The following is a 101,831-nucleotide window of genomic DNA, read 5'->3' on the forward strand; positions in this document are numbered from 1 at the left end:
ATGAAACATTGATTGGATTTTCAAAAACTAATACAACAAAATACACATCAACAATTGCACTGCTTTGCTGATATTTCGTACATTCAGTCTTCTGCCCTCACTATTTGTGTAGCTGCACACCTGTGCCACAAGCTAAACACACTTCCAGTTAAGGTTGGAGACAGCGTTGGTCTTTACTAGAAGCAGTATTTGACAACAAATTCACTGATGGAGATTAAAATCAGATTAGATACCATAAATAACAGTTAGACCAAAGGTATTGTAAACAAGAGTCCGCAGCCATGCTAGCGGCTCTTTGAGGCTGTAATACTCATTTGAGAGAAAACCATAATGTTAAACCACTCAAATTACAAATTACATTTTTGACTTGATGATGGTGCTAGATAAATTAATCAGGAGATCAGCCAAAGTTCAAAAACACAATACATGTGTGTACCAAATTGCACGGTAATCCATCGGACAGCTGTCGAGACATTTCACTCAGAATTTCCCCCCGGGGATTAATAAAGTAATTCTTCTTCTTCAAATGTCAACCTGCCGGTGGATTTACAAAAGTATGGACTGAATGTCAAATTAGTTTGATTATCTCTCATGCCAGAAAGAAACAAAGTCTCACCAGTGAAGGAAGTTCCCATAGGAAGTACAACACAGCGATCCACCTAGTAAACAAGCAGTATGCACATTCATAAAAGTAAAACTAATACATTGAGTCAGCACAACAGTAACGTAAAGTTGAGATGAAATGAAAAATGCCTTTTTAACCCTTTTAGGTCACATCCCCAGTCATATAGAGTAGTGCAGGGATGTCCTATTTTTGTAGGCCAACCAGGAAGTTAGCATCACCATGGGTTCCTTCGACAAAAAGCCAATGGGATCTTTCCGTTGGGATTTGGATTATTGCAGAAAATAATCTCTGTGGCAAACAAACATTTATGATACTTACACGTTTTGTTCAACAAGATAATCTTCACAAATGAACACCACTTTTATGATTTTTGAAGTGTGAACGCGATCGCCAGAAGTAAAAAGCTAATGTAACTATAAACGAACTTCACCACAGTCGCATGAGCGTGAGTATAAACAGTATAAACGGCGTGAGGAGGTTTAGTAGTCTCTTTTAGGCACTTGTTAGCAGCTGCCTTTTTTTAAGACATGGAAAGGCTTCAAAATTCACAAGTGGGATATTTACTGACGTATTTTATGTCATAGAACAAAACATTAAAATCTCTTAAGCTTGTGTTAACCACAGACCTTATGCCAGGCGTCTAACTAAAAACCTATTCAAACCACCCTATGACTTCCAGATGAGAGAACCAGAAGTGCAAAAATGCAAATTCATCTCTGGGTTTTAGGATTCATTCCTCTAGCACTCTATTGTGCACCTAGGTAATAATATATGCAAAATATTTTTCTTTTTTTTAACAAATTAATCAATTTCTTCATATTTTTATATCAAAATCAATTTAAAATATGACGTGTGTTTACAATCTGCAACTTAAGCTTCATTCTGAGCGGTCTAATCAGATGCGAAGAATTTGATTTAAATCCCTCTTGTAACTGTACACCTCTCAAATATTCTGTTTCACTGGGGAAGACGTCACAGTACAGAACTAAAGAAGCTCTAACATCCGTTTGACTTTATCAGTTACCTAGAATGTTGCATTGGCAACACATTGGCCTCACACAGCTAATATACTGGCTAGCCTGGTTAGCATTAAAGATGCAGTCGGTAACTTTGAGCAAATATGATAAAACAGTCACTATATCCTGACAGTAGTGCATGTCTCGGTGCATGAGACAGATAATATGTGGGAAAAAAATCATGTTGACCCCGACTAACTCCGATCAAACGGTCAAATTTGAATTAATATCCTGTTGCTGTAATGCCTATATCTCTCCTCTAATGTTTTCAGAAACATATTTTAGTCTACTGTTTAGCTGTAAAATGAGAAAGTTTGTGACCCAGCCGGTGGGCGGTGCTTGGTTTTGGCTCAACTCTTTTCAACATGGTGGCCGGGTCACACACTTTCTCATTTTACAGCTAAACAGTACACTAAAATATGTTTGTGAAACCAACTGGTCAGATCACATGGAAAAACTCACTATGACTAATGTGAAAATTCTTGAGAGTACTTCCATCGAAACTTTGATGTATAATATATAAACCATATAATACATGCCAGCGGAAATGGCTTTCTATCTTTACAGAGACGACGAGGCCAGAAACCCACTTAAACAATCAAGCTGCACATACATACATCTCTCCGTCTTGAACTCCTTCACCTCTTCCCTCCATCTTTGTTAGGTTTATGTATGTATGATGAGGCCCCCCAGAGACCGCTGATCGTATGGTGTTTTATTTAGAGAAGCTCCTCTTCCCAGACTAGGCTTTTAGCACAGCTGTAGTCTGTGACCCACTTCTACACAGACGGGGCTAGAAATGAGGAAGAGGTGGGAGCTTAGAGGAGGAGAAAGGAGGTGTTTTTAAGGAAGCAGTTTTGCAGGATAAGGAGAGTTAATGGAAGAGAGTGAATGGATAAATGAGGATGACAATAGGGGGGATGAGGAGGTTTCAAAGGGAGAGTTTGGAAGAGTCTGTTGCCAAATTGTCCAAATGTTGAAGATGGGAAATTATTGTTGCCTCATATATAATTGCCTAAATACTATACTTAAGAATAGTTTTGTAGTGGTTATGGTACACTATAGACCTTTCTCACTGAAGACATTTTAACATCTCATAGCAAGGAAAGCACCGTTGTGATTTCAGCGCCTTGGTATTGTGCATGCACTCAGTGGCACTCAGTCATCATTTAATATTAATTTCACCCGTGCTTTATCTGCAAGTCAGGGGGTTTATGGAGTGTGAATCATGGCTACTGAGTTTGTGTACTGAACGTAATACTGTTGTATTAGATCACTGAAATACGCACACAGGAATGTACACAACATCAAGTTGGTAATCAAAATCTACTGATACTAAACAATGTAAATGAACTTTACTCCTCTTAACACAGTCACAATTACAAACAGGTCATGTTAGGCTGAATGCCAATTAGCAGCAGCTAGTCAGCTAGAAGAGATATGGCAGTCAGCACTTACCTATATGTGAATTTTCACAGCAAGAGAGACAAACTGAGAGCTTCAAAACGCAGCCTTCAGTCTCGAGAACGTTTGGAGTGAATTATATTGTAATGCGTCCACTTTGTTTTGTCCCTGCCCTTGTATTTAGCTGGATAGACTGCTTATAACATCAACACATTATATGATGTAGAGCTGAAACAATTAGTCGCTTAATCCATTAGTCCACTGGTTTTGAAACTTGTAGGGCATGGAGGGGTGATGGGTGTACTCTGATGCTCGTACAACTATTTTGATGCTAGAAAAGCTACTTTGCTAGCTAACCTTTCCCCATAGTTCGGCATGATGAAGGAAAGTTTGAGAATCCCTGGATTAGTCAGTCGACAGAAAATTTTAAATGAATCTGCAACTATTTTGGTAACCGATTAATATTTTAAAGGAACAGTGTGTAACAGGAGGATCTATTAGCAGAAATGCAATATAATATTCATAACTATGTTTTCATTAGTGTATAACGCCTGAAACTAAGAATCGTTGCGTTTTCGTGAGCTTAGAATGAGTCCTTCCTATCTACATAGGGAGCGGGTCCTCTTCATGGAGTGCGCCATGTTCCTACAGTAGCACAGAGCAGACAAACCAAACACTGGTTCTAGTGAGAACCTTTCACATTTTAACGTTACCTGAAGGCCACCGTAGTTCTCCGACACGCTTGTGAAACTGCAGTAACGTGTGCCACAGAGTGCAAAACCGCTGTCTGACTTCTGTTGCTTTCAAAGTAGTGTTATCATGGTAAGGATGGCCTCTGAGCAAGGCGAACGGCGTTACTCAGTTGGTTGCAATCTGCAACTACACCACTAGATGTCTCCAAATCCTACCTTTAAGTAATTTAAAATGGCAAAAAAATTTACCGGTTCCAGCGTCTCAAATGTAAATATTTTCTGGTTTTCTTAGTCGTCCATGATAATGAATTGTATATATTTAGATTTTGGACTGTTAATCAGACAAAACAACCCTTTGAAGAGGCTTCACTGGGCTCTGAGAAATTGTGATTCTCTATTTTGCGACTTTTGATAGACTAAATTATTAACTGAGAAAACAATCTACAGATTGATCGCTAAAGAAAATAATTGTTAGCTGCAACCCAAATATGATGAACAACACAACACAATACCAAACACACCACAAGTTATGGCCTCAAAATAGTTAAATCAATACCAATAACCTAAGTAGTATCACAAAGGTTATTAGACTGGATTGTATTGAATTTTCAAAGTGTTTCAAGTTCTTTTTGTATACTCCTTGTATGTCCTAAAAGCAGGGAAAACTTTCACTTAAAACAATGCCTACATGAATGCCACACACACATGCACACACGCACACACGCGCGCGCGCTCAGCGCACGCACACACAGCAGATGTGAATGCAGGGGGAGGCACTTGCAGTCCATGAAGAGATGTGAGCTGACGTGGCTCTTGTGAGACAGGCTTACCAGGACGGGAAATGGGATCGCACAAGCGCCTGGCACATCCCAAATCCCAGCCCTGCCAAGCTTTTTGGCTGCAGAGAGCTGACCCCATCTGACCTCCCTCAGGGCATCCTTTGAAAGAGGGTGACATCATTTTTTGAGAGCTTTTTTTGCACAGAGCAGTATGAAAAAGGCTTTGTCTGTTGAAACTGTTCCTCGTACGGTTTCTACGCTGCTGCCGCTGCCTCCTCCTCCCCCCCCACCTCCCCAAATCTCACAGCACCTAATGAACAAAAAAGATATAAAATTCATGTGCCTTCATTAATTATTTAATATTAATAAGAAAAGCAGCATAGGCTAAATGTGCTACAGGAGTCAGACAAGCTGGTAACTGGGTCACTCCCCAGAAAAATCATTTTTCACCTGCTGACACCAAGCCTGGGTCCCAGTTTATTCTAATGCCTTCCTTAGTATTAGACCAGTACAAGCTTTAAAAATGCCAACATGATTGGATTTACGTTTAATACGTATACATCTTACCATGCTCTCCTGCTGACAAGTTCCCCAGTACATAATACTGTCGGCAGGGTGGACAAGCCTTGCCATTAGACACTGAAACATTTAAAACATCCTACTGATATTAGTGATAGGAGGTATAAGTTTAGTGTTATAAAAATGTCAGCATACTTATTTGAATTGTCGCTCAATCAATTCCAGATTAACATGTGATTATTGCATACATTTGTAGACTGTTGTAATAGATCATTTATAGATTTAAATGTATCCAACACTAAATAAATGATTCCATTAAAACACATAGATGAGTTTTTTTCATGGCCTAAATTTGCGGCACAATTTTTCCATTTGACCGTCTCGAGGAGCACTACTCAGCTTGTGAAAGTAGTTTTATAATATCCTCTGTGGCTCTGGAGGGAGCTTTGAAAGAAGTGGGCATTTAGGAGACCCACTTTAGACGATATTGAGTTGCATCTTGGGAAATGCAGGATCCATTGCTTTTTGAGATTGATTCATACTAGAGATAGATGACATACTAGGATATCTGGGTCACTGATGCTTCAATTTTGATTTTATTTATTAATTCATTTGACAGGGACAACACATTTAGGCATTGTTATACTTAATTGAATTGCAACTGATGCAATGTACTTTTAGCCATAGCTAATTTGCAGACCAGATCATTGTTTTTAATCTGTCTTTTGCGAGTTCCCCACCAGAAGTGCAATACTAAATCGCCGCAGTATTCCTTTATATGAGGAAACTGTCCAGACCTGCAAATACTTGATGATTGAGAATACAGATGCCATTGGAGAAACAGATTTAGCATCATCTGTACTGTCTAAAGTAATCCATTCATCCCTTAGTCAAAAGGACAAGAATTGACTGCCGAGTGTTGTTAACATCCGTTCTAAAATTACTGGCATAACACAGATATCTCTCACACAGCTTACATGCAATACTGAACAAATGCCTCAAAATGCATATGTGACTATCAGTGCCCCCACACATGACTCATAGCAAGGCAGGCACAGTTGTGATTTCAGTGCCTTGGTATTGTGCATGCACTCAGTGGCACTCAGTCATCATTAATATTAATTTCACCCTTGCTTTACCTTCTTCCGCAAGTCAAGGAGTTCATGGAGTGTGAATCATACGTACTGAATGTACTGTTGTTGTATTAGATCACTGAAAGAAACGCACAGTAATGTACACAATATCAAGTTAGTAATTAAAACCTAAAGTTGCTAAACGGTGTAAATGAATGCTGCTCCTTTTAACACAATCACAATTACAAACACTGCTACAAAGTCAGGTCATGTTAGGCTGAGTGCCAATTAGCAGCCACTAGTCAACTAGAAGAGATGTGGCAATCAGCACTTACCTATATGTGAATTTTCACAGCAAAAGAGACAAATTGAGAGCTTCAAAAAGGCCAAATCACTACTGGATTTATCCTGTGTGATGCTGAATTTAAAATGCCCTGTGGGGACAGAGTCATAATTAATGAGGTACATTTGAATTAGCAGACGCAGCCTTCAGTCTCAAGGACGTTCAAAGTGAATTATATTGTAATGCGTCCACGTTATTTTGTCCCTGCCCTTGTATTTAGCTGGATAGACTGCTTATAACATCAACACATTATATGATGTAGAGCTGAAACAATTAGTCGCTTAATCAATTAATTAGTCCACTGGTTCTGAAACTGGTGGGGCATGGAGGAGGGATGGGGGTACAGCGATGCTCGTAAAGCAGTATAGTTAGGCATGATGAAAAGTTTTATAATCACTGGATTAGTCAACAGAAAATTGAAAATGAATCTGTAACTATTTTGGTAACCGATTATAATAGCTTATTTAATTTAAAATGGCAAAAAAATGACCGGTTCCAGCATCTCAAATGTGAATATTTTCTGGTGATGTTCATCATGAATTTTTAAAGCTATCCATCTGATGTGCTTTTAAGATTGCCTGCAAGTTTGATTTCATTCCAGAGGCCAGTTTGGACTGTTGATTTGACAAAATAAGTAATTTTAAGACCTCATCTTAGGTTTTGTAAAATTGTGATGGACATTTACTCACAATTTTTTTGACATTTCATTGATTACAAGATTAATGACATGGACTCTTATCCCCTCCCACAGACACTACATTAACATACTCATATCGGTCTACAGTATATGGGTTACATTAACACATGTATTTGGGAATATACTGTATCTCTGTACATTGCATATTCTTTTTATTCATATTCGTCTTCTATTAGATATTTCAGTTTCTTGATTTTTGCAATACTTGCTTTTATTTTTAAAGGTGTTATATTCCAAATTCAGAGCATATCTATGATTGAGGGATTGCCTCCACACGGCTCTCAACATGGCAACGGTTGAGCTGACGGCTAGCAGCTAACGGTGCTAACAATGGCAACAGAGCTAACAGAGCTAACAGTGTTAACCTGGGGGTGGGGGACCGGAGGGTGGGCGTTAGGCTTCCGCAACAATGCCATGGGTCGGGGCGGCGTTATCAGCGGTAACTGCCGTATGAGCGCAGTGCGGAGTGGCGGCGATAACTCACGTGCACTCGTAGCAAACCTGACTATGTAAACAAAGCACAAACACAGATTACAACACACACAGTGGGAGAGCGACTTCATTCTCTGCTCAGGTAGCCATTACTCCTCTAAATCTTTACATAGCAAATAGTTGTTTGCTGCTATATTAATGCTCTGAATTTTTATTTTGCACCCTTAATTTTAATTTCTTTTACCATATTTATGTTATGCACCAATACAACAAAGCAAATTCCTAGTATGTGAAAAAACCTACTCAGCAATAAACCTGATAGATTATTCTAGAAAATTAATCTGCATATTAATTGACCAACAAAAATCACTGCAGTCTTCTTTTTTTTAACAAAACATATGTTACACCATTAGATGAGGGAGTCCTCCTTGTAGTATATGAGCAGTTGAGAGTGAGAGATTTGGAGTGGTGGCGGTGGAGGAGGCTGGTGGGGTGCTGAGGTTGAACCCAGAGTGATCCGTCAGCAGTAAATCTCAGGGTGAGAGGGACTAAAGCCAGCCAGCTCCATCTGCTCAAATAGACGGGGAACATTAAGGGCATAATGCTAAAAGCCACTAAGTCTCCCTCTTGTCTCCCTCCGGCCTGAATCTGGAGCCGGACCAGCTGCCCGGCCTCTTGTGTGTTTTTCTCTCTCCACATTGATCCGTCCCATCAGTCACCTTTGACCAACTCTTTTCTTCTCGCTTTCTGTCCTGTGAGAATGTTTAACAGTGAAACATCATCCTGACAACCATGTTGTGTGATCACGGTGATGGACTTTGACCTGTTTCGGTATAGTCAGTGATTACTACTGCTTGTTGGTGACTTCTCCTTCAGTATCGATCAGGGAATGCCTTCATTTTATTGACAATACATCAGTTGTCAGACTCAGTGGGGACAGGATTGTTCAGTTTGAATGAATATATCAGATCTGCAGGAGACATACAGTTTCAGTTGATATGTCAACAGATCTTTCTCTTTAAAATCACCATGGTGGGAATTGGTTTCTATGCCAGCGTTCATTCATTAACAGTTGGATCAGGGATGCAAGTAGCTGAAGGGTGAGGAGCTGTGAAATGTTATGTAGCAGTGAATCCCATGTGTGGCAGGTGTGCATGTTGAATAATACATAATGCGCGGTGCCATTTTTCATTGGAATAGCAGCGGAAACATGCCGGCAGGATGTGTTGACTGTTAATTCACACACACACGTACGGTGTATGAGCAGACAAACACATCTTGACAAAGCGATTTAACTTTGAAGTCACTAAGTAACTCTTTATGCAAATGTTCTCCAAAGGTTTTGGGTCATGTTAGGTTGGGTGACAAGTTAGCAGGATTTGTTATCCCCAGGGAGAGTGCTGCACGGGAATTTCAAACTACTGTTTGTTGATGCGCTTTGTCTGCATTTCAAAAGGAATCCTCTACCCTCTATGTCATTTTATATCAGAATATTGATATACAGCATATATCAGAGTTAGGGCTATGATATTAGTTGATTAATGGATTACTCAATCAGCAGAAAAATACTCTGCAACTATTTAACTTAACAAGTCATTGTTTAAGTCATTGCTCATGCAAAAAAGACAACCATTCCCTAATCCAACTTCCCAAATTTGCGAGAGTTTGATGCTTTTCTCTGTTTTATATCACATCTTTGATTTTTGGATGGTTGATCAAAGAAAACAAGCAATTTAAAGACTTCTATATCATCTTCTGGGATATTGTGATGGGCACTTCTCACTATTTTCGGACATTTTATAGACCAAACAACTAATCAATAAATCGAGAGAATAGTCATTAGATTAATCATTAACGAAAATGTAGCTTCTGCTCTAATATTGATAAAATAACCAGTCAGGAATATCCTTTTTTGGCTCATCCAGTTAATTAAAAACCTGACAAATGAAGAAAAAATCATAGAGAAATCCAATATGGCCAACAAACACTCCTGCTTATTGGTTTGCAACCACAGACTGTATATAAGAAGTGGACGTAGTCAGCCATTGGTTTGTGGACTGCTGTTGTGAAGCCTCAAGTTTCACATATTGGCCATCGCCATCTTTTTTTTTTGCAACCAGAAGTGACAAGAGAGGATGGAGCTAAGTACAACCGAACGCTGTATAAGACACTTGTAGGTGACCAAAATGTTACAGTTAACTTTCATGAACTGAAAACACTCTGTGAAAGGGTTAAAGTTGTAAGACAAAAAAACAGAGAACTCCCAGACCGGACAACGGCGTGGTAGCAACCTGTCAGTCACAACATTTTACCATTTTCTGACATTTTATGGACCAAACAACTAATCGATTAACCGAGAAAATAATCAACATTAATCGACAATGAAAATAATCGTTGGTTGCAGCCCTAATGTCAATATAGTGATATCTTCCATTTTGCCAAAAAAATACACTTAACACCTTTTATTAAACTCCTTTAAAGTCTTCACTACATATATTATATGAGTCTGTACAGACATGGACGTAAACTGCAACTTGACTGGTTGACGGAGGCATACAACCGCGAGGCACAATTCTAGTTTTTGCTTGGAAAAAATGACTGATAATCATCAATTATCTAAATAGTTTTTTAGATTGATATAATTTATAAAGTGTTTTTTTAGTTTTTTTTAAAGGGACTGTTTGTAACTTCTTACACGTATAAATCTACCGGGTCGGGATCCCATGAGAATATCTAGTGAATGTTCAGTGGACGTTTGTGTAGAAATAAATGCTGCAGCACCTCCAGACCAACAGAGGTTTTCCGTGTCTTGTGAAGTGACGGGGCTCCGCAAAGAAATGTTTTCGTCTCTGACTGTGTGCCGGTGTGTCCCTCCAGCACCCGGTCAGAGATGATAACGTTTCTCTTCCTGCTTCAGCCCCGGAGGCTGAAACAGCGGGGCTGAAGCAGGAAAAGCCAACACTAGGATCAGATCAAAATCATATTCATGGAGAGACCTTCGTCTGGTCAGCTAACATTACTGCCAAACAGGTGAAATATATAGTGATATTATGGTTTTAGCTGACGTGTGTCGCCTCACTGTTTTGAGCGATGCTCGTTCATGTGTATGTAGAGCGAGCAAGCTCGAGCCCGACGCTGACTTTCGTTGACTTAACGGCCACAGGTGTCGCTGTTAACAAGCATTTCTGAAAGTTACAAACAGTCCCTTTAAATTTTTTTTAAAATTATTTTCAAGACCTGGCTTTGAAATATTAAATAGTTTTACATTTGTTTTGGGACTGATGCACCTGGAAAGTGTGTAAAGATGACTGTCCTCTTTGGAAATGTCTTAAAAAACTTGCATATAAAAAAAACCCACTTCCATAGCTGCTGCATGGAGCCTCTGGTGGCTGAAGGGTTAAAGTCCTCTGGTAGTAGGAAGTGGGTGGTAGGTAAAGAGAGCTGAGGATGGAGAGAAGCCCGAGGAGCGACCACAGATCGGTTTTCGCGAGGAAATCAATGTTACATCAGAGAAGAAGAGAGTGAACCCATCCATCGCGTATACCTGTGAGAGAACACCAGAAAACGGGACAAAATCTGTTTACCGGAGGACGAAAAACGTGAAGTGATCAACCTGCTTTCAGCGCCGATGTGTGTGCGCGCATCTTTCACCAGACGGACGTATAGAGTCGCTACAGATTCTCATTGATCTCGCCTTTTTTTAAATGCACAAGAGCTCTGACAGCGCATGGATGTGGCATAGATTTGTGCAATAATGTGCAATATGCATGCAATGAACTCCGTGTACATTCATGCACTGATGCCTTCTCAGCAGCAGCAGCACATATAGATTGAATTTGGTTTGGCTGCCTGAGGACTCCTCGAATATGTAGTGGATTTATTCTGTAGCTTGGAGACCGATCGTTGTGATAGAAGCGTTTTAAAAGGATGACAGTATAGTGGTTGATTTTGGCTGTTAATGGTGCAACTTGTAGTTTTAAGAGATTGTGTTTGAGCTGTGATTCGCACTAGATGTCTTGAAAGATATGTGTGCAAACTTGGTAGGTTTCTCTGTGGTGGTGATGGTCTGACAGTCTTCTCTGTCTCTCAGCTGGACTTCAGCTGGTCCCACCATGCAGCCTCTCGCTTATTCAGTAGTTCCCAGCACAGAGCAGCCTAGTCAGTAGTCTCTGTCAGTCTCTGTCAGCAAAGGGATGTGGCTGCACTTTTTATTTTTATATATACTTTGATAGTGATATTTGATAGTGTTTTTTGGCTGTAACGCGAGATAACATCTCTTTAATGCTATAATTTGTTACACAGAACATAACAGCACCTGTTAATCCTCAGAGAATTAGCAGATCTACCTGCTGAATAAGCTGATAAATGATGTTAAAAGCAGCCGTCACTCCGCCAAGCATTCCGGTTTAGTAGTAAATCGACTCTCGCTGAAAGCCACGCGAGAGTTGGGCTTCATCTTCTCGCCCCCCTCCTCCGTCACCTGGAAACCACAGGAGCACTGCACGAGACACCTCCGACAGGTGTGAACCCGGCGGACACGCGCCATGGATGATTCTGGGATCATCCGCAGACGGAGGCTGCAGGTGAAAACTTTTTTTACCCACTTTGTTATCATATGAGGATCATCTCATTAAACAAATATATATATATATATATATATATATATTGTATGAATGCTGCAGAACATATATAGGCTGCATGTATTTTTATATTTCAGAGTTGAGAAATGTTTAAGTGTTGAGAAATGTTTTATTGGCACATCATCTTTAAAGGAGATTCAGTATGATATATGGTGGTTATTTGTTCACATGTAAGGGATTCAAATAAATAGAGCTATATAAATTGTACTTTGAATTAATTTATGTATTCTTTTAAAGACATTTGAATCTATGTATGCTTCCAAAGAGATCTCAAACTATAGGAAGGATATATAAATGAGTGAGTTTATAAAAGTAGTATGAAAAAGAAAAACAAGGCCATAAAAAAAGTGTAGACAGTTGATTTAATAGACTGCACAAAACAGCAACATTTCAGATAGAATTGCAGTGGACGACATGGAAATCTCTCTACCACTATATTTTTATATTGCAATATCAATATTTATTTGATGTAGTCACATTTCTGGAAAATCAAGTGAGAAACTGTTTATGGATTTTTAAAAAATCAACTATTTTGGCAAAAAATAGTCCAGTTTATTAATTTGTAACAATGGCTTAATACACTGAGAGATATTAAAGGGATAGCTACTCCGTTATAAACAGTATGGCAAAAATATTTGACGGTAGACAAACTTCCTTAACATATTGTCCCAATAAAGCTTTGGAATAACTTGTAAAAGGCAGTACCAATAATTGCAGTGGGTGACAGACCTGTTTTCATTCACAATAATATGTATACAAGTCTATAATAACCAGTCGTAGGTTGAGTCTGGGCTGTGAGTATATGTGGATTAGATTATTCCATTACATTTGCATGATGTAGGCCAGTCACTTAGCCCATATCTTGTACATTATGACAAACACAGGAAGGCACTGGTAAAAGCCTCCTGCCAGGCTTTCCTCTGTGTGGTGGGCGCTTGCGTGAAATTAATCAAGTGAGGCAGGCAAAGCTTACTATGCAGGCCCGTTGTCTGCCAGTCCTCTGCTTCTTGGTGAATTAATTTACAGTAGAAGTTCTCTGCTGCACATTGTGCCAAGATATTCTGCTCTAGATGATTGCTCATCATTTATACAATATAGACAAGCGGCGTTGGAAGATTTCCTGCACAAATGTTGTTGTTTAGTTGGTAGAACGTAGCGGTAACGCTGCCAGGCTCAGAGTCCCCACTCCTACAGGTGCTGGGCTCCTGTTGTAAATCCAGCTGGATTAAAGCAGACACTAAATTAAATTTGTTTTGATAAATGCCCGTCTTTGATGGAGTTAGTCTAGAGACAATTTAATTCTAAGGAATACAAGACTATCTGCTACCTCTACCACCAGCTTGTTGAACTGTACTTATTGAGCTGTTTGTTGAAGATTTCCCCTCATCTGTATCTCAGTGACATTTAGACTGAGGCTTTTGATAACCATTGCTGTTAAAGTGCAGGCAGAGATTGGGGAACTGTCTGGAACCAGTGAATTTTTGCATTTTTACTTAAAGATGACTTTTAGACTTCACTTTTCAAACAACTCCGATGTCTGAAAAGGGAAGCCTTAAACTTGCTTTCCAGCAGCCAGCAGGGGGCGACTCCTCTGGTTGCAAAAATAAGTCTGATTGTATAGAAGTTTATGAGAAAATGAGCCTACTTCTCACTTGATTTATTCCCTCAGTAAACATTGTAAACATGAGTTTATGGTCTTAATCACTAGTTTCAAGTCTTCTTCAATACAGCATGATGTTCATTTAGTAAATTATGGTCCCATTTAGAGTCAAATAGACCATAAAGCAGGGGATGCTTTAGGGCGTGGCTTGTGATTGACTACTACAGCGTTGTCTGTGTTTATGTCTTTAACCCTTTCACTGTGTGTTTCCAGTTAATGAAAGTTAATTATAACGTTTTTGGTAGCCTGAAAATATCTTTTTCAGCGTTCAGTTGTACTTAGCTCCACCCTCTTGTGTCAATTCTGGTTGCAAAAAACAAGATGACGACGGCTAAAATGCCGAATGTGAGGCTTCAAAACGGCAGTCCCCAAACCAGTGGGTGACGTCATGGTGACTACGTCCACTTCTTATATAGTCTATGATTTAAGAACTTTCGATTTTCAATAATATTCCACTGTCAAAATTGTAAATTAGATTAGATTAGATTGATTAGTTGCTGTTCTGTGACCTGTAAAAAAAACAGTGAAACATGCCCATATCTCAAGTTCTGAGAGCCCAAGATGATGACTTCAAATGTCTTATTTTGTCCGGCCAACAATCCAAAATTCAGATATTCAATTCAAAATAATACATGACTTAAGAAAAGCAACAGATCGTCACATTTGAGAAGCTTGAACCGGAGAATATTTGCCATTTTTGCTTGTTTATAATACTGGGAAAACTAATTGTTTCAGCTCGACTATAAATAAGTTTCTTTGGAGAGATCCTGTTTACAGGAGCTGAGTTCTCACAAAACATTATTGCTCATATCAGGCACAGATCTCATACATCAAATTGGTAAATATTTTCAGATGACGTAGTTTTTGTGTGCTGTGGGTTTCGTGGGGCTTCGTTAACTTAAAATGAAGAAACTTAGCTCAGGAATAGTCTCGTTTGACAGAGTTAAGTGTAAATTAGAAGACATTCAGTCACTTTGTTCAGTGGTCCTTTTTGATTTAAATATTTTCCCAGAAGTAAATTGCAGCTGAAATTTAAACACGGACATCAACATCGTCAGTGGAAACTTAGAGCAGGGCAGCCTGGCGGGGAGACAGGAGACAATCTGATGTGAACATAAAGGTTTAAATGTAACGCACACGCAGAGACACACAGCAAGACAGAAACACACAGACACACACTCTGCCAGGATGCACTTTGTATCCGGCTAACACACACATAAAAACACACATTCACTTAAAGGAAGATTACTGGTGAGTCAAACTTTTGATTTTAGTCAGAGTGCATGTTAATGAGTGTGTCCATCCAATCAAAAGCTACACTAAACATCTTGTGTGTGTGTTTGTGCATAACATTCATGCCTATATGTACATATCAAATCGACTCCCACCCACTGCCCCGACTCTCCATTTCCATTGAAGTGGTCGATATCTATATCTCAGACAGAGGAGGTCTAAATGCCGAGGATGTGGCGCAGTTGTCAGGCCCATTAGCAAGACTAATGGTGGCCTAACAGCCCTGTGTGCCCTCAGGGAGGAAGACCAACCACCAGCAGCAGGACGGGCTGAAAGGGCCCAAGGCCTGGAGGAGGAAGGGGGGCAGCATAGACCTGAGGCAGGCAGCAGCTGTGGGCTACAGTAGACCCCATTTAAGTGGCTATTACAATGTCTTGATCCCTTTACTGCCTGGATCTACTTTCACACTGGAGAGAGAGAGAGAGGGGAGGAAAGAAGAGAGAGGAGTGTGTGTAGATGTATAGCATGTTTGTGTTTCATACTTTATATGAGCGTGGACAATGAAACTTGTACTTCTTAAAACTACGGTAGAGTATCAATTTGCTCAATATTGAAAATTTGTATCATGAATGAATAAAATGTTTTCATTCATTAAAGGTTGGGTTGGTAGTGCTGTTCAAATACATTATTATTATCTTTGTTGAAATTCTCATTACATCCCCGCAGCAATCAAAAAATCAAATGCTCCGGCAAAAAAAAGAAAAAATTCTGTTATCTGTGGCTGTCGCAGGACTGTAATAAGCCCGTACAATCATTTCATGTGGCCTGAATGTAATGATTAGACGGGCTACCTGCCTGCCTGCCTGTGTGCACATTGCGCGTCACCGGAGTTCCACAAGCTGCTAGCTTGACAGCTGTGAGTACTAACAATAACCATCTTTACATTCATAATATTAATTTTGGGGGAGTGGCTTTTGAGGGAGGCCCGAAGCGACGGAGTTGTGTTGCCAACTTGGAGACTTTCTCTCTAGATTTAGGGACTTTTGGAGCGAGAGCTGTTAGCTACTTTCATTGGAAAAGAGTTGGCTCAGTTTTTTGGTTGGATCATTTTTTAAATCTAATGTTTCTCAGCATTACCAACCCTACCTTTTGATTAAATAAAAAAAAAACCCAGCCAAACTCATTACTATCCATGCAGTTCATTGTTGTCTTAACACAAACTGGACATAAACTTTAATATTAACTTTAACTTTAACATTAACTTTAAATTGGACAATATTTGACTAAAAAGCAAGACTATAAAAAAGTACATAAAACTAAAAGAACCACATGGAGCATCTGTTGTCAACTCAGTACTTGACAGTAAAAAGAGTACCGATATATATTGATCGATAAAGGAAAATTTGTGATAAGTATCTCTTAAATTTAGTTATTAAAGAATTATGAAGATATGTACTAAGAGAGACATTTTACAATTGAAAATTGAACTTGTCAGTGCTCTCTCTCTGTATGTTAAACATATCTATTCTTTTCTTGCTTTTTTGTTGACTTTGTCGCTCTATAACATCACCTGACTTCCTCCTGTCATAACTGCGACTGCCTCTAGAGGGCTTTGTCACTTCAACGTAAACGTGTTTTTTTGGGGCACTTGCTGAAACGACTGATGCTGTCGTTCTTCTTGGGAGTCTCTTTCTTGGCCACTTGCAGTCACTAGTATCCCGATTGATTCATCCTGTCGTCAGCCTTAAGCCACGAAGTCTTCTTCTTCTCTCCGTCTTTCTCCATTTGTCTCCCTCACCTCCACAATACTCTTCTCTTTTATTTATTTACCACCTCAGTTCTCCTTCACTTTCATCACCTCCTTCATCCACCCATCTTTCTGTTCATGTCTCCCCATTTCTCAACTCCGTCCTCACTTTCGCTCTCTCATTCTGGCAGCTCCCCATGGCACATCTGGCACACCATTTGAGGGCGTGACATTTGGCGTGGGGGCTGTCATTGTCATTAAACAGGAAATAAATGACATTACAGTACAGTACATGGTTTTAGCAGATGTTTTCGCTTTTATTTGACAGTTAAAGGACCAGTGTGTAGCATTTAGGGGGATCTAATGGCAGAAATGGAGTATAATGTTATTAAGTATGTTTTCTTTTGTGTATAATCACCTGAAAATAAGAAACGTTGCGTTTTCATTACCTTAGAATGAGCTGTTTATATCTACATACAGATTGGGTCCTCTTCACAGAGCCAGGTGCCATGTTTCTACAGTAGCCCAGAATGGACAAACCAAACACTGTGTTAAATGTTCCTGCCTGGGCTGGAGTCGATAACGTTACTCGTTTAGCAGTTAACCATAAACAATGGTTTACATACCCATCACTGGCTCTTGTATATTAACTGTCCACATCCAAAACATTTGAATTATCACAGAATGAGTCCTAAAACCCAGAAATGAGTTCGCATTTTTGCACTTCTGGTTACCTCGTCTCGAAGTCAATGTTTTTTTTGAATGGGTTTTTAGTTAGATGCCTGAAATAAGGTCTGTGGTTTACACAATTAAGAGATGTTAACGTTTTGTCATACATCAATAAATAACCTACTCATGAATTTTGAAGCCTTTCTGTGTCTTAAAAAAGGCTGTTGCTAACAAGTGGCTAAATGAGACTACTAAACTTCATCATGCCGACTCGTCCTCCTTTACAGCCTGGTTGTGTGTATACTGGCGCTCATGCGACTGTGGTGTGGTTTGTTTATAGCCTAACATTAGCTTTTTACTTCTGGTGATTGCATTCACACTTCAAAAATCATAAAAATTGTGTTCATTTGTGGAGATTATGTTTGCCAAAGAGCTTATTTTCTGCAATAATCCAAAACCCAATGGAAAAATCCCATTGGCTCTTTGTTGCGGGAACCAGTGCGATGCTAAAATCTGAGTTGGCCTACAAAAACATGTCATCCCTGGACCACTCTAAAGTGAAGTTTGCTGCAACAGGCCCCCGATTTTACTTTATGAAACACATAATAAATATAAACTACAATGAATGTGATCTGTAGCAATACCCGGTCCATTTCATTTGGCCGTTACTGTGGGAGAGTGTGTGTGTGTCATTGAGATGAGTCGTTTTCATCTCAAGTGATGATGATCCTGACGTCCCGAGCAGTTGTAGGTGTGTGTGGAGTGTACTTACACTTAACCCATATGCTCATACACTCACACACACGCACACAAACAAACACAAGTCATACAACATGTCTCACCCCTCTCTGTTGTAGGAGTATGGAGTGCATCACACACACACACACACACACACACACACACACACACACACACACACACACACATATACTCACATAAACACACGCACACTGGCATAATTTGTCCAATATTTTGTTCTGGGCTGTGTGCCCATTTCCAATATGCTAAGCACAAGGGATAAGAGTGTGATCACTGCAGAAGATCCAGCTCTCTGTGCCAAGTCCTGTCACTCACTGCCATGCCCACTGCTTTGTTCTGCCTCACCGCGTCCTTCTGATGTCAGTATTATTCAGAAAGGGTAGGTTTTGTACTGCGAGAGCAAAGTGTACATCAAAGCAACAGATCTGGGCCAGAATATATTTGGGAATAGCTTCAAATATTTGAACTACTTTAACTGGGCTTGAATTATTATGCCAGACGCCTATAAAGCACAAAAGCTTGAGTCCAACGTAATCTCCAAAACAGACAAAAATGGATGGAAGTAAGGAAAGAAATAGCACGTCTTATTAAAGTTTAAACCAGATCCAGTGTGACAAGAAAGTAAAGTTGTTCAATGAGACATTATTTCAGACCTCAGTGTAATGACCGGTGATCATAAAGCTTTTAAGTAAAACTATTAAACGGAATAATACACAGTGCGACATTTGCCTCGCAATCTGCTGTCAGTCTTGGCAGTAGAAACAGAACAGAAGCCTTGTGACTTTGCCCAGAGCAGCAGCATATTAACATTTTTCTTTTCTTTGGTTTCCAGTTGGCCTTCGAAAAAAAACATGGTGAAACCATGTGACACCCTTTCTTCACTTTTGAACGTCCCTTTCACAATAAAACGCAGCGGCTGAAAGAGAATGTGAATAATTTGCAGTTACTTGAACCATGGAGGTTGTATATAATCAATTAAATGTGCTAAGAAGGTGTTTGTTTGTATGTGCAGACATCTGTGAGTCCGTCTAGGCTGCATTATGTCTGCAAAACCACTTTTATCTATGCCGCTTTGAGATAAAATATTTGCTTTTTGCATCCTCCTAGTGCAACTTTGTCACATCAGACCTAGAGGTGCAACAATTAACTGATTAATCGATTAGTTATCATCTATTAAATTAAATTAAACGCCAACTATTTTGATAATTGATTAATCGGTTTGAGTATTTTTTTAAAGAAAAAAGTCTCAATTCTCTGATTCCAGCTTAAATGTGAATACTTTCTTGTTTCTTTACTCCTCTATGCAGTACACGTTAGGGGTTCTGGACAATATCTGTCATTGTTTTGTGTTGTTAATTGATTTTCAATAATAAATATATACATATGTTTGCATAAAGCAGCATATTTGCCCACTCCCATGTTGATAAGAGTATTAAATACTTTGAATAGATAAAAAATGTGATTCATTTGCAAATAAGTATGGACAATCATGCGATTAATCATGATTAAATATTTGAATCGGTTAACAACCCTAGTATGAATATAAATAATTAGATTAAATATAAATGTGATTACACAGTTTAAATGGATTTTAGCTGGTTTAAAAGTCACCCACATTTGAAAAGTCGTGACTTGCATTTGGCACCAATGCTTGATAAATAAAACATCAGTTTGCTTCACGAGGGATGTGTTCACACATTTATTGCAAGATTGTGCTCTTTACGGATGAATGGAAGTCCAACAATTGGCCTTTATAAATCTCGTGAGGGATGGGAATCAGACTTAGGTCAGACTTGTGTCGAGCAACACTATTTCACACTGCAGAAGCTGCATGAATGTGTTTCAGATTTGGAATTGGGGAAGGCTCTTTTACATCCTCCTACAGTCCTTTATTTCTGGCATGATAACAATAACGCACTGCCAAAAAATAACAGGAATGATCTCTCTTTTTATTAGAAATGAAGAGCTGTGTCACCCTTGAAAAGATCACCTTCAGTCTCATAAAAGAATATAGCATGTTCTTAAGAGGTTTGGCTGCCTTATTTGGATTACATTGACAAGTTGCCTAAGTAAAGATGTGATCTTTGAACTGCACTCTTCTTCTCTGATCTATCAAGTGACTTTATACTGTCTGAAAATATCCTTGGATGTTGTAATGCATATCTAGGTTATTTTTTTTCATTGTCTGTTTCTGAAGCACAGTGGATATCACGGAGAAGTTTCAGAGGTTGTCATGGTCACTTGAAATTGAGAATATTGTTCAAAGAAATGCTGGAGTAACCAGTAACATGGCAACAACACGCAGCCATCTGTTGGACGGAGACAGTGAGAGGGAGCAGGTGTTGGGGTTTTATCCATTAGCCACCCCTATCACTCCCCCTCCACACACACACACACACACACACACACACACACACACACACACACACACACACACACACACACACACACACACACAGACGTATATGAGACTCCTGCGGGGCTCTCTCTGAGTAACCCTGGACGAGCTCACTTCCTCTTGATGATGTAACTCATTAGCTGTCCCAGAAAGAGCTCACTATGACGGGTGATGTCACTCCCATTGGAAAAAAAAGGATCACTCTCCTCTGAACTGAGAAAGACTGCATAGCCACCGTCATATAGGTGAATGTACGCTTCTTTGCTTTCTTTAAGAGAGATGAATGAGAAGATCGATTCCACTCTCATGTCTGTATATTAAATATGAAGATACAGACAGCAGCCAGTTAGCTTGGCTTCACTTAAAGACTGAAAGCAGGGTGGAAAAGCTAGCCTTTCTCTGCCCAAAGATACAAAAATATGCCTCTAAAGCTCACTAATTAACACATTATATCTCGTTGGTTTAATCTGTCCACAAACAGAAATGTAAACGCAACAGATTGTAGTTTTAGGGGATGTTAAGTAGTCATAACTATCACTGTGAGAACGCCAGGCAACCAGAAAAAATGGATAAAAAAAATTATTATGAAATAGCAGAGGTGTGGACTCGGAACTGACGTCACCTTACTGAGCGCCAGTTGGAAAAAAATGATACCAAAGATGATTTTGTTTGTGTACAAAAACTATGCGGTGGTCAACAAAAAAACAATTGAAGTATGCAAAATGTGTGAAAATTACATACGGAGAAGCAAATGGCATTACATTTGGTAACGAGCGCATTATGACTTGTTTAGAAATCAAAACTCAAAGTTTAGGATTTGGCACTTGACTCACGAGTGCAAAGACTTGAGACTTACTTGTGACTTGCAAAACAATGACTTTGACCTCTGAGAAGTGGTAACAGCACATAAGCCCCTACAAAACCAATTCAATTCAATTCAATCTATTTTTGTATAGCGTCAAATCACAACAGAAGTTATCTCAACCAGAAATTGATTGTTTTACATCTCTGTTTGTGTAGAGATTAAACAAAAAAAATACATATTAATCAGCAAGTATTTTGAACATTTAGAGCCAGGCTAGCTAAGCTAAGCTAATCAGCGCCTGGCTTGAGCTCCATACTCAACACACAGACATGAGAGTGGTATCAATCTTCTTATCTAACTCTCCAAAAGGAAACGAATAATATTTCCCAAAATGTAGAACTATTCCTTTAATAAGCCAGTCTGTGCAGAGTAGCATTTGCCAATGTTCTTTATTCATGTGACTTTACTGCACTTGTTCTATCCCCAAGAGGGATAATTATGATTTCTTCAACATGCCTTTGGAAAACTGGTTCTGACTTATTACAGTGCGTCTTTTCTGCCTTTCTTCTGCTCGTTGGCTCATCATAGTTTTTTTATTAAGTGTAAGTATTAATGCCTCACTGTGCTGGAAAGTAAATCGGGCGAGTTTGGATATAGTAAGCTTGTTTTCAGATTGTTTGGAGACGAGAGCTCCAGCTGTCAAGTCATGTTTCATCAGCTCGGCTTTGTTTGGGTTTCGTAATGCTTGTTTGCTTATACAAAGACAAAGAGATAGACTGTGTGTGTGTGTGTGAGAGAGAGAGAGAGACATTTCAGGATTGCCCTCGTCTAACAGGATGAAATCTTTCTCTGCATGGAAAACCAATTACAGTCTTTTATTCTTCCTCTTATTTTCCTCTCACGTTTGTGTTTATATCCAACATTATTTTCACCGACATGGCTCTATGTCATTAAGCCCTCCCAGCGAGTGAAAAGAAACAAATGATAACATCTTTTTAGTGGAGCCACTGGGCTGTAGAAAATAGCATGATAAGCAGCGCAGCACAGGCTGACAATAGAAATTGACGGTAACCTGATCTTACCTTCGCCGAGTGTTAAATGGAATCAAATTGGGAATAGATGGGCAACAAGCAGCACACAGATTCCTCCCAGTAGATCCTAATCACATCAGAGTCCTTGCTGTTGTGTCCCAATGTCATAAATATAGCAGCAACATCTTTTAAATCGACTTTGGCTCCACTAAACCTGGTGGTTCCTGAAGCTCTGAAGTCTCTGAGCACTTAGGAGGGATCATTTTTCAAACTACGCTCCACTTACACAAGACATTAACAGAGAAATTACAAAACTGGCTATAGACGAATCCCAGCACACGACTATTTGAACAATTTTACTATCAGAGAGGTTGACTATCGTATTTCAAACAGTGTTATATTTTCTAAAACACAGTGTCTGTCGGGGATTTCTTGTTCTGCGTTCTTTGGAAGGTGTCAGTGTTCAGAGAAGTTTCAGTTATATTTTGAGATTGTGATTTACAAGTTGTACCTTCTTTCAGGTTTTTGCAGAGCCTTATTTTCTGCGAGTGATGTCAGCATTAAATGCTAATGACAATGCGAAGCTTTAACTGTAAGATGCATGATTATTAGTGCGCTCCAAGCATAGTGGCACATGGTTTAACAGAGGAAAATTAACTTAAGTTTCATATGATGTGGAGATGAATTTGTACTTGGCATAATGCCACTTGAAAAGATTGCATGACCAAATGTTGCCTAACTTACTTTTGGGTCTTTTGCAAATAAATCAGTCAAGGTTTAAATGTCTAGCAGCAATTATTTAGGAAGTAACTATCAAAAAAGTGTAATATAAGACATTGTAGGCAGCTGCCATGAATGTAAACATTTAGGAAAAGTTAAGGCAGTGGTTCCCAAGATGAAGTTGCACAAAAATTCTGTTAGTTTTTCTGACTTTCCTATATGTTTACCTTTTTTTTATGTATGAAATACTGGATACTTTCACCTTTAAGACAATGATCTGTGACAAGGGGGCACAAGTACATATTGCTTTATTTCAATGGGTCATTTAAGCCAAAAAAAACAGGGCACCACTGGGTTAAGACAACTTTCTTGGAGAAATAATATGTCCTTGAGATGTCCGTCACACTCTGGGTTTCATCTCAAATATCCAATCTGAATCTCGGTTCCTCTCGCATCAAGCGTTTGAAAAATAATACATTTCTATTGTAATAAGTTATGAAATCCATTTATGCTCGGGGGTATGCAAGGTTTGACCTTGAATGCATTTGATTCATACACGGCCTGTCTATATGCTAAAAAACAAGTGCTATATGGGGAAGCATCATGAATATGAGGAGATAAAACTAGAAAACACATTCAAAATAAAATAGATAAGACAAAAAGACGAGTCATTATAATGTTTTTTTTCATTAAGTAACGTATCAGACATCAGTATAATTAGTTTAATTTGTTTCAGTCTTTAATTGAACTTTATTATTATGCTAATTCATATTTCCTCACCACAGTTTCAGTATATTATAATCGTCTCCACAGTCCTATAAACAGTGATTGCATGGTGTGTAAAACTCATCTAATCATCAGGCTAATTTATTAATATCAGCTCTCCCCTCTTTGCTTTTTCTCTCTTGCTTTCTCTTTCTAACCAGAAGGATTTACCTCTGCCGCGGAAAAGTAGCAGGTAAGTTCACATGTTTGTTTCTCTGTATTTATCTCTGGAAAGATATTATATGTTGTTGAGAAACTGTCTCTAGTTTATGTGTGCACCCATCTCCGAATTAGTTTGTTTGCTGTGTTAGATGTGTGACTGTTATTTATGTGAGTTTTTATTAATCTTTGGGTTTCCAATGGATTTTCTGGCATTTTATTGTTTCCCAGAGAGGGAAATGTGATTAGTTTTCTGGAAAACTGAGATATTATCAACATATAAGGATTTTATGAGGCACTTTAGTGTGTTGTGACTTAATATACCAGAATACATTTTCGTTTTACTGCTTTTCTACTTGTATGGCTGCATGTTTTCTGAGCTGAAAAACAAACACAAACCAAGAAGGAATACCATCTTTTAGTGCTTGGAGTCCTTCCAGCTTTGTTAAAGGAAGTCATGGTGAAATGATGGTATTTTGCCTTCAGACTGCAGCATGTTCCAGCTCTGCATGAGCCCTTTCACTCTCAGAGCGTCTCTGTCGGCCCAATCTGTTGCACCAGTGAGCTGTGCAATGAAAGTTCTGCAGCAGGAGAGCCGTGCTGTGACCTCGATGCCCTGCGTGGTCGTGGGGAGGCGGAGAGGTTGAGAAAGGAGAATAGAGCAGTACATGATGTTGAGTGCAGATCGTGAATGACATTTATGCTTTATCAAAGATAGCAGAATACAATAATCGCATGCCTGTATGTACATCGAAAGCATGATTAGTTCCTGTAATCGTTCCTCCGGTCCTGTCCTTACTGGTGTTACAGAGATCCCTTCTTTGAGTGATTTCAGCGTAAGTTCACAGCTATTGTACTGTGTGAAAATTACTTCTAAAGTTTAGTTGAAGCTAATTTGAGGCTTCAGCAGTCTCAGCGGTCTTTTCAGTACCAAATTCACACTTTATGCTTCCATCAACAGTGTTTGCTTGCTGAGCTCCAGCAAAGGGACAGTAGCACAAAGATTGGTCCTACACAGACTGCAACTTTGGAAGATGTCAACTTGATGACTTGTCAACTGAAGTTGATCTGATGTGCAGTTTTCGAGATATGCGAAGGACGTACAGAAAGACAGACAGACAGAGATTCCTCTCTTTATAGTTAGATTACACTTCCTGAGGATATCATTATTTACGTCTGATGTCCATTGCGATAAATGTCCATAAATCATCTTAGAAGTCATGGAAAGAAGACCTTTCTTATGTCTGCAGAACTTGCCTGAGAAACATCATGTTATTAAATTTTCTTCAGTAATAAAGTAATCAAGTGATAGTTGTCTGTACGTTCATGGATACATTGCAAACAGGAACTGCTAATTGCTAAATCAGTATACTTTAAACAAATGTAGGCTAAAAAACAGGGCTCAAGTTGTAGCCCATTGTTTGAGGAAGAGATCCTCTCATTGGTCATTTCAGCTCTCATCGTGCTCTTGAATGAAACGATTAATGGAAATTCTTTCCAAATGTCAACATTAAAGTCAGATAAAAACAGGCGGCTTGGCTTCTCAGAGAAAGAGAGAGATACAGTTGGCCTCTCCACAGAGATGGATTACATTTAGCGACTGAATTAGAAACCTCTGGAGTCGCGTTTTCTGTGCCATTTCGAAAAGAGTGGGATTGAATGATCCCGAGAGGTTTGACAAAACTGATTAAAGTACCTTAATTTGTGGTGCATGTGAAACTGTTACACTTAACAGTTACGGCAGGGAAAATGTGAAATTTGGAGCTTTTGATGCAGCTGATGCTCTCATTATGTATGTGAGTCTCTGTCCATGGTGCTGAAATGAAACTCACCACTCTCTCTTTTGCACACTGTGTTTGTCGCTACTTTACTCACAAATATGGCTGAAGAATACAGACTGATTGTTTTTACATAGAGGCTGAAGTGACATTAGTTTGTGTTTGTCTCTGGCAGCGTTTCTTTTGCTATTCATCTTAATTACTGACAATATATCCTCTCTTTTATTGAGATTAACGGCAAATTTTCTCATTTATGCTTAAAGTTGGATTTGGGAAGCCGTAGCTGGCTGCTGCTGCTAAAAAGCACTTCACAAATCAGGCACAATTTGGGAAAGTGTCTTATGTCAGCTCAAAAGGCCGTCTGAAAATGCCTTCGAACATGGAGGGGAATGTAATTTTCCACAAAATGCTTACACTTTACCGTCATCATTTCAAGTGTTGTAATCCTTGAAATCTTTCTGAAATTGCTGTAGTCCAGAGAAATACTTTTCCCTCCCGTTCTACTTTCGGCTCTGCCACTTTTGTTCTGCGTGAGCAGAATGTGAATCGCGTAACTCCGTCATACGTCTGTTTATCATGTAAACTGTTATTGTTGCACTGAGGGTTCAGGCAGTTCAGGAAGTAGTAAATGTGAAGCATGGATTTAATTCCCTGTATTGAGCTGCGTTTTTTATTTACCTTCATTTTTTATTTGTGTGTGTAGTTGTCTATTTAATATTCTTTGTGCATTCTCCTCTGCAGAGTTACTGTCTGGCAGCGATAGCCTGATGATGCTAGCTTATACATGCCTGGGGTATTTAATGTGTATCCGTGTTGTTACAATTTACTGCCTTACTCGGTGCGGCCGCATGCTTTTGTGTGTGTGTGTGTCAGTGATCTGGTGTGCGGCGTGCATGTGTGTCCCGGACTGCTGTCATCAGGTGTGTTTTGTCCCTGACCTCTGACCTCTGTGTGGCGGGGGGGCAGATGTCACAGCGTGACATGAAGGAGACACTAGAGCTGGAGGCTCAGATCAGCTGTCTCAGCTCCCTATAGCCCCACCTCTGTTGGATTTTTCTACACACATCCTCCTGTGGGTGGAGCTGGAGTATTATACTGTGGGCGTAATGACTGGGCATTTATTGAGAATGAGAATAAAGTGACCTGAAGGACAAACAGGATACTGAAATCCTGAGAGGTTAAATAAGCTTCAGAAGAGATGGAGAAAAAAAACAACATTACACACAAAAAGCACACCATGTCTTTATGATATCATGCTGCCCATCCCTGTCTGTGACCCCCCACTGTGTTTCAGTGATATCACCACCCCCCCTCCTCCTCCTGCTGCCTCCCCTCCTCCTCCTCCTCCCCCCGCTGTCTCTCCTCGCCCATGTATATTTTATCCATCCAGACTCCCACATTAGAGACGGCATCCATTATTGAATTACTCCCCTCAGCACTACTGTGCAACTGTCACCCCACGTCAGCTTTAACATTTGGTGGATTTGTTTCAAAGGGAGGGATGGAGGGGCGTACACACATGCATGCACGCACAGACACACACAGAAATGACATCTCTCTTGGCTGGGCATTGCAGAGCAGCTCCTGTGATATCTAGGACACATGGACGATGCCAGAGCTCATCCAATATGGCGTTTTACACAGAAAAAAACAGAACAGTGTCTGTGTGTGTCTCTGTGTGCATTTTAAAGGATGCTGACTGTCATTTTATATATTTTTTTGCTATCAAACCCCATGAAAACCCCCAAACCAATAGTGTGTTAATACATATGTCAGTACTTCATTATTTCCTACCATGTCTGTGGCACTCAGCAGTAAGATGTAAATCTTTAAAAACGCATCATAAATATGTAGTTTCATTTTAAAAAGTAAAAGTCTCAGTAATTTCCTAAATCAGCTGGGCACTATAGTTTTTGGCAAACATTACTTTTCCGGGGATCTATTGGCAGAAATGGAAAATAATATTCAATAACTGTGTTTTCATTAGTGTATAATCACCTAAAGACTAAGAATCGTTGTGTTTTCGTTGCTTTAGAATGAGTCCTTCATATCTACATGGGGAGCGGGTCCTCTTCACAGAGTCCACCATGCTGCTCTGCCATATTTCTACAATAGCCCTGAACGGACAAACCAAACACTGACTCTAGTGAGAGCCTTTCGCAATTTTACGTTACCTGAAGGCCACCGTAGTTCTCAGACACGCTTGTGAGACTGAGGTGACATGAGCCGCAGAGTGCAAAACCGTGGTACCGCAAGCCTAAAGTAGTGTTATGATCAGGATGGCCTCTGAGCGAGTTGATCTGCGTTACCACGGTTTTGCACTCGGCGGCTCACATTACCACAGTCTTGGAAAGGGAGGAGTGATCGGAGGGGTACTCAGTTGGTTGCAATCTGCAACCACACCACTAGATGACTTCAAATCCTACACACTGTACCTTTAAACAGGAGCAAATACGGCATTTTTTGGGGTCTATTTTCAGCTGTGGATTAATACACATTTGTGGTTCTAGTGAATATTTACAGACAAAGAACAGAGTCTGTTGGATTGACTCAAAATAAACTACAGTTCTTGTGTTCATTGTCATGAAGGAACATGTCAGCCAGTGCAACATTGTGGGGCTTGACAATAACAAAAACATAGAATTTCGCCAGCCTCATCCTTTATTAGCTTTTGGACAACAATGGAGGTCTGTGGCATTGAGGAATAAACTATATTGTTAGTAGGATAAATTCATTGTTCGCTTTGGGCTTTTCATGGGATTTGTTTTCAGTGAGAAAAATATAGAATATCAACATCCTTAACCTTTAACGACCTGTTTTTTTGTTTATGTACTGTATGTGTATGTAACATACACGAAAACACACACTCACATGTAGGCCTGGGCAACATATCGATATTATACCGCAATATGAGACTTGATACCGTCTTAGATTTTGGATATTGTAATATGGCACAAGTGTTGTCTTTTCCTGGTTTTAAAGGCTGCGTTATAGTAAAGTGATGTCATTGTCTGATACCAGACTAGCTGTTCTATTATAGGCCTTTACCCACTTAGTCATTATATCCACATCACTGCTGATCATTTATCAAAAATGTCATTGTGTAAATCTCTTGTAAAAGCAATCCTATAATATCGTCGCAATATCAATATCAATATCAATATCAATATCAATATCAATATCAATATCTATAATTGATCGTATTCGGTCGAAAATATAGTGATATTTCATTTTCTCCGTATCGCCCAGCCCCTACTCGCATGTGATAACCAACTTGCAGTGTCCATCCCTCCCTCTGTCTTCCTGTGTTGTCATTCACACTCTCATGTCTCTCCACCTCTGATTGGCTTTTCTCTCTCTCTCTCTCTCTCTCTCTCTCTCTCTCTCTCACTCTCTCTCTCTCTCGCTGTTTCTCTCATTCATACCTGCACTGACCCCCGCTCCCCTTTCTCTCTCTCTCTCTCTCTACCACCCTCCCCCATCGCTCTGTCGCTCTACACTTCCTGGCTTGGCACGATACCCTTGAGAGCAGCCCCACAATCCTCTCTCCTCCTGACAGGGATGCTCGGCAGCCTGTCCCCTCTCTCCATCTCTTCTTCCTTCCTCTCTCTCTCTCTCTCTCTCTTTCTCTCTGTCTTTAATCCTCTTGTTTCCTCCGTCTGTGACATGGCTGACATTTCCAAATCTTTCTAATCATTTTCTTCTCTCTCTTGAATCCACTCTTGCACGCACACGCACGTGTACAGAGTCACGGCGAGACAGCGGTGAGTGTGTGTTCAACTGGCCAGAGGAGGCTGACATGCCGGCGTGGAGCGTAATCGCTGCCTCTTGACTGCCTCTGTGTGTGTGTTCATTACTGTGTGTGTGTGTGAGGCTCAGCTGCTCTCATGATCATCTGCCAACACAGCCACTGCTGCTAGCAACATGTTTCGACGCACAAAAAGGTAAACGGCAACCATCTGTCTCCATGCAAATCTTTGTGACCGGTGTGGTGCCCTGCTGCTGCTGGTGTGTGTGTGGATTCATCGGAGGAGGTTGTTGTGTTTTTCCATGATGTTTCCGTTGTCCCTGCCAGCTATCATGCTGTCTCACTGTTGTCTCCCTGTCTCCATTTAGCTCCAGCAATATGGTGTGTGTGTGTGTTTGTGTTTTGATGTCTTTACATGCATATGTGTTAACGTAAGGTGCAGACAGTATGTTTTTATGATTTGTATTTGAGCTTCTAAAGTCCATGAAGGTTTGATAATATGTTTGCTTATGTATGTCTGTGCTGGATGTGTATTTATTCATATCCTTGTTGAGCTTTATTGTAGTAATGCACATGAACACGGATTTAGATTATGGCTCACTCTTTCACACATGCATACACACACACACACACACACACACACACACACACACACACTGGAAGGTATGTGTGTGCTTGGCCACTAGCCTGTGTGCCAGAGATAGCATTATGAAGTGGAGGTATTATTATCAGTGTCCAGGGAGCGCTTGTGTAGCAGAGATCCAACAGTGGGCAGTGCTGTCTGCTTGGCACAAATCCTCAGTCTTCTTCTCCCTTCCTCTTCACCTCTTTCTCTGTCATCCACCCTTTCTCTTCCTTTATTTTCTGTCCCTAACGTCACCTATCTGTCCTCCATCTTTTTCCTCTCCTCGCTTACATTTTCATTGTTTCTGTTGTCCTTCAGCTCTTCCCTGTGACTCTAGTCATTTCTGCCTCTTAACCTCATTCACCCCTCTCCTCTCCTTGGTAGGTTACCTCTCCTCTCCTCTCCTCTCCTGATAGGTTACCTCTCCTCTCCTCTCCTCTCCTCTCCTCTCCTCTCCTCCTCCTCCCTGATGTACACTCTGTACAGACCCTTTAGTCCCTCCTGCCGTGCTTCATTTTAGCGGTTTTCATCTCATCTGATCACAGGGGGATTAGTCTGAGTCTTCACCGTTGCTCCGACTGTGCAGGGAATAAACAGCAGGATATTCTGTATATGAACCAGAATAAAGCCTCCCTCACTCTGACTGTCGGCCTCCATGCAGAGTGAATGTGTTTATGAGAGAGAACATGTGTTTACTGTTGCGTTTTAAGAGCTTAGCATGTTTACAGTCTTGTGCGTGTCACAGAATTATTTTTTTTCTTCCTAATTTCTGTTTCAAGTGTGAATTTACCTGTTTATGAGTGTGTATCAGCCATAGACTATAAAGATTGACGACGTGTCTCCCCTTCCTCCCACTGTACAAAAGTGAAGCCACAATATCCCGGATATTTTGACGTCATTTGGAGTCAGAGTTTGCGCAGTAGTGATCGTGGGAGCTGGAGCCGTGGTATCGGAGGCTCGGGAATTGTACGAGAGCGGAGATATAACTTTAACTTTCCATAACCGTCACGAGTCTGTGTAATAGAACATGTGTCAATTTGATCATAAATATAGTTATAGAGATATTATTGTTAGTTGTTGTGTCTTTCTAGCCAAACAGCTACCGTGGTACTAACGTAGCAGCTAGGTGGCTCACGCTAACAAGCTGCGGCTTCGTGATTGGCTTGGGTGGGTGTATGGGCGGGACCTTGATATTGCGGCTCCAACCTCCCCAGCCCCCGATCACTACTGCGTAGACTCTGGCTCCAAATGACATCAAAATTTCAAAATGGCACCTCCTGTAACCGGGGTATTTTGGCTTCACTTCTGTACAGTGGGAGGAAGTGGAGACGAGTTCTCCATATACAGTCTATGGATGGACCTAATAAACTGACAAGTGTATAATAAGATACGATTGAATGCGTTTAGATGACATTTGACATTAGAGAACGTTGGCTTATTTTGTTAAATGAAAAAGGAAAGTTTCAATTTCTCAAAGCAAGGCATTCAAAATATATTATTTTTGGGTTGTTATGTTGAAACTTTTCAAACAGCCCTAATTCTGAGTTATAATTATCAACAGATCATTTATCCCTGATATATTTCCTTCATTCTACTTTTTAATTATCTTGTTTTCTGCCTCATTCTGTGTTGTGTGTGTGTCTGCATTGTTTCATTAGTGCTTGTGTGTTTTCTTGGCTAGCTGTTGCAATTAAGAGAGATAATGCTTTGTGCCCACTCCCAAACAGATTGAGCTAAAGGAAGGCAGTAAAAATGAGTGTGAGAGAGAGAGAGAAGATGAGGCACGAGAGAAAGCGGCAGAGCTACAGGAAGAAGAGAGAGTGGGGTGGGATGAAAGGCAGAGCCTCAGGTAGTGTCTCAGCCTACATTTAAGAGTAGCCCAGTGGGGTTAACCGAGCCCATGACGATAAACTCTCAGTCTGCTCGTCTACTTCCTTTCCTCTCACTTGAAGGTAAACTTTTGATTTGTTGTTTTTGCTTTTGAGATCATGAGACGGAGCATTCAGGGACTGGAGCTGGATGATAAACAAGTCTTAATGTTAATCTCACTCACACACACAGTAGCCTATATCAAGTAGTATCCCACTCATACATATGTGTCGATGATGCACAGTGCAAATTATCCCACTCATAGACAACACACAGGACATTTCATCCCACTCACACACAGAACATAATGTCAATGTTAATTTTTCACAGAAAGCTGAAATTCAGTAGAGCCATCATAAAAATACAGTTTGCTATTTGATTTATTTAGCATGTATGCTCTCTTTACTTCACTTATAGCATAACAAATTATAATTACACATTGAATATATAATAGTTACAATCTCACCTTGCTACCGTAGTTTCATTTTGCACACATCTATCATCTTTGTGACAGGTAATTCAGGCTATTTTTAAGCTTGACTACAGCATACATTATGATGATGGACCTGATAGCTCATAAGTGTAGGCAGGTACCATAATTATCTACTCTGGCATCAACAAATGAACCATGGTTACAGTGGAGCACACACTCAGTGGCGTTATGGCTTTTAGAGGTTACTAACTGAAGGCGCTTTCTCACATATTTTTGTCAGCATATTGTTCATACATGAGGTTGAAAACAGGAACTTGCTTTTCTACCTCTTCGCAGCACCGCATGCATAACACATGGAGGTTCAGCAGCATATATTTGAGCTTTTGCATTGCTTGGCTGGCTGGTATGTTTTAATGAAGGAGCTCAGAGCTGTACGGGCGAAAGATGGTATAGAAAAGGAAAAGCCCTTTCCATGCTCTACTCCTGTTGTTTGTACCATGACAGCACCATCTGTTACTGGCTGGTGTTCAGGCTGGCCTTGACGAAAACACACAGACTGTTTGTGGTTTATCTTTGATGTTGCAGTGACATGATAACACAGCTTCTCATATATACAGGCGTGAGTTGGAAGACAACCTGGCAACATGGATGGCATTTGAAATAACTTGGTCATTTTCCAGATGAATATAAATCTGCTTAGAGGTACTATTTAGGCATTCAGGTTTATGTCCTTATTGGTAACACTTTATGGTAAGGGTAGCCTACATTAATTATCACAAATTCATGCATTAATTCATTAATGTAGTACTTCATTAACTATCAGGAATGTACACGATTTAAAGGTTCTCTATACGATATCCAGAGCATTAATATAGCAGACAACAACTATTGTTGATGTAAAGATATAGAGGAGGAATGTCTACCTGAGCAGAGAATGAAGTCTCTCTCCCTCTGAGTGTGTGCGCGTTGTAATCTGAGCTTCTCCGTGCTTTGTTGACATCGCCCTCGTGATTTTAGTGCATGTTAGCTCATCATCGCCGCTCTGCACTGCTCTTATACAGCGGTTACAATTGATAACGCCGTCCCAACCGACGGTGCCATCGCGGAAGCGTAGCAACCACCTTCCGGCCCCGTCTTCAGGTAAACACTGTTATCTCTGTCAGCACTTTCGCCGTTACTAGCACCGTTAGCTATGAGCCACCAGCTCGCTGTTGAGAGGTAATAGAAATGCTCCCAAACCTGTATTTAGCACATGTAACATCTCGTGCATGACTACATTCATTAATGCAACAACTAAGGTATTTCAATCCTTATGACTTCTGAGTTATTAGGTCAGTCTGCAGCTAGCAGTACTAGTGTTCAGACAAAACAAGCTATTTCAATAAGTCAATGTGATGATCCGTCCTGGCTCTCTCTCCCGGAGCAATGTCCTAGTCGATGTCGACCAATAACAGCGTCCCCACTCATGTGGGTAAACAGTTGTGATTGGCCTGTCCGAATCCAGGACATGTAAGGGCTGTGGGTTTGTTAGCGGCCGTTCTCGCCGCAACAAATTTGCATTTCAAAATCCACAGACATTCGGTATAGGCAGAGATCTCCGATTTTCAGGTATCGCAAGACTATTAAACGTGCAACACACAAATTCTGACCTTCTATCCAGGATGTCAACATAGTGTTCAGTTATCAAAGAGCTCTTAATCAAAGCATTTACTATATGGATTTCATACAGTAAAAAAAATCATTATTATTATTATCATCACAAAATGTCAAAGCTGTTTATTTACTGCACATTGAGCTATTTAGCTGCTCCTTGTCTAAAAGCATTAGTGTCATAATTTAAAGCGTAGTAGCATGATGCCAGACGTTATATTGAGTTAAGCATCCTGCTGCCATCTCCGTTCTTACTTCCCTCTAAGCGATAGAAGCGGTGGCCTTGCTTGGTTGTGAATCCATATGCATTATCCATAATCAGATTAAATCATTTTTAATGTCTATTAGACACGCTGCGAGACTCCCCCACTCATGCAAATGAGCGCCGCTCACTGAAGGAAGTGTTTTATTCTGTACGAGGAGATGGCTACGGATCATTTGCCACGGATAAGGTCACCGTGGGAACAAAGTGAAATGTCATGATCGTGGTGATTCAGAGCGCTTCTCAGGTCTCAGTAACTGAGCTGAGATAGCACCAGCCATGGCGGCGAGACAAACAGGAAACACAGAGACACAAGAAAGATCCAGATAGGTCGTTGCACTGCCACAACTTCCTGCTGCATCACTCTGCCTGAGGATGCACTTTCACACCTTTAGAGGACATCTGACAACACCTCCGAGTGGAGTGGAGTGATGTGACTAAAATAGACGTCTGGATCTTTATTGCGTCCTGACTTCTATTTATGTGCTGTGGTCTGACTGTGGTGTGTTTCAGACCAGTGAATCATAGGATGTCATGTTATTGAATGGAATTTATTGCAGTGTAACTCGTTTTAAAGCTCTCTGTTTGTATATTCTCAAACATTCATGAAAAAAAACTGATTGGGGAAGAATGTCATTCTGTCACATTTCTATATCATCATCTTCATATCAAACCTGGTTATCCTGTGCGTTTGAGCATTTTAAGACCAAAACCAGATAATTAAACTCTAGTATATCCCAGGCTGTACTCTCACAAATAATAGAAGAAATATGTGTGACAAAATAATCTCAAATCAAGCTTTTTCTGGGCTTTCAACTTCATGTCATGGTCTTCATTAGTGAATGAAATCATCATCACGTGAAGGAGGTATAGAAAGTCAGTCATTTGACATGGGGAAGATCAAAACAACTGTCTCGTTTCAAAGATGTTGAAAGTCTTGAAGTCTTGTGGTTAAAATAGCTCAGAAAAAGCTAATAATTGGATCTTGAATTGAGATAATGTTTTCTCACATACTGTCAAGAATGAACTTCCATTCTCAAATAGAAACACATGGAAGGTCTTAAAGGAATAGTTCAACTTTAAGCTTATTCAGATTCTTGCTGAGAGTTAGATGAGAAGATCATTACCACTGTTTTCTTATCCAACTTTCAGCAAGAAAACAAATAATTGGATGTCGCAAAAGGTCGAACTATTCCTTTATGCCCCTCACTGTACACATGCGAGACAGCTAGTCTCGTAGCGGTGGCGACTGACGTGGAGGGACTGTTAGACTCAGCACTGCAGCTGCTAAATGAGTAAAGTTTAACAACTTGATGCTTCATTCACACGCTCTTGTCACAGTGTAGGAAAGCTCATAATTCTGCATAGCATCCAATCACAAGGCAACTAGGAGCCAATCACAGCACAGTTGACGCTGTGTCAGGCTTTCGTCATACGGAAGTGGGCGTGGGTTCATCTAAAGTGGATTGTAAGAACGATAGACTTCAGTGACAACTTTGTTACAGTATTTAACAGTCACTTACTCTTACACTTACTCCGCTATAAAATCAGCACTAGTTCAGCCAGATAATACAGTCTGACTGTCGGCCAGCATGTTCATTATCCACCCAATGGGTTCGGTAATTTAAGCAGTCAGCTACTTTGTCTGCCAGCCAACTTTTTATTCAGTCACACAACAAGCTGACTTACCAGCTTATTACATAATCAGTCACTGTACTTAGGAGTCACAACAAAACACACTACCTTTTTTTATTTATTGAACTACTGTAGCACCAACTCCTATTGCAAACTGAGAATTGCCCCTTAGTCACAGCATGAATTACCAAAATCATTGCTATTTTTCTAACATGCTGAAAGGACTGGGTGACTCAGTCAGTATTGTTTTCTGTGACCTCCTTTCTCTGCCTTTCTCTTTTCATCTCCATTCTTTAACTACATTGTACAACTGTGAAGCCGTGGTTGATACTTTGTTGGTCGGCTTTTTTCCCTCCTTGCTTAGCTTCTCTTTCATGGGGAATGACAGCAAAGGCCTCTATTTATGTCTCTCTGTGCCAGATTGCATAGCAACAAGAAAGCCATGTGACTAACCCTGCAGCAACCCCTAACACCAAGACGCTCCTGTTGTATGTTCTCCTCCCTAGTTTCATCCTGTCGTTTATCTACCATCCTCTTTTCTTTTTTCACATCACCTGTTTGCTTTCATCTGCTGCACGTCAGCTTCACTCAATCAGCCCCTCAATCTCCATCTGAATGCCTCATGCATGACAAATCTGCCCACTTGGTTTGATTTGGCCACTTTTCCCTGAGTTGGGGATCCATCTAGATCCTGGTGGATGATTCGGACTCTGGCAGTAAGAACAGTGGGTGTTGTGTAATAATAGGATGCACTAACAGGGAAACAGCCTGTTGGTCCAAAAAGCTTTTTTAAAGGGGTAGCGTTTTTTCCCGTCCATTTCCATCCCACTTCCCACAGTTGTAAACATGCACTCACCTTTAAGAGGCCCTGAGGGAGGGAGGGAGGGAGGGATGGAAGAGAGAGGGATGTCACCTGACAGGAAGTGAGCTTGGACAGATCGATGGTGTAACCATCAGGAGCGTCTGGTGTCCTCTTTGCCCTGTGAGTCAGCACTTAGAGCAGAAGTTGACACTACTGACTGACACACACACACACACACACACACACACACACACACACACACACACACACACACTAGGAGTTAATAATCTGCTGGTAAAACACATTAAGCATGCACAAGCGCTCACTCACACCTGTCACAGGCTCACATGTGCATGCAAATGGATAATCACTTACGGTCCAGCAGCACACACACACACACACACACACCATGCAGTACACACACAGACGAACACACATGTAGTTGTCTGCGTCCATAACATCCTGCTCCAGACAGTTAAACGTCCTCTCATGATGTGCTTTCGGGCCGTCTTCATTTTGAATCGGCTCGTTCCTTTAATTGATTTTGCATAATATGGAGCTGTTGTGTTTAAATGGCTGCTGCGTTCTTATCAGTAACCATCCATTATAATGAATGTGCTCCGCGTTAATAAAGCCCGTCAGAGGCCTTTTTTGTTTGCGGACAGAGCTTCACAGGAGGAGAGGAGCGGAGAAATCATTTAGGAAGTAATTACAAAGTGCCAAAGAAGCATAATTAAATTAAATACTGTTATTTATTACTGCTGTTTATGAATGAGAATAACGATAAAGGAAGATTGGGAGTTTGTGATGGAGGTTTTTACCTAAAAGATAATCATCAGTAAGGATGTCATTGTAAAAACAAAATGTGATACCAGAATTTTCCACAGAAAAATAAAACATTAAAATAGATTTCCGAATAAATTGCTGTCTTTGAAGCCAAAGCTTTATCATTTATCAGTCAGCTAAATTCCCACTTTGATTCATTTTTTTAGCTCCTTTTTATTAAATCATTGGTCAAGGTTCAGAGTTTCCATAGTCCACAGGTCAAGTTGTGTGAATGCATGTGAAATACAACTAAATGCTAAATTATAATGGTGAACATTGTAAACATTATACTGGCTAAACAGCAGCATGTTAGCATGCTGATGTTAACTTTAGATAAAAACAAACAAACAGTGCAGTTTCACAGAGCTGCTAACATGAAAAATAAGACGAAGATGCAAAAGACCTTCTCTGCAGACGTTCAACAAACTGGTTCGTATTTCCGGGTTACATTCGTATATCAAAAACGTCGTAACCCAAACAACGCTCCCCGTTGGCTACCTTAATCAGTGTAATGATTAACCCCCCACTAACATTTTTCCCGTAAGTTAACAAACTTTTCCATATATGGTGTATGTTCTGGTCTAATACAAATGACAAGATATCTAATAGCAATAACAGGATACACCTGGGTTCAACGTCCTTCACTATCTAGTCGGTCAGGTCATTAGTGCAATGTCAGAATGTTTTGACATTAACCCTTGTAGGCCAGTATATTGTACAGAGGTTATACAGTTTATGTATCTTTATATTGTTTAACATAGGCCTGTAAGTGTAGAATTTTTCCACCACAAAATCTATGAGGCCAATACTGTTCTTTTATGATTTAGCTTTGTATGATTGTTTTTTTATGCCTCCGTGTGGTCGACAGCCGTGGCCGGAGACATGATGTTTTTGTGTTGTCCGTCTGTCCGTCCGTACGTTACATCCCATTCTCGTGAAAGCAATATCTCAGGAACGCCTTGAGAGAATTTCTTCAAATTGTGTGCAAACGTCCACCTAGACTCAAGGATGAACTGATAAGATTTTGTTTGTCAAAGTTCACTGTGACCTTGCAAAAAATGTTTTTGCCATAACTCAAGAATTCATATGATTTCACACAAATGTCTAATAGGATAAAATGATGAAGTGATTGCTGTAAACTACAACTTGACTGGTTGGGGGAGGCATAAAAATGTTGACTGTTTTAGCCCAAAAGAAAGAAAATGTTTATTTATTTATTTTTTTTACACCACATGCATCCTATTTTTGTAGTTTTCCAAGAGAATCGTTGCTAAAGAGATGTCAGACAGGGCATCCATCACAGCTAACAAACTGACTTCCTGCATCATTTTGACCTAACATACTCGCTGTGGTTGAGTGCACATAACATTTTATTATCAACATCTCGGATGTGGTCTCTTTCAGTTTTATCTCTAGATAATCTTGCTGAACTGTTGGCTTGTTTACAACTTTTCTGATCGTCTGACTGCTCGTGCTTCCTGCCCCATCTTTATTGTAGCAACGTTGTTGTGTTCAGTACCCAGCAATTACCTTGCTGAGTACAATGCTATTGTAACAAAGGACCCAAACTGTAATTAACCAGTCTATTTTGTATTACTGCTTGTTCCATCCTAACTCATAATTTAGAAACTGTGCATCAGTACCAGGCAATCATGAAATGTGTAGTTTTAATGACTTGTATCCAGTTGTTATTGTTTGCGTTACTTTTATTACTGTAATGAGAGTAGACAGTCTGGGACAGTTTTGGGGTGTTAGGGGACCAAAATGTGCGTTTGTGTGTTTTCCATGAGTGTGTGCACATTCGTGTGTGAGACTAATGGCTCAGTGCCAGCCGAGGGCCTGCAGGGGGATAATTGCTCCTCAAAGCTTCTGCACGAGTCATTACCACAGATTTAACCTCTGACCCCTCCCACAGCAGGGTGACCGGGGCGTCGTAGCCAATGACAGCCCTGGGTTTCATTATTGGGAGCAGGGAGACACAAACTGGGGTTGTTGGCTGTCACATCTGTGTGTCTGTGTTTTTGGTTTTAGCTCGTACTGTTTCTCTGTTGGGTACCTTTGACCTTGTCTGTTTATGTTATCCTCTAAACATTAATGTGTCAGCATGCAACCTTGTCACCTACAAAATACCTTTGTATACGACTAATTTGCTTTGGCAAATAAGTTTTGGATGAATCGTAATTACTGCTGGGATCATAGTGAGAGGGTGACTTGGGTTCACATCCTGCTTCTCATGTGTTGTTAAGTTTAGTTTGGTTAAAGCAGTACGAATTGAATTTTTTGGGCTAGTTTGGCAGCAGAACAAACTGTAAACACAACATTGATGTATTATATAACAAGGTTTTATTATTTACTATTTAGTTGTCTTTGCTACTGCGTTAGAAAACATTTGCACACCCATCAGATGCAGAGCAACTTAAGCATTCATTTAGAGCCGAGTTTCTGGTCAGCTGATGAATGACCTAATATCCAATATTCTCTCTCTTTTAGCTCTGTTTTTGGTCTCCACCAACTCCTGAGGGAAATATCTGGTTCTTTAGCTGCTAAATGCTCCACTATGTTCACCAGCTAGTTGCTAACTGTGTCCGTCTGCTCTGGTAGTGTACAGTGGGTTTATGTGAGTTGATGAAAAGTAACAAAAGCAAAACAATCAGCTGAAAGATGCTAAAACGCTCCATAAGGCTGAGGGGAACTAAAGAGTCTGTGATGTTCTTCAAGTCAGCGTAGACTTGTTGAATATTTAAGTTCACAATCTTTTTCGCCAGTACTGAGTACCGATCCAATATTAGTGTTTAATTAATAAGCTGTATGCCTCACTGTGTGGAAGACAACTTGAGGCTGGACTTAAACATTACTTTCTTAACATTGTAAAACAATATGTAACAAATAAATGCATAGATATAAATTTACTTAATTGTTATTTATTATTAAAATAATAAATCGTACACCAGCAACTTGGAAAAAATCTGTCAATAATTGGTCAGAACTTAAACAGGAATTAAAATTCCAGTATATAATGTATATAGCATATAAACATTGAACTGAATTGTATAGATCTGATAACTGATCCAGCTATTTGAGTCAGTATCGGACCGATATCCGATCCGGTATCGGTATCGGTATCGGTGCATCCCTACTTTTTCTAAAGTTAGCCAAGATCTTCCTTTAGTTGCCAAAACATAACGATGAAAAGGTCAATCATGCCGTAGTTGCCAGGAGCAGATTTTGTAGGATGAAACTGAAATTTTACAGATGCATTCATTATGCACATTTCACGTTGGCAGTGAACAGTTTGTGGATATAAAAACGTTTCTCATTATATTGATAACAGACGGAGTTCAGCCAGATTGGTTTCTTTGTTTCTTTCTTTCTCACCGTCGTTGTTGTTCCTCTTGTTCTTCTCTCCTGTCACAGTTTGAGGTGTTTCTTTGAGACCAGCTGGATGCAAAAACAAACAAACAGAAAAAAGCATTGATTTGCCTTGCACCTTTTAACGGACTCAGACAGCTGACACCATCACACTTTGTTTCTCTCTCTCTCACATATTAAAAGTTGTTTTGCTTTCTCATCTGCAGCGGTGTCCGTCAACAGAAGCCCACACAAAAGCAGCATGCACCATTGACCCCGATGAATCATACTCTGTGTGACTGACAGCACCACACGCCTCACCACTACTCCTCTGTCACACACACACAGATTGAGCCTGCATGATGGATTACACAATAGATTATGATGGATTATAAAGCTGGCATTCACATACCAACAGTCTTTGGCTCAGGCATATCAACAGACACTGACTCACAGTAGTGTGGTTGACTCATATTCTGTGGATTCACTGGCCTCAGATCAGAGCTGACTCAGTCTGATGCTCACCTTCATCATTTCGTTTACTTAACACCAGTTGTCTGTTTCTCACCGTGAGCGCTGGTGAAGATAGGAAAAAAGGAAACAGTTGTCACTGTTTGCTTCTCTTGAGTGTGACTCTAAATGTGTTGCCATGGTGACGAGCATTCCCCCTCACATCCTCTTCCCTCTTCATCTTTCTTCTTCTTCTTCTTCTTCTTGGTCAATTTCATTAAGGATAGACGAGAGTTTGTTCTTAATTAACCTAATTGGGTTTGAATGGGTTTGAATATTTAACAGGAAAGTGTCTCGTTTTCAGCAGAGCTTCAATTTTGTCTGTTCAAAATTAAATTATGCGCAAGTGGATGACTGAATGAATCCAAACATCAGCGGCTGCCTGAAAACAGAGGAGGGCGGCGGATGATATAGTGCAGGATTGTTGGGCTGTAAACTGACAACGCGTTTGTGTTTGACCGCAAAACTAGAGACAGCTTTAGATTTATGATTCAAAGATGGCGATGTGCAGCATACTAACTGTCTCTCTCTTACACACACACACCTTCTTAGCCAGATTGAGGCAGGATGAGCCCGGGCTGCATGACCATAACCGTGACAGAGTGATTTAAAGTCACATTTAAACACACACACACATGGACACACACACACACACACACACACACACACACATTTTGCTAACACATTCCCACCTCTCTTATCTCCTTTGCTTTTCCAGTCAAGTGAGTCTGCAGCATGTTAGTCATAATTCCTTACAGCCACCTATAGCTCCTGTCCTGTGACCTTCACTCACTGTGACGGCTCACTGTGGCTGGGATTTCAGGGCAAGACGGGATTAATATGAATTTATTTTTATATGTCCTACTTTTTTGATGATTTTGCTGTTTAGACTAAGAGAATTATGGACAAAGTATACAAAGTATTGCCAGTTACTAGGATTATAGTTTTTATGCCTCTACGTCGGTGACAGCTGGGCCGGAGGCATTATGTTTCCGGGTTGTCCGTCTGTCCGTACCATTCTTGTGAATGTGATATTTTAGGAATGCCTGCAGGGAATTTCTTCAAATTTGGCACAAACGTCCACTTGGACTCGAGGATGAACTGACTAGAATTTAGTGGTCAAAGGTCACTGTGACCTCACAAAACATGTTTTTGGCCATAACTCAAGAATTCATATGCTAATTATGACAATCACACAAATAGGGTAGGAAGGGTTAAAGGATAAAATGGTGATGTGATGACAATTTGGACAGACATGGATGTAAACTGCAACTTGGTTGGCGGAGGCATACAACCGTGAGGCAGTAATTCGAGTTTATATGTATAATGTTGTCATATTGTAATATAGATGCATCTTTCTCTACATGCATCTTTCTCTACAGTTTTCTTCATCACTTACAATTTCTGAGTTGTGGTAATAGTTGCCGGTACTCCGCACTTAAATTCTTGCACTGCACCGCAATTTACAATGTGCACCTCCCTTTGTTCTACATGTATACACACATTATTTCTATTTTATTTTACTCTGTACATTTACCGATTGAATGAAAACCTTTTCTTTAATGAGTGGAGAAACAAATGCAGATGCTTTCATGCAGATGTGCTGCATGATACTCCAGTCGGCTACTGCCTGTGTCATGACAATACAATGAAGCAATATACTATTTTGCTCATGTGACATGTACAGTCTACAAATGCTGAATACTTATGGGAGATGTTGGTACACAGCGCTCTCCACTGCCATCATCAAAAATGCCAAATAGGGAACATCATTTGAGGTAATGGCGTTCATCCCTCCATGTGGAGTTGAGAGACAGGTAAAATCTATGTCAAGGAGCTGTGAAGCTGCGCTGGAGGATAATATTAGTTCAGCACCTTAAAGCTGCCTTAATCAATGATGAGTGTCACTCATTGTGAATTATGTCTTACAGTTCATTGTTTTAGTTTTTTCTGCCCACTGTACACTACCTGCTCAGCTCCAGACAGATGTTACGACTAGCTGGTGAAAATAGTGGAGCATTTATCTGTTAAAGAGCCGCAGATATTTCCCTCAGGTACTGGTGGAGACCAAACCAGAGCTAAAAGGAGAGTGAATATTGGACCTCCATTCATCAGACATGTGTCTAAGAGAATCTAATGTTGCAGAATGTGTAATTATGCAACTGCAACTAGCATGTCCGCCATATGAACTTTATAACATGATGATATGTCAGCTTGTTGAGCTTCCCCTCAGTTGCCAAAAAAGGTCAATTCATGCAGGTTTAATGAGACACTATGTTGGTTTTTCATTTAATTTGTCACCCATCTGTTATTCTATCCAACAAAATTAACTCCAATAGACCAGTTTGCAATGAAGCCACAATGCACTGTTTTGATTAGATTGCATATTTTTTACTATTTCATGTCTGGTAAAAGTGCCCAAAAGTCACTCTTTGAACTAAATTACTGACTGAAGTCGATCAACGGAACAGGTTACGAGAATCGAATCATCCCAAAATAAGAGCATACACTGGAATACAGCAGATATATAAGAGTTCGGGCATCCACAGATGGATGTTTCTACCCTCCTCTCCGCCCTGCTGCTTCTGTCGTATGTTCATCTCCTCACTGAATATAAGTAGCAGAACTCCATTGTGACCTTTACTGGTGATAAATATGTGGCTGGCTGCTGGAGTACAGAGTAAAGAGCAGCACTCCTATTTAACCTTTTTTTTTTTTTTTACAGTACAAATGCTTTGGGCAAGATGCCCTTTTATAGCATTCATTTAAGATAACAATGTTATAAAGCATAGTGGCTGCAAGAGGCTTCTGGCTTTATGGGAAGATTAGATTGCTTTGCCCTAGTGGGTCTTCATTCTGTTACTGTCTTTAATAGTTTAGTCAACTCTATAACCCTAAAATGGGGAGTTAGAGCGGAAGAATGAGTCTTCTGGAGTTTCCACATTTCAATTATTCATCATTCAGAGAGTTGATTTCGAAGAAGGATAAAGCAGAATCAGTACAAAGCAGGAAAAAATGGAGGAAATGAAAGAGCAACAGATGTGTGAGGTGTTATTGAAAGATGGAAATTTATTGAGACTGAAAATAAGAAAAAGTCACAGAAACGAGGTAGGTAGGATTAAATCCCTTTCCCTGTAATGTGTGGTGTGAAAGATTAGACGCTCCACCTAAAAGTGAATCACTGGTAGAGTCGAGCTGTATCTGTAGATGTGATGAATCATGAATCAAAAGCTAAGAATATGTGAAGCTTGACTAGCGTATGCTCAAGTGATTCAGCTTTTGATTTAGGAAGAGCAGCAATGAAAGTGCATTTGAGAGACTACAGGTTAAGGGGCGAGTGAAATGAAAGGTGATTGCAGGCACCAAGAAAAGAAGAAAAAGAGACACAGAAAGGAAATCAGAGGAATATCCTGTATGCACCTCCAATCTCTTCACTTTTTTGTTCTTTTATTCCTCTCTCCTCCCTCGCCCTTCCCCCCTTCTCCTCTTCTGAGAGCTGTAGCGACGGATGGTGTCAAGCCACTTCCATCCCTCCATCCAAAGCTAATGCATTTCCCTTAAATATTTCAAGATGCTCCTCCTCTGTTCTGCAAGGTTGAGTACAAGCTCTCCCTCAGCTGGCGCCCACAGAGGCGCACTGCCACCGATAAAAACCCTGCCAGGGGTTTGATGTCTCAGAGTGCTAGAAAACAACTGCTGAAGACTCGCATCAAAAAGGAAGGAGAGATAAGGGAGGATGTGGGAGGATATAGATTATTGATCGAGGGAGATACATCAAATAACCAATGTGTGTTGGGTGACCGCGCGTTTTATTTTTTTATTTCTATGTGTGTATCTGTGATAAACAGCACTTCCTGCACAGATGTAGAGCAGCATGCTGGCTGATGCAACATGGAGCAAACTTGTATTGTTCGTCAGATGTGGTTCTGCTCTGCAAAATCTGGTCTGACAGGCACTCCGGTGAAACACACAGACGAGCACGAAACGCCTATGGGCAAACCCGAACCTCACATAAAAATAACACCTGAAAAATCCACTTTTACAAGCTGTTGTGTACGCAATAAAACGTGTGCATCGCTGTGTGTGCTCCTTTGTGAAGTTCAAAGTCACATTCAGCGGTGGCAGCGGGAGTAGCAGCGACTGAAGCCTTTATGGTTCAATAATTCCAGTTGTTCATGACGGTCTATACCTGCCCTCCCTGGTCCCTTTCTTCCTCTCTGTCTGTCTCTCCATCCCTCCATCGCCTCATCGCTCCTGCCATTATATTTCATGGCAGCAGCCGTCGTGGGGCTGGATCTAGAGGAAATTAAAAATCTTTGTTGCTTTGTCGCTCTCCCCTGTGGGTGGGCGGACATCAATAAAGTCTAGTATTATGGTCTGCCACATGCACACACACACACACACACACACACACACACACACACACAAACACGAGACTTACTGTACTCAAGATGAAAAAGCATACACACTTACACCCACACGTACTGTACTGACGGCTATACATTTACTCAGGGTGACAAGTGAGCACACAGACTCAAGCCAAACACAGACACGGTGTATTCATTAACCTGGGGGTCACTTAGTGGTGTGTGTGCGTGTGTGTGTGTGTGTGTGTGTGTGTGTGTGTGTGTGTGTGTGTGTGTGTGTGTGTGTCAGCAATCATCTGTCTGGTATCGATGGAGAATTTAATGAAGACAAATATTGACGTGCTCTTTGTTCTCGTTTATGCTCTAGTTGCAGGACCAGTAACCGGAAAAGCCTCATCCTGAGTACGTCGCCCACCCTGCCGCGGCCGCACTCCCCACTGCCTGGACACATAGGTCAGTATGTAAAAGTTAGACACATGATACAGTATGAGATTAAACAGTACATATATTTTTAATTACTTATTATTCGACTTGATTAGCTAGCTAACTTGATTAGCCAATTAGCTAGCCAGTGGGGCATACTCACATGCACAAACATGCACATGCTGCCGGCCTGGCTATGTCAACAAAGCACAGAGATTCTCAGATACAACACACACACAGAGGGAGAGTGACTTCATTCTCTGCTATTTACACAGCAAATAGTTGTTTGCTGCTATATTGATGCTCTGTATTTTGAATTTAGCACCTTTTAAAGGCGGGAAAAGAGTGCCGCAAGATTAACAAGACAACATCAAAACTGAAAAAAAAACAAGCAAAGAACATCGGAGTCACTGTAATAAGAGCTCACAGTTGCCAGTTGTCATAGTAACACAATAAGCTTTGTGGCATGTGAGTTTTCAAGGTGCACAGCGATGACAAATACAGACAATCACAGCAAGCATTGGACGGGTTTCTCGTTGTAAACAACAGAGCTCTGACAAATGCGGATTCATCCTAGCACAGTGTGAGACAACTGAACCCGGGTAACATGGAAAATAACAAAATCACTATGTAGAGGTGCCGTGGTATTAAAATGTTTTGACACCACTGCACTAGAGGTGTTAAGTTGCTCTTTAACTTAACATTTAATTTATATTACAGTAATTTAATACATGTAGTGTAGGACAGGATCAAGGATAAGATCCACTATTACTGTAGGTGTCTCAGAAGTAGGCGTCACAGTGAATTAACAGAGTTGTTGTTTTTGTTATAAAGCATAACAGTGTTTTTTGTGTCTCTGCTGACATGATCGGTGTACAAAGATCAAATTATGAGGGCCCACCTTCTTGTTCTTGATGTTTCCTTAAAAGTGAGGTTGACTGAATGAAATGGGAATGACCTAAAACCTAAAATGACATTCGGTATGTTATCCTGCCCAATAACCCATAGTGTATGTTTTCTGCTCTGTTCTGTCCATATGTATTTTAATAGGAAGCAGTCCGTTGGACAGCCCGCGCAACTTCTCACCAAGTGGACCTGCCCACTTTTCCTTCGCCTCCTCTCGCAGGTTGGCATCCCTCCTTTATTCACACAATAAGTCACACATGCAACGTTACAAGGGCAGTGCGAAGAAGTTGATAGGATTATTTTTACACACACACACACACACACACACACACACACACACAGAGTGAAACTCCTCAGGGAACACACCCACTCACACACACAAATGTGAAATGAAACTGCATGCTTCGGCTCTGTCTTTGTCCTGCGATGCTCCCACCGTGACAGAGGCGTGACAGCGGGCCCAGATGAATGAGGCGAGGTGCCAGGATTTCGCCCAAACGTGTGTCCCTCATCACTCACACAGAGGAAGTGTCAGACATGGCTGGAGGAGGCCTGAGGGGAGAGAGGAATAAAAGGAACAAAAGTATAATTAGATAGAGAGGAAAGTGAAGGTGGTGGGATTGCTTTAGTATAACTGTGTTGTTTGGAGGGACTAAAATAGAGACTGATGTTGGAGTTCTGGCTGTTGAAAGTGATGGAAATGATACGTTCTCCCTCTTCCACTGTTATTTATTTGCTCCTCAGGGCTGATGGTCGTAGATGGTCCTTGGCTTCTCTGCCTTCCTCAGGATATGGCACCAATACACCCAGCTCAACGGTACGTTTAAGAGAAAGAAGAAAGCCACACTCGTTTGATTTTTCATTCATTTATCAGCATTTTGGCACATCTTGTCTTCTTGAGGACAAAAGACAGTAATCATTAGGGTTGCACCGATCCAACTTTTTCTCTCCTCTTCTGATTTCCAATCTGATTCAATTGTTTTGCCTAATTTAAAATCTGTGTTCCTCCCTGTGTGGATCTCACTCGAATATATATTTTTTTATGAGGTAACGTGATGCCACTAAAAATTGAGTCGGCGACCCACTCTGATTAAATGACACTGAATTTAACTGTATTCAGTGTGGATCGGTCAAGTCTCGACCAGTAACCAATCCACTTGATTAAAGGGATAGTTCGGGTGTTTTGAAGTGGGGTTGTATGAGATACTTATCCATAATCAGTGTATTACCTACAGTAGATGACGGTCGGCACAACCCCAGTTTGGAGAAGCAGACATGAGATCTGCACAGAAGCAAAGTAATCAACATATTTTAGCCACATAAAAGAGAGGCTCACCTAAAAAAATCAATATCCGTTTAAGTGTACACTATATTTAGAATATTTTCACCACTTTACGATCCATTTGTATCCATTGTATTGTTGTATCCATCTGTGCTCTCGCTAAAGCCACCAGACTCCACTGAAAAAACCTTTGTGCTATTGTGTGACCCAAACAAACTAACCTCCTCACAGCGGCACGTATACATCAAGGCAGCGGTAGACCAGCAACTCCTGTGCTGATAATAATTGCATATTGGACAGGTACATCTCTAGTCATCATTTGAGGGAGATATTTATATATATTTGTAGCCTACATGACAGATATTTTAGATCAGTGATCATCAATATGTCCACATGATGTGTCTGCAGCTCAGGTGGTAGAGCAGGTTGGCCGTTAATCACAAGGTTGGTGTCTGATTCCTATCAAAGTGTCCTTGAGCAAGACACTAAATGCCACATTTTTCCTGTGTGTATGTGAAAGAAAGCAACTCGCTTTTTACAAAAGCATCTGCCAAAACAATGTTATGTAACATTTCAGGAGCCTGCATCAGAGTAAGAGTGTGTTTTCTTTAAGTCCTCTCTTTAAGAGGATACCAACATAACTGTCTACACAACAGACGTGACCACAGCAGCAGCAACTCTCCTCCATCTGTCGTGTATTATTACTGCAGCAGCCACGGCACCTTCTGCTTTCTCAAATCTAGGATAGAGCTGACTAAGTGTGTCCTTGTAACACAAAACTCATGACTATCAAACAGGACACCAGAGTGTAGCAGCAGTCTCCTGAAAAGGCCTCTGGTGGCTGTTATGCTGTTTTCACAGAGAGATTCCTTCATGTTCCCCCTCTCCATAGCGTGACAAGTGAAAACTCACAAGGATCAAACACTGGACTTTCTTTCAGTTCCAATTTTACCGGAGAAAACAGGAGAAAAGTAAACTAAAGTGGGATTTGCTTTTTCTTCTCTTGATAACATAGGTTAAGTCATGAAATCAACTCCAAAAACTGTGTGTTACATTTTTCATCCATTGTTAAATTGATGAGTTGGGTTTTTGTATCTTTTGCATGAATATGTATCTCACTCAGTTAATTTATTTGCATATATTTTCATGCATAAAATCAGTGCGCTCCATTCTGCTTGTAAATTCATGTTCTAAAAGTTGCATGCTCTACTTTGGTCTCGCTCCGCTTTGAAATGATTACACGGCACACTTGCAGCTAAATGCCATGCATACACAAACACACACACACACACACACACACACACACACACACACACACACACACACACACACACACACACACACACACACAAACACACACACACTCCCCTGTGTTCTTTGACTTTGTACTCGCTGCTGCGAGTCTCAGCCGATTATTTAAAAGCACTTTAGCCCTGAGGAACATGCATCGCATGTAAACCTTGAACTAAAAATAACTTATCAGTTGCTAAGAAATGATCGAGCTGATTTATCTGCAGCTTGTGACTTGACCTTTCTGAAAAAGAAAAATAGTGGAGCAGGGATAATGGAAATGTAACCAATCTGTATTTCTTCCCTGTTCCAGTAACTATATCTCTATCCATCACTTCATCCCCAGAGAAGCGGAGATGGATGATGGATGGCAACAGAGACAAATAAAAGAGAGTGTAGGTGGAAGTGAAACATGTTTTGAAGCAAACGGAGGGACAACAACAATGTTCACTCTTGTCTGAGTGAAGCATAAGAGACTACTCAGAGAAATGAACTCTGCCAAGGCCCATTTGGTAAATAGTCCATTTGAGAAATGGACCTTAATGTGTATGACGCTCAGGTGGAGGCAAGGTGTTGACTCATAATCCACCCCCTGTACACTTCTCTGCCATCTTGAACACAATCACTTCCTCAGCGTCTTTGCTGCTTTTCACACGTCATTTCTTCCATTCACTTCCTCTCGTGCACCTCCTCACAGCGGCACGTATAGAGAGACATACAGTACGCCGCAGGCGACTCATTGATCTCTTTTTACCGGTAGATGAGTTTGAAGATGGTTTCCCAGTCTCTCCATACTCCTTTCCATCTCCATCACTCCTCCTCTCCACCTCCTTCCCTTCAGGTTTCTGTGCTCTGCTGGTTCTTACATGGGCCATTACTCGCTTGATTAGTTACAGCAGGACCCTTGCATACTGAACAGAGCAGATGAAAGGAGGAGGAGATGTGTGTGTGTGTGGGGGGGGGTGGGTTTCCTATATAAAGAGGTAGATATGAACCAAATTTATGCAGGAAAGCTGCAGACATGTAAACAGCTGAAAGTGGAGGTAACACATGGATAGAAAACCGAGGATGAAACCTTCTGTCGGATATCTGTACATCCCAATTCTAATTTCCCTTCGCTGGAAATCTGTTAGGTGTTGGACGCTGCAGCTGATCGGACTGCTTTGACACTGCTTCACCACAACACCATTGTTTTATACAGCCTGTTCTCATTGGGCTTCAAATACTGACGCTTTGTCACGGTCGTCGGAAAACCCATCCGTGGAAAGTGTTGTGGTGACGTAGTTTAAAGAGCGAAAGAGACACACAGGGCGGGAGGGGAGGTGGATGGGTCCAACAAACACAGAGCTTTCATTCAGGAGACCGCTAATCGCGTCCCATGCGTTCACTTTCAGTTTCGCTTTACAATCAGCTGATCGTTCGTGTCCCGTGTTCACGACGTCAAATCACTTTTTCGCTGCACAAAGGTACAATTTAATAATTCATTTGATTAATTTAGTAAAACATTATTGCTGACGCCAAGAAACGTCTGGAACACAGCAAAATCAGAAGAAAGGAGAAAATACAGGCAGAGGGCTGCAGGGTCAGATAGAGATACCACCACATACTTCTAGTGGGTCATAAGTGATGATTGAGAGGGATTATTTTTGTATCCGTCTATACGTTGTTTTTTAGGAAAATGTTGCATATTACACCTTTAAGTCACGTGACGCTGAAAATCCCTGTGTGCTGGGAAGAAACTATAGTTTGATGTGTAAACAGTATTTACATAATTTCCACTTTGCCAAAAACAAATTTAGACCCAAATATTTCTACGAAGTATGAGACATTACAAGCACTGAATAAAGTTTTGATGCATGTATGGAGGCTTCAAGCTGTTTATTTTAAGGAAAAAACATGCAGAGACAATTCATTTCTTGTTCTGTTTTGCCATGTGGGAGGAAATATGAAAAAATATTGCTAAAAACTGTAACTTTACACTCTTATTTTTGTATTGTTTGTACATAATATCGAACTCCAAGGCATCAAAAGACAACAGCTGACTGACAGCTGTGGCACCACCATGAGAAAACTGACTTCAGATGATGATTCTCTAAAAACGCGTTTCCTCGATGCCTATTTCCTCGCATATTTTCCTTGCATCTCTCGTCACGTCTTCAGCGAGAGAACCAAGTGAAGGAAATCTGGATGCAATTAAATAAATTGAGATGCACTCTGTGACTGAACGAAGGAGCGAGACAGTTATGAGACTGTTTTTCATCTATGTCAACGCTCATATCCAACGGCATTTCCCTCAGTCTCCGAGCTCTCCGTGTCTCCAGGGAGCTTCTTAATTGATTCTGTTGACTGGACTTGCTGCATTCACGACGTGCTTTTCTGCAGCTTGCAAGTGGCAAAGACCTGAATGGAGTTTCTAATGGATCTTTATAGCAGAAATCATTGTGTGGCCAAAGCCAACCATGGTGTCCCATTGGGAGATGTGTTCATTAAGCCTCCCATTGATCCAGGCTGGTTTTTCCCTCCTGCACTGAAGAAAAGTGTTTTGTTTAAAGCCGAATAGCGCTGCCATTTACCCCCCCGAGGCAGCAGACACTTAAAGGCAGCAGTCAACTTTTAGGTGGAGTGACTCTTTCATTCCCTGCAGTCTTTTTGCTGTGGTGTTCAGTCCACATTATTCTGTTTTGCCCTCCTACACTAACTCCTTCTGGATATTTTTCTTGTTTCTCCACCTCTCTCTCTTCCTCCCTTGTTCTTTTAAGTCGTTTCTTTGTTTCAGTTTTTTCCACCCACTCATGGTACACCTTGTGCTTTCTTCTCTTCTTCTTCTTCTCTTCTCTTATTGTCACCACATCGATTAGGTTGCTCTTGCCATTTGGCATTTTTGATGTCCTCCTCTCCGTCACTGGATATATATTTTTAAACTATTGACGTTGCAGCTGCAACAGAAGCTTTTTCAAAGGAATCCAACAAAAGGGCAGTTCATAATTTAACCTTGTCTCTTTTTCATGTCTCCCTCCAGTCATCCAGCTCATCCCAGGAGCGTTTGCACCAGCTGCCCTTCCAGCCGACCATGGACGAGTTGCACTTCCTGTCCAAGCACTTTGGCAGCACTGAGAGCATCACGGACGATGACGGGGGCCGACGCTCGCCGCACGTCCGCCCTCGCTCTCGAAGCCTCAGGTGGGCAAAAGAAAGTTTAAGCAAAGGGAGACCAGCCACTAGGCATATAGCCATCTTTAACTTTTTTTTTTATCATTTTATTGTTTGTTAAAGTAAAATAACTATCAACTAAGTTTAACTAACTACCAATTTACCATTTATATAGGATGGTTATTATGAAGTGTTACCGGAAATACTCAAGTACCTCAAAATGTTAGTACGGTACTCATGTAGTTGCTTCCTACCACTATTATTAAATGAGTATCAGTCCACCCTCCAGATGTTTGAGCCTCTCCAGAGTGCAGCAGTTTCTCTATTAGCAGGAGTCTCCACAGCTATTATAGCATCCCCTCTGGATGCAACATGCTCCAACTACATACAACACGTCACAACTGATCAGTATTCAGTTTTCATATTAAGCTCCTCAGCGGTCGCTGCCCTACATAGATAATCTCCTATCTTCTGGCTTCAGTATACAGAATGCTTTTATTGTGTACCTTGACGTGCCTCATTATTTCTATTCATATCACATGTGAAGCTAAACTGTGTTTGCCCACTAGACTTGTCTTCACGATATGCTTTCCTTTTGTGAATGTCTAATTCAACACTGTATGAGATTCTGCCACGTGTTGAGTTTACATCTGTGCATATGTGTGTGTAGGAAAGTGCACATGTGACTCTGAATACATTCATGCTTGTCTGACGTCTGCACCACGTGTGGCGTGGCGTGCGGGAGGAAGCCGGATCCATTAGAGGAACTAAACTGAGTGTACTGAATTTCTGATGGGTCGATTAGCATAATGTCCAGACAGGATGGACATGAGGGGAAGCGGTGAATTATTCCTTCATTCAAGTGAAAAAGACTTGAATTGCGTCTCACCAGCTGCCTCCCCTCGCTATCTGTTCTTTGATTTTCTCAGTCAGTGCTGTTTATTACGCTCCTGCTCTGTGTGTGCTTGTCTCTCTTCAGCCCGGGGCGCTCTCCATCCTGCTATGACAATGAAATAGTGATGATGAACCATGTCTACAAGGAGCGCTTCCCCAAGGTCAGCCTCATACAAACAAACACACCGGTGTAAACATCAAATACGCACACAAATAATATGCATGCAGTCAGTGGCCACCTCTTTAGCTACACTGAATTACATTCAAAACATTTGGTAGATTATTTTTTCCAGAGCGACTCCCATCGATGCTCATTATTTGCAACTAGGGTGGTATCACCATATGGCCTGAGAACAACAGACGATCATTCACAAAAGTCTGGTCTGCTCCTCCTTTTCTAGGAGCAGACCAGTCTGAGTAAGATTGGGCTTCTGTGATGAGCCAGGCAGCAATATTATCCCAGCATGCAGACACTCACGAGTCACAACACTACATGAGTCAGAGTGTAAGTAGCCCCAGCAGCCTCATTGTCAGGGTGTACAAGATATAACTGCAATGTCCAGGGTTTGACTCCCAGCCACAGGACCTTTGTTGCATGTTTTACACCCTGATGCCCTCTCCTGCTGAACTAAGCTGTTATCTATGTTGTTACTTTGAAAGAGGCTTACCATTCTCCTCTGACCTCCAACATAAAGACAGCTCTCAGTCAGAGGGCAGATTCTATTTCACTGTTCTTGGTAAGCTGTTGACACGGCAATGTGGGAAAACTCCTGGAGGCCGTCCATGTCTGAGATGCTAGACCTGACCTATGAGTCACTGATCATGAGCGCATAATCAATTAGATCACGTATCTCGCTCCGGGCCGATATGTAATCAAACCGTAAGCTAACCTTTTAAAGCTTGCAGTCTGTACAGTACTGAGACATGGATACATGACTCAATGTCTGAGACAAACAACTATTTCTATGAACAGGGAAATGTATGTCAGGAAATGTGGTCACTCTGCAAGCAGGTTTCCTCGCTTGCCTCGCACACACACACAAACACACACACACACACTGTGCTCATTCACTGTAATGCATTGTGAAGCAGTGCTAATAAGGCTTCCCACATACAATTGCACACTTCCCAGCACTGTGAATAAAAGCTCAAAATTGCTGCATCCTCAGCGCCATTATAAGGAGAATAAATAGCAGTTGTATACCTGAAATAGGTATTTAATGGATGCTTTAAAGCTTCAGTAGTCAGAATGTTTTTGGCATCATTGGGCAGAGATCCATAATAACCTTTCAGCATATTGTGATTCAAGTGTTCTGAGAGAAAACTTGACTTCTGCATCTCCTCAAGGCTGTTTTCAGGCTTTAAAAAATCTGGAAGACTCTGGCCAATCACTTCACATAAACAGTGCACTACAAGATGATTCCGAAAACATTTGAGGCGAGAAATAGGCATTACAGTAACAGAATATTGATTCATATTTGAAAGTTTGTGACTCGGCAGCCATGTTGAGAACAGTTGAGGAAAAAATACCAAGCACCGCCCACCAGCTGGAGCACAGCCAATAGGAACGCTCTCTCTCTGAAATGACCTGTGATTGGCCAAAGTCTCCCGTCACGGGCTAGATTTTATAAAGCCTGAAAATAGAGATGTGACCAATCAGTATATCAGTGGTGTATGTAAGTGTTGTGGTGAGTGAAAAGTGGTGTAAGGCAGTGTTGCATGCTAAAAGAACAGCTTTGTAGGCTTGTCCTCCTCAGCCCAGGTGCGCAGCACACTAACGACCTGCAAAGCAGAGGAGAAAACAAACACAGGGCAGGCCGAGCAGACACACAGGAAGGGTCGTCACAAGCGGTTCTTGAGAAAGCTGCAAGCAAAGGCCAAGCAGTTCTGAACTAGCATGTTTTGAGCAGGCACTGCACAAGTGTAATAAAATCACTGCCTTTACAGAGTTTTGATGTGCCACATCAGCCTGCGATGACAGGTGTCAAGACATTACTGATGTGTGGGCTTATGTACTGTAGGAAACCTGAATCTGGGTGATTCAACGTGGGGGCAGCCTGACAAGATGATATCCACTATCTTGTATTCATTTAGGCCACAGCTCAGATGGAGGAGAGGCTGGCAGAGTTCATCCACAACTACTGCCCAGAGAGTGTCCTGCCACTGGCCGACGGGGTCCTCAGCTTCATCCACCACCAGGTAGAGGAGCTGTCAAGGGACTGCCTGACCAAATCACGTGAGGGTCTCATTACCAGCGTCTACTTCTGTGAGCTGCAGGAGAACCTGGAGAAGCTGCTGAATGACGTGAGTTGTGACGCGTGAGTCGTGGAGGCGGAGAGGAATGTAACCTCAAACAACTGACAATGCCTGTCTTTCCATCTCTCTCCCTCGCCATCAGGCTTATGAGCGCTCCGAGAGCTCGGAGCTCACCTTCGTCATCGAGCTGGTCAAAAAGCTCTTCATCATCATATCTCGTCCGGCCAGGCTCCTCGAGTGTTTGGTGAGTTTCATCCCTCCATCTGATTATGCAGTCAGTTTTGTGAAACAGTCACTCAACACACACTGATACGGATTCACCAAATGAGCATTTACTGAATCAAATGACAAGATCCCTTTTTTTCTGAGGGCCTTTTCACATTCTGAGTATGTTCTGCTTCATCTGCTGGGAAAGACTCCTGTCCTCCCACTTTGAGATGGAGGGTAGTCTCCTTCATACTGAAATGGTATCAAAGCATGAGCAGAAGTGGGGCAGGCTGTCTACTGTGCATTCAGTCTGAAGTGATGAAACACAGGTTTTGTAAGTGTTGCACAGCTGGAAGCTGTGCTGTCACTCCTAAAAGGGAACTGACTTTAGGCTTTTTTAACAATCTTTTACATTACATTTGTTTTACTTGTGACAAATAAAAAAAAACATGAATATCTTTTTTTTTCTGACTGATTTTCTAAATTGTATTTTCCCATGTAGTCTGGTGGTGTTCTCACTGCCACAGCAGTTACCACTGATTCCGACCTACGATGTCGCTGTGGAAGCGTAGCACCCCACCCTCCTTTTACGTCTGCAAACAAAACTCTTTTATGAGCATGAAGTCTCGGGGATGATTTCTCATTTATGCTGTGTCTCAAATTGGATACTTCCGTTAGTACTCTTCCATGTAGTACATTGTGCACACTATGTACCTACTTGTGTAATGTGTGAATTTCGACAGGGTAGTGTTGTTGCCAATCGCACACGGCTGGTGTGCACTCACCGGAAGCTCGGTAGATCAGCTAAAATCATTAAATGATCAGTCAGCGTGGCTGCATTAGAATCAAAACCTGTACCAGAGTTCTACTCTCTACCTGCTCTCTGCACTTGTGTTGCATATTTACTACGTCCCCTTGCATTCAGAAATGGCTGCTAATGTACACTTGCTTCCAGTAAATGTAGTTTCATGTTCAGCATTCTTATTACTTATTAGATTTGAATGTATGAATGTACTGTATTATGCAGTGGAGGTCATGGTCTTGTGTCATTCTGTGCATCAGACATGCTGCACATCTCTCAGTACGCCGCAGGATATTTTTCCAACTTAACTCGAAACTGTAAAATATTCTTTCCACCTCCACTTCTTGCCGATCTTCTCGGAAGCGAGTCAAATCAGCTGGGAGACAGAGCCGCGTCCTTGACATGTGGATAGATACAGTACATAACTCACTTCCACTTGGTAATAACAAGCCTCTCTGTATGCACAGGAGGCTTAGCCATACCTGAATATCCGCTCCCTGATTCATAGCCTTGCGTGGTCCTCATTGGTGAGGTCCTGCCTCCAACCACTCCCCCCAGCTCATCTTTCTGTTGCCAAGGCGACCATCAGAAGAGGTCGATAGGGTCAGGCACGATGTGGATGGGACTTAAGATCCTCACCGCCTTTAGGTTAGAGAGGAGGAGACACGCACACAGATAAAATGTTGTCCGCCGGCGTAGAGTTCGTTTAGCATTCAAGTCAGCTGTGAATTCTGATTTGGTGAAAATGTCACAGAGTCAGTCGGCTGTTGGCTGCAGGGATATTATCCTCGAGCAGAGCAAGCTATCAGAGAGGCAGGTTAATTCCCCCTCTCCGTACGCTGTCTTTTTATTTTTTCTTTCCGGTCGAGGGGAGCAGATATGAGAGAGCAGGGGAGGAAGGAAATGATCCCGGCTGCCCCGGGCTCTGCTTTCTAATCAAAATGTTATTCCACCAACAGGAATGAAACTGAATCCCAAAGGACGCCACAAAAGGCTGTTTCATTGGAAAAAAGATGTTTCAAGAAAGCAATTTAAAGTTGGGAGGTGTATTAACACTGATTGTGTTTGTTTGACAGCCCTATAGCGGCGTTTGGTCATGAATTTGAAGCAAATTCTAGTTGTGTGATTATAAATTGGGAAATCCTGGAATTACATAAATAAATTTACAGTATGTGACGTGACACAATTTACAGTTATCAAATATCTCTGTTTCTGTTAACTAGGAAGTTAGTTATCATGGTTCAATACCCAGCTGTAAAAGATAATCATTACTGTGATATACTGTGATACATTCTCTTGTAATATGTAACCACCTTTTTGTCACTAATTATAGCTCGAATTGTCAATCATAGTGATGCAGATATTTGGGAGTATAAAAAATCAGATAATATATTGGCATTGTTTATCATTTTTAATAACATAAAGGCATGAATACATAAACAATCTGGATATGGATACCTTCGAATTATTTTTCTTTTTAAATTATGACCAAGATACTTAAGATATTAAGTGTTTTTAAAGCAAAAATGCCAAAAATGTACTGGTTCAAGCTTCTCAAATTTAAATATTGGCTGTTTTTGTTTAGTCTTCTATGATAGTAAATTGAATATATTTGCAATTTGAAGATGCCACCTTGCACTCCTTGAATGATGTGACATTTTTCACTATTTTCTAACATTTAATAGACCAACAATTAATCAATTCATTGAGAAAATAATCCCCAGATTAATTGGCAATGAAAATAAACATTAGTTGCAGCCTTAAATAAGGTATACTGTATACTATAAATAAGTACAGCTTTTCTTCCTCTCCATTTCAGGGCGATAATTTTACTCTTCATTTACAAACATATCATGATATGTATTAGACAAATGACTCACAACATCACCTACATCTTAATACCATCATGACTGTGGGCAGAATATCATCAGTTTTCTATCATGAAGGTTACCTGTCTTACTGAGCAGTGCAGTCGTTTAAAAATCATTCAGTCCCTTTTTCTTGATCTCACATGAAAATTTGTTTGAGGATTAATGACAAATTTCAGGGGAAGGGAAAAGGTTTCACTTTTTATAATCCCACACATCAATCACTTCAGTAGTGTTGATTTTAAAGTGGCAATCATCTGGTGTTGACAGGAGCTGATTATTGTGAATTCATTTCTAGAGATGATGTGGCTCCAGCGCTGGTCTTCAAACCCATCTGAAGGTGTTAAAACTGACGTGAAGCTATTTTATACTGATGAATATTAAATGAGAAGTGGTCATTTTGCTGTGCTGCACACACTAGATGTATTGGAGTACCTGTACTTCTGAATACTACATTTGAATTCGGATGGTAGATCTTCAGCTGTAGCAGCTTAAGCTTTAAGGTGCATTTATGTTGTAGCTTCCTTTGATACTTAATTTTTTCTGCTCCTAGGAGTTCAACCCCGAAGAGTTTTACCATCTGCTGGAGGCAGCGGAGGACATCGCCAAGGAGGGACAACTGATGAAGGCGGACATCCCTCGCTACATCATCAGCCAGTTGGGGCTGACCAGAGACCTGGAGGGTAAGAGAAAGATATATTTTCTGGGTTTTGTTGTACAAATGTAGCTTTAACAGAAAATACTGTATGTACACAGAAAGAAATGTGTTAAGTCTTTGATTTGTTCTGTTAGACATTGGCTGGTTCCTTGTGATATTTATAGACTGAGGAATGAGACTATTTCCAAAAAATGTCAAACTATTCCTTTAAGCTTCTTTAAGTTAGTTAATGTAGTTCGTCCCATTGATTTGGACCACTTATCAATACCACCAGCAGTTGGAGCAGCAACTGTGACTGCGAGAGACAGATTATGGATGGAATTAAGGGGCTTTAAAGCCCTTAGCACCGGGTTGTCGGAAAATCCGTACTCCTTCTTGCAGTCGTAACTCAAAGAAAAATTTGAACATATTGATATAAACATTTTTTAGATTCAGTCTGACAAACATTTCCTGAGGATATTATCTCTGATGTCCATCACAAACAAACATCCATAAAAAAGACACTCCTTACAGCTCCAGAGCTTGCCTGACAATCATCATGTTTCTAATTTTCCTTCAGTATCAAAGTAACCCAATGAAAGTTGTATGTACTGTACATCCATGGGTACATTGCAACCAGGAAGTGCTAACAGCTAATTCGGCATACTTTTAATGGTGCCAATTTATCAAAACGTAAATAAATATACATGTATGCAAAAAAAATAACACAGCCCCCAGCTACCTATTTACATCCACCAAAGCCCCCAAATCATGGATGTATTAAGAGAACTGGATACAGTGTTGTAGGCGGGGCCCCTGTTCATTCCTATGAAAGTTGCTCAGGGGCGCATGAAGCCAAAATGGCTCGACTTCCGATTGGAAAAATACCCATATCTTCCGCATCCATTGGGCCCATGGAGCAGGCGCAGTAGCGTCCGCTCGGTCACAGGGTCACAGCCATCACGCTGTCGTCACAGCTTTCCAACTCCGCCTCCAACTCATTCACATGAACGGAGGAAGGGAAATAACTCTGGATTCAGCTATCAGTGCATTTTACAACTTTTAGGACCTAATGATTTAAATAAGGGCTATTCAAGTTTTCATGATTTACCTAAAAAAGAATTATCCGCTGAGTTACAGACGTCTCTTTCCCAATATAAATCTATGGGAAAAAGTCTTTTTGGGCCTAATGGCATCACGTAACGGACACGGAAGTTGTAGTACCGCCCTTTGACCACTAAGAAAATTGGCATCAGCGACTGCCGCTCTTCCTGGGGGCTTGCCCCAATGATGGGAACTGTAGCCCCACAAATTAGAGCATAATTATCCCCAAAAGTAAGTAAGTCAAAGATGATAAAATAATAGGAATTACACCACTCACTTACTTAATTTTTTCATGTTGAACATGAACATACAGGCAATAAAGTCAACAAGCCAGTGGATGTCTTGTTGTCTCACAGTGTCAGACTTTAAGACTTTGCTTTAAGCTATCGATCAGCTTCACTGGTTGTTCAGGATGAGGATGTACGAGATGTGATGGATCATTAGCTGGCTGGTGGTGCGGTGGCGTCGCTGTCTTTCATTAATCTTCATGGCTCAAACTCGGCCCCCAAACTCACATATTAATTCACATCTGCTCAGCCGCTCCGGGTCTCATCCATCAGGAGCTGTTCATTAGCTGATGGGTTAAATGACCCGGAATGACTCTTCACAATAAACCTCTGCCTCCTGCCAGGCCTTTCTCGGCTTATCTCTGCTAACAATGTGCCACTTGATATCTTGATCTTGCACTTTTGTTTTTGCACCTACATTGTCATGCATAGACACACATGCACACCCACGCAGCTGCTTGCACACTTTCACACTCTCATTTCTTTTCTTGGCTCCTCACAGAGCAAGATCAGTTGTTTTCAGCGTCAAAGAGAAACCGACAGAATATACGATTGTCAGCTTAGTGACTTTTATTTCACATGACGTTAATATCTACAGAGCGGCTTTGAAAACGCTTTGCTAAGTTAATTATTAGTCAATTATTTCCCTGCTTCAACAAAACAGTACTATAATCAGTGTGTTCTTGCAGCTGTCACACACAAGAGAGGAAGAACACTGAAAATTAGCAGCCAGTGCTGCTCAAGGAAGGAGAAGGTACAAAGTGAGGGGGAGGGACAGCTGAAGGAGACAAGAAAAATTAATAGGAAGACGCTATTTTAACTCTCATGTTTTTCTTTCTGTGATCTGACGCGTTTCATCTGTTTTTAAAAAAACTGTTTTGTTTAAGATGTCTGAGCAGCTGCAATGTTTTTTATCTGCTCACAGCAGTGTGGGATGCCTGGTGTTTTAGCATGAAAAATGTTTTCATTTTGACACCAGGTTTGCTTGTTAACTAGCATGTTTCTCTACAGAAATCGTGAGCCTTGACAGCTACGACAGCGAGGGTCCACATACTCCAGAGACCGATGACTCAGCAGAGGTGAAGAACAAATAAACACAGACAGATCTGTGTTTACATGTATTCACACCCATTCAAACACACACAGCTGTCAAATCAAAGAAACAATGACATTTGAGCATTTGAACATTTTATTGAAACAGCCTTTGTGTTGATTTGAGTTATAATTTCTTTAAATGTGTCACCAGGGAAAAGGGAGAGTCATCAAGCCACCGAGTGAAGAAGATTTTCAGAGCATCAAACTGATTAGCAATGGAGCTTATGGGTAAGCAACGGACTGAACTCATTGACCCCTCATAGGAACTAAATCAAATCCAATTAAGTTATTATATAGTGTTATAACAAGAACAAATCTTTCCAAGGTCAACAATCATTCCTGCTCAATATCATATAGTGCTCCATGAGGAACTGATAAAAAAGATCAATAAAAGATGCAACACAATATTGGATCGTGGAATAAAACTACCCCAATAATACTACTGCTACTACAATAGCCACACTATGATGATATTAGTAAAAAAAAATTCCATCGCTGAAAACCAGCTGCTTTGAAAGTAGTCTAAAAAATGTCTGATACAGTATTCTGAATATGTTCAGTGAAAAACCCACCAATATGTTTCCTGAACTACAGTATGGTAATTATGGCTAAAAATTTACATTTTCAAATGCTAACCAATCATCAGAACTATGCTATGTATTGTTTAGTTACATAAAACAAAAAGATATTTTTTAAACATGGACAACGTACAAAGACTGACTTCATTATTTACATGACATCATGGAGAAAGCCGGGAAGATGAGGAAACAGCCCTTTATCAGGATATATCTGCCATTTGCTGCACAAATTATCTGACATTTTGCACACACATTAAACACTGTTTTACCTGATTATAAAGCTGTGTGCATATAATGTTATGATTGATTTAATATTATTGTTTTCTCTGGGTTTTAGTTTTGCATAGATCTTTTCATTGCCATTCTGTTGCTAGGGCAACAGCTTTGGTCCAAGTTTACTTCCTGTCAGCTACTGCATTAACAAACATTGCAAAAGGAAATACAAAGGAGCCCATTTAGTATTTTTATGTTGTCAAGTTAGTAAAAAGGTCTATTTGAGCTACCCAAGGATGTTTTGTGATATTTTTCATGTTTGAGATATAACGTTAAAGTAGTAGTAGTATAAGTTATAAGTGCATAATCCCATGTGGGATGGAACCTATATTTGGCATGACCAGGTAATAAAAAATAGATAACTAACTAACACATCATCCTGGCATGGAGAATAAAGGCACAGTCACTCATGCGCGAATGCCGGCAAGTGACTGTCATCTGCCGAGGTGTTATTCAAACTAAAAGTTCACCAAAGTTGAACTCAACGTGAATGCTAAGATGCGATTTTGCTGAAGCAAATGTTCTTTCGCCCCTTTGCTCGCATAAAATGGGGAAAGTGAACAGGAGGCGAATATTATTTTTTTTTTGCATGTGTGACCGTGTCTTTACCAACATTCAGTCTGTAGAATAATTCGAACACATGTTGCTGCATTTTGAAAAATGTTCAGTTTATATAAAGCTGGCTTGGGCATTATCTGCCTATATGGAAGAAAAAGAATACCTCTGGCTTCAAAATTCTGTTCAGTATTTCAAAAATTCAAAAGTTAGTAGAGTGGAGCTTGACATTTTTGTGCCAGACGTTTTTTAAGTCTTAATATCACCCACACTGTATGAACTTCATGTCAAACAGCAGATGGAATATCCTCTATATTTTGAGACTTTCTTTCATACAATACACTTCACAATGGTCTCCCCACTGTCTTACCCTGCTTTCTTTCCTCCATACCTCATCTTGGCACCACCAGTCGCTTCAGTTTTCACTCTGGGCTCTTCTGTCTCACCTTCTCTCCAGTGCCGTCTACCTGGTGCGCCACAGAGAGACACGTCAGCGTTTTGCCATGAAGAAGATCAACAAGCAGAATCTGATCCTGAGGAACCAGATCCAGCAGGCGTTCGTGGAGAGAGACATCCTCACCTTCGCGGAGAACCCGTTCGTCGTCTCTATGTTCTGCTCCTTTGAATCACGGAGACATCTGTGCATGGTCATGGAATATGTTGAGGGTAAGGGTTTGGTTGCAGACTTTATTACACTGAGGGAGGACTTAAATTGAAAAGATGTTAGTATTATTTATGAGACTACTCTGTATGGGTGACTTTCCTCTTCCGTTCGCCCTTCCTCTCTCTGTGTCTGAGGAAATGTTAGATCGGGTTTCTGTTCTTTGCACTTTATTTATTTAATTCTGGATAAAAGTGTCAGCTAAACACCTGAATAGCAAGTGATGACTTCGTCTACTCAGATTCAGGAAAATGAAAGTAATATGGTGGAGACTCTTATTTCACTATCACAATGATTCTCAATGACCATGAAAGTCAAACAAGGTCAGCAGTAGGTTGAGGACAGCGTCGTGGCTGCAGCAGCTCTTATGTTATCTGTTACGGTAGTCGTGAGTGACTCATGTGGGATGACTCTGCCAAACGTGCTTTAGGGAGTGCAAAAGAATAGAAACATGAAAAAATTTAATGTTTATACCCATTTATAAGCACAGGTTCACCACAAAAATAGGAATACTGTTATTATGAATCACATATTGTGTTGCTATTTTAATCAGAGGTTCAAATTACATCATCCTGCAGATGCTCCAGTACCATATGGCTGAATAATTTTCATTCAACATTTCTCAAGCAGGAATAAAGTCTTTGCTTTCAGAAGTATGAAATGGATAAATCCACTCCCACCAGAACGATAACTCGCGGTGTTTCTGTGTTCTCAGGTGGCGACTGTGCCACTTTGTTGAAGAACATCGGGGCGCTGCCCGTGGAGCTGGCGAGGATGTACTTTGCTGAGACAGTTTTAGCCCTGGAGTACCTGCACAACTATGGCATCGTCCATAGAGACCTCAAACCTGACAAGTGAGTGTTTAAAGCCGCACTAATCAATATTATTTTTTAATGCCTCTACACCGGCGACAGCTGGGCCGGCATTATGTTTTTAGGTTGTCCGTCCGTACCCTTCTCACAAATATATCTCAGGAACGCCTTTATTGAATTTCTTCAAATTTGGCACACACCTTTGGTGGTCAAAGGTCAAGGTCACTGTGACCTCACTAAACACCTATTCGGCCATAACCCAAAAATGAATTTGCTAATTATGACAATTTTCACATAAATGTCCAACAGGATAAAATTATGAAGTGATAATTTGGACAGACATGGATGTCAAGTGCAACTTAACTGGTTGGCGGAGGCATACAACCGCAATCTGCAGGCCTTGCCTACAGTACAGCCCTTCTCAAGTCTGCTCCGGTCCTCTTCTCGTTTCCGTGCACTGAGCTTGGTTGGTTTCAGTTCATTTAGGTTAGCAGGTTTACACAGACAGAAACTAAACCAAAATACTTCAGGGATGAGGGTCCATCTCGATCTCGATGAAAGGTTTCTCTGTGCATTCATCTGCAGCACGCCAGTCTCATAAGTACTCTTCCCCCTGGCAAGACCTGCCCTCAAAAAACAGTAAATGACAACCTGTGACCACGACACAGCTTTCAAAATAACCACATAGTCCATTATATATGGCTTTTATTGCAATGTCTGTTTTCTCTCTCCAAATAGTCTACTGATAACATCCATGGGACACATCAAGCTCACAGACTTTGGCTTGTCGAAGATGGGTCTGATGAGCCTCACCACCAACCTGTATGAGGGACACATTGAAAAAGATGCCAGAGAGTTCCTGGATAAGCAGGTACAATACCTGGAACCTTAGTAGAAGCGTAGGTTTTTGGACAATAATTGCAGTATTTTATAACCACATTATGAAGGACGAAGTCTGCAGACAGATGCATTTAATTAGCGACTGTATGAATGAGGTGTGTTATTCTAAGATGGGATGTTTGGTGGCTGACTGGCATTCACAACATCATCTGATAGTCTTCTCCATCCGTGTGCACCAACCTGACAAGACGTCTGGCAAAATCAATAATCTCCAAATGAAGACAATGCATTACAATGCTTCCTGTGTAGTCAGAATTAGTGAATCATTAATGATCTCCACCTCCATCACAATCCCGCTTTTAGCAATTACAGCTATTGTTTATGCTCTGAATGAAACCGGTCATAATCAGTCACATCAGTCAGCTCTTCTGGGTGGAAGCAGACATCTGTTTGTCTGCCAGTAATCAACTCACATCTGCAGGATGAAACAGACCAGAGCTTTGTTTTTCATGTTCCTAGTTGAGATTCTGTTTAGGAGAGTGTTTCTCATTCACTCAATCGTCTCTGTTCTATAATACAGCATGCACACACACATGTAACCGCTCACATACTGACACAAGTGCATACATTTAATATTCACTTTCAGATATCTTCAACAGCAAATCATTACTGAACATGTGTGATTATTAGAATAAAGTCTTGAACATGTCATCAATGTGGAACATGTGAAAGAAGAGAGAAATTAATGGTTTCCATTACAACAAGTAGAACGTAGCCATGCAAATTATTTTAGTTTTATGAGACTTCTGCTGCCATACTAATACTAATACTAATACTATTACTAATACTATTACTAATACTAATATAAGGACATTGATGAGATTTCATTTTTGGTGCTTACAGCATAAAAAAATCACATTTGACTCAACAGTTTCTCTTTCTAAAAACAAGTTTCCAGTTACCTGAAAAGTCCACAGACCTTGCTGTGTATAGTTTTCACTGTTTTGTGTTGCTATTCAGTGTAAATAATCAGGACATCGTACTGTATCCGTATCTGGAACGGTGCAGCTCCTTTTGACTTCATTGTTTAGGCACGGTGGCAGAGTTCTCAGCGGCAGAGATCTCAAATAAAACCAAATCTATCTCTATGGATAGATACATGGGAAAAATGTTTTTTTGTGATTTGGATAAAGTGGCATTTTGAGTCCTCCCGAAAATGCATTTTTCTCATTGTTACTTCACTTGGATGTTTTCACCTAAGAACTGACTTTTTAAAAAACTATATCAGAAACAAATTATTATACAAAGAAGAGTATTTTTATGTCTTACAACATATCTGGAGGTGACCTTTAAAGAATATTTGAGGAAAATGGACAATGATAAATGAGCTGCTCCATAGACAATGACTGATTTTATGGACCCACAGAATGTTTGTTTTCTTTTTTATAACCAAATTAGCTTTATTTTATTGAAGAGTTGTCAGTTGTGAAACAGAAAATGTTCCCATATACTCAGAACATTCCCCTGGGTGCTCTCAGTGTCGTCTATAACATCTCTCCCTTTTCATTGTCTAAAGAGCAGCTACACACTTTATACCCTATGACATCACGAGTTTGAGTTTTAGCCCTCTAGTTTTTGGATTTGTTCATGTTTACTAATATTTTTTGGACTGTCTTAGATCATAGGAATAACATGTATGAATCTCTCCGTTCTTTTCTGTCTTCCTCGGCCTCTCCATCACTCAGGTCTGTGGTACGCCAGAGTACATCGCTCCAGAGGTGATTCTCCGTCAGGGCTATGGGAAGCCGGTGGATTGGTGGGCCATGGGCATCATCCTCTATGAGTTCCTGGTGGGCTGTGTGCCGTTCTTCGGAGACACTCCGGAGGAGCTGTTTGGACAGGTTATCACAGGTAAGAAAACCCTGTTAAACTTACACTACTTTACTCATTTGTGAAGACACTCACAAACCGCACATTATTTAGCAATCAAAAGCAAAGCACAAAAGCTGTAGAGGATGTTTTCATCCAACTGGGTTTCTGGGTTATTGTCTTTCCTCATAGTACTGGAAGTGGGTCATAGTAAGTGTACTACACTATTTTAAGACTACCACAAAGTTTAGAAACCAACTTGTGTGTGCTTTAAGGGTCAGTAAAGTGTGGGCATTCTTATACAATACCATGCATCTCAAGTTTAAGCCTTTGGATTTTGAATACTGCTCCACATAGAATTTCTTATTTCGTGTCAGGTATTGAGGGCAATTTTGCAGTAGTTTGGATTAGCCTATGATGTGTCATTTTGAAAACTACTTCAAAGGGAGGCAATTTCTTTCTTCCTTGTTCCACTGACCTTTTGCTCCTCTCTTTGTTGTCTCTGTTAGACAATATAGTTTGGCCAGACGGTGATGACGCTTTGCCTGCAGATGCCCAGGACCTCATCTCTGCCTTGTTGCAGACCAACCCTCTTGTGAGGTTGGGTACAGGTACTAACCTTTGCATTTACTTGATATCAGAGCGTTTCTCCCACCAGTTGGTTGTGCCTGGAAAACCTCCAACGGGTGGCGCCCAGGAGGCATCCCAATCAGATGCCTGAACCACCTGGCACCTTTTGACGCGAAGGAGCAGCGGCTCCTCCGCATGTCTGAGCTTCTCACCCTATGGGTGAACCCATCCATCCTACAGAGGAAACTCATTTCAGTATACTCAAAGCTTGTGACCGTAGGTGAGGGTTGGAATGTAGATTGACTATATACGACTTAAGTCTAAATTTATCTTTAAACCTGTATTAATTTTTTCAGCACAAGAAGCTGTAAACGGAGCATCTTATAAAATGTTAGCAAACAATGGGTTATTTACAAATCCAACATAGAGAGAGTACAACATTCATTTAATTCAGTTTATTGCCACTTTTTAATAAAAAAATTTTGCACACACATAGAAGCATAATATCCAGATAATGAAAAGATAAGAAATGTGTCACTATCACCCGTGAATTTAAGTCCATTTAGGTCTGTTTTGGTCTCCACCAACTCCTGAGGGAAATATCTGGCTCCTTAATTAGCAGCGAAATGCTCCACTATGTTCACTAGTTAGTTGCTAGCTTTGTCTGTTTGGCGTTCACGTTTTAAGAGCCTTTTCACTGAAAACAGCCGTCTGCTGTGTTCGAAAACAAGACTGATGAGAGCAGTAAGAGTGAAGCAAAACTGGAAAACCAAAACAACGAGCTGAAAGTGGCAAAACTGCTCTGTAGAGTTGAGGGGAAACTGCAGAGCAGGGTGATAATAGCCACCTTTACTGTCCATCCATGCTGTATTTTGAGTGAGGCCGACAGGTTGTGTTGTTTGTGCCGCCAGGCGGAGCGTACGAGGTGAAGCAGCACTCGTTCTTCACAGAGCTGGACTGGAACAGTTTGCTGAGACAGAAGGCAGAGTTCATCCCTCACCTGGAGTCAGAGGAGGACACTAGCTACTTTGATAGTAAGTTCCTCTGGATTTATGTGTCTGTAAAGTACAGCACTTACATTAATATTAGCTTTATGGGTTGTACAATAATTTTCAGTCATAAATTCAGTTTTTATGTTGAACTGACAGCTCATGTATTTCATCTCCTCTCTCTCTCCCCTGCCAGCCCGCTCGGATCGGTATCATCACATCAACACATACGACGAGGATGACACCAATGACGATGAGCCTGTAGAGATCAGACAGTTCTCCTCCTGTTCTCCTCGCTTCAGCAAGGTCTGACTTTGCCTCTCTTCTAGCCTCTCATCTCTCTCTTACTCTCTCAGTCATTTGACTCTATTTTTCTTTTTTTTCTCACTGAGTTAACCTGTTATATTTTGTCACTTGACCCTTGAGATTATTTGAAAGGAATATATGAGGAAGGAGAAAAGAGTCGGTGTTACTGTACAGAGAGCAGCAGCAGCAGGAGGCTGGACTCGGAAAGTCTTGCCAGGCTGCTGTAACTGTTACACCCTTCCTTCTTATTCCTTCTGTCTCCACTTTCTATTTTAAGCCACTCAGAAGCCCATGAGGCTTCGCTCTACACATGTGTGTTTAATGACCCAGGCAATCTTTCATCCTTTTTTTCTCATGCTCTCTTTCCATGGCCAAATCTCTTTTAATTCTGATCTGTGGCTCCCTCTCTCACAGTGTGCCAGCGTGTTCTTCCTGTCACACTTTCCCTCTCGGGCGGGATTTTCTCACCTCATGCTGTCTTCTTTTTTCCCTCTCTTGACTCTCCCACTTCCATCCTCCCTCCCTCCCTCCCTCTCTCTCACTTGCTCTGTCTTTCCATCTGCTTTCCCTCTGTCTTTCACCTGGTCCGTCCTCTCATGTCTGGGTCGTGAAATAGTGAAGGAGCTCTTCAGAAAATCAAAAGTGCCTCATTGAGGGGCTCAATTTCAATTAAATTTGAGATGTATTTGAAGTTACGGTCGAGGGCTGTTGAGTTGCCTCGCTCAAGCAAAGCAGGTGAACAAAGACCTCTGCTGAATACACACACATAATGAGTTCTGCAGTGAACACACACATGTATTTGATTCATTATGATTTATTAATGTAGAGCTGCAATGATTAGCTGAATAATCGATTAGTTGATGATAGAAAGTTAATAACCTTTTAAGCAAAAAGGACAGAAATTTGCAGGTTTCAGCTTCTCCAGTTCACAAAAGGCTTTCACACATATGCAATAGTATATAATATAATATTACATATTATTATATAAATATATATAATAGTACTCCCCACGACCTGCAAACAGACACTGATGTGTGAAATCGGTGGAGTTCCCCTTTAAAGAATAAGCCCACTGGTCAGAAATACAGTTTTATAATACACCATAAACAGCCTCTTGGTTCCCTGCACAGCTTAGCACATCTTATCCCAACTCTTACTGTTTTTATTTGCTTTTGTGAACCTTTTATTGTATTCTGCATTGCATTAATAGCACCAGCACTTGTAATATCTACAATTGACTTGACTGTTTTATGTTTGTCGTGCCACCTTGCTCCAAAAATAATTTCCTTTAAATATAAATTATCTGAATTCAACTGAGGAAAATCATCATATCAGTAGTGCTTAAGTGGCAAAGAGATGCGTCCTCTCAGTGTATGAGCCCTCTCAAAGTAGTGCTATGATGTTGGATGTTATAGGGACTGTGATAAATGCAAATGCAGATCCCACTGATCTGATTGCTTCAGATTTTATGCATATGGCGGTGTGTTCTTTATACTATGACAGTTTTCCTGAAATGTTATTTTATCTTAACCTGCATCATGACGCCAGATTCTTGCCAATTCACAACCCTAATATAAATATATATATATATGTATATTGATATACCATCCATCCATCTTCAACCGCTTATCCGGGATCGGGTCGCGGGGGCAACAGCTCCAGCAGGGGACCCCAAACTTCCCTTTCCCGGGCCACATTAACCAGCTCTGACTGGGGGATCCCGAGGCGTTCCCAGGCCAGAGTAGAGATATAATCTCTCCATCTAGTCCTGGGTCTTCCCCGTGGTCTCCTCCCAGCTGGTCGTGCCTGGAACACCTCCCAAGGGAGGCGCCCAGGAGGCATCCGTGCTAGATGCCCGAACCACCTCAACTGGCTCCTTTCGACGCAAAGGAGCAAGGACTCTACTCCGAGTCCCTCACGGATGACTGAGCTTCTTACCCTATCTCTAAGGGAGACGCCAGCCACCCTCCTGAGGAAACCCATTTCGGCCGCTTGCACCCGCGACCTCGTTCTTTCGGTCATGACCCAACCCTCATGACCATAGGTGAGAGTAGGAACGAAGATTGAACGGTAGATCGAGAGCTTTGCCTTCCGGCTCAGCTCTCTTTTCGTCACAACGGTGCGGTAAAGCGAATGCAATACCGCCCCTGCTGCTCCGATTCTCCGACCAATCTCACGTTCCATCGTCCCCTCACTCGCGAACAAGACCCCGAGATACTTAAACTCCTTCACTTGGGGTAAGGACTCATTCCCTACCCGGAGTAGGCAAACCACCGGTTTCCTGCTGAGAACCATGGCCTCAGATTTAGAGGTGCTGATTCTCATCCCGACTGCGTCACACTCGGCTGCGAACCGATCCAGTGAGTGTTGGAGGTCGCAGACCGATGATGCCAACAGGACCACATCATCTGCAAAAAGCAGCGATGAGATCCTCAGCACACCGATCTGCAAACCCTCCTCCACCCGACTACGCCTCGATATCCTGTCCATGAATATCACGAACAGGATTGGTGACAAAGCGCAGCCCTGGCGGAGGCCAACCCCCACCGGAAACGAGTCCGACTTATTGCCGAGGATCCGAACACAGCTCTCGCTTTGGGCGTACAGGGATTGGATGGCCCTGAGAAGTGCCCCCCTCACCCCATACTCCCGCAGCACCCCCCACAGTATCTCCCGGGGGACCCGGTCATATGCCTTCTCCAAGTCCACAAAACACATGTAGACTGGATGGGCATACTCCCAGGCCCCCTCCAGGATCCTTGCGAGAGTGAAAAGCTGGTCCGTTGTTCCACGGCCAGGACGGAATCCGCATTGTTCCTCTTCGATCTGAGGTTCGACTATCGGCCGAACCCTCCTTTCCAGCACCTTGGAGTAGACTTTACCAGGGAGGCCGAGCAGTGTGATACCCCTGTAATTGGCACACACTCTCTGGTCCCCCTTTTTGAAAAGGGGAACCACCACCCCGGTCTGCCACTCCTTAGGCACTGTCACCGACTTCCACGCGGTGTTGAAGAGACGTGTCATCCAAGACAGCCCCTCCCCACCCAGAGCCTTCAGCATTTCTGGGCGGATCTCATCAACCCCCGGGGCTTTGCCACTGTGGAGTTGTTTGACTACCTCAGTGACTTCCACCAGGGTAATTGATGATGGTCCCCCATCAGCTTCCAGCTCTGCCTCTACCATAGAGGGCGTATTGGTCGGATTCAGAAGTTCCTCAAAGTGCTCCTTCCACCGCCCGATTACCTCCTCAGTTGAGGTCAACAGTGTCCCATCCTTACTGTACACAGCTTGGATGGTTCCCCGTTTCCCCCTCCTAAGGTGCCGGATGGTTTTCCAGAAGCACTTTGGTGCCGACCGAAAGTCCTTCTCCATGGCTGCTCCGAACTCCTCCCACACCCGCTGCTTTGCCTCCGTCACGGCAGTGGCTGCTGCTCTTCAGGCCCGTCGGTACCCTGCAACTGCCTCCGGAGACCTCCGAGATAACATATCCCGGAAGGCCTCCTTCTTCAGTCGGACGGCTTCCCTGACCACCGGTGTCCACCACGGTGTTCGAGGATTGCCGCCCCTTGAGGCACCTAAGACCTTAAAACCACAGCTCACCGCCGCAGCTTCAGCAATGGAAGCTTTGAACATCGTCCACTCGGGTTCAATGCCCCCAACCTCCACAGGGATGCCAGAAAAGCTCCGCCGGAGGTGTGAGTTGAAGATCTCTCGGACAGGGGCCTCCTCCAGACGTTCCCAGTTCACCCTCACTACGCGTTTGGGCTTACCAGGTCTGTCCAGAGTCTTCCCCCACCCTCTGACCCAACTCACCACCAGATGGTGATCAGTTGACAGCTCCGCCCCTCTCTTCACCCGAGTGTCCAAAACATGCGGCCTCAGATCAGATGATACGATTACAAAATCGATCATCGACCTTCGGCCTAGGGTGCTCTGGTACCACGTACACTTATGAGCATCCTTATGTTCGAACATGGTGTTCGTTATGGACAATCCATGACTAGCACAGAAGTCCAACAACAAACGACCACTCGGGTTTAGATCAAGGAGGCCGTTCCTCCCAATCACGCCACTCCAGGTGTCTCCATCGTTGCCCACGTGCGCGTTGAAGTCTCCCAGGAGAACTATGGAGTCCCCTACTGGAGCCCCATACAGGACTCCATTCAGGGTCTCCAAGAAGGCCGAATACTCCGAACTGCTGTTTGGTGCATACGCACAAACAACAGTCAGAGTTTTCCCCCCCATAACCCGAAGGCGTAGGGAGGCGACCCTCTCGTCCACCGGGGTAAACTCCAACGTAGCGGCACTCAGCCGGGGATTTGTGAGTATCCCCACACCCGCCCGGCGCCTCACACCATGGGCAACTCCAGAGAAGAATAGAGTCCAACCCCTATCCAAGAGTACGGTTCCAGAACCGAGGCTGTGCGTAGAGGTAAGCCCTACCAGATCCAACTGGTAGCGCTCCACCTCCCGCACAAGCTCCGGCTCCTTCCCCCACAGAGAGGTGACGTTCCACGTCCCCAGAGCCAGCCTCTGCCGCCCGGGTCCAGTCCGTCGAGGTCCCTGGCCTTCACTGCCACCCGTGTGGCAGCGCACCCGACCCAAGCGGTTCTTCCTGCAGGTGGTGAGCCCACAGGATGGAGAGGAGGGGGGTGCCACGTTCCTTTTTCGGGGTATCCCCGGCCGGGCTCCGTGGCAAGCCCGGCCACCAGACGCTCGTTGACGGGCCCTCCGTCTGGGCCTGGCTCCAGACGTGGGCCCCGGGCTTCCTCCGGGCCGGGTAACTCCTCCTCTGCCTCGTGTCGTCATTGGGTTTTTTGTGAACCATTCTTAGTCCGGCCCCTCACCTAAGACCAATTTGCCATGGGAGACCCTACCAGGAGCACGAGGCTCCAGACAACACAGCCCTCAGGGTCATAGGGACACACAAACCTCTCCACCACGTTAAGGTGATGGTTCCCGGAGAGGTATATTGATATACATATATATATATATATATATATATATATATATATATATATATATATATATTCTGTATATACTGTATATATATATATACATTAAATACCGTATATATATATATATATATATATATATATATACATTATATACTGTATATATATATACATTATATTAGGGCTGACCCAAATACTTTGAATGCTTCGGTTTTTGTTTGTTTTTTAATATATAAGTATGTAATAATGTATATATCCCCAAAATGGCCCATGAAATAAGAAATAATCCCTCAACATTATTCATTAATAATATTCAATATGAATAATTATTGGTTATTCTCAGACGGATATCACTGTTTGTTGTGTGCAGAGGTGCATGTGTGTCGAGTATTGTGGCAGCAGCACTGAAACGGGGGAGATGGAGACAAACAGAACGAAGAACATGACAGTCTGTAGCACCGCACCACGCTGCAAAGCTTTGAATACCTTAGATATATATATATATATTTTTATTATGTGGCAGAAATCAGCATAGCAAACATCCGATATCCGAAATAATTACAGCAAAAGAATATATAGCTGTAACCCCCACTCACCAGAGCTGTTAATAACTACTAACGGACCAAATGCTGATTGATCTGACGGCGTCCCCCTGCAGGTGTACAGCAGCATGGAGCATCTGTCTCAGCTGGAGCAGAAAGCTACGACCTCCGTGTCCCGTCGGGAGCACAAGGGCCCGCGGGAGGACAAGGTGACCAAGAGAGAGAGCCTGGGCAGCTTCAGCATGAGAGACAAGAGCTGGAGGACCGGATCCCCCGAGATGTGAGTGAATGAGGGCTTGTAGATGTAAATGAGGTGGGGTGATCGGTGTACTTCAGATGGGACTGATGGTGTTCAGAAGGTGCTTCCCTGAAGGGTTTTTCTCTCTTTCTGCAGCCTAGCTGTCACACACCCCAGTGTGCCTGAAAAACTTCTATCTCACTGACACCAATTGCTGACACTTCTTGTATAAAAAGAACTTTGTGTGAGAGTTCACACTCACTTTGAGTCAACAGGCAACAGATCCCACCTCTGCAAAGTTTGGAAAGTAGGAAAATGGAATAGCCTGGTTCATATGACTCACAGGAACCCAATATGTCTCTGATGTCTCAGTTCTTTCATGATATGTGGCTGCTTTTTCTCACTCAAATCCTGTGTGTAATTTTCCAATTAAGATACACAAAAGGATAATTACTGTTTCTTTTAAGTCTATTGAACACAGGTGGTTTAATACTGCTGTATTTGTACCCTCGATAGTTATTAGTCCTCTGTTATAGTCAACATCTGTCTGGCTCTTATACTGATAATTCATACTGGATTGAAAAAGAGACCTCTCATTACCTTTAATGAAGGTTTTTTATTTTTTTTAGCCCTCCTAAATGAAAAATCTACTGTCATCCTGGGATTTAGATTCATTAAACATAATTCAGCTCTCAAAGAGTCCGGACCACGTATTATTAACCGACACATTTCCGGCTGAGAGCATACAGCAGAAACAGATTATTACTTCCCATAACTTCATTTCAACTCAATCATTAGGAAGCATACATCTGGTTTTCAATCTCTCTGCATTCACATGTAAAATAAAATAATTCATATATACATTATGCAATCATAGTGGTTGGAAAATTTGATGAGGTGAAGGTGACTCATCATTTTTTACCTCACATATTGGATTTTCCCTCTCCCATATCAAGTATGAATTATCAGTATCTCGCTAGCTATGATTACTTTTTGGCCTCAGCTCATTACATTCATTTCATTTCTTTAATTAAAGGCACCTTGTGGAGCTTGTAAACTAACAAAAGTAATTTTTTTATTCAGTGTGACTCACCAAGATATATATAGTATGAACAGTAGAGCATGTGCACCAGTTACAGTAGGCATTATAAGTACAAAATATACAGTGCAGAGTGTAAGTACAAGTAAGGCTAATAGTAGACGATATATACAGAATAAACAGCTGGAGGAATGATATGAATATGGTGCATACTCTATAGATCTGTGATGTACTGTACTGTATAGACAGTGGTATAATATGAATACTCTGTAGTTCAGTATGTACAGTAGTAAAAAATGTATGAGTATGTGAGAGTGTATATAGTGTAAGTAGTGTGTGAGCCAGCAGTCAGTGTCCGAAGGGCTGGGTGGAGGTGGTGGTCCAGGGGGTGGTGTCGCCTTGGTGCAGTCTCAGCACGGTGACCGCTGAGGGGGACAAGCTGTTCCTGAGCCTGCTGGTCCTGGAGAGGAGAGTCCTGTAGACCCCCCTAGAGGGGAGGAAGGCAGTCTGTGGCCGGGGTGAGAGATGTCCCTGACAATGCTGCGCAGGGATGCCATCGGGGCCAGCAGCCTCATCTTTATCTACATTTGTTGATCAGTGGGATACTGTGACACCATTGTCAGGAACGTGTATTGCGTCACCCCCGTGCAAGTGTACAAGACAAACAAAACGGCGTACAGCAGTAAAAATTGCTCCATAGCGCCACTTGAAGCCAAAAACTCCACATGGTACCATTAAAGAAATAATGAAACTAATCGTTTCAGCCATACTAGCAGCAGAGCTCCTGAGATGGCAATGTCAGTCGGTTGGATTACCATGCCATTATGCACAGACATTCATGATCCCCAGAGGATCAATCCTGCTCACCAGTGTGCCAGTGATGTTCAAATTTGGGGGTTTTAATGTGAAATTTTTTAACAACTATTAGATGGATTTCAATAAAATTTTACCCCCGTTCATGTCCCCCTCAGGATGAACTGTAATAACTCTGGCTTCACTTTTCATCTAGCGCCGTCATCAGGTCAAAATTTGTCCAATACGTAACTTAATTTATGACAAAATACCTGCAAAACTATTGACATTTCCATCACCCTCAGCTGTACGTTGTGTTTGGTACTAATTAGCAAATGTTAGCATGCTAACATGCTACATGGTAAGCAGGAAAACGTGCAAAAACCCTCGTGAGACTGCTGCCTGACAACCTTTCAATGCCCAACCTTAACCAACTCACAAGAGTTTCGCAACTTGGGGGTTACCTTCTAGACACAACCGAGGTTTATTTAGGATAGGTCAGCGAGTCTTGCGAGAGTTTCGCATGTTTTCGTAACTTAGGGGTTACCTTCTAGACACAACCATCAGGCACTGACAAGCATATTAGCATTGTCATTGTGAACATTGCAATGCTTACATTAGCATTAAGCTCAAAGCAGCACTGTGCATAAGTACAGCCTCACTGAGCTGCTAGCATGGCTGTAGACTGAGTCTTGTTGGATCATGGATTCTTACAGAGAAGACACTGTTTGCATTGTCTTATACTGTATGTGTTTCTGTGTCCTTCTGTTGCAGGAAGCGCTTGTCTTGTTCAGAGTCTCTCTACATGGAGGGGGATTCGAGCCCTCCTCTTGGTGCTCGTCGACGCTTCTCAGCACTGATGGATACACACCGTTTTGCCTCAAACTTAGACGGTGAGCCAGACTTCCTGTCCCGCCAGGCGCCGTTGAAGGTCCGTGGAACCTCGCTGGATGGGACCAGCGTCCCCTCACCGAGCCTCCTGGAGCAGAGGAACAGTCTGAAGGAGATCAACGGAGCAGGTGTGTTAGCAGGGTGAAGACTCTGAGGTAGTGAAGGGTTATGAGGGTGGACAGGAAATAAGAGAGAGGGCAGTTGGGAAAGTGATAAAGAATAAGGCAGACAGAGAAAGCAAGGGCTGTGTAAGAGTGGAGGAGGTGAAAGATCAGCCTGTAATACCTCATTAGATGACTACTGCTGAGTCAGTGGGCAGCTGGACAATTCATAACATTAATATTTTCCCCTCTAAACTTAAATAACTGTAATTTCCGCCTACCTCAGACAAATCTCCTAGACATGGAGAGACACCAGGAGTTACCACGGCCATCGCCACATTATCCCCAGGTCCTGCAGCAGCCGGTCGTGATGTGATGACTCCGCTGTATGACCCTCTGGGGCCCCGGGCCACCAACGACCTGGTCCTGCGCAGGGCACGCCATCAGCAGATGTCTGGTGATGGAGAGAAACGCAACTCCAGACCTGGAAACAAGGTCATCAAGTCAGCCTCTGCCACGGCGCTGTCTGTCATCATACCATCCGGTGAGAGCGGCTCAAGGAAACAACAGAATGAAATCCTTTTGGGAATACTACTTTGTGGCACACTAATACAGTATCTAATTTCTCTCCAGTGGAACAACATGGCGGCTTCTCTCCGCTGGCCAGCCCCATGTCTCCCCACTCTTTCTCCTCCAACCCGTCGTCCCGTGACTCTTCACCCAGCAGAGACTTCTGCCCGGCGGTCAGCGTGCTGCGCTCCCCCATCACCATCCATCGCTCTGGAAAGAAGTACGGCTTTACTCTCAGGGCCATCAGGGTCTACATTGGAGACAGCGATATCTACAGCGTGCATCACATTGTTTGGGTGAGAAACTTAGTAGTAGTGTGTACTATTTGGAGATGTTTTGTTCTGAAGCTGAAGTCAGTGACCTCACATAAAGAGGGATGGCGTGTGCTGTGACTTTTGATTGTTTATTTGAAAGTTCAGGCGGCATTAAACAGGGATCAGTGAATAAGAAAAAACAGTGCATAAAAGGATGATATTTCAGCAAGATCTAAAACTGTTGAGGAGTTGATTGATTTTTTTGGAGGGGTTCAAATTTCACCAGTTAAATGTGCTATTCATCATCCTGTTGCAGTTGTTCTATAATAACAAACATTACTAGTATCATTTAAAGCCAAAATATAGGGGAAATAATTCATGCTTTCCTCTAATCTAACACAAATGTAGACAATCTGAATTGAAAATGTTCAGGTTTATTTAAGATTAATTTTCATTCGTCCTTCAAAATACTGTCTAATATCTAAATTCTGCGCTCTGAATGTTTACATGTAATTGATTTTGACCTGGGATGAACTCCTGTAACTTGGCAGCATGTGGAGGATGGCGGCCCCGCCCAGGAAGCTGGCCTGTGTGCCGGTGACCTCATCACCCACGTCAACGGGGAGGCTGTGCACGGTCTGGTTCACACTGAGGTGGTAGAGCTCATCCTCAAGGTATTCACAATTATACTGTATATTATATAATATCAATATTCTTTTGTAATTCTTCTATTTCTGTCAATAAAAGGCCACTTAATAGTCTATTTATAAGTTTCAAGGAAAGGCCATTCAGGTACTTACACAAAGTGCTTGCAGCTCCGATGTAACTCTGAGTTTAGTGGCTCTTCAGTTATTCCAAATCCACATTAAGTTTGCTAATTCATTTGGTAAATAAAGATAAATAGTTTTCTTTAGGTTTTTAAGCTTGACAGTGGATAATTATATGGATCAATGTAGAAATAACTGAATGCCATTGATGTGTGTAGAGTGGAAACAAGGTGACGGTGACAACCACGCCTTTTGAGAACACCTCCATTAAAGTGGGTCCTGCCCGCAAGGCCAGCTACAAGTGTAAGATGGCCCGACGAAACAAGAGGACCGTGGCCAAGGATGGCCAGGACAGGTAGGAGCACCTGCACCACTGCAACGACAGTGATGTCTTAGATGATGTCTTGTCTCGTGAAGTAAAATACAATAGTAAAGGAGTTTGTTTGTTTTGTCTTAGCGAAATGCTCAGTAACTCCTTTTTTTATTTGGTGATTCCCAATCCATGTGGCAGTGGTTTTGCACATTTTAGCCAATTAATTACAATTACTGTATACTTTATATTGCTGATGACCATTTTCTGAGCATGTCATAGTTTTTAGGTTGATTTTATGAATTACAAATTAGCCATTAGTTTCCATTCCTTTCGGTATACTAGGGGAAATCTTTTATCAGCTATCAGTGATGTTGCAAGTAAACATTTGACACTTGAGACTCAGCTGGTGTACAGCAAACACATGTAAATTATGCTTGTCTCAACATCCTTGCTTTCTGCTGCTGCATCCTTCCAACTGCAAGCTCATGAATTTCATGCTTTTTCGATTCACTGTGATGGATCGTCTTGTCTCTGCAAGTTGATTCTCATTGTGACTGGACAAAACATAACATGCAGAAAATGCATGTAAAACACCTATTGGAAATGGTAAAAATGGCAAAATCTTTTCTTTGTTTGTCTGTCCAGCAGTAAGAAGCGTAACTCCTTGTTCCGTAAGATCACAAAGCAGTCCAATCTGCTGCACACCAGCCGCAGCCTGTCCTCTTTGAATCGCTCTCTGTCCTCCAGTGAGAGTCTTCCTGGCTCCCCGACTCACAGCTTGTCTGCCCGGTCCCCGACTCAGGGCTACCGCTCCACCCCTGAGCCCTCATACCTGGGTAGGACACTGGAAATAAACAATGCACATACAAGTTTTCAAAGTCAATTCACTTTTGAAATATTTCTTTCAAAGCTAGACTAGAAACTAGACATATTTTTAGAAAATAGAATTGGGAGTTATCCAAATTGACTTCCAACACAGCGTATGGCCAGGAAAGTGAGCTTTTAAAGCCAGAAATTGTACCAGCCCTAAAAGCCCAAATCTCTTTGCTTATTAATCAAAAGTGTGTCTGTTCCTCTGGGATTCTTTTTATCTTAATTGATCGTTTCTGCTCTCCGTCTTCCTTTAGGTGCTTCCTCCCAGAGCAGCTCTCCAGCCTCCAGCACTCCAAACTCTCCCGCTCCCTCTCAGCACATGAGGCCCAGCTCCCTGCATGGCCTCTCCCCTAAACTCCACCGTCAGTATCGCTCTGCCCGTTGTAAGTCTGCAGGTAACATCCCGCTGTCCCCGCTCGCCCACACACCCTCCCCCACCCAGTCTTCGCCTCCGCCATTGCCCGGCCACACCGTGGGGAGCTCCAACACCACCCAGTCCTTTCCTGTCAAGCTCCACTCCTCGCCACCGGTGGTCCGTCCCAGGCCCAAGAGCGCTGAACCCCCTCGATCGCCTCTTCTCAAACGGGTGCAGTCGGCGGAGAAGCTGGGCTCGCCTCTGACCCAGTCCAGTTCTACAGGAGGGCTTGGGGGTCCGCTGAGGAAGCACAGCCTGGAGGTGCAGCACTCTGAGTACCGTAAGGATGCCTTCCTCTGTGAGCTCGGGCTCCAGAGCCTGCTGGAGACAGATGGGGAAAATTTTCTTCCAAATCCTCCACCCCTTCCCTCATCCTCTACAAACCCAGAGACCGGCGTCCTGAAGCCTGTGAGGAGACTAGGGAGGCAGGAGTCACCGCTCAGCAGGGAAACACTTCTGGCTGGGAGGGATAGGGAAGAGAGGGAGAGAGGAAGGGAAAGGGAGAAAGAGAGGGAGACTGATACCGGGACAGTCCTGGAGAGATTGAGTCGCCTTGGAGCAACAGTATCCCAGTCATCCTTAACAAGAAAACCTCATACAAGTGAGCTGGCCTTCAGCTCGCAGGCTGGCCAGAGCTCCAGACTAAGTGCAGAAACCACTAAAGCTACAACTTCTAGCACCCCTACCAAAACAACAGGGAGTCTAGGTGGTCAGAAGGGACCTGAAAAGATCCCCCAGAGTCCGACAGATTTATCTTCAAAACAGCAAGACCACAAGGCAGCCAAAAGTGTGTTATCTAATAGTAAAGATCCCCAGGAGCAGCTATGGGGCAGAACTGAACCAAAGCAGGAAGCAGACAACAAGAGTAGGCCTGGTTTACCTGGATCTGCCTTCACCAGGAGCTCTGCTTCTACACCGGATAAATCCATCGGCATCAACGCGGTGGTGAAAGCAGGTCCTCTGAGCATGATCAAAACCTTTAAACCATCAGGTATAGGGGACAGCTTGAGAAAGGCTGTAGCAGAGAGCAGTGACTCGAGGACTCCAGACTTTGGCTCCAAAAGCCCCAAACTCCCAGTTCGCGTTCTCGCTCCCGTCGTCCCCCCACATGGGCAGCCACTCTCGCTGGGCAAGATGAGACAAGGACTCGGGCCGGTCAACTGCTACCGGGGAACCCTCGACTGGGACGACAAATGTCGCCTGGAAGTGGTGGAGGAGCATTCGCCTTCTCCCTCTCCCTCCCCGACTTCTGTCACCCCCTCCCTCTGCGGACCTTCCCTCTGTAAGTCACGGCCTGTCTCCCCCGGCGACAAGATGAGCTTCGTCAGCCAGCTGACCACCGTGGCCAAAAACGTCCTCGGGCCAATCAAGCTTGGCTCCCAGGAGGCGTCCAAGAGCAAAGAGCAGCAGACTAAGGCAGCGGAGGAGAGGCAGGGAGGCACAGTAGGAGGTGCTGCTGGAGGTCGAGTGGTTGTTGGGGCAGCGGTGGTGACCCAAAGTCCTGCTGGTTCACCGCTAGATAGGGCTGCAACAGGTAGCAGCCAGTCAAAAATGTGACCCCATGGGGTCCCTAAATGGGACTTTAGTAAAAAAAAAAAAAAAAATGCCTTTTTTGGAAGAACAATGCAACAGAAGTCAAGCACTTAAAAACAATGTACATTCCAGTTTCAGAGTATATAAAATGTTATTTATTGATTCCAATCATTGACTGATTCTAACTTAAAACCAGGAGTGAAATAATCTACTGTAAAGGTGCATTATCTGTTGATTTTCTATTATAAAGTATTTAATAAGAAGACTCTTAATGTCATGTGGAACACTTTATCAGATGTATATGTGTCTATGTGAACGCATGTCATATGGTATGTACTGTACATGTATTATAGGTACAAGAAGGTCAAAAAGTGCTTTACAGATCAAAACATGCTGAAAACTGTGAATACCAAAATCCAGTCACTCTATTTTGTCTTTCAACCAGCCCTCTGTTCTTTTACCGTTTATCAAACAAGACAATGATGAACTGAGTTACAGTCAAATTGTTAATATTTGCATCAAACAACACGACTGAAGGGCAGCCTCGGTGTGGCTACAGCACGCAACAAGATGATTAAGCTCATTTCTTCTTCATCATGGCAGTTAACTGAGTTGCTGTGCACGGTCAGACAAAGCCAAAGCAGGCTCTCTGTCAGTTGATGTCATGTCTAGCTCTGTCTGTCGCAGAGGGTTGTTTGTGTGTATATGTGTGTGTGTGTGTGTGTGTGTATGTGAAGCCACCTTGGGTCTATTTCTGGTGGTTCTTGAAGGCTGTGTCCTCCTGCAGAGGGAAGCGTGTTTGACAGAGCTCAGGCTCAGCGCTTATCTCCCCTTCGCAGGAGGGCCACCACAGCCCCCTTTTCCTCCCTCTGCAGCCTGCACACAAACACATGCACACACACACTCTCATTGCCACAGGAGGCAGCAGTGTCAGCAGCTGATTTTCATGCATTTAAACCCTGTGGTTCATGAATTGGGATGCGAGTGAGTGAGTTAAGAAGTGTGTGAGAATGTGTGTGTGTTTTCATGGGGTAATTACACTCAGCACGGTTGACTCAGCAAGGGTCATGGCCGAAACCAAACTGGAAATAAACAGGCAGCAGTTAGCATCCAGCAACAGTTACAGGCTTTGCTGAACGCTCTGCGACTTTATTAACAAATCACACAAGGCACAGTGATGATAACTTATGTGGATATAGTATATAATTGTAAGCACATATACAGTGAACCCATGTGTTGTTTTGAGCCGAAACAGGAAAAGCAGGCAGTCATGGATGTAGCATACTGTAATGTGTTTGTCAAAAGGGCTCTATAGCGAAGATAGGGTGTGTGGATATGGGCATGGTACAGTATATCACAATGAACCTGTTGCTGTAAAAACAAGGTTATCTGCAGTATAATCAGAATGGCTGTGTTAGGTTGTTAGGTACTAGATTGATTCATGTAAAGCTCACATTTTGCTATGTAACATACTGATAAAGGTGTTTGAATCAATAATCTCAACAAGAGTGCTGAGAAGGATAAAATGTTCACAGGAAAAACAACTCTTCTCCCACTGGTTGTATTCATCTCCTTAGTAGATCATCCTCAGTAACTATCCAGTGTACATAATCTCATGCAAATAATTTACAGATGTGCGATAGGACTGCTGTCACTACACTTCTACTGGCTGATTTATGAAAGAAAGTACGAGTTAAACGATTTAATCCGTCTTTCATTTCCTGCGTCGCTTTCTTTGATTCTTCTGAGCTCTACAAATGTAAACTGATTCAACCAACAACAGCAACTTCACACTGAGGCAGAAATTCAAAGACGAATTGTGATTTCTTGTCCAAAAGGGAAATGGTTGCTCATTGTTTTACATCCGCTGGCAACATTGTTTTGGTTTTTATTCGTCTGAAAAAGCGAAAACAATGAGCTGGAAGTGACTAAAAGCTATGCAGAGCTACAAAGTGGGAAGTTGTTTTTTGTGGTATTGGCAGATCTTTTTACATAACCAAGCATTAATATGAAGAAAAACATTTCTTAATGCATCTTTAATGCAATAAAGATTGATTTTTCTATTTAAAAGGATGCTGTTGGCAGTCCATCCTCGAATCTAACAATGTTTGAGGGTGTACTAATGATTTTACCCCCATTAGAAAGTCCCATGCACCAACCGGAGTTATTTTTATTTGGCATTGTACTACTGCCCTCCAGTGGTTCAAAACATCCGCTGTTAAACAGGTTTCCATAAAATGTTCATTAATAATCTGCTGGAGTTTCTATAATGAAGCCAAGACCACTAAAATACTGCAGAATGGATGTTACTAGCCATAGGGTTACTGAATATGCATTTATGTTTCTAATGACAAAATATTTGCAGTAATTATCAAATGAACACTTGAAACATGAATTTATTCCTTTTCTGTTGTTGTGTTCTTCACGTGACTGTTAATTATATCTTCTGGAATAGGGATTAACATTTTTAATATAATATCCTGTCTTATATATTCTACTGATAGCAAGGAGTTCTTTTATATGTTAATGTAATAAACGAGTAATCAGGTCAGCTCTGATCACCTGACTAAGAAAAATAACTCATGTAATCTTATACAGCTATTATGCCCACTTTCAGGCCTTTTCCCAATCAGTGGTGTCTATACTAGTGTTACATGTTAGAGAATTTCTTTTTTCTTTTTGTGATTGACAGAGAGAGTAGTATAAATGCACTTTATTTGAAAAAGAAAAAAAATCTTCATTTGCTGGTATTGTTTGTAAGTTACTTTTAAGAAAAAGAAAATATACTGTAAACGAGTATGGATTCTACAAATGAACACAAAAGTCCAAGTATAAAAACATTCCACATTTCTCTGTTCACTGACAGTGTATTTATTTGTACCATGGGGCATTTTTGTTTGTGATAGATGTGATTCAAATGCAGACACCTGAAGTGCAGTATGTGGAATAAAATTCTGAGATTTGTTCCAAAACTTGCCGCCTCTCACTCTTTCGTGACTATAATCTGTAATAACAATGCTGCAGCAGAATATTTTATATTATGTTATCACAGTAAACACTTGTTTAGATACAGTACATGCAGGCAATCATCCTTTAATTAATAATTTTCACAGAAAAAAAACCCTTACATGTCATGGCAGATGTAACTACTAAAATAAAGTTGATTGTGGCTGTATTCCATTTATGTTTGTTCATTCGGGCTCACATGCATGGCTTAGCCTACTTACCAACAGGGGGAAAAACGTGAAAAAAAATAATTAATACAGTTTTTCACAAGGCAGAATGTCAAATGGGAATAAAGGCCTAATGAGGTTATTTTAAACCTGTGCACATCAGAATCAGAATCTCTTTATTCGCCAAATGTACAACAGGAATTTGTCTTGGTGATACAGCACAGTAAAAAGTAAAAGAAGCTAGAAAGTTAAAGGCAGATGAAAACAATAATATATTCACTTAAGAATGGTTAAAATGCTGCATTATTCTACATATACATATATAGTCCTGGTAAATATACACATACAATCTTCAACATTCATTAAAAATAGATAGATAGATAGATAGACAGATGGATAGTAACTTTATTGATCCCGAGGGAAATTCAAGTTTCCAGCATCACAGTTCCATAGTGCAAAACATGTCAGTAAAAAGGCAGTAAAAAAGTTAGTAGTGCAAAGTACAAAGTACAAAAAAATATACCAGGTATAAAAGTATAAGGCGATGAAGAAAACTGTTAAAACTGAATATAGTGCAGGGTAACAGCTGTGATACACGTCTATTAAGAAAAGTGAATATAGTGCAGAAGAGATTGTTAAAAATGAGTATAGTGCAGGGTAACTCCAGTAGCTTAGTCTATGAAAGTGCACTGTGTGCATTAGCTGTCCTGCCGACCGTCCTCCTATAAATAAATATTAGACAAATGTAGCATCAGTCACTCAAATCATACATATATTTATACAAATACATATCATTCATCTATTAACTATCATATGATCATTACATAACTCTAAGAGTAAATATTAGCCAATAACACGCTGCTAATTGATCGTACTCGAATATTATCCAATCAGCTTTCTCTATCACTCTAATATTAACCAATCAGCTTTCTCTATCACTCTAATATTAACCAATCAGCTTTCTCTATCACTCTAATATTAACCAATCAGATTTCTCTATCACTCTAATATTAACCAATCAGCGCTCTCGCAGTGATTCCTTCGACCAATGGCGTTGAGTCCGGAAAGGACAACAGGAAGTGAACGTCCTCTGCTGTCAGAGGGAGAAGCTAAAGCTAAAGCGGTTAGCTGTTCAGAGGAGCTAAAACCACCGCTAATGTGCTAGATTATCTTTACTACAATGTGTTTAAAGTAGTTTATTAGTTGAATGGAGGAACAGGTAACATTCTGACATGCTGTGTTTTGTCGAAAAGTGATTAATATCTCGGGTCAGGCCGGTTTGAATGCTAGGTAGCTAACGTAAGCTAGCTTTGGTAAGCTAACAGTACATTACATGTATCTGAAGACTGCAGTCTGGAGGAAGACAGAAGAGCATCGCTGAAATGAGTCAAGATACTACAAAGCATCGAGCATCTTAACCCATTTTTACAGCAGGTACGTAGTTTGTTAGCTAGTGTGGCTTTAATTGTTGGTATTATGTATATTTAAAGGAGTTAGCAACTTGACTAATTATAGGCTTGGATCAATCAATCAACATTTATTTGTATAACCCTTTACAATAACCAAAAGGTACCCAAAGTGCTTTAAGAAATAACAGGAATAAAAACATAACATCATAAAAAGGTACATAAAAAGCACAGGACAAATGTCACAGCTCTACTAGGTATTAAAAGACAATCTAAATAAAGAAAGTGTTGAGTTTAGATTTAAGAAGTAAAAGGTCAGTGATATAGTGTGTATATCATGAGGGTAACTTGTTCCATCGTTTAGGAGCAGCGACAGCAAAAGCACGATCACCCCACAGCTTATACCTCGACCTTGGATGTTGTGTTAAAAGAAAAATGTGTTGTTGCAGGACCAAACTAATAAGTTACATTGAAATTACTGTAATGAAGTCAAGACCAGTAAAATACTGCAGACTGGATGTTACTAGCCATAGGGTTACTGAATATGCATTTATGTTTCTGATGACATGAACTATTTGCAGTAATTATCCGATGAACACTTGAAACATGAATTTATTCCTTTTCTGTTGTTGTGTTCTTCACGTGACTGTTAATTATATCTTCTGGAAAAGGGATTAACATTTTTAATATAATATCCTGTCTTATATATTCTACTGATAGGAAGGAGTTCTTTTATATGTTAATGTAATAAACGAGTAATCAGGTCAGCTCTGATCACCTGACTAAGAAAAATAACTCATGTAATGGTATTGTTTGTAAGTTACTTTTAAGAAAAAGAAAATATACTGTAAACAAGTATGGATTCTACAAATGAACACAAAAGTCCAAGTATAAAAACATTCCACATTTCTCTGTTCACTGACAGTGTATTTATTTGTACCATGGAGCATTTTTGTTTGTGATAGATGTGATTCAAATGCAGACACCTGAAGTGCAGTATGTGTAGCAGGTACGTAGTTGTTTATCTAGTGTAGCTTTAATTGTTGGTATTAGCTATGTTTAAAGGAGTTAGTCACTAGACTAATTATAGGCTTGGATGTTGTGTTAGAACATAAATGTGTTGTTGCAGGACCAAACTAATAAGTTACATTGAAATTACTGAGAGGATGTTGGTCTAAACGTTGTTAACTTACTGCCCTCACACTCACATTACTAGGCAGTGTCAGATACATACAGGGTTTGAAATTAAGTCTTTTCCTCACGCCACTCTGGCAGGTCACTGAACATTTCTACTAGACACACAATTGTTTTTTTCTGCCACTTCTGAAATCTATGTAGAACGCTTTAGAATTGTAAACTCTAGGGCTGTCTGGCGATACGATACCTATCATGATACAGGGGTTACGATTCAATATATTGCGATATTATTTAAATCTAAATTTAGGAAAACGGTGATAGTATAAAAAACACACCACCATATGCATAAAATTTGAGTAAAATCTTTAAATTTGTTATGCAATCAGAATAGTAAGATTTTCATTTCTCTTTGCAAATAAAATAAAGTATTGACTGAGTTAATCTTTGCTTGTAAACTATTAATTAGAAATCAACACAGGGTTTTTGAGAATCGATACAGTATCACTAAACATAATATTGCAACACTCCATATTGTCAATATTTTCTTCCACTACTAGTAAACACTGAGTCAGTGGTGAACAGACAGTAGAAATATGGATCATGTAACCTTAATCCTGACTATTTTTAATTTAGGAATTGCTTTTTAAGAATGATATTTTTTAATATAAGGAAAACCTGTCTGCCATGGTCGCAGGTGACCTCAAATTTGTACCTGCCACAACCAACATTTACCCTGTATTTGGCAGGTGGCAGGTGCTAATTTCATTCCCTGGATACTTGTCTGTCCTGCTTTAACAAGATGTTTAACAGCTTGATCTGCAATGAGGAATGATGACAAGCCTCCATACTAATCAGATGACTTTCACAGTTGCTGAGAAATGCCCGACATGGTATGCTGGTTGTCAAATGCTAATCACATGACATACATGTTCCCCATCAAGTGTGCAATCGGTGACTACACACATGGTGCTGCTGTTCCCTGTTGAAACTACTATTCATCAGTTTCAGGGACAGGGTGGAAAAGTCACTGGTACTTTCCTTTTGTGTATTGTGCATTATGAAAGCAGTAGTTGAAGACCGATGACTTAAGTTTACACTGACAAACTTTGCATTTATTTATATTTTTCAGGAAGTGAGGACTTGCATTTGGCCTGCCTACAGACTGGTTGTAGTGTCGTTTTCCTTTACAGTATAATAAAACCATGTGTTTTTTAGAGTATGAAACTTCATTTATAGGAGGGCTGGGCAATATATTGATTTTATATCCATATCGTGATATGAGACTAGATATCGTCTTAGATTGTGGATATCGTAATATGGCATACATGTTGTCTTTTCCTGGTTTTGAAGGCTGCATTACGGTAAAGTGATGTAATTATCTGAACTTACCAGTCTGTTCTAGCTGTTCTATTTTTTTTCCTTAACTACTCAATCATTATATCCACATTACTAATGATTATTTATCAAAAATGTCACTGTGTAAATATTTTGTGAAGGCACCAATGGTCAACCCTACAATATTGTTGATATTATATTGTGATATTTGATTTTCTCCATATTGAAATCTTATCTATCTTGAAAATATCCCAGCCCTTGGAAATGTAGTTTGACAAAATAATTCTGACTTAAGGTCTACTTACCAGCTTTTTCTGGGGCCTTCAACTGGGGGTGCAAGTTCCATCATTTCCATTATTGATTAATTTGCAGAGGATTAATCTGCCTCACAAAAAAAAACTTTAACAGGGAGAAAAAGGAAGATCCCTCTTCCAGGATTCACATACGTGCAATGTATGTTCTATATAGTAGACAGATGTAAAAATGGTAAAATGATGATTTACCCAATGTTAGGTTAAAAAGTACAAACACATATCAATGAGTTAATGTTAAGTGTAGATTAAAGAGTTTCCGGCAGAGTGAAGAATGTGGACACAACATGTCATCAGTCAATAAATGACCTATTTTTCTTTCCAGTTCTGTGTTGCAATGAGGAGCTCCAGTGTTCAGCTCTGAGGGCTCAGAGGCATGAACTCCGTTTCCCCCAGCGCAGTACAGTACGTAGGGGGAGTGATGCAGGATGAGCTGGTGGAGAGCCGGAGGCAGCAGCCCCTGGAGCGGCAGGGCAGCTTCGGTCCCAGGCCGCCACAGACTCCAGATCCCGGCAGAGAGGCAACCGGAGAGCCTGACGAGATGGACAAACTGAAAGCCAAACTGATGTCGGCATGGAACAACGTCAAATATGGTTCGTACTTAGTCTTGAAGGAAGAGTGTGTGGATGACTATATGCATATACTGTATATTTATATATTAAGGCTGGCAAGATTTGCGTTCAGCTCTCTGAATGGGCTACTTTGCCAACTTCCGTTTTCTCTGCTCCTCTTTTTGTAGGTTGGACTGTTAAGTCTAAAACCTCCTTCAACAAGATATCGCCAGTCACTGTCCTGGGACACTCCTATCTGCTCAACAGTGAGGGTAAGCTCTAAATACACAAACGTATCTTAAAAATCTCAAGGTTGATCCCTTTCTTATCAAAAGTGCCTGACAGCAGATGCTGCTTTTCTTCTCTAGAAAGAGACTCCAGGTGTTGTAGTGATGTGTTTTTGGTTAACCACAGCGGTGCAAGTCATTTTCCTTTTGAAAGGTGGCTGGGTTTACATCTGAGACCACAAAGCAGTAGACAAAAAAAAAAAATTCCCCTCGCTTTCCTTTCACATGTAAACTGATCTTTCTCATGTCGGATAAACATGAGATAAAATTCATGAACAGTGTGAGTCAACATAGTGTAAGAGTTCTCTTTCTTTTCTCTGTCTCGTCCTCCACTCCTTCACCTCCTCTCAGACGAGGTGGAGCGGTTTCGTCTGGCTTTTGTGTCCAGGATTTGGCTGACCTACAGGAGGGAGTTCCCTCAACTGGAGGGCTCCACCTGGACCACAGACTGTGGATGGGGCTGCATGCTGCGCAGTGGGCAGATGCTGCTGGCACAGGGGCTCCTGGTCCATTTGATGCCCAGAGGTTTGTCTTTCTCACAGTTACAGTTTTACTTTCACCCACAGAAAATATAGGTACATTTAAGCCTGGCTGATATTGTTTTTTCAGTGAATCTGATCCAGTTATCTCGCAATAGTGTGACACATATTACATTCTCTCTGCAGAAAGTAAGTACGCCTTTAAATTGAAAGGACTAAGTTTTCTTGAGACAGATAATGGGACACACCTGACCTCTTTTCATACTTACTTTTAGTCTAATTCATGTGTTCTTCTTCCCACTTTTTATATCTCTCCCGCAAGTTTTTAATATGCCTCCACGCCGGCGATAGCCATGGCTGGAGCCATGTGTTTATATATATTTTTGAGTTGTCCGTCTGTACGTCTGTCCGACCCATTCTCATGAACACAATATCTCAGAAACGCCTTTAGAGAATTACTTTAAATTTAGCAGAAACATCCACTTGGAGTAAAAGATGAACTGATTAGATTTTGCTGGTCAAGGTCACTGTGACCTCACAAAACACATTTTTGGCCGTAATTCAAGAATTCATATGCTAATTATGACAATTTCACACAAATGTCTAATAGGATAAAATGATAATGTGATGATGTTTTGACCAGACATGATGTAAACTCTAACTTGATTGGTTTGCAGAGGCATACAACTGCAATGCTGTAATTCTATTTTATGCAGTTTCATTCATTAATGCTGCTGTTCATCTCTCCTTTTGTCCTTTTTATACATATTTTATCAGCTTTACTTACCTTGATCTATTTCTGTTTCTATTCATTGCAGACAGTGTTTGTCTGCTTCATGGCCTCTTGTGTTTTGCTTCTCTCTTCTGCTCCATCTCTTTCTGTGTTTTTCTATTTTTTTTTTCATTGTGTCAATGCTGATTAGTATGGCAATCAAAAGAGGTTGTTTAAAGCTAAGAAGACAAAGGAAATTCAAGATAAACATTCCCCAGATATTTAGCCTGGATGTGCTTGGTTGCTAAGTTAAATGCCTTTTTTGTATTCCGTAGATTGGGCTTGGCCAGATGCTCAGCAGCTAACGGAGGTGGACTTCGAGGTGTTCAGACCGCGCTCCCCGGCCCGGGCTGTAGGGGTCCCCATCCCCTCCTTTGGTTCTCCACGTGGATCCAACACCCCAGAAAAGTCTCTGACGAGTGATCAGGCCCCCAAATGCAGCCAGAAGAAGAGACCTGAGTCTGTAAGGGACAGGCAGGCAGAGCCCATGCACCACAAGCTGGTCACATGGTTCGGGGATCAGCCCCCACAGCTAGCACCTTTTGGGCTTCACCAGCTGGTGGAAATCGGCAAAAGTTCAGGGAAGAAGGCTGGTGACTGGTATGGCCCCTCTATAGTGGCACACATAGTACGGTAAGGGCGTTGGAAGAGGCTTTGTTTTTTACAAGCAAGGATTTACAATTTTCTAAAATGATTTACATAGTTAAGCATTCATTGGAGTTATGAATCTTCTTTTCTTTTCTTTTTTTCAGAAAAGCGGTAGCCAGAACCTCTGTGCTTCATAACCTGGCTGTATATGTGGCTCAGGACTGTACAGGTGAGATTAAATAACAGACTAGAGATCTGTTGAGTTTAATAATTACTCCTTGTGAGAGTCCAGGTCAGAGGTATCAGTATGTTTCTTGCTTTGCTCCAACATGTATTCCTTCTGGAAATATCTAAAGAAGTCTTTTTCATATTTTTTCTCATCATGTATTCAGTGTACAAAGAGGACGTGGTGAATCTATGTGACCTGTCACTAAGCCAGACTCCCCCCGATCCGTCCAGCCAAGCCTGGAAGTCTGTCATCATACTGGTGCCTGTACGGCTGGGAGGGGAGGCCCTCAACCCGTCCTACATCGAATGTGTCAAGGTCTGAATATTCTGCCTTCACACCACCCATCCAACGAGCCCTCTGAGCTCACTAGACTAATGTTTAGTGATGAACTTAAGTTCTCTCTCTCATATCTCTTAACTCATATTGAAAACATCTGTGTTCATTTCCAGAACATCCTGAAGCTGGAGTGTTGTATTGGCATCATCGGAGGCAAACCGAAGCATTCACTTTACTTCGTTGGCTTCCAAGGTGAGAGCTTTTCTTTCTTTTTTTTTAAAGAATGAAAGGAATCAAGGGATTTAAGACTTCAGACGAAGGACCTGGGCTGCGTTGGAAATCACATACTATGCACTACATACTCAATATGTGTACTATCGTTCAACATCGGATGCACTGAACTGTAACTGTAATTGCCACGTCACTTCCTGAGAGCCTCCCTGTCGGTTGGAGACGCGTAACCGTGGTAACCTGTACCAACCTCATGTGACCAAACAATGATTTGTGAGAATCATAAAGTCTGAACTAATTTAAAAAATATATTACGCCTCTAGCAAAGTAAAATCTTATACTTGCACTTAAATTGAAGCGTTATTGACATTACAGAGCTGTCCGCCCTTGTTTGTTATGAAAGTTGTCGTCACTACCACATTGCATTGTGGGATATTTATACCGGCGTAGTGTCCAGTGTTTGCTTAATGTAATATTTCACTGGGATTGGTATGCAATTCACCTAATACGGTTCTATACTAAGGTCTCGGACATACCAAAAAATCTCACATACCTTTTTAGCGTACTAAATAGCATGTTAGTGTGGAATTTCTTTGGATACAGCAAGAGCCAGGACCAAAGAGAACATTTTTGGCAATATCTGTCTCAGAAATGAACGCTGCTCATACTATTATCAAGACACAGTATACTTGCGCTCAACATGTTGCACTCCTACTACTGCCTCCCTTTAATCTCTTGACTCCGTCTCACGGTTGAGTCACCTGTCAAGAGTTGATAAACTAAAAACACAGTGTGCACAGTGAGTCTGTTGCTGTACGGCTGAGTGAACCACCAACTTCTGTTTTTTGATATTGATGAGGGCTCTCTACCTCTTTTTCTAGAGGTGCATGATGGTGATACTGTGTTAGTTGGTTATCCTTTCCTCACCATGAGTTATACTCACTAACTTAAAACAATGATTTAAACACAGCATGGTATAAGCACAAGTATACACTTTACTTTTATTTTCATGATGTTCAAAAACAACTGGGAGCTGACGAAACTTTGCTTTTAGCTCATCGGCTGTTTTAGTTTATCAGAACTCCCTTGAGAATTAAATATTCTGCTTCAACAATTCTTTCAGTACACAATGATAGTAATAATAAAGCCAAGCACTCGATGCAGGTCCGTCTCCTTCACATGTTTGCTCATTATGAATTGTACCAGGGCTGCAACTAACGATTATTTTCATTATGGATTATTTTCTAGATCAATCGTTTGGTCTATAAAATGTAAGAAAATAGTGAAAAATGTCCATCCCAGGTTCTCAAAGTCCAAGGTGATGTCTTTAAATGTCTTGTTTTGTCAGTCCAGAATCCAAAGATATTCAGTCTAATATGATTTTAAATCAGAGAACAGCAAGAAATCTCCATATGCGAGACGCTGAAAACAGCATTTTCTGCCATTTTTTGCATGAAAAATTACTTTTAACGATGGATAGGTTATCAAATTAGTTGACAATTATTTTTATCTTGATCGACTAATCGTGGCAGCTCTAATTTGTACACAGGCCTGTTAAAAATGTAAATGTCTAATTATTTCTGATAGGAATCGTGTAAAGCTGTCATCTTCAATGCTGTGTAATTACAGTCAGAAGGGAAAGAAAAACTGGGTTGCTGCCTGTGACGTGCTTAGAAACCATCACTTCCTAAAATATACTTCTTTCTAATCATTAATTTCCTCTTACTGGAACAATGATTCTGAAAATCATTAACAAGACACACAATAGAGGAAGTGAAAAATTGTTTTAGAAACCAAAACTTGTTACAGAAAAACAAATTAATACTTTTAAATACAGAGGTAGATTTTTTTTTGGTGCCAGAATCTAATGATTGTTAAAAGAAACTGCGGTTTATCACACTTGGTATTAGCATCACTGCTCAACCATAGCAGCTTGGGTCAGTGGGATCGATATCTAAGAATGGGGAAACGGCAACTAACACTTTGCAGGTGGTGATTTATTTTAATTCCTCGTTCTGACTTCTCCTTCCTGTCTGTTAGACGAGCAGCTGCTATATCTGGATCCTCACTACTGCCAGCCTGTGGTGGATGTCTCACAAGCTAACTTCTCACTGGAGGTTAGTTGCTTTGTGTTCATCTCTCTTTGCATTTTTGTCACTATCTCTCTCTCACTCCAGGCTGACTGGCTTTTTATCAGATCATATAGGACTTGGTCCATGTGACTCTCTTGCTCAATAGTGTTCTGACTGTACAGACCGCTAAAGATAACATGTCCTGTCATGAACTTGTATTGACCTGTATTGTTTGACCTCTGTCTGCTTCTGTCATTCTCCAGTCGTTCCACTGTTGCTCTCCCAAGAAGATGCCCTTCAACCGCATGGATCCCAGCTGCACCATCGGCTTTTATGCCAAGAACAAGAAGGACTTTGAGTCTCTATGTTCTGCTGTTAGTGTGGTGAGATTTTACACCCTCCTACCACTATCGGACAATTTAACTTCCTACGCTGTTAAAGGATAGGTTCAGAATTTTTAGATCAATCACATAGATTAACCAAACATGCCACACAGATCCCAAGTCTGCTATAGATACTTGAATGATACTGTTTAGGATGTATTACAAAGATGTAGACCACAGCATGCTGGCTGGGAGAGAGGCGAGCCCACAGGAGCTGGGGGAAGCCAGCCTTTAAATATGTAGCTATCAGGCTGGAACTAATCAGTTTCCTTTAATCACCTGTACACTCAGGTAAGCTGTAGTCAGGTGCTAGGTGAAATTAAGGCCTTGTCCACACGTACACAGGTATTTTGTAAACGTTGTTTTTCCTCCTTCGTTCTCAAAAACAAAATCTCGTCCACACAAGCACGGTTTAAAAAAAATTAAAATGCAAAAACATAATTAAAGTGAAGCCAATGGGCAGGTTGGGCCACACACACACACACACACACACACACACACACTGGCGACGTTGGCGGCGGGGTCTGTGTTGTGGGAGTGTTGCATTGGATAAGTAGCAGTGACCTCCGTAGCACATTCTGAACCCTAGTCCACTATTCCTCGTAATAGTGGACGTGTAACTGTACATTTACAGGTGTAAACATGAATGAGTTCTGTCAGCAAGGTTATTTTGGCCACGTCTGCCGTTTATGTGTTAGTGTCGCCGTTGCACGACATGTCGCCTCATTAATGACGCCTCACAAAGGAGATAACCGTGCACACTGACGTTACAAGCCAAAACAGTTTTCAGTGTTGACGTGTAGACAGTGAAAACAGAGTTTTTGGCTTGTAACATCAGAGTGTGCGCCGTTATCTCCTTTGTCAGGTGTCACTATCTGAGTGTGGACGAAAGCCGTAAAACCCGTAGAAAAAGCTATGTTTACAAAAAAAAAACATGTACGTGTGGACAATGCCTTACTCGCATTGTGTGACCAAAAGCAGGCAGGACAGGGAATAGTGTGGGTAGGGTTGTAAACATACCTCTCTCAAACTAGCTAGACACTGGGGAGCCTTGCAATTTTGTTTGTCAAAGTTTATTCAGATTGAACTCTGGGAGCTCCTCAATATATGATGATTACACACTGAGCCGCTACAGCAGGGAGAGAGAGATCCACAAACACCCACAGAGGGATTTAAAGCACATATTACACAAATATACAAACACAATGTCACCATATAACCTCTGGATCTTAACGAGGGCACCTGACTGTTGTTTTTGACTTGACAGACTTGAAAAATGTGAACCTATTCTTTAAGAAGCTCTATTTGCTGCTTTTCTTTCTTTCAAATCTTGCATATTGAACATCTTTCAATTTTTGTACTTTGGGTCGAACATAAAACAAGCTATTTTAAAACATAAACTAATTGTGAAAGACAGATTCATCGATAATGAAAATAACTCGTTACAGTTCTAGTATAATTTCGGCTCACAAACAACATAGAAAGGACTTGATTTGATAGATATTCATCTACTCTCTTGACATGACATTTTCTCGTTGAGTCTGTCTACTTGTGAGATATTCTGGGACATTTTGTTAACTTGATTTTGTCGTCCTCCCAGGCCCTGTCATCATCGACGGAGAAGTACCCCATCTTTACCTTCGTAGAGGGCCAGGGTCAGGATTATGGACTTGAGGGTCACAGCAGCAATCACAGTGGACCCGCAACCCACATCCTGCCCCCCGGCAGACTGGGCAGGAGTAACAACAGAAGGAACAGTGATGAGTTTGTCTTCCTGTAAGACACAGAGGAGGATGCTCTCTCAGCACTCACCTGTAGTGGGCAGCAGAGGACACCTCATTTCCTCTCAAAGGGAAAGACTTGATTCTGTTGATGGTGCAGCTGAAAGGTGACGCTTTTGTGCTTTATCGCCTTCACTGGTCAACAGAAATAAAAACTGTGTTACTTCTGTCATCACTTTTTGTGTGGATGGGTATTACAAGCTAACAGACATTAATGAGTACTGTCTGGAGCATTATTTTACTGGGCAAAAGCATGATTTCAAAATGGATCATGGTTGGAAATGTTTCAAGTACTTGAAGTAGTCTTGATTCACTTTTATCAGAAACCCCAAAAAAAGCCTCAAAGTCGAGTATTTATTAGTTAAAAACAAGCATTTTAAAGTACTCCATTCAACTACTGTGTTTCCGTCCGGGTCTGAACTGGACAGGAAGGTGATGTGTGGTCTACATGATATATGATAAACTCACTGGTCAGTTATGAGGCATGATGCCTTTACTTGTATGATATACCATCTGCTGAACACATCCTGTTTGTTTTTCATTCTTTAAATTAATTTATCGGGTTTATGAGTGTGTGTTTGTGTGTGAGTGAGTGTGGGGGGTTAGTGTAGTTTATTAGTCTGTCTTAAATAAGTGTACTGATGTATTTAGGAGTCTTTCATGTTGAGTTTCACTATTCTTCCAAGAGCATCTTGAACAGATGTAAATTAATTCTAGTGTTCCAATTTAGCCCCAAATATCACACAGATAACCAGGGTCTTGATCTCCCACATGCTCCGATATTGATCATTAAGAATATATGAAACACTCCCAGAAATCTGCTCTCACTCTGCTCTTGAAGAGTTACTCAAGCTCCCAGGTTGAGGGGTGAAGAGAAATGATCCCTTCTGTTGGAAATGGATGTGTATCTTTACCTGGTAAACTGTGGCTTTTCCCATGAAGCAGGATTATAAAGTTATCTGGATGCATTTGCAAAGTAAAAACCAGAGCAGCTGTTTTGACTTCTGGTTCTGGGTTTTACTTGGTAAAGTTATACAGTCAGTAAGACCGGCCCGAGCTGAATGGAGTTTTTGCTGCAGTGTCATTTGTGTTTAGTTTGGCCCTTTTCTACGTGAAGGCTACTACTGCAAGTTGCACTACTACTGTTATTTGGTTTGTTGTCCTGATTAAACTTCAAACACTGGAATCACATTTTACTTGTATCTCATACTGTCTAGATTAGCGGTTCTGTTTTGTTCTTAACTGCAGCACTGACTGTTTACTCTGACTATTTTCATCTTCAAAATGAGACGAATGAGTGTCCTTAACATCAGTTTGTTTTGCAGGAGGATGCTGTTGCACATTGCATTTTACTCAAAACTAGTCTTCACATTTAATTTCTTGAAGCTCACCTGTCCTGTGATCTGGTTTCAAATCTCTCTCTGCAACCTGGACAGAAATAGGCCTGAGGGAAGACCCCCAAAAGTGCTTTAGTTTTCGAGATACCCCTACCGGAGGTAGAACAAAGCACAACAATGATTTTCATATTCTCTTAGGTTTCCCATATATGAAATGGATTCTTGGATAAAAATATTTTACTGCAAAAGTGGTTAAATTGACAGATATTGTGACATAACCCATAAATAAAAAAAGCGCAAAATGAAGCCAGGCCGAATGGGAGATGGTACACCAAAGCTCATGTAATTTCATAATGCTAGCTCTGATTGATCCAAAATTGTATGTGATAATGGCCAGGGGGTTCTTCTACGTGTGTGAATAAAACAGAATGTGAATATATTGATGCATTGAGGAAATACAGTACTACAAACACACAAGTACAATAAGTGGAAGTATCAAATTTGAAGGTCTATGATGAATGTATTAATTTACTTTTCGGTAGCGCTGGCTGGGATTGTCCTAGAAACACCAATCGGAGATTTCTGGAATGGTATGACTGTGCTGAATCCAGCAATATATGATATGTAACTGTAGCAGGTATGGTCAATGGTCTACATTAAGAAATGTATCAAGTGTTCCAAGCATGAAATGGGGGTAAATGGCATATCTGCAGTCAATAGATACTTATTAATACATTTCAATCAGGGAGAAATTGTTACACACCAGTTATTGAAAGTTTTGTATCAACTTAAATTTAAGGAGTAGATAAATGTTCTTGATGCAATTGCAAGTAAAAATTTGCACTTAAACTTTTAAGTAAGGGATAATGTACATCGAGCAGGTCATTGTTGTGGAATAAACCCTGACAGGGTGATGCGGCACCCCGATGCAAACCATCGCCCTGAAGGGGTTTATTTCACAACAATGACCCACTAGCTGTCCATTATCCTGCTTATTACATGGCTACTTACTTCAGAAATCAATAATTTGACACAAAAACGGTCCTCCAGAGTCCAAGATCAGAACTGCGCGCATAGCAACGGTCTGTTATACATAGCAACGGTCTGTTATACATAGCAACGGTCTGTTATACATAACAATGGTCTGTTATACATAGCAACGGTCTGTTATAAAGAAATAACAGAGAGTAGAACGCCATGATTGACTGATCAGAATCGAGTATTCAACAAAGTCATGTAATAAGTATGAATATATAACACCCATATAAACACAAAACGTTCCCTGGACTATTTTCGTCTTGCTTTTTCCATCTTTTGAATGCAGCATGTCCATCCACATTATCTTCGGTGACAAAATGTGTCATGTTTGGACACTCAGGAAAGGTGCACAAGCAAAACTCAGTTCACACTGAGAAATGCATTTGAATTTCATCACTGCAGTATGGGTGTGGGATGTTTCTCAGCTTTTGTGGAGCCGCTGGTCTCTGGAAGAACGTGGCCTCATGGATCCGTCTTCTGACTGTCTATCTTTTTCCAATGGGATTCCAGAGAAGTGCAGAAGAGCCATGCCATCAATGACGTACGCAGATGGTTCCTCTGAATAAGAATAAAAGAGAGAATAAAAAAAACATTGTTGTGCTTTGTTCTACCTCCGGTAGGGGTATCTCAAAATTTGGGGTGTCTTCCCACTAGCCTATTATGGGTTTCTACTAGAACACAAATGTTTGAGCTGCATCACCTCTTTCAACCCTCTGCCTGAAACGCTCTGTTTGAGCACCTGCAACAGATCCAGTTCTCTTTATACATCGATGCCCCAGCAGCCATGTTGAGATCAGTTAAGGAAATATCAAGCAGCGCCCACCAGCCGGAGCATAGCCAATAGGAACGCTCAATAGAAACGCTCTCTCTCTCTGAAATGACCTGTGATTTGTCAAAGTCTCCCGTCAGGTGCTAGATTTTTTTAAAGTCTGAAAACAGAGCCATGAGGAGGTGCAGAAGTCTAGTTTTCTCTCAGAACAATTGAATTACAATATGCTGAAAGGTTAATGTGGAATTTTTGCCCAATGATGCCACAAATATACTGCCTACCCCTGCATTAAAGGTCCCATATTATAAAAAAGTGAGATGTTCATGATTTTTTATTATAAAGCAGGCTTAAGGCTTGTTTCAAACTCTGCATTTGAAACAAGCTGTCAGGATTTCTGCCCATTCGTGATGTCACAAATATACAATATTTAGACCCTTGACACAATTTTAAACGTAAACATTCTTAAATGTGTCCCAGTTTATTCCTTGTTGCAGTGTATGTTAATGTCATCAGCTGACAGGAAGTACACATGGACCCAAGCTGTGGCCTAGCAATGCAATTCTGTTGCAATTCCGTCAAAATGCACTAAAACGGAGCGTTTCAGACATAGGGTAAATACAGGTATATTCAGGCTGACAGTATGAGGAAAATAAAGTTGTTTTTTTAACATTACAGCATATAAACATGTTCTAGTAGAAACACAAAATACAAGTATGAACCT

The 101,831-nt window shown here is 41.3% G+C and overlaps 2 protein-coding genes and 1 long non-coding RNA gene across 7 annotated transcripts; 2 read left to right on the top strand and 1 right to left on the bottom strand.

The window, feature by feature from the left end:
- Positions 1-10,988: 10,988 nt before the first annotated feature.
- On the top strand, positions 10,989-85,925 carry LOC141764800 (microtubule-associated serine/threonine-protein kinase 1-like). 5 transcript variants are annotated; one of them, XM_074630367.1, is made up of 28 exons: positions 29,405-29,888; positions 31,976-32,269; positions 33,681-33,759; positions 46,386-46,471; positions 47,492-47,567; positions 48,092-48,164; positions 52,939-53,099; positions 54,049-54,124; positions 56,058-56,267; positions 56,362-56,463; positions 59,650-59,779; positions 62,136-62,203; positions 62,371-62,447; positions 64,083-64,291; positions 65,002-65,140; positions 65,837-65,969; positions 67,684-67,849; positions 68,317-68,418; positions 69,289-69,411; positions 69,563-69,672; positions 75,286-75,449; positions 78,013-78,257; positions 78,517-78,774; positions 78,864-79,096; positions 79,606-79,728; positions 80,040-80,176; positions 80,783-80,970; positions 81,262-85,925. In XM_074630367.1, exons 7-28 carry the CDS (start codon positions 52,990-52,992, stop codon positions 82,977-82,979), a joined length of 4,821 nt encoding a protein of 1,606 aa, XP_074486468.1. In that variant the 5' UTR covers positions 29,405-29,888; positions 31,976-32,269; positions 33,681-33,759; positions 46,386-46,471; positions 47,492-47,567; positions 48,092-48,164; positions 52,939-52,989; the 3' UTR covers positions 82,980-85,925. The 5 variants fall into 5 exon arrangements, with proteins under 5 accessions (XP_074486464.1, XP_074486465.1, XP_074486466.1 ...); XM_074630363.1 differs by lacking the exons at positions 29,405-29,888; positions 31,976-32,269; positions 33,681-33,759 and adding exons at positions 10,989-12,163; positions 24,169-24,200; XM_074630364.1 differs by lacking the exons at positions 29,405-29,888; positions 31,976-32,269; positions 33,681-33,759 and adding exons at positions 10,989-12,163; positions 24,172-24,200.
- LOC141765357 (uncharacterized) lies at positions 40,608-41,803 on the bottom strand. Its single transcript, XR_012593462.1, has 3 exons — positions 41,596-41,803; positions 41,336-41,496; positions 40,608-41,231 (listed from the first exon to the last, which is right to left on the bottom strand). It is a non-coding gene; the product is annotated as an uncharacterized LOC141765357 (long non-coding RNA).
- Positions 85,926-87,192: 1,267 nt separating the features above from the next.
- Positions 87,193-99,157, top strand: atg4da (autophagy related 4D, cysteine peptidase a). The gene is made up of 11 exons (XM_074630371.1): positions 87,193-87,562; positions 90,643-90,910; positions 91,057-91,140; positions 91,507-91,680; positions 92,682-93,039; positions 93,159-93,223; positions 93,387-93,538; positions 93,673-93,751; positions 95,771-95,847; positions 96,066-96,185; positions 97,786-99,157. Exons 2-11 carry the CDS (start codon positions 90,694-90,696, stop codon positions 97,963-97,965), a joined length of 1,506 nt encoding a protein of 501 aa, XP_074486472.1. The 5' UTR covers positions 87,193-87,562; positions 90,643-90,693; the 3' UTR covers positions 97,966-99,157.
- The last annotated feature ends 2,674 nt before the right edge of the window (positions 99,158-101,831 follow it).

Source organism: Sebastes fasciatus, chromosome 3, assembly GCF_043250625.1.
Source record: "Sebastes fasciatus isolate fSebFas1 chromosome 3, fSebFas1.pri, whole genome shotgun sequence".
NCBI lineage: Eukaryota > Metazoa > Chordata > Actinopteri > Perciformes > Sebastidae > Sebastes > Sebastes fasciatus.

Bases quoted from the DNA above. Each gene is read 5' to 3' on its own strand.
- atg4da (XM_074630371.1), top strand. From the start codon at position 90,694: ATGAACTCCGTTTCCCCCAGCGCAGTACAGTACGTAGGGGGAGTGATG. The intron at 90,911-91,056 runs GTTCGTACTTAG...CTCTTTTTGTAG, and splicing joins ATGGAACAACGTCAAATATG to GTTGGACTGTTAAGTCTAAA. The intron at 95,848-96,065 runs GTTAGTTGCTTT...GTCATTCTCCAG, and splicing joins AAGCTAACTTCTCACTGGAG to TCGTTCCACTGTTGCTCTCC.
- LOC141764800 (XM_074630363.1), top strand. From the start codon at position 12,125: ATGGATGATTCTGGGATCATCCGCAGACGGAGGCTGCAG. The intron at 47,568-48,091 runs GTTGGCATCCCT...TTTGCTCCTCAG, and splicing joins TCCTTCGCCTCCTCTCGCAG to GGCTGATGGTCGTAGATGGT. The intron at 56,464-59,649 runs GTGAGTTTCATC...TTCTGCTCCTAG, and splicing joins CCAGGCTCCTCGAGTGTTTG to GAGTTCAACCCCGAAGAGTT.